At 43.2% G+C, this 107,491-nt stretch overlaps 3 protein-coding genes and 2 pseudogenes across 4 annotated transcripts; 4 read left to right on the top strand and 1 right to left on the bottom strand.

Moving 5' to 3' along the window:
- Positions 1-1,576: 1,576 nt before the first annotated feature.
- On the top strand, positions 1,577-26,251 carry LOC122431896 (annotated as a pseudogene).
- LOC122431897 lies at positions 5,868-28,009 on the bottom strand (annotated as a pseudogene).
- A 10,144-nt stretch (positions 28,010-38,153) lies between these two features.
- Positions 38,154-86,185, top strand: ZFP37 (ZFP37 zinc finger protein). 2 transcript variants are annotated; one of them, XM_043453535.1, is made up of 5 exons: positions 38,157-38,556; positions 42,571-42,697; positions 43,008-43,142; positions 49,662-49,798; positions 86,051-86,185. In XM_043453535.1, exons 1-5 carry the CDS (start codon positions 38,425-38,427, stop codon positions 86,168-86,170), a joined length of 651 nt encoding a protein of 216 aa, XP_043309470.1. In that variant the 5' UTR covers positions 38,157-38,424; the 3' UTR covers positions 86,171-86,185. The 2 variants fall into 2 exon arrangements, with proteins under 2 accessions (XP_043309467.1, XP_043309470.1); XM_043453532.1 differs by lacking the exon at positions 86,051-86,185 and having other exon boundaries at positions 38,154-38,556; positions 49,662-52,251.
- On the top strand, positions 65,037-68,196 carry LOC122431894 (A-kinase anchor protein 10, mitochondrial-like). The gene is given in 3 exon segments (XM_043453531.1): positions 65,037-65,086; positions 65,088-65,167; positions 65,170-68,196. Coding segments are annotated over 3 exon segments (1,932 nt in total). The 3' UTR covers positions 66,972-68,196.
- A 12,504-nt stretch (positions 86,186-98,689) lies between the features above and the next one.
- On the top strand, positions 98,690-103,369 carry LOC122431898 (major allergen Equ c 1-like). Its single transcript, XM_043453536.1, has 7 exons — positions 98,690-98,849; positions 99,292-99,428; positions 100,170-100,243; positions 101,357-101,461; positions 101,821-101,922; positions 102,118-102,167; positions 103,104-103,369. The coding sequence occupies exons 1-6, from the start codon at positions 98,757-98,759 to the stop codon at positions 102,153-102,155; spliced, it is 549 nt and encodes a 182-aa protein (XP_043309471.1). The 5' UTR covers positions 98,690-98,756; the 3' UTR covers positions 102,156-102,167; positions 103,104-103,369.
- Positions 103,370-107,491: the final 4,122 nt, after the last annotated feature.

The following is a 107,491-nucleotide window of genomic DNA, read 5'->3' as shown; positions in this document are numbered from 1 at the left end:
CACTGCCTGCATTGGAAGGAAAAGTCTTAACCTCTGAACTGTCAGGGGAGTCTCATAAAAGGGCAGTTTTTTCCCCTAGTTTGTTTCATGCTGCTTTTTATCTATATGTTTTCATAGTTGTGTGTCTGTATGTCTGTCAGCATGGGTCATTCTATGCCAGGGATCAGCAAGATGTTGGTATAAAGGACTAGAAAAGCTTTGTAGTTTGTTTTACTTGCTTTTTCTTTGGCCCCTACTCAGGTAGATTGTCCTGACATGAATGCCACCAGAACTCTACAGCTGAAAGATTGTATTTAAGCTCCAAATTACTGGTTGTTTGTTTGTTTTTAAAAGGTATGACCTCTGCTCTCCACATCATACTGAGTTTATTTAATTTTTCTTATTTTTCTCACTCTTGTTTCTTCTTTTGTCTGCATATGGACATATTTTTCACTGGGTCCAGAAGGTACAAAAAGACATAATAGGTGAGTGACAAAAATAGCCTAGGACACAGCTTTGAGAGCACTGGTCCGTGAATAATTTGAAGCAAGTGATGGATATATTCATACTGTTCATGGGGTTCTCAAGGCGAGAATACTGAAGTGGTGTGCCACTCCCTTCTCCAGTGGACTACATTTTGTCAGAACCCTCCACCGTGAATTGACCATCTTGGGTGGCCCTACACAACAAACTGTGGAAAATTCTTTAAGAGATGGGAATACTGGACCACCTTATCTGCCTCCTAAGAAATCTGTATGCAGGTCAAAAAGCAACAGTTAGAACTGAATATGGAACAATGGACTGGTTCCAAATTGGAAAGAAATACATCAAGGCTGTATATTGTCACCCTTCTTATTTAACTTATATGTAGAGTACTTCATGGGAAATTCCTGGCTGGATGAAGCACAAGCTAGAATCTAGATTGCTGGGAGAAAAATCAATAACCTCAGATAGGCATGTGACACCACCCTTATGGCAGAAAGTGAAGAGGAACTGAAGAGCCTCTTGATGAAAGTGAAAGAGGAGAGTGAAAAAGCTGACTAAAAACTCAACATTCCAAAAACTAAGATCATGGCATCTGGTCCCATCACTTCATGGCAAATAGATGGGGAAACAAGGGAAACAGTGACAGACTTTATTTTCTTGGGCTCCAAAACCACTGCAGGTGGTGACTGCAGCCATGAAATTAAAAGACACTTGCTCCTTGGAAGAAAAGTAATGACAAACCTAGACAGCATATTAAAAAGCAGAGGCATTACTTTGCTAACAGAGGTCAGTATAATCAAAGCTATGGTTTTTGCAGTAGTCATGTGTTGATGTGAGAGTTGGAGTATAAAGAAAGCTGAGTGCCAAAGAATTGATGCTTTTGAACTGTGGTGTTGGAGAAGACTCTTGAGAGTCCCTTGGACAGCAAGGTGATCCAACCAGTTAGTCCTAAAGGTAATCAGTCCTGAATATTCATTGGAAGGACTGATGCTGAAGCTGAGACTCCAATACTTTGGCCTCCCGATGGGAAGATCTGACTCATTTGAAAAGATGCTGATTCTGGGAAAGATTGAAGGGAGGAGGAGAAGGGGATGACAGAGGATGAAATGGTTGGATGGCCTCACCGACTCAACGGACATGAGTTTCAGTAAGCTCCGGGAGTTGGTGATGGACAGGGAAACCTGGTGTGCTTCAGTCCAAGAGGTTGCAAAGAGTTGGACCCAACTGAGTGAGCTGAATGGATGGATCTATTCACTGTTCCTAGTTCCAAACAGTGTACTTGTAGGTGGGATAATTTCTGTGAATGAGCAGGAGGGAGCATATGGAGGGGACCACATTGTCTTATGCACATAGCTACTATTCTATAAAAACAGCCTCCACCAGGTCTGTGGACCTCTAGTTCAGGTTGTTACTGCTGATGGCTGAGAAAAGCAGCACAAGCCAATCAGAATCTATTCTTATTAGACTCAAGGTACCTGGACCTCAAAGTAAAGAGCTGAGTCACGTTCATGAGAATGTTCACTTTGCTCTACACCTGAAACTAACAACATTATTCATCAACTATACTCCGGTGTAAAACAAAAAATTAAAAAAAGAAAAGAATCTTCTGTGGTTTCTGGGGCTTACAGAGTCCTTACCTGGTCTGAGGCTTCATTAACTGAGATGTAGCACACTATTTTCCTGCTAGTTATCTTTGGGCACATATTGATATAGATTGTAACATATTCCTGGAAAGTGTATATGTTATGAGGGTGGGAATTAATTCCAAGTGCTCAAGTGCATGGAAGGCCTCGATCTCCCGTCATCCTGGAGTCACTATTGGGATTGTTTAGGTCTCATCTTTGAAAATAAATCCTTCAAGTGTAATCATGCTGATTGGCTTGGTGCATGTAGACTTCCTGAAGGTTTCAAATCTAGTGTAGCTCCCCAAACAGGTTCACATGGTGGAGTCTGAATTCTTTATAATTTTGCTCAAAATATACACATTTCCTGTACACCAAAGCCTTGCCTTCAGTGGGCAGGGAATTTAAATCTCTAGAGACCTTAGATAAAACCAGTATAAAAAAAAAAACCAGTATAATGATTAAGGGCTGATCTGCACTCAGGAAAGGTGCTATCCTGTGACCTGAATGTTGTGATTTATATTAAGAAATATGTATTTGGTATTTCTCCTGGTTGCTGGCACAGCTACTAAAGGCAGTGGAATTTCTTAAGTTGAAAGTGATAAATGGGCTTTGTTATGTTAATGAGGTGACCTTTGGAGAGCATCCCAGTGACCAAAGAGTAGGGGCTGCCTGACCTTATCAGAACCCCACAATACAGGGAGGAGAGAGGAGCTGGAGGTTGAACCCATCACCAGTGTCTGATGAGTTAATCATGTCTCTGTAATGAAGTCTCTGTAAAAACCCAAAAGGACTGGTTTGGAAAGCTTCCAGGTTGGTGACCAGGTTGAGATTCGGGAAGGACAGAGGAGCTCATGGCTTTTTGCCCACCTTGCTTGAGGCACGTCTTCCGTCTGCTGTCCCCGAGTTACAGCCTTTTATTATAAAATGATAATCTAATCAATAAAAGATTTCTCTGAGTTCCGTAAGCAAGTTAATTGAACCCAGGAAGGGTCATTGGAACCTCTGCACTCTAGTGGCTCCACCAGAGGCACAGCTGACAGCCTGGAGCTGTGAGTGCATCTCAAGTGGGGCAGGGGCTGTCTTGTAACAGGGAGCCCTGAACCTGTGGAATCTGAAGTTTTCTCTGAGTACAAAGTGTCAGGAGTGTGAGACACCAAACTGGTGTCAGAAATAGCTTGGTGGTGTGGGGATAACACACTGTCACATTGGAACTTGTACTAGAATCTTGCCATCCTTACTGGCTACTGTGGCTGCCAACTGCACATGGGGCACTCGCATTCATAGGACCCCTCTGGGTTCAGACCTGGCAAGAGGTCAGGTACTGTAAGCTTCAGGGAACCCAGAACAACAGCAAGGATAGCTTGTATGGCTGACTTCTCTTTACTTACCATGAATTTATACTTCTCAAAGGAAGATAATTGGATTATTTTCCCATCACTCATTCTGGAGTCTCCTGTCTTCCAGCGTTTGATTTACTTGGTATCCACATCATCAGGCCACTTTGCTGTTACTGGTAGCTCCTTTGCTTCAGCTCAACCACCCATCATGAGCAGCAGAAACTCTTTCAGAAGAAAATGTTTTGATCGCTTTCTCTAAGGCAGTTATGTTGGAACATCAGGAGTTGTTTGTTTTTTTTTTTTAATTGTCCCTACTCAGAGCATTTCTAGGTAAAAAAAAGACCATCTAGTCTTTGCTAATGTGAAGATAGCAAAATTTTATCCTGGCCACTACATTTCCTGTTGGGAGGCTCCCTGACCAGATATCTTGTACCATATGAGATGAGTAACCTCAAGGAGAATACAACTTTGCTTTTCTTCAGTTGTTTTTTGGGGGGGGGCACGCTGCTTGGCATATGAGATCTCATTTCCGGGATCAGGGATGGAACCCTGGCCCCATGCAGTGTAAGCCTAGAGTCCTAACTACTGGAATGCCAGGGAATTCCCACATTTCTCTTTCCAATTCTACCAAGTATTGGGGTGACCAAAAACTTCCTTTGGCTTTGGGAAAAAAAAAAGACACTTTTCATTTTTATCAAGAACTTTGTTGAACAAGGTATTTGCTGTTATGTTCCACTACCTTCTGTCATTTTTCAGGTAACTTCATAATTTCATTTTCCCAAAACTTTTTAATCTTTCTGAGCAAAGAACTATTCTGGGTGCCCATTACAGTCTTCCAGGGAATTGAAGTTTTTTCCAATAAGAGAATTTTGTAATGACTGAAATAAATGTAAATCCAAATGTGCAATGTCTGGTAAATATGGCTGATGAATCAGAACTTCCAAGCCAAGCTATAACAGTTTTTGCCGGGTCATCAAAGCAACATGCAGCCTTGCATTATCCTAATGGATGATTGGCCTTCCCAGGTGGCTCAGTAGTAAACAATCCACCTGCCAATACAGGAGATGGGAGTTGGATCCCTGGATTGGGGAGATCCCCTGGAGAAGGAAACGACAACCCACTACAGTGTTCTTACTTGGGAAATCCCATGGAGCTACAGTCCCTGGGGTCTCAAAGAGTCAGGCATGATGGAGCAACTAAAACAACAACAATGGCTTTTTCTTGAGACGCGCCTCGCTATCAGAGTGTCTGGGCTTCCATGTCCCCAGGGTGGTCCTTTGGTTGGTGGCTTCCGCGTGGCCCGAAACGAGGCCAGGCGGCCCTGCTCGAGGCCCGCGTCGTCATGGCCGAGGTTCCCAAGGTGTTGCAGCAGCAGGAGGAGGACTGCAGCAAGCTGAGATCTGTATCAGTGGACCTGAATGTCGATCCCTCGCTTCAGATTGACATACCTGACGCACTCAGTGAGAGAGAGAAAGTCAAATTTACAGTGCACATCAAGACCACACTGCCCACGTTTCAGAGCCCAGAGTTTTCTGTTACAAGGCAACATGAAGACTTTGTGTGGCTACATGACACTCTTATTGAAACTACAGAATATGCTGGGCTTATTATCCCGTCAGTGCAGACCAAGCCCGACTTTGATGGCCCTGGAGAGAAGATGCAGAAGCTGGGAGAGAGTGAAGGGTCAATGACGAAAGAAGAATTGGCCAAGATGAAGCAAGAGCTAGAAGCTGAGTACCTTGCTGTCTTCAAGAAGACTGTGTCTTCCCAGGAAGTCTTTCTTCAACGGCTCTCCTCTCACCCTGTTCTCAGTAAAGACCGCAACTTCCCTGTTTTTTTGGAATATGATAAAGATCTAAGTGTGAGGCGGAAAAATACCAAAGAGATGTTTGGTGGCTTTTTTAAAAGTGTGATGAAAAGTGCTGATGAAGTGCTTTTGTCAGGAGTTAAGGAGGTAGATGACTTTTTTGAGCAAGAGAAGACTTTCCTCATCAACTGTTACAACAGGATCAAGGGTTCCTGTGCAAAGGCTGACAGGATGACCATACCTCATAAAAGTGTCACAGACGATGATATCCACACCGCAGGCTGCTTGCATAGCCTGGCTTTAGAGGAGCCTACAGTCATCAAGAAGTGCCTGTTGAAGGTGGCTGAGCTGTTTGAAAAACTTAGGAAAGTGGAGAGTCGACTCTCCTGATGAAGACTTGAAGCTCCTGCAATTCTACATGCTCAACATAGAGGCTGCCAAGGATCTCTTATAGTGACGCACCAAAGCCCTCATCGACTATGAGAATTCAAACAAAGCGCTGGATAAGGCCTGGTTAAAGAGCAAAGATGTCAAGCTGGCCAAGGCACACCAGCAGGAATGCTGCCGGAAGTTTGAAGAGCTCTCTGAAACTGCAAAAGAAGAGCTAATCAATTTCAAACAGAAGAGAGTGGCAGCATTTAGGAAGAATCTATTTGAAATGTCTGAACTGGAAATAAAGCATGCCAGGAACAACGTGCCCCTCCTGCAAAGCTGCATCGACCTGTTCAAGAACAACTGAGTGAAGGACTGAATGTGAAGAAAGCCGGCATCACTTGCACTCAAATCATTACCACAGAAGATTTGATTTATCTTGACTGCAGTTTAAAATTATGTACATACATATTTTGATTTCTAAACATCTTAACACTTAACCATGTTGGTTTAAAAATATTTCTATTGCATGCTCCTTGGACATAACTAATCTTGATGCAGTTAATACCTCAGTGGGTGGAATCTGAAGTACTGGGTTCTCCTCTAATTTGTAGTGATGAAGAAAGGGTGCAGAATCACGTGCCTTCTGGAGCGAGTGTAATCAGCAGGGGCCCTGCACATGTCGTCTCAAGTTTCGTGTGCCCAGGTCCCTGTAATTTAGGGTAGGTGCCTGTTAATAGCAGATGAGTCAGCTACTCGTTACAGGTAACAGACATTCCGTCCCTTTATCAAGTGATTTTCCCCTTTCTTACTCACTGATTGATAGTCACCTTCAGTTGTTTGTACTATAACAAGAGCAAGAAAAATATCATATCTTTATATATATCCTTTGCAACTCCATTTTTGTAGCTGGGATACAAATATTTGTGGGGAGAGGCTTATCTTGAGGGTATAAGAACAAGTCATGTGAACCCCTCCCTTCCTGGTGGGGGTGCAGTATGTGTGTGCTTGGACTTTTTATAAAGCATCCAATAAAATATAAATAAATAAATAAATAAAACAATGGAAATTATGCATTTTCTGTTGACTAATTCCAGCTGATTTTCACTGAGGTGCTGTTTTCAGTTGGACTGATTGGAAGCAGTGTCTGTTGGAATTAATGGTTTGGTTTTCTGAAAGGAGCTCATAATAGAGGACTTCCTTCCAGTGCCACCATATACATAACATCTCCTTCCTTGGATGAAGACCAACCTTTCATGTGGTTGTCAGTGTCTCATTTCACTGACCCCACAATCTCTTCCATTCCACATTCTTGTACAATAACCACTTTTCTTTGTCCATCACAATTTTATTTAAAATCAGAACATTTTCATTACATCTCAGTAGAGAATCACATGTGGGAATGATCAAGATGGCTTTTTTCACCTAACTTATGTGGGACCCAAACATCTAAGCAAGTAATATAACCAAGCTGGTGCAAATTATTTTCAACACTTGATCTGGATGTTTTGAGTGTGTCTGCTGTCTCCCGAATGGCATAACTTGATTGTTCCCAGTTAATGTCTCCATTTGATTGCTATCAACTTCAACAGGTCTACCAGACCATGGACCATCATCCAGTGAGAAAACCCCAGCAGAAAAGTTTAAAAACTACTAATGACATGTTTGTTCAGTCACAGCACCTTTTCCATATACTGCACAAATCTTCTTTATGCATTTCAGTTGCTTTTTTATCTTTCTTGAAATAATAAAGCTAACTATACGAAAAATGCTGTCTTTTCTAGCATCTTTGATAATGCCTACACAAAAATTCACCAACTTTGATGTTTTCTTTAATGCACAGTGATATGAGAGCTGTAACATACAATCTAACAAAATTGTTTTGAATAAAGTTAAAAGCAACTAGGCCCTGCAAAAGCCATCTTACAGAAATTTAAAAAAAAAAATGAAAGAAGCTTTTAGCCAACTCAATAGGTGAGTGGTTCACAAATTGTGGTCCCAGGACAAGGGCTATCACCCACTTCAGAACTTGTTAAAAATGCAAGTATTAGGCTTCAGTCCAAACTTTCGGGGTCAGAACACTGAAGGCAGGGCGATGCAATCTGTGTTCCACATGCCCCACCCCCACCCCACCGTGTGATTCTGATTCAGGTTCCAGTGTGAGCAGCACTGGAAGAGAATATTCAGATCAAGAGGGGAGAAAGATGCCATTCATTTAAAACTGGTCATCAGCATCGTCAGGGCGCAGGCTGGAGCGGGTACTGTTACTATATCTCCCTTTCCGTTCCATTCAGTCACTCAGTCGTGTCTGACTCTTTGCGACCCCGTGGACTGACTGCAGCATGCCAGGCTTCCCTGTCAATTTCAACATAAAATAATTTTGGGATGTGTATGCCAATAACGGTTTTAGGGGGAAAAAACAATTTTCTTGCTCGTACAGGTTTTATCCTGTTACCTTATTTAAGGTGTGAATTCAGAAATTAAACACAAAGGAGGGAGCTGAAGAATGCTCCATCATCGATGTCATTGAAATATTATGACAGTCAATATTTTCTCATTCTTTCAGACTTTTAAGTAATAGTAATTTGGTATTTTTAAAATTAAGACTTTCCTTAGTGCAGCTTAAGGTTTGGAGAAAAAAATCAGGGAGAGCGCAGAGTTTTCCCAGATGCCTCCTTCCCCCTCCCGTGGGCACACCTCCCTCCCTCGTGTCTGTAGTCCACACCAAAGCGGTACCTGTGTTACCGCTGAGGAGGCTGCCCTGAGGAGGCTGCACATCATCACGAGTTCATTCTTGGTGTTGGACATTTTGTGGCTTTGGACCTTAATTTTTTGAAAATATTACTATTAGTAAAATATCTTTTTTTCAGTTGAAGTGTTGATTTAAAATATTAATGACTGCCATACAGCAAAGTGATTCTGTTATACGGGTATTTACATTTTTTCACTTTCCAATATGGTTCATCAAAGTGTATTGAATCTAGTCCCCTTGCTTACCCTGCTGCTGCTGCTGCCAAGTCGCTTCAGTCGTGTCCGACTCTGTGCCACCCCATGGACAGCAGCCCATCAGTCTCCCCCGACCCTGGGATTCTCCAGGCAAGAACACTGGAGTGGGTTGCCATTTCCTTCTCCAATGCATGAGAGTGAAAAATGAAAGTGAAGTCGCTCAGTGGTGTCCGACTCTTGGATACCCCATGGACTGCAGCCTACCAGGCTCCTCCGTCCATGGGATTTTCCAGGCAAGAGTACTGGAGTGGGTTGCCATTGCCTTCTCCGGGGTTGTGTCTAGACCTTAATATTATGTAATATTTTCTGAAGGTAAATGATACATCCTTATAATAATTGAAAGACATATATAGTTTTAAAAATGTTTTATTCCAAATTACCTTTTAAACATTTTAATTAGCATATAACTTTTACTGTATATAGTATTTTACAACCATAGTTCATGTGTATATGATACCTGAAATAACAATAAACAAATCAGAGGTAGCTTTTCCAATTTTTCCAAAGAGGTACAGCAAAGGAGATTTCCAGGGTTCCCGAAGCATCTAATATGCAGTATAGACACAACCCTGTAGGACGTCATTCAAGTTCAACCCCAACTATATGCAGATGCAAGGCTTCTGGAAAGAGGACTCATGTAACCCCACCTGGCCACATTTCCTGATCTCTTTCATCAAATGGAGAAAAAAATAATGCTCCCTCACTGGCGCGGGCTCAAACCTGACTCTGCCACTTAGAGGCAGTGGCCTTAGGCAACTCCCCTTCCCTGCTCAGAGCCGCATACCTGCCAAGGCTCCAGGGCACCCAGAGAGGAGAGAGCTCAAAAGTGTGTGTGAACCACCCCCAGGGCCTGCAGCTCACTGCCTGGTGGCAGCACCTCTGCCTGCACTGCACTGGCCTGGAGTCCGGGCTGCCAGGCTGTGTTCCCCAGCATAGTGAGTAGGTGATGAAGACAACATGGCTGTGGGGTCCCTGTTTGGACCCTCACCCGCCTCGTCCCAAGTCATCACCCTGGGTTCTCTCCTTGCCCCTCTGTCGGGTGGGAACCACCATCACATGGGTCTCAGAGGGTTAATGTGAGGGGAAAATGACAACACCAGAAAGGCATGAACCTGTGCCTCTGGGGATAACCAGTGCTGCTAGAGGTCAGGAGAGGTCGCCTGGGGAGGCTCAGAGAGCTGGGCCAGGAGACAAGTGACCGCAGGGAACACCAAGGAGGCAGCCAGGGTGGGGAAACCAGTGTGTGACCCAGCGGGTAGCTTCCGAGTGTGTTCAGTCTGTGAACGTCTGTCACCCTGTGCTCTGAGGATATTGACACTGGGTCCCTGGCTTATATTTTCCAAAGGTGTTTTTTGTTAATATTGCCATGGGAATAGGAAAAATTCTGAAAGTTATTCGGGCTCCCCAGAGGAAAGGGGAGCCATCTGAGATTGGACTTCTCGTGGACTCGGGAGAAGCCGCACTAGGCGTGTGTGGGGTGCACGTGCGTACACTGAAAGATGGCTGGCAGAAAAGAGGAACCGCAGAGGAGGCAGATGAACCAAGTGACCGGGCGGTGGGGCTGACAGGCTCCCACCAGGGTCCCTGCTGCCCCTCCCCTCAGTCAGTCGCCGTTCGGGCCTGTGCCGCAGCTCTGGGACGTGGTCCTGGGACCCGCACAGGGACACACAGCCTCTAAGCTTCATGCCTGAGGAGAAGCGGGCGTCAGACCAGGCGGGACTGTGGGCGGTCCTCTGCCTTCAACCCTGCGGCACAGGCTGCTTCTCTCCATTTCTCTGTGGGGTGGGGACCTCCTTCCTGTCTCATTACTCAATTCAAGAACAGCTGCCTTTTCCAACACATGGGAAATAACCACAGCATGAGTGAGTGATGGGATCCTCGGCAGGACCCAAAATTCAGTGGCGCTTGCTTTCCCTCTCCTGTTGCCTCTGTTTCAAACCAACACTGGAGTCAGTGGGAATTCTCAGGAAGCATTAGATCCTGACTCCAGGGAACAGGTTGGGTCCCCTGGCACAACAGTGGGGATAGGGGGCTACTTTCCAAAGGCCCCAGGTGCCAAAGCCTCCTGAAAGAGCCCCTGCTCCTGCCTTCAGCACTGGACCTAGGCCACAGCTTCCCTACCTGGAGAGACCCCGAGAGACCCCAGGGCAGCACGGGATCAACCCCCTCTGAGCAAAGCTGATCCTTCTCCTCTGTGACTCAGGTGTCCCCCTTCCCATCTAGACCACAGTGTTCTGGTGCAGGCGGGCCTTGACACCAATGGGAGAAACATTGGGGAGGGGCTGGGAAGCCAGGCTTGGTGGAGGGAGGAAGGGGGTCATGAAGGCAGCGATGGGGGACCCGGGTGCGTGCTAGGTTAGCTGTCCGTGTCATTAGGGAGGATGCCCCTGGCAGCTCCTGTCTCCTGCAGACACCTGCGCCAGCCTTCTCCCGAAGGTCACTGGCGCTCTTGCAGCAGATCTCTGCTCTGAGAGCGTTAAGAGCAGCTGTGGAAGCAGATGTTCCTCTCTGGGGGAGGCAGGGGAGTGGGCTCCATGTATGTCTCCTTGCACCCACGGAATCCTCACTCACTCTAACATCCAGCACCTGTACACCCACCCCTCACTTTCTGAGTCATCACCTCCACCACAGGAGCTCCTCTGCTCAGATCCATCCTGACCACTGAGTCCACGCTGATCAAGGACAACCTGTCACCCCACACCTGCCTGTTCCCTTCCACCCCCAGACCGAAGCCAGACTCTGAAATGGAGACCTCATTTACATCCACTTGATCTCTGGGGCCTCTCTCCTCACCTGACCCCACACTCTCTGTGGGTCCAAATTCTCACCAATTTGTCCCCATCTCAGTTATTCCAACACTTAAATGGGTCACATGGCCAGGACAGGGACCCCTCATATTGGTCCAGGCCCTCAGAGGTCCCTCTGAATGGGGAGGGCAGCAAACAGGACAAGAATCTATCACCAATTCAAGAGAAAGAGACACCCCCAGGAGACCCTCAGCAGGAGTGGATCAAACAAGAGAAGCAGGACTCGGGACTCTCACCTCAGGAAGAAGAGACCCTGGTGCAGGACAGGGGATGAGAAGAGAATCCTGGGAACAACATCCCCCCGCCTGACTCTGGATTCACTGAGGGGCACCTTCCAAATACCTGAGCTTTTGGCCAGGGGCTTCTCAGCTGGAATTTGGGGGGTGGGGTCCAGAAGATGCACGTCACAGAGCCAAGAATGTGTCTGACTCTGTGCAGAGCCAGGCCCACCAGAATCAGATGTGTTTCTAAGACAAGGTGGGTGTTCAAACTCTGAGGAACAAGTCAGTCATGGACCGCATGCTAAATTACACAACTGGGGTAGCTTGTGGAGCTAATGCAATGAGAAAAGTCTTCCCAAGGATGTACTCACAGCCCAGGGGACAACCAAATAGACAGAGATCATGTGATTACAAGGCTCCCTTCTTCCCTAAACAGGGCAGGACCTCAAATCCACATCTGCAGATTAGAGCAGCCTCAAGGTCACGATCCCCGAACCTGCACAAGGAAGCTTAAGACAAGGACATGAATGGTGAGAACTATGAGGCTCCGGGGTCAACACCTGTGTTGGAGGGAACCACCTTCTGCTCCCCACGGGTCTCCTTCCTCCCAGAGAAGAGGCTCTGGGACCAGGCTCAGAATCAGCAGAGACCCCTGGGACCAGCCCTGGTTCTACTACAGGTTCTGTCCAAGGGTAAAATAAATGCAAAATGAAACTCTTTTCCAGGGTCTTCATCCACTGAGAAGAGGGAAAAATCAAAAAGAGCCATGGTCCATACCAAGACAGCTCAGGCTGTGTGCAAAAATCACACTCTTTGGAATCAGAGCTGCCTCCATGAGCAAAGGGCCATGGCCACCAAGCCACTGGCCACTCCAGATTTGCCTCCTGAATCTGGGGGAAGTTTCAGTCACCAGCATGGAATCTTCCTCCCCCCACCCCTCATTCCTCCAGAGGCCAAATCTCCTGAATACCATCTGCTCCATTTAGAGCGCCGAGCCGGGATTCCTTTGAAGAGGAGTGTCCCCATGACCATGAGCAGGGCAGTGGAAGTATTTGTTTCTCCGACTATGCCTGTGCTGTGCCCTGCCTGGGCTCAGGTGGGGGCTAGAGGTCTAGGGTATCCAGGGCTGGGGGCTCAGAGCCTAGAAGGGGCCTCTTCAGCCTTCCTGATCATCTTCTATGGATAGTCACACTGGATTGTGGGGGTGGTGACAGGGGACCTTCACACCACCTCTTTCTAGGCCTCCTCACTGCACCTGCTCGGAGGTCCAATGACTGTAAATTTCATTGTTTCTTATTAAATGTACGGAAGGATTCAGGAAAATGTTACGCGACACTGGAAGCTTCTACCGGTGAGAAGTATCAGACTCCACCCAAAGACATAGATAAACCAGACTTTGTCCTGTTCCCTCACCACCTGGAACTCACACAGCTGTGGGTCAAGGTCCTGTGAGGAGTCACAGCGGGCCCCCCCACCCTCGGGCCACCAGCACAGAAGGGGCAAGACCCCCAGCTCCGGTCAGGGCAGTCCGAGCACATAGGGAGGCGGCTGAGGCTGCTCCTCCCCATCTGCCCAGGGGACAGGCAGCCCTGTAGGTTCCCAAACATCCCTTCCTCTCAGAGCTCCAATGGGGGGCTGGGAAGCCTGGGGTGCTTGGCACAGTGGGGTGACTACTGTGGAGTGAGCATGGGCTTCCCGTGTGAGCTCCACACACTCCAGGTGCAAGCCTGGAGGGGCCATCAGAAAACCCCTGCTCCTCTTCCTCTCCCTACAAGGGGGCAGGAGCCTCTTATCAGCAAAACGGAGAGGGGAGATGCGCGGTACACTGACAGCTTCACAAAGATCTCAACCTGCCCCCAAGCAGGTCAGGTGAGTGACCTTCCAGCCACTGGTGGGGACTTCCTTCAGAGCCGGGGACACAACACTAGACCTGTGCTCAGGGCACGTCTCCCAGCCAGCCCTGCCCCACAAGGCTGTCGGCAACAGCAACAAGGTCCAGTGAAGCTTAGATGCATTGCTGGGTCTTGGTCTAACGGCTCAGGTCCTAGACTCAGACCAGGGTCAGAAGAAGTATCTGCCTCGTCTGTGGTTTGTCTTGACCTTGACGATGAGATCTCCCCACTGAGAGTGTGCCTTCAGGGAGGGACTCCAGCCCCACGCAATCTTCACGCTGGCTGGCTGGCCTGATCGCAGGTCCAAAGGACCCCGAGCTGTCAGTGGTGAAGACGTTCCCCTTGCAGTCCCACCCGCACTTGGGAAAACGAGGTGGAGACAGAGAGCAAGGTTTTGGGTGGCCAAGTCCCCTGCTGGTGAGTGACGAGGACACGGAGGACTGGGCTCCATCCTGGCCAGGGGCCCCCGGTTCCTTCCTCGGAGCTTCAAGTCAGCGCCTGCAGGGAGGTCTTCAGGCTGGAGGACCCCGCGCCCTCCCTAACACTGCTCTGCATGACCTCCTGCAGGAGCCCGCCCTGCTGCCAACGACTGGCCTTCAGGGTGGGGGTGCCCCTGGGATTTCCATCTGGGCGCAGCCTGAGAGACCTTCAGCAACAGGCACAGCTCATGGTCCAGGTGGGCCCGCCCTCTGTCACAAGGGCAGCTCCTCCGGCCTCAGTCTGGACCACTGCTCAGCCCAGATGAGCGACTCACCGCCATCCCAGCGAGTCTTCTGACACCAGCACGTCCCTGTTGTCTGCTAAGCGCCGTGGAAGGGCGGTGGAAGCATTGCTGAAAGACAAGAGTCACGGGCGTGAGTCACTAAGAGCAGGCACAGGCATCCTAGGAGTCCCCAGCAAATCAGCAGAGAAATGGACCTCGGGGCCCCCAGAGAGCCCTTTATGCCACAAGCTGGGTGCAGTGCATGTTGACCTAAGTGAGCTGTTACTGGGATAATACAACATTATCCTAGAAATTACATATGATAACTGCAATTATCTTGCAATAATTACATCACTTTGCACATATTGAATAAATTTTGAGGGACTGAAGAAGTTTGCAAGTTACTTGTGAAATCTGAATTTACTAATTAACCCAATTGTTCCTCATCTCTACAACCCAGGTGTAAGGACATGAATCTGTGTGTGTTAGTTGGGGCAGGGAGCATGCCCTCAGGGTCAGGCACATGGACATCTCCCAAAAGACACCTCTTGGAGACGGGACCATCTGGAGGACTGAAGGAGAAGGAGCAGGGCCCTGGTTCATGTAGGAAAGTCAGTGCCTGGCCCAGAATGAGGCATTTACCGCACCTAGGGATGTTTCAGGGACCAACTGGAAGGCCCCGTATTTGTGTATTTTGCCCCCATCGTAGGTAGGTGTTCCCTTTCTCTGGGTTTTTGTCGGCATTTCTCTCAAGAAACAGTACTGAACATGGAAATACCGCACAGTATGTGATGATTTCCAGCCTCCAGAGGTCTCAATAAATTCATACTTTTATAAAATACCTTTCGGTATATTGAGCTATTGTTATATGAGGAAGTTTGGGAGTGAGACGGGGAGGTTCTATGCTCAGTACTTGAAGAAACTGAAGAGATGTCCGCCATGGCGGAGTTCCCCCTGGGTGGCCCGGGACCCAGGGAAAGATCACTTTTTCCTCAGCCCCGGGGTGTCACACAGTCGGAACAGCGACAAACTAAGTTGGCTTCTCACATGGGAAATCTCAGAATATCGGGGAACTTGGGGAGTACGAGTTTCCCTCGACGGTTGAGGCGCCAGTTCATCCCAAAGAGAGTCGGGCGCCGTCTGCTGGCCGTTGGTGAAACGGCGAACGAAGCTGTGTCTTCCTTAAAGAACTGGCCGCGCGCTCCTCTGTGCATTCCTGAAATGAAGGATATTTGCAAGGCATGGTTCTCTGCCGATGGCCTGGGGGATGCTTTGACCCAGCCAGGCTTACTCTCCATCATCACTGAGAAGACTGTAAAGAAAAATTGAGAGGGTATCTTGAAAAAAATATGCTTGTCATCAAATATCTGTTTTTTAAGACTCATGATCTTCATTTATAATTTTCTTGTAGAGACATGGAAAACTATAATGTATCTTTACACAAACTATCCTTCTTTCAAATCACCTATATCTGCTATATATGTTGGTATTATTCTTTTATTATTATTGACATGGTTATTTAAGTATGTTGAGAGTCACCCAAATGGTATTTATGCACTGGATGCCAAGAAAACACGGACAGGTGAGGTATTCTCTCTCCCCACAGATATCTGTGGAGTCACGGGGAGCTTTCCTAAGGATTCGTCAGATCAAGTCATCAAAGGTAATGATATCCCTGGCAGTGAAGAGAGAGAATATAGCCATAGTTAATGTATCAGTAAGAGTGAATGGATTAGTAGGCAAACAGAGGAGACCCAGCAACACTCATGATCCAGCTTTTTTAGCTTTAGGTATCTGGATTATTATATATAATTTTGGCAGTTCGTATGGAAACACAGCCCAAATGCCACACCTTGAATGAATTTATAAGAACAAGAAGCAGTACCACCATTTATTAGCTTTAAAAATATTAATAGATTTGTTGAAATACACTTCACAAAGCATACAAGTAACAGTTTTAAGGTGTACAACTCAATGATTGGCATATTCACAAGTTGTACAATCTTCACAGCTATCTGATTTCAGGCCATACTCATCACCCACCTCCCAAAAACAAGACATCCATTAAACCATCACTTCTCATTCTTCCCTCTATCAAGCAACAAACAACCACTACTATAAATTCTATTTCAGGATTTGCTTACTACGTACATTTACTATAGATGTGATCACAGGCTGGTCGCAGGAATGAGCAGGAACAGTCGGAGGGGAGCTTCCCTGGGGCTATCAGCAAAGAAGCCGGTCTCAAGAATCTACTTGATTCCACTAGGCCGGCTCGAGAGGATGCGCGCATGCGTCATCCGCCACTCAGTAACGGCCAGCAGAGGGCGTCTCAACCGACGCAGAAAACAGCCACAGCCAGGGTCCCTGCGCTCAGGCACCGCTTCCGGGGCGAGGAAACCATCTTAGTATGTCGCTGTATCAGTTGTGCGACACTGTGGGCTACAGAAATAGTGAGTAAAAAGTGGCCTTTCCTTGGTCCTGACCATCAGGGGAACTTAGCTGTGTGCGTTCAGTGGCTAACTTGTTTCGGACTCTTTGCAGCCCCATGGAGCTGTAGCCTGCCAGGCTCCTTTGTCCATGGGGTTTCCTAAGCAAGAAGACTGGAGTGGGTTGCCACTTCCTACTCCAGGGGGTCTTCCCCACCCAGGGATTGAACCCGAGTCTCTTGCATCTCCTGCATTGGCAGGCAGGTTCTTTACCTCGAGCACCATCTGGGAAGCTGTGGCTGCGATCTCCTCAATTTCCTGGAATACTGAGCACAGAACCTCCCATTCCAACTTACTCTCAATTTTCTCATACATTTAGGGAGATTTATTTTTATAAAATAAAATCCATTTATTGAGACCTTTGGAGGCTGGAAATCATCACATACTGTGTGGTATTTCCATGTTCAGCATTATTTCTTGAGAGAAATGACAACAAAAACCCAGAGAAAGGGAAATCTTATCTATGATGGGGGCAAAATACACAAATATGGGGCCTTTCAGCTGGTCCCTGAAACATCCCCAGTGCTGTAAATTCCTCATTCTGGGCCAGGCACTGATCTCCCTACATGAACCAGGGCCCCGCTCCTTCAGTCAGCAGACGCCCCTCTCTCCCAGAGGTCTCATTTGGGAGGTGACCATGTGTCAGACCCTGAGGGCCTCCTCCTCCCCATCCCCACAGCCCCTCTGTCCTTGAACCTGGGTTGTAAAGATGAGGACCATTTGGGTAAATTGGTACCAAGGCCAGCTGTCGTTAAACAGATTCAGATTCTCCCAAGTAATTGCAAACTTCTTCAGTCCCTCAAAATTTATTCAATATGTGCAAAGTGATGTAATTATTGCAAGATAATTGCAGTTATCATAGGTAATTTCTAGGATAATGTTGTATTATCCCAGTAACAGCTCACTTAGGTCAACATGCACTGCACCCAGCTTGTGGCATAAAGGGCTCTCTGGGGGCCCCGAGGTCCATTTCTCTGCTGATTTGCTGGGGACTCCCAGGATGCCTGTGCCTGCTCTTAGTGACTCACGCCCGTGACTCTTGTCTTTCAGCAATGCTTCCACCGCCCTTCCACGGCGCTTAGCAGACAACAGGGACGTGCTGGTGTCAGAAGACTCGCTGGGATGGCGGTGAGTCGCTCATCTGGGCTGAGCAGTGGTCCAGACTGAGGCCGGAGGAGCTGCCCTTGTGACAGAGGGCGGGCCCACCTGGACCGTGAGCTGTGCCTGTCGCTGAAGGTCTCTCAGGCTGCGCCCAGATGGAAATCCCAGGGGCGCCCCCACCCTGAAGGCCAGTCGTTGGCAGCAGGGCGGGCTCCTGCAGGAGGTCATGCAGAGCAGTGTTAGGGAGGGCGCGGGGTCCTCCAGCCTGAAGACCTCCCTGCAGGCGCTGACTTGAAGCTCCGAGGAAGGAACCGGGGGCCCCTGGCCAGGATGGAGCCCAGTCCTCCGTGTCCTCGTCACTCACCAGCAGGGGACTTGGCCACCCAAAACCTTGCTCTCTGTCTCCACCTCGTTTTCCCAAGTGCGGGTGGGACTGCAAGGGGAACGTCTTCACCACTGACAGCTCGGGGTCCTTTTGGACCTGCGATCAGGCCAGCCAGCCAGCGTGAAGATTGCGTGGGGCAGGAGTCCCTCCCTGAAGGCACACTCTCAGTGGGGAGATCTCATCGTCAAGGTCAAGACAAACCACAGACGAGGCAGATACTTCTTCTGACCCTGGTCTGAGTCTAGGACCTGAGCCGTTAGACCAAGACCCAGCAATGCATCTAAGCTTCACTGGACCTTGTTGCTGTTGCCGACAGCCTTGTGGGGCAGGGCTGGCTGGGAGACGTGCCCTGAGCACAGGTCTAGTGTTGTGTCCCCGGCTCTGAAGGAAGTCCCCACCAGTGGCTGGAAGGTCACTCACCTGACCTGCTTGGGGGCAGGTTGAGATCTTTGTGAAGCTGTCAGTGTACCGCGCATCTCCCCTCTCCGTTTTGCTGATAAGAGGCTCCTGCCCCCTTGTAGGGAGAGGAAGAGGAGCAGGGGTTTTCTGATGGCCCCTCCAGGCTTGCACCTGGAGTGCGTGGAGCTCACACGGGAAGCCCATGCTCACTCCACAGTAGTCACCCCACTGTGCCAAGCACCCCAGGCTTCCCAGCCCCCCATTGGAGCTCTGAGAGGAAGGGATGTTTGGGAACCTACAGGGCTGCCTGTCCGTTGGGCAGATGGGGAGGAGCAGCCTCAGCCGCCTCCCTATGTGCTCGGACTGCCCTGACCGGAGCTGGGGGTCTTGCCCCTTCTGTGCTGGTGGCCCGAGGGTGGGGGGGCCCGCTGTGACTCCTCACAGGACCTTGACCCACAGCTGTGTGAGTTCCAGGTGGTGAGGGAACAGGACAAAGTCTGGTTTATCTATGTCTTTGGGTGGAGTCTGATACTTCTCACCGGTAGAAGCTTCCAGTGTCGCGTAACATTCTCCTGAATCCTTCCGTACATTTAATAAGAAACAATGAAATTTACAGTCATTGGACCTCCGAGCAGGTGCAGTGAGGAGGCCTAGAAAGAGGTGGTGTGAAGGTCCCCTGTCACCACCCCCACAATCCAGTGTGACTATCCATAGAAGATGATCAGGAAGGCTGAAGAGGCCCCTTCTAGGCTCTGAGCCCCCAGCCCTGGATACCCTAGACCTCTAGCCCCCACCTGAGCCCAGGCAGGGCACAGCACAGGCATAGTCGGAGAAACAAATACTTCCACTGCCCTGCTCATGGTCATGGGGACACTCCTCTTCAAAGGAATCCCGGCTCGGCGCTCTAAATGGAGCAGATGGTATTCAGGAGATTTGGCCTCTGGAGGAATGAGGGGTGGGGGGAGGAAGATTCCATGCTGGTGACTGAAACTTCCCCCAGATTCAGGAGGCAAATCTGGAGTGGCCAGTGGCTTGGTGGCCATGGCCCTTTGCTCATGGAGGCAGCTCTGATTCCAAAGAGTGTGATTTTTGCACACAGCCTGAGCTGTCTTGGTATGGACCATGGCTCTTTTTGATTTTTCCCTCTTCTCAGTGGATGAAGACCCTGGAAAAGAGTTTCATTTTGCATTTATTTTACCCTTGGACAGAACCTGTAGTAGAACCAGGGCTGGTCCCAGGGGTCTCTGCTGATTCTGAGCCTGGTCCCAGAGCCTCTTCTCTGGGAGGAAGGAGACCCGTGGGGAGCAGAAGGTGGTTCCCTCCAACACAGGTGTTGACCCCGGAGCCTCATAGTTCTCACCATTCATGTCCTTGTCTTAAGCTTCCTTGTGCAGGTTCGGGGATCGTGACCTTGAGGCTGCTCTAATCTGCAGATGTGGATTTGAGGTCCTGCCCTGTTTAGGGAAGAAGGGAGCCTTGTAATCACATGATCTCTGTCTATTTGGTTGTCCCCTGGGCTGTGAGTACATCCTTGGGAAGACTTTTCTCATTGCATTAGCTCCACAAGCTACCCCAGTTGTGTAATTTAGCATGCGGTCCATGACTGACTTGTTCCTCAGAGTTTGAACACCCACCTTGTCTTAGAAACACATCTGATTCTGGTGGGCCTGGCTCTGCACAGAGTCAGACACATTCTTGGCTCTGTGACGTGCATCTTCTGGACCCCACCCCCCAAATTCCAGCTGAGAAGCCCCTGGCCAAAAGCTCAGGTATTTGGAAGGTGCCCCTCAGTGAATCCAGAGTCAGGCGGGGGGATGTTGTTCCCAGGATTCTCTTCTCATCCCCTGTCCTGCACCAGGGTCTCTTCTTCCTGAGGTGAGAGTCCCGAGTCCTGCTTCTCTTGTTTGATCCACTCCTGCTGAGGGTCTCCTGGGGGTGTCTCTTTCTCTTGAATTGGTGATAGATTCTTGTCCTGTTTGCTGCCCTCCCCATTCAGAGGGACCTCTGAGGGCCTGGACCAATATGAGGGGTCCCTGTCCTGGCCATGTGACCCATTTAAGTGTTGGAATAACTGAGATGGGGACAAATTGGTGAGAATTTGGACCCACAGAGAGTGTGGGGTCAGGTGAGGAGAGAGGCCCCAGAGATCAAGTGGATGTAAATGAGGTCTCCATTTCAGAGTCTGGCTTCGGTCTGGGGGTGGAAGGGAACAGGCAGGTGTGGGGTGACAGGTTGTCCTTGATCAGCGTGGACTCAGTGGTCAGGATGGATCTGAGCAGAGGAGCTCCTGTGGTGGAGGTGATGACTCAGAAAGTGAGGGGTGGGTGTACAGGTGCTGGATGTTAGAGTGAGTGAGGATTCCGTGGGTGCAAGGAGACATACATGGAGCCCACTCCCCTGCCTCCCCCAGAGAGGAACATCTGCTTCCACAGCTGCTCTTAACGCTCTCAGAGCAGAGATCTGCTGCAAGAGCGCCAGTGACCTTCGGGAGAAGGCTGGCGCAGGTGTCTGCAGGAGACAGGAGCTGCCAGGGGCATCCTCCCTAATGACACGGACAGCTAACCTAGCACGCACCCGGGTCCCCCATCGCTGCCTTCATGACCCCCTTCCTCCCTCCACCAAGCCTGGCTTCCCAGCCCCTCCCCAATGTTTCTCCCATTGGTGTCAAGGCCCGCCTGCACCAGAACACTGTGGTCTAGATGGGAAGGGGGACACCTGAGTCACAGAGGAGAAGGATCAGCTTTGCTCAGAGGGGGTTGATCCCGTGCTGCCCTGGGGTCTCTCGGGGTCTCTCCAGGTAGGGAAGCTGTGGCCTAGGTCCAGTGCTGAAGGCAGGAGCAGGGGCTCTTTCAGGAGGCTTTGGCACCTGGGGCCTTTGGAAAGTAGCCCCCTATCCCCACTGTTGTGCCAGGGGACCCAACCTGTTCCCTGGAGTCAGGATCTAATGCTTCCTGAGAATTCCCACTGACTCCAGTGTTGGTTTGAAACAGAGGCAACAGGAGAGGGAAAGCAAGCGCCACTGAATTTTGGGTCCTGCCGAGGATCCCATCACTCACTCATGCTGTGGTTATTTCCCATGTGTTGGAAAAGGCAGCTGTTCTTGAATTGAGTAATGAGACAGGAAGGAGGTCCCCACCCCACAGAGAAATGGAGAGAAGCAGCCTGTGCCGCAGGGTTGAAGGCAGAGGACCGCCCACAGTCCCGCCTGGTCTGACGCCCGCTTCTCCTCAGGCATGAAGCTTAGAGGCTGTGTGTCCCTGTGCGGGTCCCAGGACCACGTCCCAGAGCTGCGGCACAGGCCCGAACGGCGACTGACTGAGGGGAGGGGCAGCAGGGACCCTGGTGGGAGCCTGTCAGCCCCACCGCCCGGTCACTTGGTTCATCTGCCTCCTCTGCGGTTCCTCTTTTCTGCCAGCCATCTTTCAGTGTACGCACGTGCACCCCACACACGCCTAGTGCGGCTTCTCCCGAGTCCACGAGAAGTCCAATCTCAGATGGCTCCCCTTTCCTCTGGGGAGCCCGAATAACTTTCAGAATTTTTCCTATTCCCATGGCAATATTAACAAAAAACACCTTTGGAAAATATAAGCCAGGGACCCAGTGTCAATATCCTCAGAGCACAGGGTGACAGACGTTCACAGACTGAACACACTCGGAAGCTACCCGCTGGGTCACACACTGGTTTCCCCACCCTGGCTGCCTCCTTGGTGTTCCCTGCGGTCACTTGTCTCCTGGCCCAGCTCTCTGAGCCTCCCCAGGCGACCTCTCCTGACCTCTAGCAGCACTGGTTATCCCCAGAGGCACAGGTTCATGCCTTTCTGGTGTTGTCATTTTCCCCTCACATTAACCCTCTGAGACCCATGTGATGGTGGTTCCCACCCGACAGAGGGGCAAGGAGAGAACCCAGGGTGATGACTTGGGACGAGGCGGGTGAGGGTCCAAACAGGGACCCCACAGCCATGTTGTCTTCATCACCTACTCACTATGCTGGGGAACACAGCCTGGCAGCCCGGACTCCAGGCCAGTGCAGTGCAGGCAGAGGTGCTGCCACCAGGCAGTGAGCTGCAGGCCCTGGGGGTGGTTCACACACACTTTTGAGCTCTCTCCTCTCTGGGTGCCCTGGAGCCTTGGCAGGTATGCGGCTCTGAGCAGGGAAGGGGAGTTGCCTAAGGCCACTGCCTCTAAGTGGCAGAGTCAGGTTTGAGCCCGCGCCAGTGAGGGAGCATTATTTTTTTCTCCATTTGATGAAAGAGATCAGGAAATGTGGCCAGGTGGGGTTACATGAGTCCTCTTTCCAGAAGCCTTGCATCTGCATATAGTTGGGGTTGAACTTGAATGACGTCCTACAGGGTTGTGTCTATACTGCATATTAGATGCTTCGGGAACCCTGGAAATCTCCTTTGCTGTACCTCTTTGGAAAAATTGGAAAAGCTACCTCTGATTTGTTTATTGTTATTTCAGGTATCATATACACATGAACTATGGTTGTAAAATACTATATACAGTAAAAGTTATATGCTAATTAAAATGTTTAAAAGGTAATTTGGAATAAAACATTTTTAAAACTATATATGTCTTTCAATTATTATAAGGATGTATCATTTACCTTCAGAAAATATTACATAATATTAAGGTCTAGACACAACCCCGGAGAAGGCAATGGCAACCCACTCCAGTACTCTTGCCTGGAAAATCCCATGGACGGAGGAGCCTGGTAGGCTGCAGTCCATGGGGTATCCAAGAGTCGGACACCACTGAGCGACTTCACTTTCATTTTTCACTCTCATGCATTGGAGAAGGAAATGGCAACCCACTCCAGTGTTCTTGCCTGGAGAATCCCAGGGTCGGGGGAGACTGATGGGCTGCTGTCCATGGGGTGGCACAGAGTCGGACACGACTGAAGCGACTTGGCAGCAGCAGCAGCAGGGTAAGCAAGGGGACTAGATTCAATACACTTTGATGAACCATATTGGAAAGTGAAAAAATGTAAATACCCGTATAACAGAATCACTTTGCTGTATGGCAGTCATTAATATTTTAAATCAACACTTCAACTGAAAAAAAGATATTTTACTAATAGTAATATTTTCAAAAAATTAAGGTCCAAAGCCACAAAATGTCCAACACCAAGAATGAACTCGTGGTGGTGCTGTGTCAGGGCAGCCTCCTCAGCGGTAACACAGGTACCGCTTTGGTGTGGACTACAGACACGAGGGAGGGAGGTGTGCCCACGTGAGGGGGAAGGAGGCATCTGGGAAATCTCTGTGCTCTCCCTGATTTTTTCTCCGAACCTTAAGATGCACTAAGGAAAGTCTTAATTTTAAAAGTATCAAATTACTATTACTTAAAAGTCTGAAAGAATGAGAAAATATTGACTGTCATAATATTTCAATGACATCGATGATGGAGCATTCTTCAGCTCCCTCCTTTGTGTTTAATTTCTGAATTCACACCTTAAATAAGGTAACAGGATAAAACCTGTACGAGCAAGAAAATTGTTTTTTCCCCCTAAAACCGTTATTGGCATAAACATCCCAAAATTATTTTATGTTGAAATTGACAGGGAAGCCTGGCATGCTGCAGTCAGTCCACGGGGTCGCAAAGAGTCAGACACGACTGAGTGAATGGAACGGAAAGGGAGATATAGTAACAGTACCCGCTCCAGCCTGCGCCCTGACGATGCTGATGACCAGTTTTAAATGAATGGCATCTTTCTCCCCTCTTGATCTGAATATTCTCTTCCAGTGCTGCTCACACTGGAACCTGAATCAGAATCACACGGTGGGGTGGGGGTGGGGCATGTGGAACACAGATTGCATCGCCCTGCCTTCAGTGTTCTGACCCCGAAAGTTTGGACTGAAGCCTAATACTTGCATTTTTAACAAGTTCTGAAGTGGGTGATAGCCCTTGTCCTGGGACCACAATTTGTGAACCACTCACCTATTGAGTTGGCTAAAAGCTTCTTTCATTTTTTTTTTTAAAATTTCTGTAAGATGGCTTTTGCAGGGCCTAGTTGCTTTTAACTTTATTCAAAACAATTTTGTTAGATTGTATGTTACAGCTCTCATATCACTGTGCATTAAAGAAAACATCAAAGTTGGTGAATTTTTGTGTAGGCATTATCAAAGATGCTAGAAAAGACAGCATTTTTCGTATAGTTAGCTTTATTATTTCAAGAAAGATAAAAAAGCAACTGAAATGCATAAAGAAGATTTGTGCAGTATATGGAAAAGGTGCTGTGACTGAACAAACATGTCATTAGTAGTTTTTAAACTTTTCTGCTGGGGTTTTCTCACTGGATGATGGTCCATGGTCTGGTAGACCTGTTGAAGTTGATAGCAATCAAATGGAGACATTAACTGGGAACAATCAAGTTATGCCATTCGGGAGACAGCAGACACACTCAAAACATCCAGATCAAGTGTTGAAAATAATTTGCACCAGCTTGGTTATATTACTTGCTTAGATGTTTGGGTCCCACATAAGTTAGGTGAAAAAAGCCATCTTGATCATTCCCACATGTGATTCTCTACTGAGATGTAATGAAAATGTTCTGATTTTAAATAAAATTGTGATGGACAAAGAAAAGTGGTTATTGTACAAGAATGTGGAATGGAAGAGATTGTGGGGTCAGTGAAATGAGACACTGACAACCACATGAAAGGTTGGTCTTCATCCAAGGAAGGAGATGTTATGTATATGGTGGCACTGGAAGGAAGTCCTCTATTATGAGCTCCTTTCAGAAAACCAAACCATTAATTCCAACAGACACTGCTTCCAATCAGTCCAACTGAAAACAGCACCTCAATGAAAATCAGCTGGAATTAGTCAACAGAAAATGCATAATTTCCATTGTTTTATTTATTTATTTATTTATATTTTATTGGACGCTTTATAAAAAGTCCAAGCACACACATACTGCGCCCCCACCAGGAAGGGAGGGGTTCACATGACTTGTTCTTATACCCTCAAGATAAGCCTCTCCCCACAAATATTTGTATCCCAGCTACAAAAATGGAGTTGCAAAGGATATATATAAAGATATGATATTTTTCTTGCTCTTGTTATAGTACAAACAACTGAAGGTGACTATCAATCAGTGAGTAAGAAAGGGGAAAATCACTTGATAAAGGGACGGAATGTCTGTTACCTGTAACGAGTAGCTATTAACAGGCACCTACCCTAAATTACAGGGACCTGGGCACACGAAACTTGAGACGACATGTGCAGGGCCCCTGCTGATTACACTCGCTCCAGAAGGCACGTGATTCTGCACCCTTTCTTCATCACTACAAATTAGAGGAGAACCCAGTACTTCAGATTCCACCCACTGAGGTATTAACTGCATCAAGATTAGTTATGTCCAAGGAGCATGCAATAGAAATATTTTTAAACCAACATGGTTAAGTGTTAAGATGTTTAGAAATCAAAATACGTATGCACATAATTTTAAACTGCAGTCAAGATAAATCAAATCTTCTGTGGTAATGATTTGAGTGCAAGTGATGCCGGCTTTCTTCACATTCAGTCCTTCACTCAGTTGTTCTTGAACAGGTCGATGCAGCTTTGCAGGAGGGGCACGTTGTTCCTGGCATGCTTTATTTCCAGTTCAGACATTTCAAATAGATTCTTCCTAAATGCTGCCACTCTCTTCTGTTTGAAATTGATTAGCTCTTCTTTTGCAGTTTCAGAGAGCTCTTCAAACTTCCGGCAGCATTCCTGCTGGTGTGCCTTGGCCAGCTTGACATCTTTGCTCTTTAACCAGGCCTTATCCAGCGCTTTGTTTGAATTCTCATAGTCGATGAGGGCTTTGGTGCGTCGCTATAAGAGATCCTTGGCAGCCTCTATGTTGAGCATGTAGAATTGCAGGAGCTTCAAGTCTTCATCAGGAGAGTCGACTCTCCACTTTCCTAAGTTTTTCAAACAGCTCAGCCACCTTCAACAGGCACTTCTTGATGACTGTAGGCTCCTCTAAAGCCAGGCTATGCAAGCAGCCTGCGGTGTGGATATCATCGTCTGCGACACTTTTATGAGGTCTGGTCATCCTGTCAGCCTTTGCACAGGAACCCTTGATCCTGTTGTAACAGTTGATGAGGAAAGTCTTCTCTTGCTCAAAAAAGTCATCTACCTCCTTAACTCCTGACAAAAGCACTTCATCAGCACTTTTCATCACACTTTTAAAAAAGCCACCAAACATCTCTTTGGTATTTTTCCGCCTCACACTTAGATCTTGATCATATTCCAAAAAAACAGGGAAGTTGCGGTCTTTACTGAGAACAGGGTGAGAGGAGAGCCGTTGAAGAAAGACTTCCTGGGAAGACACAGTCTTCTTGAAGACAGCAAGGTACTCAGCTTCTAGCTCTTGCTTCATCTTGGCCAATTCTTCTTTCGTCATTGACCCTTCACTCTCTCCCAGCTTCTGCATCTTCTCTCCAGGGCCATCAAAGTCGGGCTTGGTCAGCGCTGGCGGGCCCAGCATATTCTGTAGTTTCAATAAGAGTGTCATGTAGCCACACAAAGTCTTCATGTTGCCTTGTAACAGAAAACTCTGGGCTCTGAAACGTGGGCAGTGTGGTCTTGATGTGCACTGTAAATTTGACTTTCTCTCTCTCACTGAGTGCGTCAGGTATGTCAATCTGAAGCGAGGGATCGACATTCAGGTCCACTGATACAGATCTCAGCTTGCTGCAGTCCTCCTCCTGCTGCTGCAACACCTCGGGAACCTCGGCCATGACGACGCGGGCCTCGAGCAGTGCCGCCTGGCCTCGTTTCGGGCCACGCGGAAGCCGCCAACGGTAGGGCCGTCCTGGGGACATGGAAGCCCAGACACTCTGATAGCGAGGCGCGTCTCAAGAAAAAGCCATTGTTGTTGTTTTAGTTGCTCCATCATGCCTGACTCTTTGAGACCCCAGGGACTGTAGCTCCATGGGATTTCCCAAGTAAGAATACTGTAGTGGGTTGTCGTTTCCTTCTCCAGGGGATCTCCCCAATCCAGGGATCCAACTCCCATCTCCTGTATTGGCAGGTGGATTGTTTACTACTGAGCCACCTGGGAAGGCCAATCATCCATTAGGATAATGCAAGGCTGCATGTTGCTTTGATGACCCGGCAAAAACTGTCATAGCTTGGCTTGGAAGTTCTGATTCATCAGCCATATTTACCAGACAGTGCACATTTGGATTTACATTTATTTCAGTCATTACAAAATTCTCTTATTGGAAAAAACTTCAATTCCCTGGAAGACTGTAACGGGCACCCAGAATAGCTCTTTGCTCAGAAAGATTAAAAAGTTTTGGGAAAATGAAATTATGAAGTTACCTGAAAAATGACAGAAGGTAGTGGAACATAACAGCAAATACCTTGTTCAACAAAGTTCTTGATAAAAATGAAAAGTGTCTTTTTTTTTCCCCAAAGCCAAAGGAAGTTTTTGGTCACCCCAATACTTGGTAGAATTTGAAAGAGAAATGTGGGAATTCCCTGGCATTCCAGTAGTTAGGACTCTAGGCTTACACTGCATGGGGCCAGGGTTCCATCCCTGATCCCGGAAATGAGATCTCATATGCCAAGCAGCGTGCCCCCCCCCAAAAAAAAACTTAAGAAAAGCAAAGTTGTATTCTCCTTGAGGTTACTCATCTCATATGGTACAAGATATCTGGTCAGCGAGCCTCCCAACAGGAAATGTAGTGGCCAGGATAAAATTTTGCTATCTTCACATTAGCAAAGACTAGATGGTCTTTTTTCTACCTAGAAATGCTCTGAGTAGGGACAATTAAAAAAAAAAAACAAACAACTCCTGATGTTCCAACATAACTGCCTTAGAGAAAGCGATCAAAACATTTTCTTCTGAAAGAGTTTCTGCTGCTCATGATGGGTGGTTGAGCTGAAGCAAAGGAGCTACCAGTAACAGCAAAGTGGCCTGATGATGTGGATACCAAGTAAATCAAACGCTGGAAGACAGGAGACTCCAGAATGAGTGATGGGAAAATAATCCAATTATCTTCCTTTGAGAAGTATAAATTCATGGTAAGTAAAGAGAAGTCAGCCATACAAGCTATCCTTGCTGTTGTTCTGGGTTCCCTGAAGCTTACAGTACCTGACCTCTTGCCAGGTCTGAACCCAGAGGGGTCCTATGAATGCGAGTGCCCCATGTGCAATTGGCAGCCACAGTAGCCAGTAAGGATGGCAAGATTCTAGTACAAGTTCCAATGTGACAGTGTGTTATCCCCACACCACCAAGCTATTTCTGACACCAGTTTGGTGTCTCACACTCCTGACACTTTGTACTCAGAGAAAACTTCAGATTCCACCGGTCCAGGGCTCCCTGTTACAAGACAGCCCCTGCCCCACTTGAGATGCACTCACAGCTCCAGGCTGTCAGCTGTGCCTCTGGTGGAGCCACTAGAGTGCAGAGGTTCCAATGACCCTTCCTGGGTTCAATTAACTTGCTTACAGAACTCTGCGAAATCTTTTATTGATTAGATTATCATTTTATAATAAAAGGCTGTAACTCGGGGACAGCAGACGGAAGACGTGCCTCAAGCAAGGTGAGGCGAAAAGGCATGAGCTCCCCTGTCCTCCCCGAATCCCAACCTGGAAGCTTTCCAAACCAGTCCTTTTGGGTTTTTACAGAGGCTTCATTACAGAGACATGATTAACTCATCAGACACTGGTGATGGGTTCAACCTCCAGCTCCTCTCTCCTCCCTGTATTGTGGGGTTCTGATAAGGTCAGGCAGCCCCTACTCTTTGGTCACTGGGATGCTCTCCAAAGGTCACCTCATTAACATAACAAAGCCCATTTATCACTTTCAACTTAAATTCCAGTGGCTTTAGTAGCCATTTCCTTCTCCAGGGGATCTTCCCAACCCAGGGATCGAACCTGGGTCTCCCACATTGTAGGCAGACCCTTTATCATCTGAGCTACCACGGAAGTCGTGCCAGAGCAAGACAAACACCAAATACATATTTCTTACTATAAATCACAACAATCAGGTCACAGGATAGCACCTTTCCTGAGTGCAGATCAGCCCTTAATCATTATACTGGTTTTATCTAAAGTCTCTAGAGATCTAAATTCCATGCCTACTGAAGGCAAGGCTTTGGGGAACAGGAAATGTATATATTTTGAGCAAAATTATAAAGAATGAAGACTCTGCCATGTGAACCTATTTGGGGGACCACACTAGATTTGAAAACTTAAGAAAGTCTACATGCACCAGGCCAATCAGATTACAGTTGAAGGATTTATTTTTAAAGATGAGATCTAAACAACCTCATGGTGACCCCAGAATGATTGGAGATCAGGGCCTTCCATGCACTTGAGCACTTGGAATTAATTCCCACTCCCATAATATGTGCACTTTCCAGGAATATGTGATACTCAATATCAATATGTGTCCAAAGGTAACTAGTGTGAAAATAATGTGCTACATCTCAGGATCCAAGGAACAGTTAATGAAGCCTCAGAACAGATAAAGACTCTGTAAGCACCAACAGCCACAGAACATTCTTTTCTTTTTTTTAATTTTTTATTTTACAATGGAGTATAGTTGATGAATAATGTTAGTTTCAGCTGTATAGCAGAGTGAACATTCTCATTAATGTGACTCAGCTCTTTACTCTGAGGCCTGGGTACCTTGAGTCTAATGAGAATAGATTCTGATTGGCTTGTGCTGGTTTTATCAGCTGTCAGCAGCAACAACCTGACCTAGAGGTCCCATTGACCTGGTGGAGGCTGTTTTTATAGAAGAGAAGATATGTGCAAAAGACAATGTAGTTCCCTCGATATGCTCCCTCCTGCTCATTCATAGAAATTATTCCACCTACAAGTACACTGTTTGCAATGAGACAGTGAATATATCCATCACATGCTTCAAATTATTCATGAACCACTGCTCTCAAAGCTGTGTGCTAGGTTATTTCTGTCACTCACCTATTATGTTTTTTTATACCTTCTGATCCCAGTTGAAAAATATGTCCATATCCAGACAAAAGCAGAAAAAAGTGTGAGAAAAATAAGAAAAATTAAATAAACTCAATACGATTGAGCCCTCAGACACAAGAGTGCTCTCAGAGCAAAGCCGGTAAGATGCCAGCGGAGAGCAGAGGTCATACCTATTTTTTTTTTAAACAATAATTTGGAGCTTAAATATGCTTTTTCAGCTGTAATCTCTGGTGGCATTTGTGTCAGGACAGCATACCTGAGTAGGAGCCAAAGGGAATGCAAGTAAAACAAACCATAAAGGTTTTCTAGTCCTTTATACCAACACCTTGCTGACCCCTGGCAAAGAGTGACTCAGTCTGACAGACATACAGATACACAAAATTGTTGAAAACAAATAGATAAAAAAACATGAAACAAAAGGACAAAATTGCCTTTACAAGGTATCTCCCTACAATCCAGTGGTTAAGACTTCACCTTCCAATGAAAGGAGTGCACGTTGGATCCCTGATGGGGAGCTAAGTTCCCATTTGCCTTGCAGCTAAAAAAAACAAACAAACAAACAAAAAAAAAAACCAGAAACAAAGCAATATTTTAACAAATTCAATACAGACTAAAACTTGTCCTCATCAAGAAAACTTAAATTTTTAAAAAATTGTCCTTCTCGGACGTTAATATATAGCAAAGAATCAAAATGCTTTGGAATTAACAGTTACAAAGTCCTGAGGACCAAGAAAATCAGTGGGATGTACCAAAGAGTGCTAACCTCATCATGCAAATGCCCTCGGGGGTGTGAGCCTCCTGACAACCAATCTGTGACTCCCCGGGGGCTGTCCGGAAGCTAGACAAGGCCACGCCCTCTGCTCACCTGGTCATTCCATGGTCCACTTCTGAGGCATCCAGACGTGTGCTGCAGATGGCAGACGTGGACACAATGAAAGGGGCTGCAAATGGCAGAAGGCCTGGCCAGCAGAAACAAGGAGTCTCCCACAGGGAAAATGGAAGGATTTCCTCCAAGGAAAACCTGTCTGTAAAAGAGAAGGGAGGAGATCGACATCCCTCAGAAAGAAAGAGAGAAAAACAAAGCATGGAGACGCAAGAGGCCTCTCAGAGCAAAGCAGGTAAGATGCCAGATTCTTTCTTGCAGACATCTGTTTTGAGTGATCCTGGAGAGAATTTGGGAGGCAGTGGAGATTGGGCTGTGGGACAGAGGAACACGTGCCAGATGTGAACTTGACACCTCTGAAAGGTGGGGAGAGAAACCCAGGGTGAAGTCCCCATCCCCTGTGATCCAGGGCTCTACCAGCTATGCCATCCTTGAGGTCTGAACTTGAGAGAGGGTTTCCTGGGGCATGCCTGCCAGGCAGCTCAGGAACTACTCTGTCCAGTTGAGATGTTCATGGAGGGAGAGGGGGGCTGGAAGAAACCAGGGTTTGGGGGAAGGGATGGCACGGAGCTGGAGGAGCAATGAGACTTGGAACCTTCTCTAATCTACTCTCCCCAGATTCCAGAAGTAGGTCGGGAACACTCACCCTGTCCTCCTCTCCACCCACAGAGGTCACCAGGCACAAGCGATGCAGAAGCCCGGATGGCTCCCCTGAGAGTCACAGGAGAAATGGCCATGGAAAAGAGAAGGTGAGGGGAAGACCACCCCCAGCACAGTGGAGATCTAAAGAGCATCCAAACTCCTGCAGAGCAGGACCTTACCACAGAGGAGGTAGGTTTCTGGGCTGGGCTTGGTAGAGGTGGGGATGTGGGCAAAGGCCCTGAGGGGCAAACTGAACCCCCCAGAGGGCAGAGAAAGCCTCTGACCCTGGTGAAATGCCCATGAAGTGGGAACAGGCTAAGAGGACGGCGCCCAGGACTTGGCCCGGGTTGCCAGCAGATGTTGGACGAGGCCAACAGAGTCAGTCTGGTGGGGGATGAGGCCTGGGGTGGAGGTGTTGGGACAGGCAAGGGGCGGGGGTGAATGTGACAAGAAATTTCAGGGGCAGCGCACATCACGGGAACCCCTCCTGTTCTATCTCCCTCCTAGGTGCTGCCCATACTTCCCGGCGTCTCCAGGACAGGGGGGCCCGGTTCCGATCGCCAACGTGGGCCCGGGGCCAGAGACACGGCCAGTACAAGCCGGAGTCCAGGCCCGCCTCGCCCAAGCGCCCTCGCAGAACCCAGGCACCTGAAGCCGCCGCGCCCCTGGAGGCGCTCACGTCCAAGCTCTCCAACCAGATGGGAGCCCTTGAAGTGGTCCTGGATGAGTTGCGGGCCCCGGGGGGCGCCTTCCTACCGATGTCCACAGACCGAACGGAGCCCACGGCCTCGCAGCGCGCCTGGCTCACCTGGCAGCTGACGCACGCGGGCGCCGCCCTGCACTGGGCGCTGACGGCGCTCGACTCCTTGCTCGCCGCGCACCACGGTCCTTCCGGCCCGCAGGTCTCACCGCCCTGGGCGCCTGGGCCTTAGCGGCGCTCCCCGCCATTCCTCAGGCTTGCACGGCTGCGGGGAGGCATTTTGTACCCCGAGGCGACGAGTTTCCCTCGCAGAGGACAGAAATCCTCCTGTCAGGGGAAAAGGTGTTCAGCGAACAGATTTCAGCTCTTGCTGCATCCCAGCTCAGGCAGATGGGTCACCGTGTCCAGAAGTCAGTCTGCAGGATGGCGTTCAGAGGACAACACTTTTTTAATCCCGCAGTTCAGATTGTATCCCCTAGTGATGTGATTTGTGTCTTTTCATCCCTCCATATTTTCCTGTTTTATTTGAAAAAATGAAATGAGGAAGAGAGAGGGACACAGAGAGGGCAAGGAAGACAAAGTGGAGGAGGAGGAAGACTTACAGATAGCTAGATGTGGAAATTGACGTAGACACAGATGTAGAGATTGATGTGGAAATAGGTAGCTTCCTAGGGGTGGGTTCCACTGCAAAGAGCAATTGTCTTTTTTGGGTTTTACCAGAGATTGGGTTTCTTTAAGGTTATGCTTAGAAATCTACCTTTAACAACTCTTTATATCAAATGAGCTATCTGGGTTATATGATGAACTTTGTAGATTTTTGGTGTTGATATTAAAATTACATTTTTTACTTATGGACTACAATGTTCTACATGTACTGCAATAAAAATTTAATATCACAATCCTTTGTCTGTGTATTTGTGAGTGTCCTTGCAGGTGTTCTTGTAGGGTCCGGAGTCTTTCATTAGCCTTTCTTTTTGTATTCCCTTTATTCACTGTATCAGCTTTAAAGAGATTTTACTTAGAATCCTAGATTCCACAGCAATGTAAGTGCACGCATCAAGAAAATGTTCACAAATGTATATGAACCTATGTCACCAACACTTCAGTTAAGACACGCAGTATTTCTGTCATGCCTTTGCAATCTTTATACCAACCAATATGAAGTCATGTCTTTTTAAAGTCATGTCTTTTGAAGTCATGTCTTTTTAAAAAGCAGTTCCTTTTGACATTGTATTGACCTTTGTGTCTCACTGATTGGATGTATCGTGTATGTGTGCAAGCTGTTACTTCAGTCATGTCCAACTCTTTGCCACGCTATGGACTGTAGCCCACCGACTCCTCCATCCATAGGATTCTCCAGGCAAGAATGCTGGAGTGGGTTGCTATGTCCTCCTTCAGGGGATCTTCCCGAGCCAGGGATCAAACCTGTGGCTCCTGCATTGCAGGTGGTTTCTTTACCGTTGAGCCCCTGGGAAGCCTGGATGTATTGTGCCTATCCATAAAGTTTTCCACTTGCACTGCACCACACTTCTTGAGTCTCACTTCATCACTTACTCTTCATAATATAGAATGATAAACATGGATGATGAGGGATGGCCTGCAAGAGTCCCAGCAATGAGAACCATGAGAGTCAGGGTTCTTAAACTTAAAATATGAAGGCATCTTCTCCAAGGGAACCTGTCCCTTCAAGAGAATGAAGAAGGATAAAGACCCAGTCAAGGATGGAGCCAAAGAGGTTTTTGAGACCTGGGAGGACTCTTGAGGAGATGAGGAAGGTTCCAGATTCTTCTTTTTGAAGATCAGGGTTGGGAGGCGGCAGTAAGCTTTGCATACTCCATTCATCAATCTGAAATGCTAAGTAAACTGTTGTTTATTCTTCAAATATCAACTGACATATCCTTTCTTCTGGGTAATTTATAATAATTCTAAGACTAGATTCTATGCTTTCATGGCACCATGTATCATTTTTGAAGCACTTATCATAGTCCTGATTTAAATTCTGTGTCCTCATTTGAATAATACTCATCTGCTCCCATGGAGCCTAAGCTCTCTAAACGGGACCCATGGTTAAGAATTTTTCCCATTTTGTATTCACACTACCTGGCATAGTTCCTGGCCTATAACAGATGTGCAATAGATATTTCTAGATAGGAGCTGAATTACCAAATGCATGAATGAGAAAACATTATGTGGGATCACACAGTTCTCTTTATTTTTGTGAATACGTCTTACAGAAGACCCATTGTAGGACAATTCCTAGAGACAACTGTAAGAACGTCTATACAGTCAAGAGCCAAACTACAGGCTAATGGAGGGGACAGAGTTTCTAACTCAGGTACCTAAGATTGTATAGATGATAGAGTCTGTTGATTGGAGAGGAGGTAATAGAGATTATCTGAAGCAGAGACAATTTTCTGGGTTTCTTTGATTTGACAATTATCATACTCAGTTGAAAGTATCTAAACCTTTACCAAAACTCACGTGTAAGTATTTAATCCACACACTGATCCTTATAATATTTACAAAGTTGATTCACATTTAACATTCACTCCTTTGGGCCTCCCTGGTGGTCCAGGGGTTAAGACTCTGTGTTTCTACCTCAAGGTGCACACACTTGATCCCTGGTTGGGAAACTAAAATCCACCATGCCACTGAGCATAGACAAAAAAAAAAAAAAAAAAATTCACTCTTTTACTATTTATTCTGAACTAGGAAACTGACTGACTCTTCCATGTAGAGAAAGGATGGAACTTCTTGGGTAAATTGAAATGTTCCTGGTCCCCATTCCACGACCTTTTCTTACCAAACTCCTTCATTCTTCATTTCTCTCCTCTCTTCTTTGCTTCCCTTCCCCCTCTTTAGTGCAGAGAATATCCATACCCTGCCTTGCCTATACTTTTCCACCCAGTTATGTCTCTGAATATTGCCTCCCCCCAAGGGCTCTTTGAGGATAATTAGACAATTACTCAGAATCAAGGGCTTGGAGAGTTGTTACAGTTGAGAACAGCCTTTTGTTTAGAGATATGTTGGCATTTGTTTGGATTTATGAGGAAACACTAATGTTCAAGCAAAGCCTGGAGAAACTGGCCTGCCTGTCTCCTTTTAAAACTAGCTGGGAGGAGATAGAAAGCAGAGAGCTTTTTTTCAAACATAATTAGTGGACCTCTTAGGATTGTGCTCTAGGGACAAAGTCAGGACTTTATCTGAGGAGTGAAAGTTGCTCAGTCATGTCCGACTCTGCAACTCCATGGACTATACAGTCTGTGGAATTCTCCAGGCCAGAATACTGGAGTGGGTAGCCTTTTCCTTCTCCAGGGGATCTTCCCAATGGAGGGATCGAATACACGTCTCCCGCATTGCAGGTGGATTCTTTACCAGCTGAGCGGCAGCAATTGCCATACTCAGATGGTGAGGTCAAAGATGCTCTATCTGGGACACAGAGGGAGGCGCTGTTTCCAGTAGATGAAGAGGAATCTCAATTACAATTATATCCTTCAATTTTTGGTGAATCTTTAGTTTTCTACTGCTGCAGACCAAATTATCACTAACTTTACTGGATTAAAACAACAAAAATTTATTATCTCAGAGTTTCAGCAAGTCAGAAGTCTGAGCATGGTATGGCTGGGTTCCCATCAAGGGCACACAAAGTTGAAATTCAGGTGTTGGGTGATTGTGTCCTAATCTCAGGCTTCACTAGAGAAATACGTGCTTCCAGGCTCCCTCAGGTTTTCGGCAGAAGTCATTTACTCTGCAGTTGTAGGAGTAACAACTCCTTGCTAGTTATTGCTGTGCTCAGTCATGTCTGACTCTTTGCAAGCTTATGGACTGTAGCCCACTAGTCTCTTCTGTCCATGGAGTTTTACAGGCAAGAATACTGGAGTGGGTTGCCATCTCCTACTGTCTTGCTAGTTGGTAGACCAAAAACCACTCTCAGTTCTCAGATGTGGCTTTCAGGTCTTTACTATGTAGCTTCATCCACAGACCTTCTCATATTTGAAATTTCTGACTACTAGAAGGGTCCAGCCACTTTTAAGGATTCCAGTCAATTAAATTAGGCCTACCATGATTATCTCCACTTTTTATCAACTTCAAGTCAACTGTTCATGGGGTTCTCTTCCAATATTCATTGGAAGGACTGATGCTGAAGCTGAAACTCCAATACTCTGGCCACCTGATGTGAAGAACTGACTCATTGGAAAAGACCCTGATGCTGGGAAAGATTGAAGGCAGGAGTAGAAGACAGAGGCTAAGATGTTGGATGGCATCACCAACTCAATGAACATGAGTTTGAGCAAGCTCTGGAAGTTGATGATGGACAGGGAAGCCTGGTGTGCTGCAGTCCAGGGAGTCACAAAGAGTTGGACACAACTGAACAACTGAACTGAAAAGTCAACTGATTTGGGATCTAATCATGGGAATAATATTCCATGCAACCACACGTTCCTCCTGCACTGAAAGTTAGGGGTTCTCACAAAGGTATAACACTAGGGAGTAGAGAAAAATGGGACTCATGCTAGAATTCTAGGCATCACAATATTTACAACATAATTTGCCCTTAAGTTGATGTCAGAAGACTAGGAAGACATTGCTGGGACTGGGGATATCCCCTTCTTTTCCTCAAAGGAAAGTGACCTCGTTTTAAATAATCCTAACTCCCCTGCGCCAGCACTTTTCTACCTTTAAAAATACTCCATTCTGCATAGCTCCTCAGATGGCCTTTCTGTTTGTAAGATGAAATGCTGTCCCATTCATGAATCTTTTAATAAAGTCAATTAGATACTCTAATTTACTCGGTTGGATTTTCTTTTTTTAAAGCACATATAACTGGAAGGTGCAAAACAGGCTATGTTTGACTCTGGAAAAAAAGAATAAAATATTTGGGATAATTTTACCGGCCCCCTGCCCCACTGTAAATTCCACAACAGGGTGAATAAAGGCTGTGTCTGAATCTCCACGGTTTTCTCATTATCTAGCAAACCCAAGCAATCCAATCTGCCTACATTACAAAAGCTCAATACATAATTGTTAAATGAGTGACGTTTGTGCATGAAATGGCCCAATGAGAAATTATTTCTACTCCAATTGCTTGATTACAATGTTGGACTGAAACATCACCATCGAACTCTGGCTCTCACTGAGGAGCGATGTGTTCACTTAATTCGGTGAGTCATTTTTTTCTCAGTGCTCTCATACCATAAATGAAATAAATTTCCAAGATTAGCGTTCTCTCTCTATAAAACATCTATGGCATCTGCCCGACTGGGCATTTCCTTTTTCTCCCTCCAGTTTCTCTCATTATCCCAGCTCTCTGGAGTCTGCGATGGTCGGCAATTCCTGGTTTCCCCGCAGCTGGTTGCAGTGACTGGGAAAAGCAACTCCACATTCTGTCCTCAAGAACCGAAACCTCCGAGTAGCGGGACTGGGGTGTCACGCACAGTGAAGCACTCTGCAAGTAGCACTCTGCGAACCCGGTTTCTGCCAGCTCGCATCTCATCATCCGGGCCACGGACCTCCAAACCTTCCCCAACAGCCGGGTCTCCGCTGTACGGCGGCGCCTCAGTCAACATGGCCGCGCCCATGACCCAGACTCAAGGGCGCCGCCATCGCAGCTGCCCGACCCGCCGAGGCCGCCCTCCGGGTGGTCGCCATGTCGGCGACCGCCTGCGCCCAGTTCCCGACAAAGCCAGCGACCGTGAACCGGAGGAGGAGTGCAGGGACAGCCGAAGAGGCCGAGTGTTTTCCGGAGATGGCTATGTCGAAGCCCGGGGGCAGCGCTGCGGTGAGCGCGATGCCGGGGCGGGGTGGTCTGGTGGTCAGCTGTGGTTTAACCGGGCATCAGTGGCTGGTGGGTTACTGTAGTTTGTGAAATAGGTGATTTGGGAATTGGAGTCAATGCTGAAGGGCCTTTTGCAGGGGCGGGAGGGTGATCTTAGCATCCTCAGGGAGTTAAGGAATAGTGCTAGAGGGCTGTCTGCAGTTTAAGGAAATCGCTGTTTGAGGGATCTGCGGGACAGTGGTGGCGGGGAGGGGCCTGCGGCAGTCACCGGAAAGTCGGAGTCTGGAAGGCCGCGGGGATCAGAAATAAGGGCTTTGGGGTGTATCAGAGATTGGGGAGGACTGTGGGGGTCGCAAATGGGAATGTCTACGGGAGGCAGCGATTACAGTGTCTGTGGTTGTTAGAGGTGGAATTGTTCCCGTCTGAGTGCGGAGGCGCAGGCAGGTGAGTTAGTAGTTATTGCAGTAGGTAAAGGTAAGAGATGATGATTGGGGTTCACAGGTGAAATGAAAAATCAGAATTAGAATATGCCTGGAGATGAGCCAGTAGGACTACTGATATGGAACAAGAGGGAAAAGAAGAATCAAAATTTACACCTAGGCTTTTTGGAACTGGTAGATTCCATTTTCTGAGAAAGGGTTGTGTTGGAGAAGACCTGATTTGATGGCTTAAAGGAGAGCCAGGGTGGATAAGCCATAGTTCTGTTTGAACAGTGGCAGGAAGCCCATTACATACATGTTCAAGTAGAGATGTTAACTAACTGTTAGATTAGGAGAGACTTAGACTGAAGAATCCTCATATGAAAGGGGAGAGAACTTAGAACTTAGGAGAGACTTAGACTGAAGAATCCTCATTTGAAAGGGATCAACGTACAGATGGCATTTAAAGTTATAAGATTGAATGAAATCATCTAGGAAGAGATGACAGGGGAGAAAAGAGGGCAAAAAGTCAACAGTTCTGGGTCAGTCTGATGTTTTGAGTTCTGGTGGAGGAGAAGAAGGAGGAGGAGAGGGAGAGGGGAGGAGAAGAAGAAGAATGAGGTAGGCGGTAGGAGGTAACCACTGAGGCAGGAGGAAAACTGTATAAATGTGTTGTCAAAGAAGCATCAGGGTTTTCAAGGCAATGGGAGTACTCAGTCCCCAGAGTATGACTACAGAGAATTTGACTTTGGCAAGTTGTAGTTCCGTGGTTATTTTGATTGATTAGAGCTCTTAGAGTGGAATGACAGGGGTAAAATCTGGTGGGAGAGTTAAAGAATGGGAGGTAATGAAGTAGAGACAGCAAGTATAGACAACTTTAAGAGTTTTAAAGTTTATCCCCTGATAAGGGGAGCAAAGAAATGGATATTGGATGGGACATGAGATTAAGAGAGGATTTTCCTCAGATGAATGAGACAACTGTGTGTGTCAGTGAGGATGACCCAGTAGAAAGGCGTGCTAAGTCACTTAAGTCCTGTCCGACTCTTTGCGACACTATTTTCTGTAGCCTGCCAGGCTCCTCTGTCCATGGGATTCTCCAGGCAAGAATACTGGAGTGGCTTGTCATTTCCTCCTCCAGGGGATCTTCCCGACCCAGGGATCCTACGTTGCAGGCAAATTCTTTATTGTCCGAGTCACCAGGGAAGCTCCCTACTGGGAGAGGACTCTTAGAAATTTGTTCCTGGCTTCCTCTGGACTTCACATCATGCTCCTTTTTCCTTAGTTTATTTTGCTTTGAATTCTTTGCTGTTCTATATCATAGCTATAAGTACAACTATATGCTGAGCCCTGTGAGTCCTTCTAGTGAATCATTGAACCAGAATGTTAATGGGTTAAAGCCTGGTGATACTCTAAACAAGATAGGGGTTTTGAAGCATGAATGAAAAACAGTTGAAAGTGTAATTTACTGCATCTTAAGGCTCTAAGTTTGGGGTGGAGGTGGGGAAACAACTTTTATTGGGGAACACTGTAAGGGAGCAGCATCCTCAGGTGACAAGTAGGTTTTGGTTGAAGCAAGCAGGCGATGGGACGTCCCTGGTGGTCCAGTGGCTATAACTCCATGCTTCCAATGCAGAGGACCCGGGGTTTGATCTCTGGTCAGGGAACTAGATCTCACATGCTGCAACTAAGACCTGATGCAGACAAATAAATAAATATTAAATTTAAAAAAGCAAGCAGGTGAAGAAAATAGTTAAAAAGGGTGTGTGTAGTGGAGTTTATTGGCAGTGGTTAGGGTTTCTGTAAAGGCCACTGTGTAAGGGTTCTGTTGGTGTCAATGTGGATTGATAATATTTGGGGGTCATATCTGAGGTGGAGATTAATATGTTCCACTGGTATCAATAGTTGAGGAACCTGTGACAGTATGTGATCAGAGTCTTTATGAAGGCAAGTAACTGTGGAGATCTGTTGCTGTTAGTAATTGGAAGGTTTGCTGGGATCAGTCATTTTGGAATTAGGAAGGACCATGCTGGCTCAGTGATTGGGAAGCCAGTAACAACTAATGACAGGAGTTATAGGAATCAGTGACTGCAAGTTTGTGAGCTCAGAGATTGGTGACACATGCAGCTAATTGATTGGTGGTTTATGGCAGTGGGGGTGATCTTTAAATGTTAAACAGACATGTTTGAATACATATTTATTAGCTTCAAAATTCTACAGTAGCTACCTAATAAGAGAACTTTAACATGCTTTATTTAATTCCTTCTTCCCACCCACAACCAATCTTTTGTCTGCTTATTTTTCTTACATCATACCTCTTGATTTTAGGGATTAAAATTTTTTTTAATTAATTAATTTATTTTGGCTGCACTGGGTCTTCATGGCTGCTTGAAGGCTTCCTCTAGTTGGAGTGATCAGGGGCTACTCTCTACTTTCAGTGCATGGGCTTCTCACTGAGGTGGCTTTTCTTTTTGAGGAACATGGGCTCTAGGGCATGTGAGTTTCAGTAGTTGTGGCTCTCTGGCTCCAGAGTGTGGGGTTGGTAGTTGGAGCACATGGGCTTAGTTGTCCTGTGGCATGTGGGGTCTTACTGGATCAGGGATCAATCCTGTGTCCCCTGCATTGGCAGGCAGATTCTTTACCACCGGACTACCAGGGAAGTCCAAGGATATTTTTATAACAACTGCACAAGAAAGTTTATCAAGTGACTTGGATGTAACTAGACATTTTACTGGCTTTATTATTCATAGTTCTCTATTGTATATTATTAAGTCTTTCCCAATCTCAAAATTATTCTGATCCAATTTTCCTTCTTTTAAAAATGATTCCTCTTCTCCTCTCTCTCCTCTCCCTACCACATTCCTGATTTCTCCCTCCTTTCTTCTCTTTATTTTTAAAGTTCATGGGTAATATACTTGCCAAATCCTTACATGCCTAAATATCTTACTTTTGCTTCCAAACATAATTGATTTTTTGACTGCTCATAAAAACCAAGGGTCTCAGTTCTACCTCAGAACTCTGTATCCGTAGTGTTTAGTTATAAAGATGAAGACTGATTCTAATGTTTGTTGTAATTGTCTTTCTCTCTGATAATCATATGGTATTTTTCAAAGTACCTTAGACTGAATGGCTTATAAACAGCAGAAGCTGATTTCTGACAGTTCTGGAGGCTGCATGTCTGAGAGCTCTTTGGGATCTGGTGATGGCCCTCTTCCAGGTTTCAGACCTCTCGTTAGATCCTTACTTGGCAGAAAGAGCAGAGAGAGGACGCATGCTCTGTCATAACTCTTATAAGGGCACTATTCCCATTCATGAAAACCCCACTCTCATGACCTCATCTAATTCTGATTTTCTCCCAAAACTAATATCATCACATTGGAGGGCAAGGTTTCAATCATGAACTGGAGGGACACAAACATTCATTCTATTATAGGGACATTTCTTAATGTGGTTTTTGTCTCTCAAAAACAAAAATGAGTAAAAAAAATAACTTTATGATCAATAGTGAATGGACAGGTAAGAACAAGTCATTATTATCTTGTCCAAATCTCTCACTGATGTGGATAACATTAGACTAAACTAGGAATGTGCTATTTTACAGGGATCGGTAACATTCAATGATGTGACTATGGCTTTTACTAGCAAGGAATGGGAGCAACTAGATCCTGCTCAGAAAAGCCTGTACAAGGATGTGATGCTGGAGAATTACAGCAACCTAGCCTCAATGGGTAAGGACAATTCCTTTGTAATTCAAAATATACTTACTGTGATGCCTTCTCTCTGATGCCCTTGATAAGTTTATCCTCGATTTTTATGAATCAAAGAGTTGTAATCCCTTTGGGTACTAGGCAGAATACGTGTGCTCCTGCCTTGAAAATGGAGGATCTACTCAGATGGGGTACCTGGGCATTGCACTGTGAAGTTTCTGAAGCCACATAGTCTTTTATCCTTTACAAGCTCTGAAACCCAGATGTTAGGGATTGATTTCTGGGATATTTGTTGTTCTGACACTCAATGTCTGTCTTTTCTCATGAGTAGGGTATCAGGCCCTCAAACCAGACATGATATCCAAGTTGGAAAAAGGAGAAGAGCCATGGCTAGGGAAGGGGAAGAGACCCAAACAAGGTGGCTCGAGTGAAATAGCAAGAACCAAGGAAACAGGAACCAATGGAAGTGAGTTTCTAGTTTCTTCATGATAACTTTGGAATTCTTTCTTTCTCCCATGCTTTTATTATTTACTTAAAAATATATATATATATCTTTTCTTTCTACTGAAGTATAGTTGATTTACCATGTTGTATTAGTTTTAGGTATACAGCAAAGCAATTCAGTTATCATATATATATATATATATATTTTTTTTTTTTTTTTTAAAGATTCTTTTCCCTTACAGGTTATTACAAATTATTGAGTAAAATTCCCTGTGCTATATAGTAGGTCCTTGTTGATTTTCCATATTATATATAGTAGTATATTTATGTTAATTCCAAATTCCTAAATTATCCACCCCCCCGCCCCTTTCCCCTTTGGTCTGTAGGTCTCTTTATGTTTTGTATAGTTCATTTGTATCTTTTTTTTTTAGATTCCACATATAAGCAGTATCAGATGATGTTTGTCTTTCTCTGTCTGGTTTACTTCACTTAATATGATAATCTCTAGGTCCATCCATGTTGCCACAAATGGCATTATTTCATTCCTTTTATTGGATGAGTAATATTCTGTTGTATAAATATACCACATCTTCTTTGTCTATTCATCTGTTGATGGGAATTTAGGTGCTTTCATGTCTTGGCTATTGTAAATAGTGCTGCAATGAACATTGAGGTACATGTATCTTTTCTCATTATGTCTTTCTCTAGATGTATGCCCAGGAGTGGGACTACAGGATCACATGGTAGCTCTATTTTTAGTTTCTTAAGAAACTTCCATATAGTTTTCCATCATGGCTGTACCAATTTACATTCCCACTAACAGTGTTGGAAGGTTCCTTTTTCTCAACATCCTCTCTGGTATTTGTTATTTGTAGATTTTTTTGATGATGGCCATTCTCACTGGTGTGAGGTGATACCTTATTGTGGTTTTGATTTGAATTTCTCTAATAATTAGTGGTGTTAAGGATCTTTTCGTATGCCACCTGTATGTATTCTTTAGAGAAATGTCTATTTAGATCTTCTGTCCATTTTTTTTGATTGGGTTGTTTGGTTTTTTTTGATATCGAGCTAAATGAGCTATTTGTATATTTTGCAGATTAAGCCCTTGTCAGTCACGTCATTTGCAAAAATTTTCTCCCATTCCGTAGGTTGTCATTTTGTTTTATTTATGGTTTCCTTTGCCATGCAAAAACTTTTAATTTGGTCCCTTTTGTTTATATTTTTGGTTTTATTTCCAATACTCTAGGAGAAATTCTAAAAAGAGATCGCTGCAGTATGTCAAAGAGTGTTCTGCCTGTGTTTTCCTCCAGGAGTTTTATAGGACTTGGTCTTCTTCCCATTTTGAGTTTATTTTTGTATGTGGTGTTAAAGGTGTTCTAAATTCATTCTTTTACATGTATCTGTCCAGTTTCCCCAGCACCACTTATTGAAAAGACTCTCTTTTCTCCATTGTACATTCTTGTCTCCTTTGTCATATATTAATTAACCTTACGTGCCTGGGTTTGGCACCTTCTTGGTTTCTTCTTCAAAGAAAATTTATTCTGAAATTCTTCTTAAAGGTCCTAGACCCTTCTTTCTTAACCGGGAAGTAGCAGCAGAAAAATATAAAAATCTCCCGAGGGAATAGGAGTTCAAACTACGAAGATTCTCTAACCTTGGAGATTCTGATATCTCCTCCTTCTGTGGGCCTGTCCACATGGGAGGTTCTCGTATGAGAGTCACTATAGCTGTGAGCCAGAGTGATTTACGGGAATTTGCTTATACCACTTGTATCAGTCAACGTAGGCTGAGTTATGCCCCATTAAAGAAAGATCCCCCCACCTCCCCAAATCTTAGTGGCCTACAAAAAGAAAGAATTGTTTCTTGCTCAAGCTGCAGTCCTTTCCCACATTTTCTTGTGACCTACACTGAAAGCGCAGTCCCTATTTGGCAAATTCTGATCTCATTACAGAGGGAAAGAAGGAGGAATGGAACCATATGATGAGTTAAAAATCACTGGATGTGGTAGATATCTCTTTCTTCTTAACATTTTATTGGTTCTTTAGTCAGAGCAGGTCACCTTTCCACTCCCAAATTCAACTGGGTAGGAATGGGAGGATTACATGGTCACGCAGGGGGGCTGGGGGGAGTAATCCACAAGGAACACTAACGCAGTCTGCTACACTACTTGGGTGATGTTAGGAAAAATGGTGAAAAACAGAGCTCTAAACCTTGGGTACCAATCAGATGCCTAACTGACCCATTCATATATAGCCATCCTTTCTCATCTAGGCTTCCCATTGCTCAGTTTTGTGAAAGGGTAGTGAACCCTTTTAACTGTTTTCTTAGCTAATCCCATTCTTGCTTACTCTTGCAACCCTATGGACTGCAGCCCGCCAGGCTCCTCTGTCCATGGGATTCTCCAGACAAGAATACTGGAGTAGGTTGCCGTTTCCTTCTCCAGGGGATGTTCCTGACCCAGGAATTGAAACCCGATCTCCTGCATTTCAGGAAGATTCTTTACTGACTGAGCTATGAGGGGAGCCTTTACCTCTCTAAAGCAATGCTTTTTAAAATTATCCCCCTTTTCCTAATATCCTCAGCTTTTCTCCCTTTGTTCACCCGTACTCTGAGACCCCATAGTATCAAATTTCTCTCCTTAGGTATTCAGACATTCTTAAATCTGTCCTCTTTCCAAATCTCTTGGCGTGATGCTCCTGCCCCTCATTACTTTCCATCTCCCCATGTTCTCTGTGAACTGCTCTAGACCCATGGTCTATACCACCATCATTATTTCCATTTCCTCCCTAACCCTTGCAGTTCGGTTAAGTTCAATTCAGTTGCTCAGTCATGTCCGACTTTTTGCAACCCCATGGACTGCAGCACACCAGGCCTCCCTGTTCTTCACCAACTCCCAGAGCTTACTCAAACTCATGTCCATCGAGTTGGTGATGCCATCCAACCATCTCATCCTCTGTCATCCCCTTCTCCTCCTGCCTTCAGTCTTTCCCAGCTCACCAGGGTTTTTTCAAATGAGTCAGTTTTTCCCATCAGGTGGCCAAAGTTTTGGAGTTTCAGCTTCAGCATCAGCCCTTCCAATGAATATTCAGGATTGATTTCCTTTAGGATGGACTGGTTGTATCTCCTTCCTGTCCAAGGGACTCTCAAGAGTCTTTTCCAACATCACAGTTCAAAAGCATCAATTCTTCAGTGCTCAGCTTTCTTTATGGTCCAACTCTCACATCCATACATGACTACTAGGAAAACCATAGCTTTGACTAGCAAAAGACATAGCTCTTGCCTTTGTTGGCAAAGTAATGTCTCTGCTTTTTAATAAGCTGTCTAGGTTGTTCATAACTTTTCTTCCAAGGAGCAAACGTCTTTTAATTTCATGGCTGCAGTCACCATCTGTGGTGATTTTGGAACCCAAATAAATAAAGTCTGTCACTATTTCAGGAAAAAGTAAATAGTTATTTCAGTGGTGAAAGAACATTACATGGATAAAGTAAAAACTGGGTTCAAACAGAAAGGAGTTATGGTGTTTGAATATATGGCTGGGAAATACCATTGCTTTTATGGAGAACTTTTAAGAGATTTGTTCCCATAGAGTAGATTAATTTTTATAAGTATGTATAAAGTAGTGGTATAGATACAGTAGGAAGAACTGGAGTTGCCAGCTCCTTTTTCATTTAGGAAATTTTGAGTGATGCAAGCATCCTGAGAGAAAGAGTATAACAAGAACTTTTCTGTAGCATGATAAAGGCTGTATCTTCCAATGCCCAAAGATGCTGGGAGAGATGGAGGCAAATCGCCTTCTGGGAAGAAAGGGATCAAAACTCAAACCTTTCCTCTTGAGGTGTAATATTACAAGAACCTCTTATAATGATGATTTGGCTGGTCCCAATTGACAATTGGAAAAGATAAATATCACCACAAGAGAAATTTACCTTGAGGGAGGAGAGGAGACTCTTAACTAGTTATCTGGTATAATGGTAGGATAATACTAGGGGACTCTGGTCTGGCAGAACATGTAATTAAGGCTTTCAGCCTGTCCTGAATTTGAGACAGTAATTAAGACATAAATTTTAGGCTAAAATGACTGAAACTTCAGAAACCAAAGCATGGAACTCACTAGAACGAGCAGTCATTTCAGGGAATAAAAAATAGTCCTTCTTTGAAGAACCTCCAAGGATAATAGTAAGAACTTGAACCAAGAATAGAGTCACTGTAGCAATGACAAAAATGCACATATTAAATGACTTAGGAATGTTTTTAGTTGTAACACCAAGCATCAGCAAGAAAAGTGAAGACAGGCAGAACTGGAGCCATGAATGGATGAGTCAAAAACTATGGATTCTCTTCATTTGTCATTTGACACACTGGTCCCTCTGGCCTTGAGAAACTCATGGAATCTTAAAAATTCAGAGTTAGAAGAAACTTAAAAAGATATTGTGGATATTCTGCTAATTTGGGGGCTATTCAGTTCAGTTCAGTTGCTCAGTTGTGTCTGACTCTTTGTGACCCCATGGAATGCAAATCATGGGGACTCTTATATCTTTTTTTTTTTTTCCCTGAAATCTTGGAGACTCTTATATCTGTTTCTCCTTTTGTGTCTCTTTAATTCCTATCCTGAAGCTTTTTCTGTTTTTCCATGTCCATAGTTGATAAAGACCACCCCCAAAATGGTGGTCCTAGCCCCTAAGTTGTTTGATTTTTACATATGGAATGTCCATATCTAGCTAACAGAAGTCTTCAAGCTTCAATTCTAAGTTCTTAGGAAAATTGCTGGATAGCTAGGGTTGATGTTTACTGTTGTCCAATCAGTTGCTTGCAACCAGAAGTTGGATCATATACTAAAAACGTGGCTGCTTACATCCGTCAGTTTGAGTTTGATCTCAGAGAACAGAAGCCTGGGTTGAGAAGATAGCTCAAAACGTACACTTGTATAGTGTATGGAGGAAAGAATGTGAGCAATTGCTTAGAGTTGGGAATTAGCTTAAAATTTATAATTGACAATTAGAGTGACGGGATGGTATGCTCCACAGCAAACTATTGGAAAATAAGTATTTGTGTACACTGCAAATCCAGTGTCATAAAGTTTATTTGCCAGTCTCATTACTGTGAATTTTATAATATGGTAAAATCATCAGGTAAGTCAGAGAAGGAGCTTCCCCAATGGCTTAGTGGTAAAGAATCTGCCTGCAATGCAGGAAATGCAGATGACACGGGTTCAGTCCCTGGGTTGGGAAGAACCCCTGGAGGAGGGCATGGCAACCCAGTCCAGTACTCTTATCTGGAGAATCCCATGGACAGAGGAGCCTGGTGGGCTACAGTCCATAGGGTTGCAAAGAGTCAGACACTCTTTTTAACGTAAGAGTCAGATGTGTTTTAGTACAGGAATGTCATTATTATATTAATCATAGGTGGGAGCAGTAGAACATCCTTTTCTACTTAATCCCTCAGTCACCTATATTCAGTACTCTTTGATGAGCTTACTTATTTTCTCTTATTTTGGCTCTTTGGGGAGCAATAACAAAATTTTACTTGTGCTATCCTAAGTAAATGGAGGAATTTATTATAAGGCCTTTTGTAACCTAAGGGATGGTACTTCAGCCAAGGACTAGAGCCAGTACTAGAAAGCCATTAGGTATTGGGATTATGTAAATGATCTCTTTGAGGACACATCTTACATCTCTGCTTTTCTGTGGATATATGCTTTATTCTTTGTGCTGATGAACTTTCTGTTTACATAGGAAAGATATGGGTTTATAATACTTGTCTTATATTTTAAAATTTAGCACCCAGTGGAAACTGACTAGAGTCCAAATTTTTACAAGATATACTCTTATTGGACATCTTGGCTTGAGCCTGCTGTCCCTGACTGTGACTATGAAGATTTGGATGAATATAGTTTAGGTTGTTGGAAACAAGCTCTATGCATGGATTTGCAGTTATTAATTCTGGGAAGTTTGGGCTGAGGAGAGACTTCAAAAAGTGTCAGCTAAAATTACAAGCTCTTTTAGCTTCATCTCTCTTTTTTTGTATTTGCTGTATTTTTGTGTTTATTTCATCTTTTATCCCAGGTTGCAAGGTCATGTTTATAAACAGTCAAAGTTTTTTCTAATCACTATTGTCAATTTTCTTTTTCTGTCTCTACTACAGCACTTTCCCCCTCAAGTCCAAAATGACAGGAATATTTGCACTTGATATTTCATTCACTTTAGGAAAATTTGTTGTTGTTGTTCAGTTGCTAAATCATGTCTGACTCTTTGTTACCCCATGGATTGCAGCATGCCAGACTTCCCTGTCCTTCACTATCTCCTGGAGTTTGTGCAAACTCATGTCCATTGATTCGGTGATGCTATCCAGCCATCTCATTTTCTGTCATCCCCTTCTCCTCCTGCCCTCAGTCTTTCCCAGGATCAGGGTCTTTTCCAAGACCTTTAGGATACTAGGTTCAAATAAAGATTCAACCCCACAACAGGGCATTTCTTTATAAGTTGTATCCCAAAATATGAGAGTGCAAAGATTCACAAAAGTGTCTCATTGAATTTCACTTTAGAAGAAGTCCATCAAGATGATGACTGGCTAAAGAACCACCAGAAATCTCAAAACAAAATCCTTAGGGAAGTTGCATTCAAGAGAACAACTCTGACTAAGAAAAAGAGCCATGAACGTAGTTCATCGCGGAAAAAAAATGTGAGTACAAAATATATTCCTTCAAAAAAAAAGCTTCTTAACTTTGATTCGCATGGAAAGAATTTAGACTTATCTGGTGACATAAAAAACTGTGCAGAAAAGAAATCTGATATAGCTAAAGAGCATAGGAAATCATTCAGCCATAGCTTATCTGATACAAAGAAAGACAAAAATCAAACTGGAAAAAAATGTGAGAAATCATCTACCTATAGCTCATCTAATGGACCTGACAAAACTCAAACTGGCAAGAAATATGCTGAACAGGACAAAATTCAAACTGGAGAAGAACATGAGAAATCATCCAACCATTGCTCATCTCTTACTAAGCATGAAAAAACTCAGAATAAAGTGAAACCGTATGAATGTAATGAATGTGGGAAGGTTCTCAGCCATAAACAAGGACTTGTTGACCATCAGAGAATTCATACAGGGGAAAAACCATATGAATGTAATGAATGTGGGATAGCCTTTAGCCAAAAATCACACCTTGTTGTACACCAGAGAACTCATACTGGAGAAAAACCATATGAGTGTGTTCAGTGTGGCAAAGCCCATGGTCATAAACATGCTCTCACCGACCATCTGAGAGTTCATACTGGGGAAAAGCCCTATGAATGTACCGAATGTGGGAAAACCTTCAGACATAGCTCAAACCTTATGCAACATGCGAGATCTCATACAGGCGAGAAGCCGTATGAATGTAAGGAATGTGGAAAGTCTTTTAGGTATAACTCATCTCTTACTGAACATGTGAGAACACATACAGGTGAAATACCATATGAATGTAATGAATGTGGAAAAGCCTTTAAGTATAGTTCATCCCTTACTAAACATATGAGAATTCATACAGGTGAGAAACCGTTTGAATGTAATGAATGTGGGAAAGCTTTCAGCAAGAAGTCACACCTCATTATACATCAAAGAACTCATACTAAAGAGAAACCCTATAAATGTAATGAATGTGGAAAAGCCTTTGGACATAGCTCATCTCTTACTTACCATATGAGAACTCATACAGGTGAAAGTCCATTTGAATGCAATCAGTGTGGGAAGGCCTTCAAACAAATTGAAGGTCTTACTCAACATCAGAGAGTTCATACTGGGGAGAAACCCTATGAATGTAATGAATGTGGGAAAGCTTTTAGCCAAAAGTCACACCTCATTGTACATCAGAGAACTCATACAGGGGAGAAACCCTATGAATGTAATGAATGTGGAAAAGGTTTCAATGCAAAGTCACAACTTGTAATACATCAGAGATCCCACACTGGAGAAAAACCTTATGAATGTAATGAATGTGGAAAAGCCTTCAAACAAAATGCATCCCTTACCAAACATATGAAAACTCATTCAGAAGGGAAATCTCATGAGTGAAATTAGTGTGGGAAATCTGAACAAAAGGTTTTATTTAAACTTATAAGTATTCTGAACTTAAAGGATGTTAGAAAGTTTTAATAAGAAGTCACACCTTGTTACACATGAGAGAATTTGATAATGAATCTTCACACAGAAGAAATGGATGGAGAGTTTAAATTTGATACTAAACCTTTTATATAAAGTATTATTATAAATGATCTATATATTCAGACTGAAATATAAAGCTTTTAAAATTGTTAATAAATTAAATAATCAGTACACTAGCAAACCAGATTACATATTCTGACAATTCCTGAGTAGCTTGAGTGTTGTGTCCTTAAGCACCATATATGAGAATTAAGTTTGCATATCTGTTTAGTGCTATGTATAAATGTCTGTGATTGTTGGTATAAGCTTCATCTTTGATGCTATCACACAGGTCTTTGTATCATCAGAAAATTTTATAAGAGGATTATTATTTATATAAAAATGTTAACACAAAATTAAGAGAAAATGAAAGAAATCAGCTGAGGACACACAGGTGCCAATAAGGAATGCTATCAAAGCTACATTGTTGAATGAAAAAAGCAGGTTGCTCAACTATGTTTACAGTTTGTTCCCATGTATGTACAGAAGGGTGTTTTGTGTTTGCATGTCTGTCTGTGTGTATGTATGTAGTAATATGTTTGTATACATGTATTTATCTGTGTGTATGTATGTATGTGTGTATGTGTATATATGTATTTTTTATGTAAATAGATTGGTTTGAAAAAATACAGAAGAAACTTAGGGGTTGCTTTTGGGCACAGGCGTAGAGGAATGAGGTCTGGGATGGGAGAGAGACCTCCTTTTTATTGTATACTGCTTAAATTTTAAAATCATGTATATATATTATTTTCACAATTAAAATCCTTTTAATATGTATAAATCAACACTAATGAAAATTTTCACTGAACCCACTCTATGATGTGATTTGACTAAGTAAAAGTTTCTAGGCTTATTCATAAATGAGGATATGGTATTAAATTTGATATTGGATTCACAAAGGCTTTTCTTATCAAACATATTATTTCATTAAAATAATGAATTACAACTACTACTTGGAGCTGTTTCTTTTATTTACTATAATTTTAAAGACTGAAGATGAACTGTGATTGCAGCTGAATAAAAGGGATTTTCTGAATAATCATTCCGCTTTATCTCATATTCAAAGTGCTTTTACACAAATACCTCAATCTGGGATTTCAAATGTACTGCACAGAATGGCACCACTTCCTGTTCTTGCCCAATAGCAGACCTTGTGAATGGATCCGTGCACTCTTTGAGTGAATCTAGACTTGGCCTCAGGATATTCTCAAGCATGCATTCCAGAAGGTACTGTTAATCAGTTTGGGTTTGCACAGGAAACCTGTTTTCCTATTTTTCCTCATGAGTTATAGATTAAAAAATACAGCTGAACTGTTCTAAAATGTAAGTTGTTATACTAAAAAAACTAACATAAGGACAAAAAATGGATTTGTAATATAAGATAATAATACTTGATATATATGTCATCTTTTACATTTTTCATAGCACATTCACTACATTACCTGATTTGTTCCTCAGAATAAACATGAGTTGGTAAGAAAGACTTCTTTAGTCATGGTCAGTACTTCTCAATAAATATTTCAAGTAAATAGGTACTGTTCTACCATAATTATAGACCCTTAATAATATGTGGTTAAAGGCTATCTTTGCAAATATTTCCTATCCCAGTGGCTGCCTTACTGACCTTGGTTTTTTTTTTTTGAGAATTAAAAAGTATAAATATTTAAAATAGAACTTGTGTTTGTATGTGTACATGTGTACATGCATGTATTGAAAGATCAACTCATGAATATTATGCACTCATTACCAAGTAACTTATTTACTCTGAGATGAAGACAATGAAATCTGAAAGTCATTTCCATCAGTAATTTATTATCAAATGAAAATCTGGCACAATACACAGAATGAATTAATCACTGTCTAGAGCTATAAAAAAATCTCACTTTTTAGAAGAATAAAGCAGTTGCATGTATGACTAGATTAACTTTCCTACATCTCTTGGAGAATCCACAATAGTGCCACACCTGGGATGGTCAAGAGTATAGTGTGCCTGAATATTAAAAATGAATGCTGAAAGTCATCCTGTGCAGTAAAAAATGAATTAAAAACTTAGCATCAGTGAATGAGGAAATAATGTTTGGAAATGACTGGAGGCAAATAGTCAAAGAAAATAGACACACAGATGTGAGTCCAAATCAATGATACAGTTGGTTGGGCATGCATCACAGTGGCCTAGAAGGCTTGTAACTAGAAAGACTTTAGAAACAGGCCCCACCCACAAAATTTCTGACTCAGTAGGTTTGTGATCTGGCCTGAGAATTTGCGTTTTAAATAAGTTTACAGAAGATGCTGATGCTGCTGGTCTGGGGACCACACTTTGAGAATCACTAATCTGAATAATTGTTTAAGTAAAATTTTTAAATATTTTTAAATGTTCCTGAAATATTTCTTCAATATAAAGAAGAGGAAGGGCATATGTCCATTGAGTTAGTTATTAACAGTTTTAAAACATTTATTTCTTCATGAACTTTTGATCGTGTACATATTATAAGCTGGGCACTATTATAAATCTTAGGGACATAGCAGTCAACAAAAAAAGAAGGAAAGAAATCTTGGCCTCAGAGAGCTTAATTCTAGAGTGGGAGACAGGCAATAAATCTAAACATAGTTGCCCTACAGGGGATTGGTTCCAGGACCAGCCACAGTTACCAAAATCTGAGAATGCTTAAGTCCTATAGTTGGCCCTCCAAATCCTCCATATCCAAGAACTCAACCAATCATGGATTGTGAAGTACTGTATATATTTATTGAAAAAATCCATGTATAGTTGGACCCACACAGTTCAAACTGTAAGCAAAATATAGAATATGACAGAGTGTGACAAGTGGTATGGCAAAGGACAAAACAGAGAAGGGGAATGCAGTTGTAAGAGAATGCAATTTAAAATTTGATGGTAGTGGTGATGGAGTAAGCTCAATCTCACTTAGTGGTGACACAGTCTTGAAGAGAGCAGAAGTAAGTCATATATATATGATGAAAGAGCTTTCCAGACATACATCTTTTAGAATCTGAAGGTGTGGAAAGAGAAAGATGAACATACAGAAGAGGAAAAAGTAAGAAAATTTTCTATTAAATCAAAAATTTTAAATAATCAGGTTTGCAAGAGAGGTAGAAAGCAAGATCTCTCTCTCTTTTTTTATGGGAGAGCACACAGGCAGTTTATTTATTTAAGTCAGAATTAAGACAGAAATACATACTCTGAGAAAAAGGGTGTGGGCATCCTCTCTGGTGAGGAGGAGCATAGTAAAGAGATGATTTTCATTTTTATTTTATTTTTTTAAAGGATTTCATTTTCCTAGTTAGACATTTGAAAAAAAAATATTTTTTTTTTTTTTTGGCTGAGACACATGGTTTGCAAAAAAAAAGAAAAAATCTCATACACTGCTTTTCGTAGTCAAGTTTGTACAACCTTTTAAAATGTAAATCTGACAGTATACACTGCACTCCTACTTCCAGGAATCTGTTCTATGATACACAGTTATGGTGTACTATAATGATCACAGAACACAGAGAAGTTGGATAAAGCAGTTAATTGCCAATTAAATAAAGTATGATACCCTCCTAAGATAGAATTTGATGTGGCAGAGGAAGATAATTTGAGAGAAAACACAGTTTTTTTTTTTTCTAAACATGAAAAACCACAAGACTGAGTTTATAGCAACCACTGCTGCTGCTGCTAAGTAGCTTCAGTCCTGTCCGACTTTGTGCGACCCCATAGACGGCAGCCCACCAGGCTCCCCCGTCCCTGGGATTCTCCAGGCAAGAACACTGGAGTGGGTTGCCATTTCCTTCTCCAATGCGTGAAAGTGAAAAGTGAAAGTGAAGTCGCTCAGTCGCCTCCGACTCTTCGAGACCCCATGGACTGCAGCCTACCAGGCTCCTCCGTCCATGGGATTTTCTAGGCAAGAGTACTGGAGTGGGGTGCCATTGCCTTCTCCGATAGCAACCACAGCTACTGGAAAATAAAGGGAGAATCCCAGAAAAGAGACACAAAGAGGGGGGACCTCAAATCATGTGAATAAACTCTGCCCTAGTCTTGGCTGACCCCTGAACCATGCATGTATGGCGCAACTACTATCTTTTTGTCTTTTGAACTGAACTTTCTTTTGTGCTGCTACTGCAGAGACAGAGTTTAAAGTTTGAGTTCAACAATGTTAATTACTTGATAAAACAAAAGCTTAACACTCCTCCAAGAAATATACAGAATCCTGAATTGCCATGATTTATCACTCACAATAGGAGCTTCCCTGGTGGTTCAGAGGTTAAAGTGTCTGCCTGCAATGCAGGAGACCCAGGTTTGATCCCTGAGTCGGGAAGATCCCCTGGAGAAGGAAATGGCAACCCACTCCAGTGTTCTTGCCTGGAGAATCCCATGGAGGGAGGAGCCTGGTAGGCTACAGTCCATGGGGTCCCAAAGAGTTGGACACGACTGAGCGACTTCACTTTCACTTTCTTTAATCACTCACAATATCTAGAATACAAGAAAATTCAGATTAGGCAAATGTGACCCCATTTCAAGAAAATAGACAACCAACCCAGAAATTGGAATAGCAAATGAGGATATTATTATAGATATTATAACTATGCTTAATGAAATAAAATATGCTCCAAATGAATAAAGATTTTTTGACTCAAGGAAGAAATGGAAACTAAAGAAAAACCAAAATAAAATTCTAGAACTGAAAACACAATGGCTGAAATTTAAAATTCACAAGATAAATGTACCAAATGTAATTACAGGGAACAGAGTCTTGACTTGAAATAGATCAGTAGAAATGATCAAACAAGTGAGAGAAAAATGATGACAAGACATTAACCTGTGACCTGTAGGATTAAAAAAAAAAAAAAGCCTTACATATATGTAGATGAAGTCCCAAAAGGAGAGTGAGGAGAGAATGGGACATACTAAATATTTGAAGATATAATGGCTATTTCCCCAAGCTTGGTAAATGATGTACTGATTTGAGAATCTTGGCAAACTCCTAATAGGAAAAAAATGAAGAAAACCATGATTAGAAACATCCTAAACATGCTCTAGAACTTGAAGATAGAAATAAAATCTTGGAAGCCAGAGGGAAAAATGACACATTTTATGTGATAAAAGCAATTTTAATGATTGGTGACTTATCATCAAAAACTTTGGACGCCAGAAGACAACAGTGGGTCCGTATCCTTAAAATGCTGTAGAAAAACAAACAAAAACCTTCAACCTCAACCTCAAATTCAATGGCCAGCAAAAATATCCTTTAAAGAATGGAGGTGAAATAATGACATTTTAGATAAACGAATTAAGAGAATTTACCCCCAAATACCATAAATTTCTTTAGACTGAAGGGAAATAATACCAGATGGAAACTTGGTTCTTCAAGGAAGCATCAGAAATGGCAAATATAGAAGACTATTCTAACCTGTTAAGTGTTGGTCCTTTAATGGACTGGAACCTGGTGGTCCGGAGTCGAGGATGAGAGAGTGAAAGAAGGAAAGAGGCTAACATTCCCTGGGTTACGGAGCCAGCTTCCGTGCTCCAGGGAATCAGCCAGAAATAGAGAGAGAGAGAGAGAGAGAGAGAAATAAAGAAACACGGGGACCAAAGCTTTGATGGAACAAAGGTGTTTTAATCAACATGGTGTGGGCATATATACTGTCTTACAAGGTAGTTATTCTCAGCAAAGATAAAAATTAAAATTCCAGACTTACAAAACACAAGGCGATCCCTATTAGAGAAGAGGGTACTTACCACCATAATGAGAAACTAACAAAGGAAATGCCTGGATTCCTCAGCCCCGGGAAAGGCGTGCCTCTCCTCTTAATTCCTGAATATTCAGGAATTAATAAGGGCCAAAGGTTTCCTGACAGATTCAAAACAGCACACAGGAAGCCTCCTGTTAAATGCTTCCTCAAAGTTAAGTTCCTTAAAATACTTCAGTCGCTTAGTCATGTCCGACTCTTTGCGACCCCATGGTCTGTAGCCTACCAGGCTTCTCCGTCCATGGGATTTTCCAGGCAAGAGTACTGGAGTAGGTTGCCATTAAAATACTTAGGGTTATTTAAAACAAAACTTATAATAAATAAAATTATTACTATTATTATTTTTAAAGGGCTTCCCTGGTGGCTCACAGGTCAGGGTCTGCCTGCCAATGCAGGAGACACAAGTTTGATCCCTGATCTGGGAAGATCCTACATGCTGCAGAGCATCTAAGCCCATGCGCCACCACTGCTGAGCCCACCTGCCACTCTTAATAAGATATCCCTTATTAATTTGAAAAATTCCTTTTTATCCCTAGTCTAAGAGGTTTCTTGTTGCTTTCTTATCATGAAAGCATATTGAAATTTATCAGATGCTTTTTTCTATATCTATGGCTTATGGTATTTCCTTTTAAAACTATTAAGAGTTTTATTTCCTGACTTTTAAACATTAATCCAACTTACATTCCTGACAAAAACTCTGCTTTTTCATATGTTATTTTTATATGTTGTTGTGAAGCTCATTCCTGTTGAGTAATCTGCTTTGAATACTGTAAACTCTTTGGCCTCCCTACTATCTGATCTCTTTCTCTTCAAGTCAGTGAACCCCTGGACTCTCTTTGAAATATTCCTCCCTGAGAATTTATCCTGAAGTCTTCCTCCAGGATGCAGACTGGGGCAATCGTGGAGCTCACTGGATCTATTTTTCAAGTGTCATGGTTCTGCACTGTTATTCAGTGTCTTAAAACCATTGTTTTATATGTTTTTGTCCAGTTTCTGAGTTCTTTAAGCTAAGAGGGTGAATCCACTTTCTTTTATTCCATCATGGATGGTTGTGTAATTCTTAACCTCCAACCCCACTCCCCTGACAGGATTTTTAAGAATGGAGTGGTCACATTTATTTTCAACTTCATCTGAAACTTAAAGTACAAAAAACTGCCCAAAAATTTCTGTAAAGAACACTCACAGAGAATTTATCTACCTGATAAACTTATGTAAAAAACAACAGTAATTAATGTAGTATAGTATTGGCATAGGAGTAACTTAGTAGTAAAAAAAAAGGGGGGGGAGAGTCCAAAAATTATACACATATGTATATAAATATGTACATATATATATATCAACATCAGTTGATACATATATCAGCTTGGACAATGCAGATTTGGACTGCATAGGTCCACTTATATGCAGATCTTTTTTCTATAGTAAATGCTACTTGATATATGGTTGTTAAATCTGTGGATGCAAAACCTGATACTGCTTGGCAAGTGTGAAATTATCCTAAAGGGAGTTAATTGTGTGGTGCAAATTTGTGAAGGTCTTAGATATTGTTATCTTATTAGTTCTAGTTCCACAATAAACTCTACCTGCTTACTGAGATAAACAGATCTAGCTAATATTTGATGCTGATCTCTTCTCCTCCGGGTTATATATGAATAGGAACAGACTCCCATTTTTTGCATCTCTCTAACATCTGTTTTTTTCTGTATTCTGTTACCATCACTTTACTTTTGATTGATCCATATTTCTTTACATGTATTGCTGCTATCAAAAGAGTTGTAACCATGTCCATTTATGCATGACTACTTATGATATTTATACACTTTCTGTTATCTCTTGTGTATAGTTTATGTTTTTATATTTACAGTAGATAGAAGATTAATTACTTTCAGTGTTTTTAATAGGAAAACTTCAGCATTGCTTCTGTATACTCTTACCAGGTACATAGTAGGTACCAAGTAAGTACTTTTGGTCACTCTTGAATTTAAAACTTTAGAACCATGAACTCTCTTTGAACAGTTTCCTAGCCCTAGCCCCAGCCCTTTACTTTGTCACTTTGAGCTGTTCGCTTTACTCTTTCTTTCATAAGTTGTTGCACGCATGCGCCCTTTGTAAGCAGGTATTTGTTTGGTGTTCTAGGAACCAGTGGCATTGAAAGGCATGCCAGCGGAACTTTTATCTTGTGGTAATGAGAAGAATCAGGCCATTGTCAGATACTATATAAGGAAGTGACAATGATTTTAGGAGCTTTGTCTCATTGGTTAAGTATAACTCTGCAGTTACTATAGATTACCATGACTTTTGGAGAAGGAAATAGCAACCCATTCTAGTATTCTCGCCTGGAAAATCCCGTGGAGAGGAGCCTGGCAAGCTACAGTCCATGGGATTGCAAAGTCATGACAGAAGTGACTTGACACACACACACATACCATGGCTTTTTCCTCAAACATCAGTGTATGGGATTATGGTATTTCAGTTCAGTTCAGTCGCTCAGTTGTGTCCGACTCTTTGTGACCCCATGAACCGCAGCATGCCAGGCCTCCCTGTCTATCACCAACTCCCAAAGTCCACCCAAACCCGTGTCCATTGAGTCGGTGATGCCATCCAACCATCTCATCCTCTGTCATCCCCTTCTCCTCCTGCCCTCAATCTTTACCAGCATCAGGGTCTTTTCATATGAATCAGCTCTTCGCATCAGGTGGCCGAAGTATTGGAGTTTCAGCTTCAGCATCAGTCCTTCCAATGAATATTCAGGACTGATTTCCTTTAGGATGAACTGGTTGTATCTCCTTGCAGTCCAGGGAACTCTCAAGAGTGTTCTCCAACACCACAATTCAAAAGCATCAATTCTTTGGCACTCAGCTTTCTTTATAGTCCAACTCTGACATCCGTACATGACTACGGGAAAAACCATAGCCTTGACTAGACGGACCTTTGTTGACAAAGTAATGTCTCTGCTTTTCAATATGCTGTCTAGGTTGGTCATAACTTTTCTTCCAAGGAGTGAGCGTCTTTTAATTTCATGGCTGCAATCACCACCTGCAGTGATTTTGGAGCCCCCAAAAATAAAGTCAGCCACTGTTTCCACTGTTTCTCCATCTATTTGCCATGAAGTGATGGGACCAGATGCCATGATCTTAGTTTTCTGAATGTTGAACTTTAAGCCAACTTTTTCACTCTCCTCTTTCACTTTCATCAAGAGGCTCTTTAGTTTTTTTCACTTTCTGCCATAAGTGTGGTGTCATCTGCATATCTGAGGTTATTGATATTTCTCCCTGCAGTCTTGATTCCAGCTTGTGCTTCATCCAGCCTGGCATTTCGCATGATGTACTCTGCAAAGAAGTTAAATAAGCAGGGTGACAATATATAGTCTTTTCCTATTTGGAATCAGTCTGTTGTTCCATGTCCAGTTCTAACTGTTGCTTCCTGACCTGCATACAGGTTTCTCAAGAGGCAGGTCAGGTGGTCTGGTATGCCCATCTCTTTCAGAATTTTCCACAGTTTATTGTGATCCACACAGTGAAAGGCTTTGGCATAGTCAATAAAGCAGAAGTAGATATTTTTCTGGAACTCTCTTGATTTTTCAATGATCCAGCGGATGTTGGCAATTTGATCTCTGGTTCTTCTGCCTTTTCTAAAACCAGCTTGAACATCTGGAAGTTCACAGTTCATGTATTGCTGAAGCCTGGCTTGGAGATTTTTAAGCATTACTTTATTAGCGTGTGAGATGAGTACAATTGTGTGGTAGTTTGAGAATTCTTTGTCATTGCCTTTCTTTGGGATTGGAATGAAAACTGACCTTTTCCAGTCCTGTGGCCACTGCTGAGTTTTCCAAATTTGCTGGCATATTGAGTGCAGCACTTTCACAGCATCATCTTTCAGGGTTTACAGATACTTATCTGAGCTGGTCTTTGAGTTTAGGAACCAGAGATCTTAAATTTTATTTGTGCATGGAGACAAGGTATTTCCTTTATTAGGAAAGAGTCAATTGCTTTTTTCTTCAAAATATTGTACACAGATAATTTAATTATGTTGCCTTAACAGCATCAACATTCCTATATTTCAGAGTTCCTGAAGACAACTTAAGACACAACTTTAAGATCATAAACACCATCATAAACACCCAAGCCCATATCCTTCACCAAGATTCTTAGCATCAGCTTTTTAAATCAAATATTATCTTCTAAGTAGGAAAGTGAAAGTGAAAGTCGCTCAGTCAGGTCTGTCTCTTCACAACCCCATGGACTTAGTCCATGAAATTCTCCAGGCCAGAATACTGGAGTGGGTAGCCTTTCCCTTCTCCAGCAGATCTTCCTGACCCAAGAATCAAACCAGGGTCTCCTGTATCACAGGTGGATTCTTTATCAACTGAGCTATGAGGGAAGCTAAGTAGAAGGAACCATATTAATAGATAACAGAGGGAAAAAATGAGAAATGTCACAAAATACTTAGCCAAGAAAGAATCAGGTAACTAAGTTACAATCAAGTAGCTGGAAATCTTTGTAAATAATAGTTCATCTGTCCACTGCAGTGGTGGGACGAGGTTCCAATTTTAGTGTTGGGGGGAGGTGGTAGACTTGGAAATGCTGGCTCGTGCCCACTGTGAAGAGCCTCCTCTTGCATGCGTGCGAAGTCTTCTCAGTCACATCCGACTCTTTGCAACCCCACGGACTGAAGAAGGAAATGACAGCCCACCCCAGGATTCTTGCCTGGAGAACCCCATGGACAGAGCGTTCTCTTATCTGTGTATAAAACAGAGTTTGCCTAGTAGGAGCAACATTCAGCCTCATTTCTCACATATCTTAGTGATCTCAGAGGAAGGGATAGTCCTCTTTCATTAATGAGTCTCTCTATTTGTACCCTAGACTCAGTTTTTTTCTGTTTGTTTTAGGATCTCGATTTAGTGATTATTTCATAATTTAGTCTCTCCCTGTTCTAATTTTAGACATTCAAATTTTTTCTTACTTTTATAAGAACATCTTATGTAACAATACCTTTTTATTTACCTTTTAATTTTATTCTCTCCTTTCATTATCAAACTTTTCATACTCCTGCCTAACAGCCTCAATTCTATTCTGCTTTAATCTTCAAATTTAGACTCTGATCATCTGTTTTTAGCTCAGTTGGTAAAGAATCTGCCTGCAATGCAGGAGACCCCAGTCTGATTCCTGAGTCGGGAAGATTTCCTGGAGAGGGAATAGGCTACCCACTTCAGTATTTTAGCCTGGAGAATTTCATGGATTGTATAGTTCATGGGGTTGCAAAGAGTCGGACATGACTGAGCAACTTGCACTTTGGTTTTCTACTAAAGTTATTTTTAAGAGACCCCCGAATCCTGAATTCTTTCTTGATGGAACCCTGTTCTTAGTCCTTCCCAGGCTCAAGCTTTCTGCTGCATTTGATATATTGTCTTTGCTTGTGTGACATCACTAGATTATTTTCTGTTTTAATCTCTTTCCAGGTGCTTTTTTTTTGTTAGTTTCACTTCCTCCCTAGCAGAAATGCATGTCCTTTTAAGGTTTATATTTTTGTTGTTTATTTCTTATCCCCCAAAATTCATGCATTCTGATATCCTCAAAAATAGTCCTCCCATGTCATTAATGCCTTGATACATTTTTTCAGCTCACATATCTCATTTGAATTCCCCATAGCTTCCCTGCTTAGAGTATGTCTCTATTTGAATGTCCCACTTCACTTTATTTCTTTATGGTCAAGTTTTACCACTTTATGGTAAATGTGAAATCACCAGCTTTCTCTCAGTAGCCTCTTTTTTCTTCTTCAGTATTTCTATCATTTGTACCACCATTACCTGGTACTATTAGTCCCTTTATTAGCACCACCACCATTAATTCCAGCTTTCTTGGTTAGAAATCAAATGTACTTATGAACCTCATTTTCAAAAAATTCTTAATCAATGTCAGTACATTTTTGTTTCTTTTTCTTTTTGTGTTTTAGAATACATACTAAATTCTTATGTATTATCCTAATCCAGGCCCATGTCATTTTTATAATACTTTCTTTGCTGAATTTGATAGCCTTATTCTGTTATCCATGTTAGATGAAATTAACAAGCACTTCATCTAAAACATAACACATTTATCATATTGCTACTATGACAGGAAACTTCATTTTTTCTGTCTCCTACTGTATAGTATTTCTGTTTGTCAGAAGTTGTTATTATATGATCCCATTTTATTTTTCCTTTCTTATTTTTACCTCTGCTTTCCGAAGACATATATTTGAATTAATATCATTGACTCTTTGTCATGTCATGTACTTTTTATATCTTTATCTTTAAAAAAATATTATTTTTGGCTGCATCAGGTCTTACTTGCGGCATGTAGGATCAAAGGTGCATGGACTCTTTGTTGTTGTGGGCTCTCTCTAGTGGTGCGTGGGCTCCAGAGCATGCAGGCTGTGTAGTTTGCAGCAGGCAGGATCTCTACTTGAGGCTCACTGGCTCTGTAGTTGTCACACATGGGCTTAGTTGCCTTGCACCATGTGGGATCTTAGTACCCTGACCAGGGATTGAACCTGTGTCCCCAGCACTGAAGGTGAGTTTTTAACTACTGGACCACCAGGGAAGTCCTTGTATCTTTATCTTTGATTATTCTATGACTTTAGTCTCAGTGCTGTGATTTCTTTTACCACACTTATCTATATTAATCTCTCCTTCTTTAAACTTCCATATTAATCTGAACCTATACTGTGTTATTTTTGTTTTATCAGCACTGGCTTATTTTTAAAATATATTTTTCTATAACTGATGAGTGAGCTTTGGTTTCCCCTTTACATTCCAGAGGGAATAAATAATGTCTTCTACTTAATCCTGCATATTATATCCAAAGTCAGAGCCTTAATTCCAAAGCACAAAGCTTCAGGAAAACAAATAGTGTCACAGCATGATGTTAGAAAATTCTTCAAATGATGGTTCTATACATTAGAAGAATTGGAATTCAATAACCAGTTGGGTAAACACAAGTAAAATTAAATTATAAGGAAAAGCTATTCAAGAGGAAGATCATGAATATAACAGTTTGAGGGAAATATTAAATCTCAGCTCAAATCTTTTTAAACAACTCAGCATTTCTAGAAGATAAAGATGTCATAATTATGACACAAATGCTTGGAGCTTAAAACACAATTCTGCTTCTATCAGTATTTTTTAAAGGTAACTTACAAATGAAAACTAGTTTTTGCTATAAGAAAAGATACATTTGTACCTCAAACCTTACTTATTCTGGAAACAACCTAAATGTAAAGCCATAGCTTAGTGCTAATGGAATCTGAGAAAATCTGTATGAGAGAAACATAAATGTAATTTATGTGGTAAATCTTAAAAATCACAACAGAATACATACTGGAGAAAAACCCTATCCTTGTAATGAGTGTGGGAAAGCTTTCAGCCCTATTTCTACCCTTACCCAACATCAAAGAATTCACACTGGAAAGAAACCATATGCATGTGTCAAATGTGGAAAAGCCTTCAGCCGGAGCACACATCTTATTGAACATCAAGGAACTCATTCTGGGGAGAAATCCTACCAGTATAAGGAGTGTAGGAAAGCTTTTTGCCACAGCTCATCACTAATCTGACATCAGAGAATTCACACAGGAGAAAAACTGTACAAATGTAATGAATGTGGAAAAACCTTCAGCCACAACCCAGCCTTCATTCAACATCAGAAAATTCATACTGGAGAGAAACCTTATGAATGTAATGAATGTGGAAAAGCTTTTAGTCAGAGTACTAATCTTATTCAACATCAAAAAGTCCATACTGGGGAGAAATGTTATGAATGTGAAAAAGCCGTTATAGATCATCCCTTAAAAATCATGAGAGAGACTCCGGGCGGGCGGCTTGGTAACATGGCGGCAGGAGCTACCTGCGCGTCTGGAGGAGGCGGCGGGGCCCACACCTGGAAGACGAGTCTCCTTTCTGGCTAGCGCGGCGGCTGCTGCGGACCCGGAAGTCCGGGCCGGTTGCTGAATGAGGGGAGCCGGGCCCTCCCCGCGGCAGTCCCCCGCGCCCTCCGCCCCGACCCGGCCCCGCCATGTCCTTCTTCCGGCGGAAAGTGAAAAGCAAAGAGGAGGAGAAGACCCCAGATGTCAAGTCAGTCAAAGCACTAAAAATCATGCCTTGCTGGAGGCTGCGGGACCAAGTCACGTTGCAATCAATGCCATTTCTGCCAACATGGACTCCTTTTCAAGTAGCAGGACTGCAACACTTAAGAAACAGCCCAGCCACATGGAGGCCGCTCACTTTGGGGACCTGGGCAGATCTTGTCTGGACTACCAGACTCAGGAGGCCAAATCAAGTCTTTCAAAAACCCTTGAGCAAGTCTTGCATGACACCATGGTCCTCCCTTACTTCATTCAATTCATGGAACTTCGGAGAATGGAGCATTTGGTTAAGTTTTGGTTGGAAGCTGAAAGTTTTCACTCCACAACTTGGTCCCGAATAAGAGCACACAGTCTGAACACGGTGAAGCAGAGCTCATTGGCTGAACCTGTCTCTCCATCTAAAAAGCCCGAGACCACAGCAGCTTTTGTAGCCGAGTCTCTTAACAGGAGGTTGGAGGATTCTGGCTCAGCCCATCTGGAAGGAATTGACTTGAATAATATAACTAGCAACACCCAGAACCACTTGCTTTCCCAGGAGAGTGACAGTGCCCATTCTCTCCACCTAGAGACAGCCAGGACAGGAACTCATCGGGGCTCCCTGGAAACCCAGGAGTCCTCCAGGCTCATGGTAGCCAGTAGAAGTAGTCCATCTTCTCCACTGAAGGAATTATCAGGAAAATTAATGAAAAGTATAGAGCAAGATGCAGTGAATACTTTTACCAAATACATATCTCCAGATGCTGCTAAACCGATACCAATTACAGAAGCAATGAGAAATGACATCATAGCAAAGATTTGTGGAGAAGACGGGCAGGTGGATCCCAACTGTTTCGTTTCTGCACAGTCCATAGTCTTCAGTGCAATGGAGCACGAGCACTTTAGTGAGTTTCTACGAAGTCACCATTTCCGTAAATACCAGATTGAAGTGCTGACCAGTGGAACTGTTTACCTGGCTGACATTCTCTTCTGTGAGTCAGCCCTCTTTTATTTCTCAGAGTACATGGAGAAAGAGGACGCAGTGAATATCCTACAGTTCTGGTTGGCAGCAGATAACTTCCAGTCTCAGCTCGCTGCCAAAAAAGGGCAGTACGACGGACAGGAGGCACAGAATGACGCCATGATCTTATACGACAAGTACTTCTCCCTCCAGGCCACACACCCTCTTGGATTCGACGATGTTGTGCGACTGAAAATTGAATCCAACATCTGCCAGGAAGGTGGGCCACTCCCTAACTGTTTCACCACTCCGTTACGTCAGGCCTAGACGACCATGGAGAAGGTCTTTTTGCCTGGCTTTTTGTCCAGCAATCTGTATTATAAATACTTGAATGATCTCATCCACTCAGTTCGCGGAGACGAGTTCCTGGGAGGGAGTGTCTCACTGACGGCTCCAGGCTGTATGGGTCCCCCTGATGACTCCCACCCTGGGGCAGCCGACAGCTCCACCTCTCAGTCCAGTATGAAAAAAGCCAGTGTTAAGATTCTGAAAAATTTTGATGAAGCGATAATTGTGGATGCTGCAAGTCTGGATCCAGAATCTTTATATCAACGGACATATGCAGGGAAGATGACGTTTGGAAGAGTTAGTGACTTGGGTCAGTTCATCCGAGAATCTGAGCCTGAACCTGATGTAAAGAAATCAAAAGGATCCATGTTCTCTCAAGCTATGAAGAAATGGGTGCAAGGAAATACTGATGAGGCCCAGGAGGAGCTAGCTTGGAAGACTGCTAAAATGATAGTCAGTGATGTGATGCAGCAGGCCCAGTGTGATCAGCCATTAGAGAAGTCCACAAAGATATGACTCAGACCTGAGATCAAGGAAATCTGCTTTTGGAAAATAAGAACACTTTTTCCCTTTGGTTGAATTCCTCACCACAGCCAATGAAAACAGCACTGTATTTCTTCTCACTGTCGTTCCCAGGAAAGAAGGGCGGACAGTCCCAGACTTGCACCATGGAGAGCGGCTCGTAGATGCCCTGCCACCCAGATGATCGCAGAGTGACAGTCAGAGAGACCAAGGGGCACTGTTTACACTACTAGAGATTAATCGTTTTCCAATGGCAATAACCCATCCACAGAAGAATTTAGCCCACGGGGATCTGCAGGGCCAGGCGCCATGGGAGGCGGGTGGGCGTGGAGCTGGTGTTTGATGCGCTGCCGTGGCGGTCTCCCACTCCTGCCGCATCATGAGGTGGGTGCCCGGGGTGCTTTGCTCCATCTCCTACACAAACAGGTGAGTCGGCCTGGCCCCAGCCAGGCAGCACAGTGCTGGCAGATGGCTTTCCTTCCTGGGAATAGGGCCTGCACAGAGGCGTTCATCTGGAAGGAAGCTGAGAGGTCACGGGTCAAGTCATGGTGACATTGTCCTTCCCTTTGGTGGCAACTTGCCATTTTCACATTTTAATTGCTCCCAGGATGCAGTACCCGTAAACCAGGTCCCCTGCCAGAGGGGCCACCCTCTGCACTGTGAGCATCAGGCCCTGCTCCTCCAACTTCTATGCTCCAGAGATGTCCTTCCCCTCATAGCACACAAGGAAAGGAATTTGCAACAACCGTCACTCCAGTTTTCCCCTGTGGTTCCTTGAACAAATGTTTGTTCCCAGTTGTACACTTCTTTAAAGCAGGTGGTGGGCAGGGGTGTGGGCGGGCAAGGGTGGGGGAGAAAGGCCCTCGTCTCTGACCCCCGCTGCCCATCTTTGCTGTGCCGGCAGTCTGCAGCTCGTGGCCTTTCTCCTTTGTCCATGGTCATGAGAGGCCCCTCGCTGCACTTCCACTCCGTCGGCCTCAGGGTCTGGGCCACACTGCCCTCGGCGGAGCCACCCTGGCGGTAAGCACACTCCATGGTGGGTGCTGCCAGCATGGCCTCGCTGCCCGGACTGTTGGGGAAAGAACGTTCTCTTAGGTGTTACTGCTTTTGCTCAGACTTTGCAAAAAAAAAAATATATATATATATATACACATATAAATATATAATTATTAATCATCTCTGTCCTTGAGAAAGTCTTGAATGAATAGAGTTCCTTCTACTGCAATACCTGACTGTGCAAGAGGCACGCCATTTCATCAACAGACGAAGCAGAAAGGCTGTGTGTGGGCTTTGGTACTGTGTACCACCTCTGTTATTCTTCTAAAGCCAAGTTCATGTACTTAAACCATATTCTATTTAATTGTGTTTGATTTTAAAATATATATATATGAATTATAAAAAAAAATCATGAGAGAATACATACTGGAGAAAAACCCTGTCCTTGTAATGAGTGTGGGAAAACTTTCAGCCATATTTCTGCCCTTATTCAACAGCAAAGAATTCACAATGGAAAGAAACCATATGCATGTGTCAAATGTGGAAAAACCTTCAGCTAGAGCACACATCTTATTGAACATCAGGAAATTCACTCTGGGGATAAATGCTACCAGTGTAAGGAATGTAGGAAGGTTTTTTGCCACAGCTCATCACTAATCTGGCATCAGAGAATCCACACAGGAGAAAAACCCTATGAGTGTAATGAATGTGGAAAGGCCTTTAATTGGAGTGCACATCTTACTGAACACCAGAGAACTCACACTGGAGAGAAAACTTATGTTTGTAAGAAATGTGGAAAAACTTTCAGCCGAAGTACAAACCTTACTGAACATCTAAAACTACATTCTGGTGAGAAACCCTGTCAGTGTAATGGATGTCAAAAACTATTTTGCTATAGAACAGCACTAATTAGACATCAGAGAACTCATATAGAAGAGAAGCCCTACCAGTGTAATGAAATGGAGGAAATCCTTCAGCTTAAGCTCAGCCCTTACTAAACATAAGCAAACATATACAGCAGAGAAACTGTATAAAGTAATGAATATGGAAGAGCCTGCAGCCATAGGTCATCCATAACCCTTGAGCCCTCACAGTAGTGAGATTCTCTAGAATTGTTATGCAAGAAAAACCTTAGGCAAAATACTCATTTACTCTGTATTATAATGTTTGTACTGAGAAGAAACACTGGAGAAACACATCAAATTTATTTTTTATTGTTGGCTGCACCAGATCTTGCTGCACACTGGCTTTCTCTTTCTTTCTGCGGCAAGTGAGGGCTGCTCTTTAGTTGCGTGTGTGGACTCCTCAATGCAGTGGCTTCTCCTGTTGCAGAGCATGGGCTTTAGGGTGTACAGGCTTCAGTAATTGCAGCAAATGGGCTCAGTAGTTGGGGTACATGGGCCTGAGAGTGCACACACAGTCTTAGTTGCCCCGAGGCACGTGGGATCTTCCTGGACCAGGGATTGAACCTGTATCCCCTGCATTGGCAGATGGATTCTTAACCACTAGACCACCAAGGAAGTCTGAAACACTGTTTTTGTAATTCATCTGAAAAATGTGTTATTATTGATATAAAAACTTATAGTGGAAGTAATCATCTCTAAAATTGAAGGTAATTTTTAAAAGACATTTAGGAAATTCATTTTAGAGGTAATTTATTACAAATGTATATATTTGTTTATGGTAGAAGTATTTTCAGATACACAGGAATCTTAGAAGGATGATAAAAATTGTTTATATATAATCTTTTTAGTGGTTCTCATTTTATTTTTAAATGTAGAAGCAACACCTTTATAGGGTTTGAATTTTAAATTTTGACAAGGTTAATTAAATAGCCATAGACAAGAATGCTTTCCCTCAGAGATAATATGCATTATTTTCCAGTATTCATGGAATATTTTTAATGGACTATATATATGGCTACAAAGAAAATTTAAATAAGTTCTCCCTGAGAGAAATATACAAACCTTCCCTTTTTGTTTATGTTCCCTTATGTTTTGTTTATGTTCCCTTTTTGTTTTGGTCCCTTTATGTTTTTTACCACAATGAGATAAAAGAAAAGAACAACAACTTAAAATAGTACCACAAAATTAGAAATTAGAAATAATTTTCTATTTAATTTTTGTGCTAAAGAATAATTCTAGACACAGTTTTGAGGGCATTAGCCTCCTGTGGCCCCCTTTGCCTAGCAAAGCAATAAAGCTATTCTTTTCTACTTTGTAAAAAAGAATACATCCAAACAGAAAAATTCTGTTATTAGAAAATGATAAAACTAGAACATAAGTATTCAATTTAAAAAGATAGGAAACCAAATAACAATATAAGCCCAAAGAAAAGGAGTGCATTAATAGAGATGAAAGAATACATTAATAAGATAAGTACAAAAAGTGCATTTGATAAACCAATATATAAGCTCTAGCAAGTAGGATAATGTGGGGGAAGGAGAAACACAATATCTAGGAGTAAGAAAAGGAATATAAATACAAATAAAAGGGAATTTAAAATTTCTAATTTAATCATTAACAAGTGAAATCTAGTAGTATAGTAAAAATCAATACTTACATTTATCATAGGACTTCCCCAAACTAGTTCAAAGGTAAAAATATGCATTAATAAAGAAAGAAAATATCATACCAGATGCTATAAAAACATTTGGCAACATTCTGTAGGCACTGATTTTTTTTTAACTGATGTTGTTTTAAAGTTAAGAACAGAAGGAAACTTCCTTAAATTGAAAAGGGATATTTATCAGAAACCTACCAAATGTTGCAAATATCTAGAACATTCTTTTCAGTAGCAGGAATGAGACAAATGATGTTTGATGTCACCATTCTTAGCATTGTTCTACAGGTCAATGGGGCTTTCCTGATAGCTCAGTTGGTAAAGAATCTGCCTGCAATGCAGGAGACCCCGGTTCGATTCCTGGGTCAGGAAGATCCCCTGGAGAAGGGATAGGCTACCCACTGCAGTATTCTTGGGCTTCCTTTGTGGCTCAGCTGGTAAAGAATCCACTTGCAATGCAGGAGACCCGAGTTCAACCCCTGGGTTGGGAAGATCCCCTGGAGACGAGAAAGGCTACCCACTCCAGTATTCTGGCCTAGATAATTCTATGGACAATCCATGGGGGTCACAAAGAGTCAGATACAACTGAGCAACTTTCACTTTCACAGGTAAATAAGAGAAAATGATTCAATAAGAGAAAAAAGGTATGAGCCAGTAATATTTAAAAGAAAGGGGGAAAAAGCTGACATAATTTGAGATAATATATTTGATAACTAGAAAATCCAACTAGTAGAACTATAAGGTGGGGATATAATCAAAAGATGTATATATACACATCTTTGTTGAAAATACTATGCTTTCCCACACTTACTTGTCGGCATCCTTGTCACTCAATGGGATTTAAAAATGAAATTTAGCACACTGAAGTATATTAGAATAACTAAGTGACTGTTAAAAATTAGAAACAATGAAATAGGGCTTGCTGACCAAGTAATTCAAATGGTAGTCTGTAGGAAACAAAATAATTGGTATACCACAGATGAAACAACTATATCTGTAGCATAGAAAACAAAGAGAAATACTTACATATGATACTTCCATATGTGATTAAAAAATAGTATCTCAAAACAAATAATGGACTATTCAGTAAGTAATGTTGGGATAACTGGCTGTTTATGTAGAAAAATAATTACCTCATAACATGCACAAAATTAAATTCCAGAAGGGAATAATTGAATGCCTTTTTGTGGTAGTTTTCCAGAAGACAGGAGCTAGGCGCACAAATCTGGGGTTCCTTCTGATCCTTCCATAAACACTATTGGATAGACACAAATTTAAAAGTTCTGAAGAAACTTTATTATAACTGCTGATAGAATTATAATGGCATGGTTCTCTGCAAATCATTACAAAAAAACAGAAAAAATGATATTGCTTTAGGGGGAGAAAAAAAGGAATAAATCTGGAACAAAAGATTGGATATAACCATTTTATCAGTGAAGAGCCCTTTTAAAAGTTTCACCTTTTAGATTAGGTTTACAGGAAGGAAAACTAACATTTGTTGGTCACTAAATTAAATAGTGTAGAAATTAAGGTGCTAAGGTTATCTAAGTCATTCATTGTTACCCAACTTTTCAGGGCAGAACCAGGAATACAAAACAAATACATCTAAAATTAGTTTTAAAACTTTCACAATAAAAAAGTAGGCAAAAATAAATTTGTAGGGTTCTTATGACAAGTGATGGGACTGGATGCCATAATCTTTGTTTTCTGAATGTTGAGCTTTATGCCAGATTTTTCACTCATGGCATTCGGTCCCATCACTTCATGGCAAATAGATGGAGAAACAGTGGAAACAGTGGCAGACTTTATTTTGGGGGGCTCCAGAATCACTGCAAATGGTGACTGCAGACATGAAATTAAAAGATGCTTACTCCTTGGAAGAAAAGTTATGACCAACCTAGATAGCATATTAAAAAGCAGAGATATTACTTTGCCAAAAAAGGTCCATCTAGACAAGGCTATGGCATTTCCAGTAGTCATGTATGGATGTGAGAGTTGGACTATAAAGAAAGCTGAGTGCTGAAGAATTGATGCTTTTGAACTGTGGTGTTGGACAAGACTCTTGAGAGTCCCTTGGACTGCAAGGAGATCCAACCAGTCCATCCTAAAGGAGATCAGTCCTGGGTGTTCATTGGAAGGACTGATGTTGAAGCTGAACCTCCAATACTTTGGCCACCTCATGCAAAGAGTTGACTCATTGGAAAAGACCCTGATCCTGGGAAAGATTGAAGGCAGGAGGAGAAGGGGATGACAGAGGATGAGATGGTTGGATGGCATCACCGACTCAATGGACATGAGTTTGAGTAAACTCCGGGAGTTGGTGATGGACAGGGAGGCCTGGCGTGCTGCAGTCCATGGGGTCGCAAAGAGTTGGACACGACTCAGTGACTGAACTGAACTGATGACAAAGCTTGTATGAATTTTGCAGTGACATCATACCCAAGGGCCTATTCCATAGGGTAGTGCTCACTACTGGGCAGAATACAGACATAGGAAACCGAAGACATGCATTTTCACTTCTTGGGGCTGATGGAACAAATTACCACAAACTAGGTGGCTTAAAACAACAGAAACGTATTGTCTCAGTGATGTTAAGCATCTTTTTATGTGTTTGTTAGCCATCTGTATGTCATCTTTGGAAAAATGTCTGTTTAGTTCTTTGGCTCATTTTTTTATTGGGTTGTTTATTTTTCTGGTATTGAGCTGCATGAGCTGCTTGTACGTTTTTGAGATTAATTCTTTGTCAGTTGCTTTGTTTGCTATTGTTTTCTCCCATTCTGAGGGCTGTCTTTTCACCCTACTTATAGTTTCCTTTGTTGTGCAAAAGCTTTTAAGTTTAATTAGGTCCCATTTGTTTATTTTGGTTTTATTTCCATTACTCTGGGAGGTGGGTCATAGAGGATTTTGCTGTGATTTATGTCAGAGAGTGTTTTGCCTATGTTTTCCTCTAGGAGTTTTATAGTTTCTGGTCTTACATTTAGATCTTTAATCCATTTTGAGTTTATTTTTGTGTATGGTGTTACAAAATATTCTAGTTTTATTCTTTTACAGGTGGTTGACCAGTTTTCCCAGCACCACTTGTTGAAGAGATTGTCTTTTCTCCGTTGTATATTCTTGCCTACTTTGTCAAAGATAAGGTGTCCATAGGTGGGTGGATTTATCTCTGGGCTTTCTATTTTGTTCCACTGATCTATGTTTCTGTCTTTGTGCCAGTACCATACTGTCTTTATGACTATAGCTTTGTAGTATAATCTGAAGTCAGGCAGGTTGATTCCTCCAGTTCCATTCTTCTTTCTCAAGATTGCTTTGGCTATTCGAGGTTTTTTTGTATTTTCATACAAATTGTGAAATTATTTGTTCTATTTCTGTGAAAAATACCATTGGTAACTTGATAGGGATTGCATTGAACCTGTAGATTGCTTTGGGTAGTACACTCATTTTCACTATATTTGAAAGGTTGTTGTTGAAGCACAAAAAGATGCCGGGATTCTTGGCCTCTGAAGGAGAAGAATTCAATCCGTGGCCAGAGACAAGGCTTGATCGCTCAGAGCTTTTGTGTAATAAAGTTTTATTAAAGTATAAAGGAGATAGAGAAAGCTTCTGATGTAGGCATCAGAAGGGGGCAGAAAGAGTACCCCCTGCTAGTCTTCAGCTGGATGTTATATAGTCACTAGCAGTTTGTTAATGAAAGAAAGGAATGTTTTAAAACTCAGAATGGCACCAGGCCCCTCATCCATAAGATGTATTTTGGGATAATCTTGGCTCCAGACAAGTCATCCCAGGCCATAAAACGATTGACTTGAATCTTGTGGAAGGGCAGATTACCATACAAATAGTTTTGTTTACATAGATTAGGGGAACAATGTCTTGAGTATAACATAATGGTTTGTCAAGTAGGTTCTGAGCCATTAGCTGGAATGGACTTGAAGACAGAGTCTGGGGTAAATGCATAGTGTATTAACATAGCTTAAGACAAACATTCCCATAAGAAAAATGCGTTGGTTAACTCAAGGTTTGAGAATAGTTAACTTCAGGTGAGCCCAGGTGTCATTATGGCAACACAGTATTTTAAGAGAAAACTCCTTTTAAATTTGTATAGAGAAGGAAAAAAATATCTCTAGTTTGTTTCCTCCTGCCGCTCAAGAGAGATAAAAATGTCTGATATTTGCAGCCTTTTTCCTCTGTTTGGAGACCCCTGACCTTCTTGCCTGTTACCCTCTCATATTGATTCTTCTGATCCACGAACATGGTATATTTCTTCATCTATTTGTGTAACCTTTGATTTCTTTCATCATTGTTTTATAGTTTTCTATATATAGGTCTTTCGTTTCTTTAGGTAGATTTATTCCTCAGTATTTTATTCTTTTCATTGCAATGGTGAATGGGATTGTTTCTTTATTTTCCCTTTCTGTTTTCTCATTGTTAGTGTATAGGAATGCAAGGGATTTCTGTGTGTTAATTTTATATCCTGCAACTTTACTATATTCATTGATTAGCTCTAGTAATTTTCTGGTGGTGTCTTTAGGGTTTTCTATGTAGAGGATCATGTCATCTGCAAACAGGGAGAGTTTTACTTCTTTGCCAATCTGGATTCCTTTTATTTCCTTTTCTTCTCTGATTGCTGTGGCCAAAACTTCCAAAACTATGTTGAATAGTAGTAGTGAGAGTGGGCACCCTTGTCTTGTTCCTGACTTTAGGGGAAATGCTTTCAATTTTTCACCATTGAGGATTATATTTGCTGTGGGTTTATCATATATGGCTTTAATTATGTTGAGGCATTTCTTTCTATGCCTGCTTTATGGAGAGCATAAATGTCATAAATGGGTGTTGAATTTTGTCAAAGGCTTTCTCTGCTTCTATTGAGATAATCATATGGTTTTTATCTTTCAATTTGTTAATGTGATGTTTCACATTGATTGCTTTGTGAATATTGAAGAATCCTTGCATCCCTGGGATAAAGCCCACTTGATCATTATGTATGATCTTTTTTTAATATGTTGTTGGATTCTGTTTGCTAGAATTTTGTTGAAGATTTTTGCATCTATGTTCATCAGTGATATTGGCCTGTAGTTTTCTTTTTTTGTGGCTTCTTTGTTTGGTTTTGGTATTAGGGTGATGGTGGCCTCATGGAATGAGTTTGGGAGTTTACCTTCCTCTGCAATTTTCTGGAAGAGTTTGAGTGGGATAGGTGTTATCCTATCCTACTGAATTTTTGGTAGAATTCACCTGTGAAGTCATCTGGTCCTGGGCTTTTGTTTGTTGGAAGATTTTTTATTACAGTTTCAATTTCTGTGCTAGTGATGGGTCTGTTAAGATTTTCTATTTCTTCCTGGTTCAGTTTTGGAAAGTTATACTTTTCTAAGAATTTGTCCATTTCTTCCAAGCTTTCCATTTTATTGGCATATAGTTGCTGATAATAGTCTCTTATGATCCTTTGTACTTCTGTGTTGTCTGTTGTGGTTTCTCCATTTTCATTTCTAATTTTCTTGATATGATTCTTGTCCCTTTTTTTCTTGATGAGTCTGGCTAATGGTTTGTCTAATTTATTTATCTTCTCAAAGAACTAGCTTTTAGTTTTGTTGATTTTTGCTATAGTCTCATTTGTTTCTTTTTCATTTATTTCTGCTCTAATTTTTATGATTTCCTTCCTTTAGTAACCCTGGGGTTCTTCATTTCTTCTTTTTCTAGTTGCTTTAGGTGTAAAGTGAGGTTGTTTATTTGATTTTTCTCTTGTTTCTTTGATTTTTCTCTTGTTTCTTGAGGTAAGCTTGTATTGCTATGAACCTTCCCCTTAGCACTACTTTTACTGAATGCCATAGGTTTTGGGTTGTTGTGTTTTAATTTTCATTAGTTTCTATATTTTGATTTCCTTTTTTGATTTCTTCCATGATTTGTTGGTTATTCAGAAGCATGTTGTTTAGCCTTCATATGTTTGTATTTTTAATAATTTTTTCCCTGTAGTTGACATCTAATCTTATGGCATTGTGATCGGAAAAGATGCTTGAAATGATTTCAATTTTTTTGAATTTACCAAGGCTAGATTTATGGCCCAGGATGTGATCTCTCCTGGAGAATGTTCCATGTGCACTTGAGAAAAAGATGAAATTCATTGTTTGGGGGTGAAATGTCCTATAAATATCAGTTAGGTCTAACTGGTCCATTGTATCATTAAAGTTTCTGCTTCTTTGTTAATTTTCTGTTTAGTTGATCTCTCTCCATAGGTGTGAGTGGGGTATTAATGTCTCCCACTATTATTGTGTTACCATTAATTTCCTCCTTCATCCTTGTTAGCATTTGCCTTACGTATTGAGGTGCTCCCATGTTGGGTGCATATATATTTATAATTGTTATAGCTTCTCCTTGGATTGATCCTTTGATCATTATGTAGTGTCCTTTTTTGTCTCTTTTTACAGTCTTTATTTTAAAGTCTATTTTATCTGATATGAGTATTGCTACTCCTGCTCTCTTTTTGCATGTTATCTATTTGCATGAAATATATTTTTCCAGCCCTTCACTTTCAGTCTGTATGTGTCCCTTGGTTTGAGGTGGGTCTCTTGTAGACAGCATATATAGGGGTCTTGTTTTTGTATCCATTCAGCCAATCTTTGTCTTTTGGTTGGGGCATTCAAACCATTTACATTTAAGGTAATTTTTGATAAGTATGATCCCATTGCCATTTACTTTGTTGTTTTGGGTTTGAGTTTATAAACCTTTTCTGTATTTCCTGTCTAGAGAAGATGCTTTAGCATTTGTTGAAGAGCTGTTTGGTGGTGCTGAATTCTCTGAGCTTTTGCTTGTCTGTAAAGCTTTTGATTTCGCCTTCATATTTGAGTGAGATCCTTGCTGGATATAGTTATCTGGGTTGTAGGTTTTTCTCTTCCATTGCTTTAAGATGAAAGCGATTCCCTTCTGCCTACCATTCCCTTCTGGCCTGAAGCGTTTCTATTGAAAGATCAGCTGTTATCCTTATGGAGATCCCCTTGTGTGTTATTTGTTCCTTTTCCCTTGCTGCTTTTAGTATTTGCTGTTTGTGTTTGATCTTCGATAGTTTGATTAATATGTGTCTTGGGGTGTTTCACCTTGGGTTTATCCTGTTTGGGACTCTCTGAGTTTCTTGAACTTGGGTGGCTATTTCCTTCCCCATTTTAGGGATGTTTTCAACTATTATCTCCTCAAGTATTTTCTCATGCCCTTTCTTTTTGTCTTCTACTTCTGGGACTCCTATGATTTGAGTGTTGGGGCATTTAACATTGTCCCAGAGGTCTCTGAGGTTGTCCTCATTTCAATTCTTTTTTCTTTTTCCCTCTCTGCTTCATTTGTTTCCACCATTCTATCTTCCACCTCACTTATCCTTTCTTCCTCAGTTATTCTACTGTTGATTCCCTCCAGAGTGCTTTTGATCTCATTTATTGCATTATTCATTATTGATTGACTCTTCTTTATTTCTTCTAGGTCATTGTTAAACATTTCTTGCATCTTCTCAATCCTTGTCTTGAGTCTATTTCTGTAACTCCATTTTGTTTTCAAGATTTTAGATCATCTGTATTATCATTATTCTGAATTCTTTTTCAGGTAGACTCCCTATCTCCTCCTCTTTGGTTTGGTTTGGTGGGTATTTATCATGTTCCTTTACCTGCTGAATATTTTTCTGCCATTTCATTTTGTTTAGATTGCTATGTTCAGCGTGCCCTTTCTGTAGGCTGGAAGTTCATGGTTCCTCTTTAGTCTGGAGCCTGCTCCCTGTGGGTGGGATTGGACTAGTGGATTGTCAAGGTTTCCTGGTTAGGGGAGCTTGCATCTGTGTTCTGGTGGGTGGAGCTGGATCTCTTCTATCTGGAGTGCAATGAAGTGTCCAGTAGTGATTTAGGGGATGTCTGTGGGTTTGGAATGGCTTTGGGCAGCCTGCCTTTTAATGCTCAGGGCTGTGTTCCTGCTTTGCTGGAGAATTAGCATGGCATGTCTTGCTCTGGAACTTGTTGGCTCTTGGGTGGAGCTTCGTTTCAGTGTAGGTATGGAGGCTTTTGGGTCAGCTCTTGTCTACTAATGCTGCCTGGAATCAGGAGTTCTCTGATGTTCTCAAGTTTTGGAGTTAAGCCTCCTGCCACTGGCTTTCAGTCTTATTCTTACAGTAGCCTCAAGACTTCTCCATCCATACAGCACAGATGACAAAACATCTAGGTTAATGGTGAAACAATTCTCCACAGCGAGGGACACCCAGAGAAGTTCACAGAGTTACATGGAGAAGAGAAGAGGGAGGAGGGAGATAGAGGTGATCAGGAGGGAAAGAGGGGGAGTCAAAAGGGGAGACCAATCTAGCCAGTAATCAGTTCCCCTAAGTGTCCTCCATAGCCCAGAACACCCAGAGAGATTCACAGAGTTAAGTAGAGAAGAGATGGGGGAGGGAGAAGATAGAGGTGACTTGGAGCGGGGGGGAAGGGAGAGTCAAAAGGGAAAAGAGCAATCAAGCCAGTAATTACACCCCTAAGTGAAAATGGGGCTGAAGATTGGATTCTTAAAGGTACAAAATTGATAACAAATACCAAAAAGCAAAGATTAAATATCTAGAGTAGAAGTTAGACTCTCAACAAAAAATATTAAAGACACAAAACAGTCACAAAAATTATAAAAAATATATATATGAAATTTGCTATAAAAATAGGGTATTTATTTTTTGCAAAGTAATAGTCGGTTATAAAAATGAAAATCAGAGAAGTAATAAAGAAGTCAAATTTTAAAAAATTATAAAGCAATAATAGTAAAAATATATCTAGGAATTTTTCTGGACCAGTTGTGGGCAGTGTGAGGTCAGTTCAGTTTCAGATAGTTCTTTGTTTCAGCTTGTACTAATTCTCATGGTCTATAGGCCCCCTCCAATGCTTAGTCAATGTTAACTACAGATTAAAACCTGTGTGCCTGTCACTTCAAGGGGTTCCCTCTTCGTTATTTATTTTGGCTTCCTCTGTTTGCAAGTCTCTTCAGTGTCTAAATTCCACCCTGACACAAGGGGGTGAAGGTGGTCATTTATTTATTTATTGTGTTATTGTGCTGTGGGGAGGGAGGGGCGTTGCAAACAAACATTGCTGGCATTTGTGGGGAGTGCTCCCAGTGTGTGGACCGCACTGGGTTTGCCCCAGCTCAAGGCGGGGTGTGCTTCCTGGGTCTACACGGCTCAGGCTCCAGGGTGCTCTGCAGGGGCGTATGTCCAGAGCAGGCCCTGTGTTTCCTGCACTTCCCAGCTCTAAGCTGCTCAGGTCCTTGGGTACTCCGCCAGGACACAGACTCGGCTGGGCATGCGTTTTGTGCCCTTCCCGGGTCTGAACAGCTCAGGCGCCCAGGTATTTGGCGAGTGCACTGTCCCAGGTGGCCACTGTCCCAGGTGGGCCGTGCGTCTTCATCACCTCCCCATCTGGCCACTCAGTTTCCCGGCTACGCCGCGAGAGCGCCGTCTCAGTGCGCCGTATGTCTCCTCTGGGGAGCTGACCTCAGGCTGCGACCCTCCCGGCGGATGTCACCCAGCCAGGATCTCAGGAAGACATGGTTAGCAACCAGGAGCCTGCTCACAGTTTAGTGGAGGCTGCTGTCTCTGGGGCCGAGATTGGAGCAGCCCCTTGCTTTCTGGCTCTGGCCGTCACACGCCTGCCTCTCTGCCTCCGGTGGGGAGGGAGGGGTCTGTACCCTGCGGGCTAACTCTCCTTTGGTATTCGCTCATCCCTTTGTCCTGTGAGTGGGCCAGGCTGAGCGTTAGAGCCTTTTGCGCGGAAAGTTCTCTTTTATTTTTTTTTCCCTGGCGACCCCACAGTTTGGGTTGTTATCTCACGTTAGCTCTCTCAGATTGTCCTCAGGGCATTCAGGCCCAGGCCTTACCCTAAGCACCGATTATGCAACCCATGCTTCCCTGTCCAGCCCCCACTCGCTGGTGGCAGACGCAAGCACCTGGGCTATTTCTCCGCTGGCAGTTGTGGTTAGGCGCGTATTCTGTGGGGTTTATTTTTTTTTCCTCCTGGTTATGTTGCCCTCTGAGATTCCAAAACGCCCCACAGACCCGCCTGTGAGAGGGTTTCCTACTGTATGGAAACTTCTCCTCCTTCACGACTCCCTTCCCAGGACGGGTCTCTGTCCCTAACTCTTTTGTCTCTCTTTTTGTCTTTTATATTTTATCCTGTCTCCTTTCAAAGAGAATGGGCTGCCTTCTGAGTGCCCGGTGTCCTCCACCAGCGTTATAGAAGTTGTTTTGTGGAAGTTGCTCAGCATCCAAATGATCTTTTGATGAATTTGTGGGGGAGAACATGGTCTCCCCGTCCTATTCCTCTGTCATCTTGGGACTGCCCCCGGTCCCCTTCCTCTTGAACCTCTTCCACCCTTTCCCACCCTCCTAAGTTGTTACAGAGCCTGGTTTGAGTTCCCTGGGTCATGCAGCAAAATTTCCATTGGCTCTCTATTTTACCTATGGTAGTGCATATGCTTCCATGCTTCTCTCTCCATCTCACCCTCTCCTTCCTCTCCCCCAGCTTTTGTCCATAAGCCTGTTCTCTATGTCTGCATCTCCATTGCTGTCCTGCAAATAGGTTCATCAGTACCATCTTTCTAGATTCCACATATATGCATTAATATATGATATTTGTTTCTCTCTTTCTGACTTACTTCATTCTGCATAATAGGCTCTAGGTTTGTCCACCTCATTAGAACCGACTCAAACGCATTCCTTTTTATGACTAAGTAGTATTCCATTGTATATATGTACCACAGCTTCTTTATCCATTCATCTGTCAATGGACATCTAGGTTTCTTCCATGTCTTAGCTATTGTAAACAGTGCTGCAATGACTATTGGAGTACTTGTGTCTTTTTCACTTTTGGTTTCCTCTGGGTATATGCCTAGAAGTGGTATTGCTGGGTCATATGGTGGTTTTATTCCTAGTTTTTAAAGGAATCTCCATTTGGTCTTCCACAGTGGCTGTACCAATTTACATTTCCTCCAGCAGTGGAAGAGAATTAAAAAAAATTTTTTTCATTCATCAGCATATAAATCAGCAGTTGTATCATCTTATATTCCACCAGCAATGGACATTCCAGTTGTTCCACATTCTTCCAGAATGTGATAATGTCATGGTTTTGTTTCTGCTTTTTTTGTTGTTTTTTTCTATTCTTGTTAGCATATAAAGATACCACATTGTTGTTTTGATTAGATAGTGTAAATAAGCAATAATATATCCGAATATCACTTACATTTGCCCCTCTCCAAAAGAGTAGTAATATCATTTGGGGTTAAATAATTTGGGGACCAGACTTTGATATCTTGTTGCTGAAAGTGTAAATGTGTTCAGGCTTTTTGAAGGGCGATTATCTATTCAATAGATCACTTGCTGTCTGTCTACTATGCCAGGCACTGCCCTAGGCAATGAGTATAATGGTGAAAAAGACAAGTCCTGCCTTCATGGGAAAGACAAATTATAAAAAAGTAAATAAATACAAGATCTTATATACCATTATCAGGGCTAAGAAGAAAATAAATAGGGGGCCATAGAGTGAAGAACAGGGGTCTGCATACCTAGATGGCAGGGTCATAGAAGGCTCTTCAGAGAGGTGATATCTAAGCAATCTGGATACGTATCTAAAGGTCAGATGTGCTTACCTCTTGGCCAACAACTCGCCCTTTGAGGAATTCAGAGTATAGAAGTGCACACACGCAAATATATACATGAGAACATGGACCAGTGGCATCTCTCTTGACCCATCCCCTGCATTGTAGCTCACAGCAGCCTGTGTGATCTTTGGAAAACTCAAATCTGATCATGTTCTCTTCCTGGCTTAAAACCCTTTGATTACTTGCACTTTGGACAAAGTCCATACTCCTTACCTTATAAATCCCACAATAATCTGACCATCCCCCGTTTACAGCATAACTGTTTCATACCATCCTCCCCCTGCTCCTAATCATCCAGCTGCCCTGGTCTATTTTCTGTTCTTCACGTGATCTAAGCCTTTGCTCAGATCATTCCCTCTGTCTGAAAGCTCTTGCCTGGAGCCTTCCTGTGGTTGGCACATTCTCATCCTTGGGTCTCAGCTCAGGGCTCACTTCCTAAGAGTAGCTTCCTGACTACATAGATGGCTTTGTTCTGTCAAGTTGGTTAAAATGGGAACTGTTTCCCAGCATTGCTTTCCCTGTATGATTCCATTTAGAGTTAGCCATAAGAGGAACATGCGTGAAATTTGGAAGGCGGAAGTAAAGTAATGGCCATTGCTCTCTGAAGGTCGTTGCATCAGATGTGGTGATCGACAGATGGATATAGAGGTACCCAGCAGATGCCACCTGGTAGTCAGTCTTCCTACCCTCACCCCACCATGTCTGGCTCTTCTTACTGACTCCTGGCCCTGCTGACAGCCTCAGGCTCACCCACAGCAAAGGCAAGGGGCGTGAGGCAAGGATCCCACACCACACAGGCACCAGGAAGCTGAGGCTCGTGAAGGCCGGTCAGCGCAGCTGATAAAACAGGGAAATGAGATGAATTCAGAGGCTTCCTGCCCGTTGTGCTTCTTGGCCTCCAACATACTGGGCAAGGTGGCTGTGATGATTTCCATCTGGAGGAGAAAAAAGACTGGGCACCCACGAATTATCCAATTTGAACCACCTGAAGAAGAGTATATTAATAATTTTTACTGATTATTTTCAGTATCTTTTTCTGAGGTCTTTGGCTGTTTTTTCTCTTTTCAGAAAAGCTGGTAAAATGTTCAACTGAGAGGATGCTTGCTAAAAGATTTTTAAAAATATAACTAATGATGATCCAGTGCCCTGAAGCGATTTGTCGCTAATGTGATTTAGGCCACTATGCATCTCCAAAATCACTCTAGGAGTGGATCATGCTTGTTTTTAGAAATTAAAAAAAAAAAAAAAGCAGCAACTTTCGCATGAAACATCCAAAGAAGGATTTTTGACACATCACAGAGCCATAATCTTCCTTTATTCTTTATTTGCCATGTGTTGATTTAGCTCCCGTTATGTGCCAGGTGCCGTTACACCTGCTCTGTGCCCTAACAGTGGGCATTAAGGGCACAGCATGGAACAAGCAGACAGAATCCCCGTACTATGGGAGTTTATATTCTATTCAGAGAGACAGACAATAAGCAAACAAGGGAAACAAATGTATAATAAAATTGCAGGGACTATGTGCTATGGAGGAACTAAACAGGCTAGACAGTGACTTTGGGAAGAACAAGCCTTGTCATTGATGTAGGACAAATGTGTTCTAGAAGGGATAGCAGTTGCAAAGGTCATGGATGGAAACAAGCTTGACATGTTCAGGGAACAGCAGAAAGCCCCGTGAAGGAAGGAGCCAGCTAGGACATGAGGTTGGGCTTGGAGGGGTCAACACCGGAAGCAGTTTGGATGGTTTCCTAGGGGTGATGGAAAGATGGAGATTTTCGGCAGTAAGGTGATCTCGTTTCCATTTTTGTAAGTTTGCTCTGGAAGTTGTGTAGAAAAAATAGCTTACATTTGTGAATGGAAACCAAAGTAATTAGCCTCCAACTAATAAAAATAATTGGTGAAAAAAAAAAGATTAGAGCCAATAGCCATTGCTACAGTTCTAAAATTTGTTAAAATAACAGATTTTCCAATTTTTAAATGGCATCATAATGGGTACCACTTCTGTACTCTGCTGATTCTTCCGGTAGTAGTTGCATATTATATTTACATGTGTACACATGACAAAAATAAGCATTCAATACTCCTGACCTCAGAAACCTCACAATGCATGGAAGAGAGGAAGCAGGAAGAGGCTACTCCTGCGGGCAGGGAGCAGCCAGCCAGGCTGGGCGATGCAGGTCAGTCCTCTGACTGGCCACTAGAGGGCAACCTTGCTGCACTTTTGGGCTCTGGTCCGCTGTCTTCCTCTTTGCTAACTTCAGCTTCAACTCTTGTCCCAAGCTGCTGGTGGGAAATGTAGTTATGAATTCTTCCCCTTTCATCTCTGGATGAGCTGGAACATATCCAAACATGGGCAGTTACAGGGATCTTGGAGAGGCTGCTTCCCTTGCAGGTGCATAGGAACAGATCTTTCCAAGGCCACCTGTTATCTTCAAGATAGTAAATCACGCAGTTTTTTTTTTTTTGGTCTTCATTTTACTTAACTTTTCCTCAGCATTTGATCTGCACCCCCCCCCCTTATTTTTGTATTTACTAAATTAAAGTTTTATTGAATGGAAGACTCTCTCCAAAACTCATGATTGAATAGACTACACCACATGCAGTTAAACTGAACAGAACAGCCAGTTAACGTGGAATGTCACACAGATTGGCACATCTCATTGTACAAAACTCTTTATATACCTGTTTTATAATAAAGTGTATGGTATTAGATTTGTAAATAATATATTTGAAGAAACTGGTAGATTAAAGCATACACTAAAAAATCTATTCCCTATATGCTATGCAAATCTATTTCAATTTATTTTTGCATTTTAAATAAATCTAAATGCCAACATCAAAACTAATGGTCATCCCAGAGAATCGGCTCTCAAACTCCGAATGCAAGTTTTGAATTTATATATATATATTAAGTGAATAAAGTAAGGCAAAAAAACAAGAAACAATCAGTCATTGCCAAATTCATATAGGCATACTTAATAGTCCAGGTTTAAGCATCTTTTAGGCATTTATATCTATTCTACATAATAGTTTGCATCTGCTAATCCCAAACCACTAATCCCCTACACCCCTGCCCCTTGGCAACCACAAGTCTATTCCCTGTGTCTGTGAGCCTGTTTCTATTTCATGAATAAGTTCACCTGTGTCATATTTTAGATTCCACATAAGTAATGTCATATAGTATTTGTCTTTCTGATTACTTCACTCAGTGTGATAATCCCCTTCAGTCCATCTATGTTGCTGCAGATGGCATTATTTCATTCTTTTTTTTATAACTGTGTAGTATTCCATTGTGTATATGTACCACATCTTCTTTATCCATTCATCTGTTGACGGACATTTAGGTTGTTTCTGTGTCTTGGCTATTGTGAGTAATGCTGCAATGAACATAGGAGTGCATGTATCTTTTTGATAAAATTCTATAATTTATGATCAATAATTATTTCATGTCAGAAAATGAAAATCATTGATGTCAGCAGTAGTAACACTACTATTCAGTTGAACCATAAGAGACTGCAATTATCAACTATCTTTTAACCTATAGAGTGAAAATTTTATATGGTTTAACTCAATACATGTCATGTTCTCTGCAGTTGTCCCCTGAATATATGATCCAGTGCATTTGGTATAGGTTTCTGAGTAAGCTGGAGAAAGCTGTAGATACTAACAACAAACATAATTGTCCAACTTCACACTGAACTAAAGTTGAAAAATTATTTCCTTGAAAAAACACATTTGAAAAAAAAGAAAAAGCATTGAACTGATTAGCAGATTTTCACTGTTCAACTGCGTTATCATGATTCTTATCAATATATTACAATCAGCAACTTTCTAAGTGAATGCAGCTAAATACTTGTATTTTTCTCATTTAGTGTTTCTGGAGGAAACTGACCAACAGGGCCAGTGGCACAATGGATAATGCATCTGACTACAGATCAGAAGATTCCAGGTTCATCTCCTGGCTGACTCGAGGTTACCTCTCCCCGCTCTAGCAGGGAGGTAGGGTGGTGTGTTATTTACAACCCACCTGATACTGACTCTATTATTAGCTTCCCTGGTAGCTCAGACGGTAAAGTGTCTGCCTGCAATGCGAGAGACCCAGGTTCGACCCCTGGGTCAGAAAGATCTCCTCGTAAAGGAAGTGGCAACCCACTCCAGTACTCTTGCCTGGAAAATCCCATGGACAGAGGAGCCTGGTAATTTACAGTCTATGGAGTCGAAAAGAGTGGGACAGGACTGAGCAACTTCACATGGTTCACATGGAGGAAAATGAAATCTCTCCTCTTCTGCCCCTTTTTGGCCACTTCATTTTCCTGCTTTGCCAGTTTTTAATAAAAGAATCTCAGCAGTCTTATGAAGACTTTGCTTTTCCAAAAGGAAAAGTATTTGGCTCCTCGGCTTAAAGGACTTGCTCCTTTTTAGGATGCCAGACCAACGGTGAATTGGTAGGAAAACTAGAGTTGGTGTAAAAAGTGTATAAATTTTATAGCTGTTGTGCAGTAAACCCAGGAGGAAACAGACGATCGGGAATCAGCTGTTCTTCTTTGGAGCTTAAGTTAGTGTCTGGTGGAAGAGAGGGAGACAATTACTTAATGCAAGGCCACAAGCAAAAGAATAAAAAGAAGAGATGTGTTTTGGGAATGGATTCATTCAGAATGTAACCAGCAGGCCCTGAGCTTTCTCCTGGAACACTGGTGTTGCCTATGTTGTAAGTTTGGGTTTTTTCCCTCTTGGTGATAAGACCTTGTCTTCAACTTCCCTGGTATTCTTTGCACTGGGTTGGGACACTCAGCAAAGACTAGTTTTTTCCCAACAAGGGTGCCTTAGAACAATCTCTGTCCCCAGAAAATAGATGTGCCAGTGTGGCTGGCAAGAGCAAAAACAAAGCTGTTCTTCAGACAAGAGCATGTCAACAAAATGAGGCTGTGTTTCTGACATGGAATAGTCTGGGGGATTGCTAAAATGTTTGGAAATAAAATATACTTTTTGTTTGGTGGCAGGTAAAGAATCTGCCTGCAGTGCAGGAGACCCGGGTTCAATCACTGGGGTAGGAAGATCCCCTGGAGGAGGAAATGGCAACCCACTCCTGTATTCTTGCCTGGAGAATTCCATGGACAGAGGAGCCTGGCGGCTACAGCCCATAGGGTAGCAAAGAGTTGGACACACCTGAGTGACTCACACTTTCACTTTCTCTAGATGGCTCCGTATTCCCATTGGGGGTGCTATTGATGTGCTGGACGACACAGTTCCACATTGTAGGGGGCATGCGTGCGTGCATGCTGCATCCTAAGTGGCTTCAGGCATGTCCAACTCTTTGCAACCCTATGGTCTATAGTCTGCCAGGCTCCTCTATCCCTGGGATTCTCCAGGCAAGAATACTATAGTGGGTTGCCGTACCCTCCTCCAGGGGATCTTTCCAATCCAGGGACCGAACCTGGGTCTCTTACGTCTCCTGCATTGGTAGGCGGGTTCTTTACAACTGGCACCACCTGGGAAGTCCTGGATCCTAAGCACCAAATGTCAGTAATACTTTCCAGTTACTGTAAAAATACAAAATGCTGTATCCCCTCCCCCATTTCCAAAATCACTTCTGGGACTGGTGCTGGCCTTAGCTAAGAAACATTAAATCCTCTCATTTTTATCAGTTGAGGCCTAGAGAAGGGAAGGAACTTGCCTAAATCACAGACAAGACATATAGAAAACAATCAGAGGAGATTTATTGGAAATCAATTACCCAAAGCTCAGGCATTCTACCAGAACCTAGCTGGGGCTGGAGACAACAGAGAGAACACTATAAAAACAAAATGTGATCTCTCTTCACAAAAGAGGAGAGAAACAGAGTGAAAGAGCTAATATTTATTGGGAACCTATTGCATTCTAGCACTTTCTAAGCCTTTTTACATGATCTCTGCAACAACTCTTTGAGGAAACTGAGAGGCACAGAGGTTAAGTGTGGAGGCATAATTTGAACTTGGGTTTTCCTGACTCCAAAATCATTATCTTTTCACAATTACCTTTCCAGTGTATGTGTAACCATAGAAACTAGTGTTTTAAAAAATTATTCAGAAATTGAAAAAAGGTAAAAGATAGCCATGTGTTCTTTCAAAGTCTACTTAGACTACCTAGAGGACTACCTAATAAGCCCTCCTGGGGTCCTCTGGTTCTCTTGGCAAATGTGACTGTGCTTAATTTACTATTTACTGTTGTTTACAGGCCAGACTCTATGAATTTAGAGATTAATTAATATAAAATTGAGAAGGTACAAATTATTTTTGTCTGGTAAATATGTAAATGCTCTCTGTCCAGTTGCGACAATGGCCACAAAGGCTGTGGATTTATTGCCCTGTAGGACATTAACCACGTGTGTCTAATTTAGCAATTTTATCCCAATCATTTTTTCTTGCGCTGAATTATATACACACCAGCTTCTCATAACCTTTGAATCAGCTGTCATTCTTTTGGTTCCTTCTGCTGCTGCTGCTGCTGCTAAGTCGCTTCAGTCGTGTCCGACTCTGTGCGACCCCATAGACGGCAGCTCACCAGGCTCCTCCATCCTTGGGATTCTCCAGGCAAAAATACTGGAGTGGGTTGCCATTTCCTTCTCCTCAATAATGGTTTAATGTTACATCTTTGACACAGGCTCCCTACATAGTTGTATGAGAGTTGTTTTCTCTCTCTCTTTTTTTAAACTCTTTTGGAATTATATTTGGACAGTAGCTTGAAGCAATAAGTGACTGACTGCTGGAATGTAAGAGTAAAACTCTAGGTGCTATGGGTGCTAAGTCGCTCCAGTCTTGTCCAACTCTTTGCAACACTATGGACTGTAGCCCTCCAGGCGCCTCTGTCCATGGGATTCTCCAGGCAAGAATACTGGAGTGGGCGCCGTTTCCTTCTCCAGGGGATCTTTCCAGCCCAGGGACCGAAGCTAGGGCTCTTGTGTCTCCTGCACTGACAGACAGGTTCTTTCCCACTAGCTCCACCCGTGCTATGGGAACACACAAAGGATGAGAAGACTGAGTCCTGGGGAATCAAAGGAATTCTTGAGCGAGGCCTTGGAGGAAGGATATATTTGAAAAGGCAGAGAAGGGAGGGCTTTCTAGAAGGGAGTGCAGCATGAAGGAAAGAAGGAAAAAGTCAAGGGTTTTTGTAGAGGCTACAATTAAAGGAGAGGCACCTAGTTTGGTCTTTATCCTCAGGTCATGCTCCTGACGTTATAGGATCCAGAATGTGAAGATTAAAAAGAAATAGACCATTGAAGAAGCTCAGTAAGGGCAGGAATTTGCGCTATTTTTGTCAACAGTGTACTCTTAGAGCTTGGACATATGAAATCACCAGTGACTGTTTGTTGAATGACTAAGTTGATCAAAAGAAAAGAAGATGATTAGCTTCAATTAACTGACCACTTACTATGTGCCAGGTGTTATGCCAGGCTCTTTTTAAATTTTTAAAAATTTTCTATTGGAGTACTGTTGATGTAATTACAGTGTTGTTCATTTCAAGTGTACACCAAAGTGATTCAGTTATACATGCACATATATCTGTTCTTTTTCAGATTCTTTCCCCATACTTTTTATTACAGAATATTGAGTAGCATTCCCTGTGCAATAGAATAGGTCCTTGTTGATTATCTAGTTTATATGTAGTAGTGTATGTCTGTTAATCCCACTTCCTAATTTATCCCTCCTCCCCACTTTTCCCCTTTGGTATGCATAAGTTTGTTTTCTAAGTCTGTGAGTCTGTTTCTACTTCATATATAAGTTCAGTTGTATCATTTTTTTAGATTCCACATGGAAATGATATCATATGATGTCTGTCTTTATCTTTCTGGTTTACTTCACTTAGTATGATAATTCTAGGTCCATCTATGTTGCCACAAATGGCATCATTTTATTATTTTTTGTGGCTGAGTAATTAGGGGCAGGAGGAGAAGGGGACGACAGAGGATGAGATGTCTGGATGGCATCACCGACTCGATGGACCTGAGTTTGTGTAAACTCTGGGAGCTGGTGATGGACAGGGAGGCCTGGCGTGCTGCAATTCATGGGGTCGCAAAGAGTCAGACACGACTGAGCAACTGAACTGAACTGAACTGAATATTCCATTGTATATATGTACCACAGCTTTTTTTTTTTAATCCATTCATCTGTTGATGGAAATCTAGGTTGTTTCCATGTCCTGGCAATTGTAAATAGTGATGCAGTGAACATTAGGGTGCATGCAGCTTTTCAAATTATGGTTTTCTCTGGATATATGCCCAGGAGTGGGATTGATGGATCATATGGTAGCTCTACTTTTTATTTTTTAAAGAACCTCCATACTGTTCTCCATAGTGCCTGTACCAATTTACATTACCATCAACAGTGTAGGAAGGTAACATTTCTCCACTGTTACCTGGTTCCAATTGGCCTCCACTCTTGAGCTGAGATGGTGGTCTTCTTGGGGTGACCCCGTCCAATGACTGTGCAAGACTGTGACACAAGGTCCCATCCATTTCTGCCTAACACAGGCCTCTTCTCACATGCTCAGAGCTCCCTGCTGGGCCGGCAGAGACTTTGTCAGATCCATGTCATGGTCTGGTAATCCCCTTCCCTAATTCCATTTCCTTCTTTTTCCTTTCACAAGTGTTAATCCTAGTAAGACTTTTACCCTCCTAAATCTGTCTCAGCATCTGTTTTTTGGAGGACCCCAGATGACACAGATGGGATGCTGTTAGCTCCAAGAAACCTTTCATCAGTGAAGGGAGTGGATATTTTAAAACTGGATTTGAGCCAGTACCAGCAGAATAATATAATCACCCTGGATGCTCAAGACCACAGAATACTTCCACTCTGGCACATGAATCAAATAAGCATTATGTCTTGCTGTTCTTTTCAGCACTGTGTCTTGCTATTATATAACATGACTTGAATGTTTCTATTGTGTGTCTCAATGAGTGATTTCTTCCATTAATTAAGAGTGTGACTGAGGACGAGGTCACTGTGTCCTTTTCCAGTCTGCTGGTTAGTTTCAGTCAAGTTGCCTGTTAGCTGGTCGTACATGGACTCCATAAATCCTTACCCACACTGAGTCATGACCTAGGCTAGTCATTTCTCAAGCTCCTAGCAAACCGTCACCCTTCCCGAGAGTCACTTATAAAATGCTCTATATTTTAGTGTTGGGTGAGGAAGTCTTAATGTGGTTGGTGACCAGTACTTGCTGCCACAAATGGAAGGGCATAGTGTTTGCCTTCTTGGGTATGGAAACATCCCTTAATTCCTTGTTAGAAATGCCTATGTTGATGCTCAGTCGCTCAGTCATGTCTGACTCTTTGCAACCCAATGGACTGTAGCCCACCAGGCTCCTCTGTCCATGGAATTCTCCAGGCAAAAATGCTGGAGTGGGTTGCCATTCGCTCCTCCAGGGGATCTTCCCGACTCAGGGGATGAACCTGTGTCTCCTCATCTCCTGCATTGGCAAGTGGATTCTTTACCACTGAGCACTGGGAAGCCCCATCAGACGAGCAGTAGCCCTCAAATCATCCATTCACCCATCAAGTGTTTGCTGACCGAGAAGGTTGCTCCTTGCCTTTCACCTAATCTGACCCTCAGCTTTGTCCCTATTGTCACATTTTGGGGAAATCTACATGCAGCTTCTTCAGTAGTAACTACCAAGAAGACACCCTGAGGGTCTACTTATTCCTGTTCCATCTGTCCTCCGTGTCAGAAACATCAAACCTCAATCTGGGTCGTGGAGTCAGTCAGCGTAGGAGCTCTGGGATCAGACAGTCTTGGGTTCCAATATGGGTTCTGCCACTTGCTTGCTGTGTGATCTTGGTAAGTTTATTTAACCTCTCTGAGTCTTAGTTTATACCTTTATAAACAGGGTAATAATACTTATCATACTGGTCTATTATGAAGATTCTATGAAATAATATTTATAAAGCACTTGTCTAATACTCATTGATATTTACTCTATTTATGACAGCAAAATATCATTCTTTAATATCAGTCAAGTTGCAGATGGTTTTTGTACTGCTGCAAAATATATTCCCATTGTAACTACCTGCCTTGGTAAGTGGATTACAGCACAATCCCATGTTTGAACAAATATGTTTTTGAACGCCCTTCTTTATTTGATTACCAAGTTGTTCCTAAGTTTGTTTAAGTCTAATCACCTTAAATATAAAAATAACAGACGCAACTTGACTGTAATATAGTAGTTCGGATTCAGGTGTCAATGACATGTTTGAACTGAGGGAATGTGATTAAATAATACCTCTCTGTTCCTAAATGATTGGTAGATGTTTGAGGAGAGGGAATGAAGTGGCATCATTTTTGTGTGTGTGTATGATCTGGTCAGTTTTTGCTCTTAATTATTTTTCCCTCTATTTATTAATTGAAGTAAGTTAAGAACCCCATGGACAGAGGGGTCTGGCAGGCTACGGTCCATAGGGTAAAAAAGAGCTGGACTTGACTGAAGTGACTTAGCCCACATGAACACGGTTGATTTACAATGTTGTGTTAGTTTCAGGTATATAGCAAAATGGTTCAGTTATACATGTATATATATATAAATCTATTCTTTTCAGATTCTGATTCATTATTTTTCAAAAATCCTTTAGTAGCACGTCTTCTAAAGCAGCTTGCTACAACACAGACAGAATTACTCTACGTCAAATACTTTGTATATTTTGCATTATATACTAGATGTGTTCACCATTGATGGATGGTCAAGTGAACTTTTGTAAAATGAATCCTTATGCCATGTACTTATATCATCTTCTGAGAGATGCTAGCATCAGTTGTTACTCTTCTATTTTAGTTTTTTGGTCATCTTTCCTCATCTCTCTACCCCTTCCTATCTTCCATAGTAAAAAGTCAATAATTCACTCAACTGTGACATTTATTGTTCACCTACAAGTTGTAATAGTGTTTCATATTGTTAATTTACAACTCCTACCACAAATATTTAAAGGTAATACAGAAATATTATTTAAGGGAATCCTCTTGTAAGCCAGGCATCATTCTTGATTGATTCAATATTAGTTCAGCTTTAGTTTTGACTGGGTTTTCTTTCACTAAGCACCTAGCTGAATTGCATCATACCTTGGTATGTTTGCACCCTTGATCTTACTCTCTCAGTGAATACAGGCTGTCCTGGCAGTGCTTGAGCCTACCACCAAAAATGTGGCAGATCTGAAGTGGAAGTGAATAACCAGAGTGGGGAACAGTCAACTCAGATCTTAGTATCAATAGATAAGATCACCTACAACACAGGCTTCAGGTCATAGATTTCAATCCTATGCCCTCTCTCCACTCCTGTGGATCAGGAGTGAATAATGAAGTCACTGCCCCCAAAATAGTATTCTTATTTACAAGAGGATTATCTACAAGGTTATTTCTCAAAACAAAATCCCTGGTGCTTTCTGGGCTTTCCAGGTGGCGCTAGTGGTAAAGAATCCTCCTGCCAAAGCAGGAGATGGAAGAGACGCAGATTCGGTCCCTGAGCCAGGAGATCCCCTGGAGTAGGAAATGGCAGCCCGCTCCAGTATTCTTGCCTGGAAAATCCCATGGGCAGAGGAGCCTGGTGGGCTAGAGTCCATGGGGTTGCAAAGAGTCAGACACGACATTCTAGTGCTCAGTCCTGAGCTTAAAAGCACATCCTGCTTTTCAGACAGGATTTAAGGTTCAGTCATTCCAGAGGTGATACTATACGTATCAGGTGCTGTGGTAGGTACAAAGCAGAACAGGAAAGCCATCTCCACCAGCAGCGGAAAATTACAGTGTGGAGCTCTAAGGGTTGGGAGTCGTGGTGGGTGCAATGGTGATCTTGTGTGACGTGGTGGTAGCTGACGCTCCCCTCAGCACCACAGCCCAGGAAGAGTGGGGTTCATTGTGCAAATCTGGTTGCTCATAGGCTGCCATCGCTTCTTGGGAAGAATCAAAACCGGGGAGTAAAGTACACAGCCTTTGTTACTATTTATCAAATTCAGTTCTTCCATCTCAGGGACAGGAAAACTTGCAATCAGCCCATGATGACAAAAAAGCAGTGGCTGGATATCAGTTAAGCATGAGCTAGGAATGGTCACACAAGGACCTGGGATGATTTTTTTTTTTTTTTAATATGGACCATCTTTATAGTTTTTATTAAATCTGTAGCTATATTTCTTCTGTTTTATTTTTGGCTTTTTGGCCACAAGACAGGTGGGATCTTAGCTCCCAGGCCAGGGGAACGATGTCTCCTGCATTGGAAGGCAAAGTCTTAACGACTGGACCACCAGGGAAGTCCCTGGGAAAACTTCTTAAAGCAAGCATAGATGGAATGCCACAATTCCTAGGCCCACTGCCTTGTGCCAGCTCCTCCCATGATGCCAGTCACTCTCTTGGGCGTGCAGAAGGGACTATTGGCTTTCCCTGTTGGCTCGGCAGTAAAGAGTCTGCCTGCCAATGTAGAAGACGTGCGTTCAATCCCTGGGTTGGGAAGATCCTCTGGAGAAGAAAATGGTAACCCACTCCAATATTTTTGCCTGGGAAATCCCTTGGACAGAGGAGCCCGATGGTGTAGGGTAAGGGAGTTAGAGAAGGCGAGGTTTGGAAAAACGACGAGACTGGCACTTTACAAGAACAGATCACCTTTAACGAGGCGAGAAGGGGCAGCAGTCAGACTAGTGAGCTGCTGCACTGACCCAAGAAAAGAGTGAGTATTTATAGGCGTATATGTGGACATCTACCGTCTTAAGGGGGCCTGTTCTTCTCCAAGGTTGTTTGGGTTAGTTATCTCTTTAACGGCTGGGGCAAGGAATTCTGGAGATCCAGAGTTCTCCAGAATTCGGTCCAAAATAATTCGGTCCAGAGGCTGGACGGCTGGGAGCTGTGCATAATCAACCTTAATGTCCATTTTTTTCTTTGGGTGAGAGAGTTCTTTGTTTTGCATAGAATGGTGGGGAGGACCTGGAGGGGAGTTTTAACTCCAGGCTATTTTGAGCCGTGTAACTTTCCTTCAGACGGGGTGCAGGCCATGGGCTCACACAGAGTCGGACGCAACTGAGCGCTCACTCACACTAGTACTTGCAAGGGGACATTAATGTGAGGCAGAATAAGCCGCAGGTTTTAACAAGCCCCAGCTATGGGGTCAGGATCTTCCCACATCCTTTGCACATCTCCATTTCCTCCCTAACTTACAAGACCCACTCCAAGTCCTGCTGTCTCCTGGAATAAGTCTCTGATCTCACCAGCCCAATGTATGCTGGACATTCTTTTCAGGGTTCCACACAAAGCGTCCCATTGAATCTCTGCCATTTTGAAGCTATGATGACAGGTTTAAGATCTCTGAGCATTATCCTCTGAGCGTTAGCAGGGTAATTACACCTGCCTATGGTCGCTGTAGGCTTCCCAGGTGGCGCTTGTGGTAAAGAACCCACCTGCCAATGCAGGAGACATAAGAGACCAGGGTTCTATCCCTGGGTCAGGAAGATCCCCTAGAGGAGTGCCTGGCAACCCACTCCGGGATTCTTGCCTGGAGAATCTCGTGGACTGGAATCCCATGGAATCCCAGAGGAACCTGGCAGGCTACAGTCCATAGGGTCAAGCTGAAGCGACTTAGCAAGCTGTGTTGTTGGTGTCTGGTTTGTTCTATCACCCAGTTGTGTCTGACTCTGCGATCCCGTGGACAGCAGTACACCAGGCTTCCCTGTCCTTCCCGCTGAGCCTGAAACTTCCACAGAAATCAGTTGAGGACCCACACACTGACATGACAGTGAAGCCCATGCAGCCGTCTTAGCAGCCTGAAAAGCCACAAGCAGGTGGACGAGCACCCCTTGTCCCATCCAGCCTCGCCCAAACCTATGTATGCGGTGGAGTAAAAGCCGAAGCCGCCAGTCCTTGAGCAGCCTTTCCTGGGTTCAGCTGCCAAGAGGGCTGCTGGATGCTCAGGAGCGGGCGGGGACAGGGAGGAGCAGGGCCCACGAGCTAGTGCCGCTCCCTGGGCACCATCTGAGCCAGCCTTCCAGAGGAGGAGGGCCTGGGTGCCCAAAAGGGCCGCAGGGTCCCCAGAAAAGAGGGCATTGGAGGAAAACAGCCGACAGAAAGGCTGTCTCAGTCGAGGGGCAGAGCCATCAACAGCCCCCCCCCACCCCCGTTCTCATCCTCTGGGACTTCCTCCTCGGCTGCCTGTCTTTGCCAGGCAGCTCAGACTTGGCACCCTCCTCCCTCTGACTGGCTCTCACCTCCGGAGCCTGGGAGGGCTGAGGGCTGCCCAGAGACCAGTGAACCCCGGAGGGGGGTCCTCCCACAGCCCCATGGCAGAACGTGGACCTAGCACTGCTCTCTGGGGGGCGTCTGGCAGAGGATACTCATGGTGCCGCAGAGAAGATCCGGCTGTGCCCCAGGACAGGCAGCCTCTGGGTCTGTGATCGGACTCTGCTGCCTCCTGGCCCAGGTTCGAGAACTCCAGAAGGGGTGAGCAGTGGTGGTGGGGGCAAGGAACTTGGGGTCCAGAGGGACTCAGCCCGGCAAGCTGGCCCTTCCTTTCCCCCCAGCAGCCCCCTTTCTTCTCTTCCATTAAAAGTAACCCCTGGAGAAGAGTATGACCCAGGACACCCCCAACAAGAGCCTCAGCATCAGGGCTTCCCTGCAGGATCCAGCAGAGGGGTATCCAGGGGTATCCAGGATCCAGGATCTACAAGAAGGGTAGCGGGAGAGGTCAGGGGCAGCTCCTTCTTCCCCAGCAGCGTGTCCCACTTGAGACTGCTGCCCTTGTTCACCACCTTGATCCTGAACGCCAGCTTCCTTACACTGACTGGCCCCAGGCTGTCGAAGAATTCCTCGCTGAACACCGGGTGGCGGCTGTTCTTGATGATGCTGCTGCGCTGCTTCTGCAGCTTGCTGGGTACCAGGAACAGACCCACACAGCAGCTGATGTTGCAGGCATCGCCCTGCCAGTTGAAGAGGCCCTTTCTTTAAAAAAAAAAAAAATTCTTTATTTATCTTTGTTTGCATCTGGTCTTAGTTGCCGCGCACCGGCCCTGTGGTTAACGCACATGGATGTAGTTGTCGCTCATGGGCTTAGTTGCTTTGTGGCATATGGGATCTTAGTTTCCCCACCAGGGATTGAACCACATCCCCTGCATTGGAAGGTGGATTCTTAAGCACTGGACCACCAGGGAAGTCCGCTTAGGCACTATCTGCATGATACTACCTCCTACCATCACCCCTTTGCTGACCAACAATGGTCTGGACTTGGTCCCATTCAGTTGAGTTTTTTTTTTTTTTGACGAAGAGTTTGATTTTTATTGTTAAGTGCATCTGGCTGAGTGCAAACTTGCCCTCACCACCACTGGCCACCAGTGACCACCACTGGCCTCCCGGGAGGAGCAGGCAACAAGGATGGCTCCAGAAACACTGCCACCCTCGGCCTCGGGGCTTATAAAATTGGTGCACACAGAGGGTTCCACCTTCCAACAGGAAGTACAAACTACATCAGAGCCAGACCTAGCTGGGAGGGAGAGATGTCCTAGCCAAAGGCACTTTAATCAAGGCACACACCCGGTGCCAGAGTTTGTCTTCCTTCCGGTCACTCTGATAAATCCAGATGCCACTCTGTTGAGAACCAGTGCTGCCACGGTTGGCGTTAATGGGCCAGTGGGCAGGGGACAGGGCCTGCTCATTGGTAGAACTTCTTGTTAGGGTTGTTGGCATGGTCCACAAGCAGCTGACATGGGGTGAACTGTTTTCCATAGGCAGCCTCATACTTCCGGAGCCGGTCCACGATTTTCTGTGCCCCGTACAGATCCACAAAGTGGAAGGGCCCCAGTTGAGTTATTTTCATGCTTGTAGGATTAAGTTCTTATTGAGTACAGGAAGCATTTCCCACCTTCATTGAAACTTGTTTAAAGGAAGGATGGCATCTTGCACTTCTCTATTTATCTTATAGAACCTAAGAATGGTGAGGTATACACAGTGATTACACACTTCCTTAGTCATTGTGTGGAAAGGAAAGACTACAGGGGTTGAGTTCAGAGAATAAGGAAAAGGAATTTAAATGTCCTGAATACCAGACACCATACTTAAGAATTTATTAATATTTTATCCAACCCCATTGTAACCAACTCTGTGTTAATGCCTTGTGATAGCTACCATCATCTTTGGCAGAAAGAGGCTATCAAAATGAAGTGACTCACAAAATTCCATTGAGACACGGAGTCCCCACCACCCCATTCCTTGGTTAGACTCTATTTCTGCCACATGTAACTGGATTTTGGATTCTAAGCCAGATCCACAGTTAAATCTGGATCCACAAGGCAGCCCTTTCAAGCCTCCACTATTTTTCTAGAGTACGTGTTTTGAGAAATTTAAGGTCACTAAGTAGATCGAAAAGCGATGAAGTTGCCAAATTTCAGAAGTTGCCAAATTTCAGTCCTTGGCCTCGCCCAAAGTGGATAACAGCCCATTTCACACTGGGGGAGGAGCAGAGGTGGTGCCTTGTGGATGGTAAACTGGACCTGGAGCGGATATAAAAAAGAGGCCCTGGGGAGCCAAGCCACCATCAGGAAGAGACTCACTCCCAGTGACAGTAGAGAAGACAGCGCTGTCTCCTGCCAAGATGAAGCTGCTGCTGCTGTGTCTGGGGCTGACCCTAGTCTGTGCCCAGGAGGGAAACTCTGATGTTGTGAGAAGCAACTTTGATATTCCAAAGGTAAGGGCAGGGAAGCAAATTGCAGGCAGATTCTTTACCAACTGAGCTATGAGGGAAGCCCCACACTCACTCAAGGGCAGTGGAGCGTAGTGACTTTGGATTTTGGAGGGCGTTTTGGAAGATTCTGAAGCAGAGTGGCCCTCTGGGAGGAGAGGAGGTCCTTGACATAGTAGAGGAAATGGGAGGCTTCAGACCTTGGTCTAAGAAAGGGCAGTGGTGCCATGTTAAAAGGTGACAACACTTAGGGAACCTCCAACTTACTGGAGGAACAGTGAACAGTGGGAAAAGTCCTAGATACAGTGCCGACCGACCCAAGTCTAATTTAATCTTCACATCACCATCATGAGAGTCCTGGCCCAGAGGTCAGGGTTCAAGGAGACAAGGGTTCATGCTGTATTCCTTTCCTCTTTTCTCACCCAGTCATTTTATTGATTAATTGCAGATTACAGGGGAGTGGTATTCCATTCTCTTGGCCTCAGACCACAGGGAAAAGATAGAAGAAAATGGTGTCATGAGGATTTTTGTGGAGTACATCACTCTCTTGGAAAATTCTTCTTTGTTTATTAACATGCATACAAAGTAAGTGTGTATTTTTTTGCTTGGGGAAGGAAAAACAGAAGTCTGAATATGGTGTTGGACCTTTACACACACACACACACACATATGTATATATTCTGAGCCTTTACTAAAATCAGGGCCCATCCTTGATAAAATCCTTGGCACTGACCCAAGGATTGAGGAACCTGAACCTGTGACTTTGCTAGATTTCAGAGATAAGAATTGGGGCAGGAATACTTTTCAGTGGAAAAAGAGGAGGTAAGGGGTAGAGACATATCAGATCATTAGTGGTATGGAAGGACAACGCAGGTTAAGAGCATAGGATTCAGAATCAACAGCCAATCCAATTCTGATTCTCTTTGTGTCACCAGGAAAATTCATCTCTTTCTTCCTCAGTCTTCTCTGGAGGAATAGATGATGATATAATTCTCTCTCTGTATTTTTGTGAGGACCAAGCAAGGTGATGTTTGAAAGGCACCATCTGAGAGACTGCCACATGGTCAGAACCCAGCTAATTCTCTAGACAAGTAGCTGTCATAATAGTAATAGTGGGAAGAGGTGATAGAGGCATAGGGATAGAAGTCGTGGACTCATTCTCAAAGTACCAAATGAAGTGATATAATGTAAATAAAAGCGCTTTGGAAACTATATCCAAAATGTTCAACAGCTAATCAGTGAAATGGGCAACTCAAGTTACATGTAGAGTGTCAGGGAGCCAATCCCTTCAGGATCTCAAAGACATCAGCTCATTTTGTTTTACAGGGTAAACGGAGTGTGTACTGAGCTTCCTCTGACGTGTGACAGCACAGGAGAGGATGGTGTATATACTGTTAGGTGTAAGTATGTTAAAAAAAAAAAGTCTTTCTAAATTGTACTTCCAGCTGCAAGGAATTTACTCTACTCCAATGTCTTAAGGATTTGATAAGTTCCTTATGTGTTTGTTTAGGTAATCTAATGTGGCCATCTAATAGTCAATATCCTGAATTTGGGAGAAATGTGTGTGTCAAAGCCAGTGCCTGGCACACGGTACCATCAGACCGAGAAAGAAGCTTGGTCATATGTATTTCCTACAACAAAAGGAAGTTGGCAAATAAAAAAGTAAATTGGCAGGACAGTTTCACATTCCTTGCCCACTTTTAAAAGAAATTATTTATTTATTTTGGCTGCACTGAGTCTTCATTGTTGCCTTTGGATTTTCCCTAGATTTAGCAATCAGGAGCTATTCTCTAACTGTGATGAGCAGGCTTCTCATTGGGCAAAGATTCCGCCTGCAATGCAGGAGACCTAGGTTTGATCTCTGGGTTTGGAATATCCCCTGGAGAGGAACATGGCAACCCGCTCCAGTATTATTGTCTGGAGAATCCCATGGCTTCTCATTGTGGTGCCTTCTCTCTTGTTGAGGATCATGGTCTCTAGGGCTCAGGGGCTCAGTAATTTCATCATGTGGGCTCAGCAGCTGGGGCATGTGGGCTCTAGAGTATACCATCTTAGTTGCCGCAAAGCATGTGGGATCTTCTTGGACCCAAGGATTGAACCCCATCTCCTGAAATGGCAGGTGGAATCTTATCCACTCGACCACCAGGGTAGTTCCATGGCCCACTTTCAGATGATGTCTGATAGTCATTGCCAGAGCATATCATTCAGGTTATAGCACTGGGTATATAAGGCCAATTGGGCTTATAGAGAAGACATTTGGCAGAGATGGCCAAGGGAGGTAGGTGGGTCCACGGTGTCATAATAGAGGGGAAGTTACTTCTGTGACTGAATTTTTCTACCCCTAATGGTCACTTCATCGGTGTTGCTTAGAAATTGCCTCTCAAAGCCCAGAGAGATGCAGATGGAAGGCTATTTCTTTCAGGATTTGTTTTGTGGGAGAGAACAGGTAAAAGGGTTTCACGTCTTTCCCACAGACCGAAGAACTTCTGAGCTATGTTTTGTTTTCTCCACAGATGATGGAAGAAATGTATTTCGCATACTTGAAGTGAACTATAGTCACCATATTATTTTTTATCTTGAGAACTTCAGCGACTCGTACAAACTGCTAGAGCTCTACGGTAGAGTATTTTCACGCTGGCGCTCATCTTGGGGTGGGGAGACCAGGGAAGGAAGGAAGCCTGGAGACAGAGTGGACCTCCCAATGGTACCCTGGGACCTCTCTCCTCATTAAAGACAGATGCTCCCCTTTGGTAAAATCTCTCAGGCTCAGTGATGGGAAGATGATGATTCTCTCATTGTGCCAGAAAGATATCCTAAAGGTGTCACATTCAAGAAAGACTTTTTTCCATCCCTGAGACTTGTGCCTAAGCACGCAATCAGTTCCATTCCCTTTCCCACTCGGCCGGAGACCCACCCCTCTCATGAGCCTCAATCACCAGGAAACAGGACAAAGCTCTCCTTGTTACTCTTCCCACAGCCCGAGAACCAGATACGAGCCCAGAACTCAAGAACAAGTTTGTGGAAATTTGCCAGAAGTATGGAGTTGTTAAGGAAAACGTGATTGACCTGACCCAAGAGGGTAAGTTGAGCTATCTCTGGCTTTCTCTGCCTAAAGTCCCATGTTGCTGAGTAGGAATGTTACTGAAGGGAGAAATCCAAGAGGAGTTAATACCCCCATTCAGTCCCCTTTGTCCTAACCTGGAAAACCATCTGGTTTCGTTCTGGGAAATACACTGGGGTTGGAGTTTGAATGTGCTCTTCTCTGCCTCTACAGATCGCTGCTTCCAGGCGCGAGGGAATGGAGTGGCCTAGGGCTGCAGTTTGGTGAGCTCTGCTGGAGACGGGGCGGCCCAGGGCTCAGTACCTTCCAGAAGCATTAGGGGTTTACAGTAGAAGATTTAAAAAATCACAGTAAAGATAATTTGGTAGGAAGAGCTTGAAATTTGGAGTTACAGGACCTGGGTTCAGGATCTACTCCTGCCATGAGTTTTTAAAGCAAATCACATACCAATTAAAAGGGAACAATGATGTCTACCTTACAGAATTACTGTGTGAATATAATGCTGAAGAAAAGGGCTCAGTAATTGATAATGTGGGAAAAATCAGTAAGAATTACAGTTTTAAACGGGAAAAGAATGTGAGTATGATATTCAAATACATTCTGTGTTTATGGTCCATCTTCTAATCCTGAAAGCCCGTCTCACCCTCCAATATATGGAAAAGATTTCTCCCTCCAATCTCTGCACATCCTTAACTTGTAATCTGGGAATAGAGCTGTCTGACCTTCCGGTTGTCCTCCAACCTGGAAAATAGAATCTGGAGTTTCCTCCTCTGTTTCCTGTCTCAGAATTATTGTGTGGCTTCATTCAGATAATGTAAGTGAAAGTCTTAGCAACTATGGCTTACATAAAGTCAGCATTTAATAAAAGATTGCTATGGCTTTTGTCAATTTGTCAAAGACACTTTAAAACTATCAGTGCTGAGGATGGCAGAAAGAAGCCTAGCATCCTTCATTGCTTCCACTCTTCTTTTCATAGGCTCAGTTGGGGCAGGCTAAGATGGGATCAAAAATAGAAAAAAACAGGAAAAGAATCACTAACACCCTCCCTTCCCCTATTCTGGCAAATAGCATGGGTTAGAATGCAGGTTGGTGACTATTTCTTCAACATATTTTTGGAAATAGAAATCCTTTTTGTCCTCAGTTCAATCTGAGAAGCACTTAATATGCTTTTGTGTTCTCATTCTCATTTGCTTATTTAGTGCCACCTGATTTGGGCTCCAGAATCTTCTCTTCCATGGTTCCCATCTTATGACAAGTGCTGGGACCTGACTTCCATCACTATCGCATGTGAAGGCACCGTCTCTGCATCTTCAGGATATTCCCTAATTATCTAGGAACACTTAGCAGCTCACCGAGAATCAAAGTTTCCTCCAGATTTCCGATTCCCTTTGCCCCATTCAGGACAACAGTGCCATGAATAAAACCTTGCTCAACCTGTTCAGTAAATGATTTGCCTTGCAATCAATCATGTGGTTTTTCTTCGTTTATGTAAGAGACATGGGGGTGGCAGGAAGAAAATGAGGCCTCGTGACCATACTCTTCCCCTAGCCTCTCAGAACCTTCCCTGAGTTTCAGGCTTTTCCCTCGTCTGCAGTCATTCTGTCCCAGTGAGTGCTACTTGTCTTCTGAGTTGCCCATTTCTTAGTGACCTGATAAACTGTAAGACTTGCCCTAGAAATTGCTGCATCCTAGAATTCTCTTTTTCAGTGGGGGTACTGAAAGAGAGTTGCTGCTGGGGCTGACACCAGCTCAACATGTTTTAGGATACGCCTTTACACCCCAGCTTCTCTAACTCATCCATCCTCTGAGATGGTCAGTGTCCTTTCTTTCTTTTCCTGGTGTGGCAAATGCTTTTATTTTGCAGAAACACATTTATGATATCTAAGTTGAAAATTACCATTGTAAATTGATATTGATTTCAAATTATTCATTTTAGAAAACTTTATTGAAGTATAGTTGATTTATAATGTTAATTTCTGCTGTATGGCAAAGTGATTCAGTTCTATATATATATATACACACATTCTCTTTCATATTCTTTTCCATTATGGTTTATCACAGGATATTCAGTATAGTTCCCTGTGCTATAAGTAAGACATTTATCCATTCTGTATACAATAGCTTACATCCGCTAATCCCAAACTCCCATTCTATCCCTCCCCCATCACCTATCCCCCTTGGCAACCACAGGTCTTTTTTCTAAGTTTATGATTCCATTTCTGTTTCACAGACAGGTTCATTTGTGTCACATTTTAGATTACACACATAAGTGGTATCGTGTGCCATTACTTTTCTCTTGGTCAGTGTCGTTTCATACTCTTAGAAAACCTTCAACCCCTGCTTTTATTTACTGGGAACTTGCCAAGTGAGATTCCATGAAATGTGATCAATACTTATCTTCAGCATTCTATACAGTCAGGAGGCATCAATGAGGCTAAATGTTATTGGTCTCTTCTTTGGGGAGCTTACAAGCTTTGGAGGAAGGGAAATTAAATATCCTCTTTCAGTTGTAATACTTTGCAACATCAGCCAATAATAAGAACGATGGAAGAGTTATACATGAGTGTTGTGGCAGAGCAGGATGTGGGCAGCAGTTGTGAAAATAATGACTCACCCCTTATGGACTTAAGATTTTTATGAACAAAGACGGCTTTCTAGATATCTGACTCTCCCCATATTACTCTGCCTCCAGGTCAGAAGAATATGTTAGGTTCAGGCTTATTGGTCTTCACTCAAGTGCTTAGTCTGGTTTGCTGAAATATGACAAAAGTCTATGTAGAAATCCAACCAGTCATGCTGGGATCACTCATTTTTGAAAGGTGGCCTTTAAGAGACAGCAGCTGATACCCAGAAGGGTGTGGCCTAGCATATCCTGGGAATGCTTAGAACATTGACAACATAGTAATCAATGCACCGGAGGGCCATGTGGGTGATGGGGGATGGCTGTATCGTGCCACATGTCCAGAAACTACAGCTGATGGGGAAGCACAAAATGACTCTCAGGGGTTCCCAGATCAAGATGACAGATGAGCTCACACTGAAACCTGACCCTCAGCCCTAAATAACATGCAAATAAGATATGAAATGTTAAAGACACTCAAAAGCAAGGAGTGAAGATATTTGTGGATCAGAAACAGAGCAGGCCTTTTCCAAAGAAATGAAAAGATAGAAATCACGGGGAAGATGTGGGTAAAGAGGCCAGAACAGGCTTTATTCACATGCCGGCAATTGTGGGAGAAGGGGAGGGTGGACATCCGTCCAAATGCTGACTCTCCCACCCATTCCCTACTGACAACCAGTGGGGAAAGAGCTTTTCTAGGTTGAAGGAGAGGTCTACATGCAGAAACAACACAGTCAGCTCTGACAGTCATCTTCAGATTGTTCATCGGTGGTCTGACCAGTGTCATCTTGATTATCATTTTAAGTACAGTTAATCTTCAGTTCCAGGATGGTTTGTTTCTATTTCTTTGAGGTCAGTTCTTGAAATTGTGGCAGCTTATGTCACAGCTACAGTCTGGTCATCACGTAATTAACTTCTCCAACCTAGTGGGGGTTTTAGTATCTAAAAGACAGCTCACAGGATATGGCTCCAAATATTATCTGTAGTCCTTGAGAAGGAACTCAAGGTCACTGCTGCTATGCTTAATGACTGCATTATTATTATTATTTGGTCTCATTTGACTGTTCTCCTTTGTTTCTGCATGTTCTCATTTCTCTGATCAAACTTATTCTTTGACTAAAGCTTTCCGCAGATGGAAAGTAGGCAGAGGGCATGGGACGGGGGGCAAGGACCATAGGGTCCTGCTTCATTTCAGTACGGGTTAGTAAACTAAAATTAGTTTCATAACTTTATAAAAATTTCGTTATCAGCAACATAAATGTGAATGTTCAACATGTTAAAAGGGAATGTACTAGATCTATATTAGCATTGTTAGAGCTCAAAAGCACATTGTAAGGTGAAAAAAGCCAGTTGCTGAATGATATGTGCAGTATGACACCATTTATATAACTTTTAAATCACACACAGAGCAATGCAATACATTATTTATGGATTCCTATAAGTATGATCACACGGTGCTTCTTTTTTTTTTTGTCTTGAACATATCACTCAATCTCCACCCCAAGCCTCCATAAATGTCTTTTTTTTTCCATTTATTTTTATTCGTTGGAGGCTAATTACTTTACAATATTGTAGTGGCTTTTGCCATACATTGACATGAATCAGCCATGGCTTTACATGTGTTCTCCATCCCGACCCCCCTCCCGCCTCCCTCTCCATCCCATCCCTCTGGGTCTTCCCAGTGCACCAGCCCTGAGCACCCGTCTCATGCATCCAACCTGGGCTGGTGATTGTTTCACCCTTGATAGTATACTTGTTTCAGTGCTGTTCTCTCTGAACATCCCACCCTCGCCTTCTGACACAGAGTCTAAAAGTCTGTTCTGTACATCTTTGTCTCTTTTTCTGTTTTGCATATAGGGTTATCGTTAACCATCTTTTTAAATTCCATATATATGCATTATATACTGCATTGGTCTTTATCTTTCTGGCTTACTTCACTCTGTATAATGGGCTCCAGTGTCATCCATCTCATTAGAACTGATTCAAATGAATTCTTTTTAATGGCTGAGTAATATCGCATTGTGTATATGTACCACAGCTTCCTTATCCATTTGTCTGCTGATGGGCATCTAGGTTGCTTCCATGTCCTGGCTATTATAAACAGTGCTGCGATGAACATTGGGGTACACGTGTCTCTTTCAGACCTGGTTTCCTCGGTGTGTATGCCCAGGACTGGGATTGCTGGGTCATATGGCAGTTCTATTTCCAGTTTTTTAAGGAATCTCCACACTGTTCTCCATAGTGGCTGTACTAGTTTGCATTCCCATGAACAGTGTAAGATGGTTCCCTTTTCTCCACACCCTCTCCAGCATTTATTGCTTGTAGACTTTTGGATAGCAGCCATCCTGACTGGCGTGTAATGGTACCTCATTGAGCTTTTGATTTGCACTTCTCTGATAATGAGTGATGTTGAGCATCTTTTCATGTGTTTGTTAGCCATCTGTTAGTCTTCTTTGGAGAAATGTCTGTTTAGATCTTTGGCCCATTTTTTGATTGGGTCATTTATTTTTCTGGAAGTGAGCTGCAGGAGTTGCTTGTATATTTTTGAGATTAATCCTTTGTCTGTTGCTTCACTTGCTATTATTTTCTCCCATTCTGAAGGCTGTCTTTTCACCTTGCTTATAGTTTCCTTTGTTGTGCAAAAGCTTTTAAGTTTCATTAGTCCCATTTGTTTATTTTTGCTTTTTTTCCCCAATATTCTGGGAGGTGGGTCATAGAGGATCCTGCTGTGATTTATGTCAGAGAGTGTTTTGCCTATGTTCTCCTCTAGGAGTTTTATAGTCTCTGGTCTTACATTTAGATCTTTAATCCATTTTGAGTTTATTTTTGTGTATGGTGTTAGAAAGTGTTCTAGGTTCATTCTTTTGCAAGTGATTGACCAGTTTTCCCAGCACCACTTGTTAAAGAGGTTGTCTTTTATCCATTGTATATTCTTGCCTCCTTTGTTGAAGATAAGGTGTCCAGTGG

Source organism: Cervus canadensis, chromosome 30 (assembly GCF_019320065.1).
Source record: "Cervus canadensis isolate Bull #8, Minnesota chromosome 30, ASM1932006v1, whole genome shotgun sequence".
Lineage (NCBI taxonomy): Eukaryota > Metazoa > Chordata > Mammalia > Artiodactyla > Cervidae > Cervus > Cervus canadensis.
This window is presented reverse-complemented; position numbering and strand designations above follow the sequence as displayed.

Coding starts and splice junctions, on each gene's coding strand:
- ZFP37 (XM_043453532.1), top strand. CDS start 38,425: ATGTCGGCGACCGCCTGCGCCCAGTTCCCGACAAAGCCAGCGACCGTG. Junction 42,698..43,007: donor CAGCAACCTAGCCTCAATGG/GTAAGGACAATT, acceptor TCTCATGAGTAG/GGTATCAGGCCCTCAAACCA. Junction 43,143..49,661: donor GGAAACAGGAACCAATGGAA/GTGAGTTTCTAG, acceptor ATTTCACTTTAG/AAGAAGTCCATCAAGATGAT.
- LOC122431898 (XM_043453536.1), top strand. CDS start 98,757: ATGAAGCTGCTGCTGCTGTGTCTGGGGCTGACCCTAGTCTGTGCCCAG. Junction 100,244..101,356: donor TGGTGTATATACTGTTAGGT/GTAAGTATGTTA, acceptor TTTTCTCCACAG/ATGATGGAAGAAATGTATTT. Junction 101,923..102,117: donor GATTGACCTGACCCAAGAGG/GTAAGTTGAGCT, acceptor CTGCCTCTACAG/ATCGCTGCTTCCAGGCGCGA.